Here is a 144179-nt window from a genome sequence, read left to right on the forward strand (position 1 = left end):
CAGTGGAGAATAAATTGTGAAGGGTTGTGTTGATGTGTTTTTTATGCACATGCAAACACAAAATAAAATACCTAAAGGTACCTTATCCTCTCTTGAACAAAGTTTCCCTATTGTTGAAGATTTCGTCGAAGGATCAATCGAGGCAACCCCAAGGTTCTTGTATGTAGGTTCTCTACGTGTGGATAAGCTTCTCGTGGTATGATGTGATTTTGCTGGAATCACAAGGGGACTTACATTCGACAACTTGAATGTCTGATTTGCTTTGGGTATTGCTGGAACATGAGATTTTACTGGTCCTAGATTTTGAAAAAAAGGAAAAAGTAGAAGGGTCGAAACGGGGTCTATTTTTAATACTAAGAATGTAAGAGCAATGAATGACCTTTGATGAAATTCTAACTAAGTCTTGCTTTGACATCCCAGGACCATCTCCACAAGGTTAGTGCAATCTTTTGAGGAAAGCTTTATGAAAAAAAGGAAAAAGTAGAAGGGTCGAAACGGGGTCTATTTTTAATACTAAGAATGTAAGAGCAATGAATGACCTTTGATGAAATTCTAACTAAGTCTTGCTTTGACATCCCAAGACCATCTCCACAAGGTTAGTGCAATCTTCTGAGGAAAGCTTTATGATGTTCAGATCACCACCGCAGGCATGGACACCATCAAGTTGATGCATATCAATGAAGAAGCGACAATCAAAGTTAAGCTTAAGCTGAATGATTCCAGTTGACTACACAAGGCAAGTCTGCAATCAACAAACTGCTAGTAGTATGGATATACAAATTTCACCATCGATCATACACATTTCTTCCACTCATCTAATAACATGAAATCAAATTTGAGAAGTATAGAGACCATGCAAATTGTTGAATCGACCCATAGAATTCACCATTTCTTCAATGAAGTTTACAAGTCCTTTACAACAACATCTTGGCAACAATCTTTGCCTTCTCTTTCTACTCTACTCTAACTATTTCCTACTCTCTAACTATTCACTACTAACTATTCTCTATTAACCAACCATTTACTATTAGCTAGCTATTAACCTTTACAAATGAGGAGCCAGTGCTTATATAGAGAAACTCTTTACAAATAGACAGCTCTGATTGATTTAGAATCAATGGTTAGGATTACAAGATAGAAACCCCAATTAGGGTTTGTTACAACAAACTTCCTCTAGCCAATGAGAAAATTACATTCCAGAAGTGAGGACCAATAGGAAGCAGGGGTAGGTGCCTCGAAGTTTGTGTCACCTCCTGTAAATTAGGTACATTGAATCTAGTCATGCTGAGGTGGACCAATCCGACTGGAGGAGTGATGACTGGGATGCCACCTTGTCTGACACTTGTAACTTGGTTGATGTTGAATTTGATGACGCTGAGAAGCTAACTTTGATTAACTCTTCTCAAACTATCCGCTTCTTCAACAGACCCTTGCTTTGACCTCCTTTGTCTTTGATGTGCTGGATAGATGGTGTACCTTTCCTTGAAATGCTAGCATCGCCTTTCATTGACATCTTGTGGTTCCTTAGTGTGGCAAAGTGAAGGTTCTGGAGGTAGTTGGCGAATTGGTCGTCCTTGATGATGCTGGACTAGAGGAGGTCGTCTCTGATGATGCTGGACTAGAGGAGGTCGTCCTTGCTCTGGCTTGGTCTTCTTTCATCTACAAAACAAACCAAAAGATGATTAGGGACACATAATAAATTCATTCCAACATAGCATTATTCACCTTAAATCATCAACAAGAAGATATTAAAGAGAAGCTTGCTCAAGATTCTCCCTAGGGACAGGCCCTATAAGAATTTTGCCCTAGACCCTTTGGAAGGGTCAGGAGAGAATTTTGCATTCCTGGCTCAAATTCTTCTCACTTTGTGGCTGTACTTGCTTAGATACATGCCCAAGGATGCCCTCATTCTCAACCAATACCAAGATTGATGCAAATTTGGGGGCAAAAGAGAGGTTTTAAGAATTTCGCTCTGGACCCTTTGGAAGGGTTAGGAGCGAAATTTACATTTTTGGACAAAATCTATCATGCCTCTACTCCAAAATGCCTTCCAAAGCAAGCATACACTAGTATTCTCTCTACCAAAGTCTGGGAATCGATCTCCTGATCTTCATCATGAGCAATTTAGGTGAAATTGGGAATCTTGCTCTGGACCCTTTGGAAGGGTCACGAGCGAAATTCACCTTTTAGGTCACAACTCTTCATTTCCTTCACTTCAATTCATCTTGCAGTGCAAAGTAACAACATTTCAACCTCAACCACGCCTTAGGACTCAAAGTCCTGACTCGACACAAGGAGGAAATAGGTAGATTGAAGAATTTTGCTTTGGACCCTTTGGAAGGGTCAGGAGCGAAATTCTCCTTTTAACTCAAAATTTGCAATTTTAATGATCAAAAATCTTTCCAAGGCATTCCAAATGGCTTCTCTCACCCTAGTCTAGGCCTGACTTCACTCAAAATTTGGAGAAAAGGATGGTTTTAGTGTTTTTCGCTTTGGACCCTTTCGAAGGGTCAGGAGTGAAAATCTTGTTTTGAGCTCATTCCTCCATCTTTGATGACTCTTGGCAATTCAAGGACATGCCTAAGGACACCTTTAATCTTGATCCACACTAGACTTGGCATAAAATTGAGGGAATTTCACCTTGGACCCTTTGGAAGGGTCAAGAGCTAATTCTTGATCTTGAGCATATTCCCTCATCCTTCCAACTTCAAATCTCCTTCAAAGGTAAGGTCAAGCCACCTCCCTTCCATCCACGCCATGAAAACCAAGGATTTAACTTATTTTGAAGGGAAAATAGGTGATTATAGGAATTTCACTCTGGACCCTCTGGAAGGGTCAGGAGCGAAATTCTTGATTTGGCTCAATTTCTTCAATTTCAATGATTTCTAGCAACTTAAAGTCACTCCTAAGGATCTCTCCCATCTCAATTCACTTTAGTCTACAATTGCCTTGGCATAAAATTTGGGAAAAAAGGTGGTTCAGTGAAAATTTTGCCCTGGACCCTTTGGAAGGGTCAGGAGCGAATTTCCATTTCTAGACTTGATTCTTCATTCTTTCAATCCCAATCTTCATTGCAAGGTGAAATTTCATCCCTCTCACCTAAGGAACAAGGTCTTAAGCTCAAGCAAGGTTAAAAGAATAGGTTTGCAAGGAATTTCGCTCTGGACCCTTTGGAAGGGTCAGGAGCGAAATTTCCTTTCTTGGCTAAAAGACTCACTCTTCAACGCTTTCAAACATTCCCAAAGGCAACAACATGTCCATTCTCCCTTTCAACATGCCTTGGACATCAAAATTTGGTCAAACAAGGAAGGAAATGAGTCCTAGGTAGATTTTCGCTCTGGACCCTTTGGAAGGGTCAAGAGCGAAAATCATGATTTACGCTTTGATTGCTCATTTTTCCAACTCCAATCTTCTCTGGAGGCAAACATAGATCATTTTCCACCTAAGGAACAAGGATTGAAGCCCAAACAAGGTAGTAAATGAGGTTTATAATGAATTTCGCTCTAGCCCCTTTGGAAGGGTGTGTGGGGGAAAAAGCAAGACTAGGTTATCATGCCCTAATCCTACCTCTTATCACACATTACGGAATACGAAAGAGCCTAGAGGTATCGCACAATTGGCTACTTCTTTTTGTGAAAGAGAGAGCCACGGGCTACCTATTAGGGTTTCTATTCCTTTGTTGTAATTGAAAGGTAAGATTATGCAAGTCCAATTCCTAACCCTAAAATGTAAGTATGAACTAACAACAAGATTGCAAAATTGAACTTAGACAATGGAAAGTTGTAAACACAAGGATAAAACAAGAATGCAAATGCCTACCCGGAGTCAAAATCGGACTGAAAATGTTCGGGACAGGGGCGCGGGCGCCACTGTCCTGATTCTGCACCTGAAACTACACCGGAAACTGCTGTTTTGCACTCTGGAACACTGTCGGAAACTGTTGAAAGTGTTGTCTGTCCGGAGGACTAGGGCGCCCAGCACCTCTGTCCCAGGGACCAGGGCGCCCAGCGCCCCTGTCCTGGCAGGACCAGGGCGCCCAGCGCCCCTGTCCCAGTCTTTTGCTCTGCAATTTGATGCAAAGTGCTGTCTCAACCTGTTCTCTCTGGATCTGTATCCTGCGGCGTCGTCCGAGTCCCGAAACCTGCACTTATATCTGAAAAAGGGTGTATGGGCGGCTATATAGGGTTTTGCCTTAGTCAAACCCCCGCTTCGGTGATTTCCACCTCCACGAATAGCCAAGTTGTTTTGTAAAATGTATTGTGTGTGCAGACCTAGTGTGTGTGCAAGGTCCTAAAATGCAAGAAAGCAAACTAGAGCAACCTAGAAAGTAAACCCTAATTGCTTGTAAATGATAATGTAAATGCTCTAAATCAAGATGCAAAGTGATCTAAAGCATGAATAAATGAGATATTGAAGCTTTATGCAAAGACATGAAAACAACATGAAATCATACCCAACCCTCAAGGGAGAGGTACAAGCCAATCTTCAGTCGGTAATCTCCTATTATTCTTCAATGTCTTCCAAGCCCTAAATGGATGAATGGAATTGATAAATGCTTGATCGAAGGATGTTTGTAAGATGTTGAAGTCTTCAAAGATCTGCTCTTTCGCTGCATATGAGGTTCCTGGAAACAAAAATCCCCCCTGTTCAAATGAAGAAAGAGAGCTCTTATGTATGAAACCCTAGGTCGCAATTTCGTCTTTTGGCCGACCTAGAGATTGAATATCCCGCCAATTTCTTGGGGTTAAGCTTTATTTTATGATTGGCTCGCGCTCCTAAAATTTCGGGAAAAATGTCCGGGACCGTGTGCACTCCGGGCGCCACGGTCCCGACAACTTTTCACCAAATTTTCAGGGTCGTCAGATATGATGTTTTTAGAGAGAATCCCGAAGTTACAGGTGATTTCGAGATGTTTTGACCCCCGAAATCAAGCCCCCAAGTTCGAAATAGGACTTAATTAGGGTTTTCGATTAGATGATGCATTGGAGGAATAGAATGAAAGGGGCACGCTTTAATGAAAGGGCCCGACTTTGTGATGTGGAAGATGATGAAATAGAACCTTTAGACCTAATTAATTTGATTAATTAAGTGCTAAATGGGAAATGAAATGCAAAATGCAACTGCGCCAAGGCGGGTGCTAAACTAGGTGTTAAATTGTACCGCTTTAGCAAGTGCGTACAATTTATGAAGTTACATTTAGCCCCCACTTTAGCGGTCATATGAGTACTACGTGCATATGCAAGCTAAAGTACAGAAAAGTAAACATCATTTGAAAAAAGGATATATCCATAAGTTGTCGGACGAAGCCCCCAGCGGTATCTGCAGTACACAGTTAGGAACCGCACCCTGCAAAACACACGTTAGATCACAAAAATCACCTAATGCTTACTAAGGAAAGTGATGAAATTTGTGAGTAGTTGTATGCCCCCCCCTGTTTCGACTTGCTTATTAGGGAGGTGAAACAGGGTAGCATGTTTACTTACGACAAATTGTGTAAGAGAATATTGATGAGGGATGTTCACTGAAAAGGCTTCATCAGAGAACTTTTTGGAACATCCCGAGAGTAGGGGAATGAAAATACGATTCCTACGCAACAAACGGTTCGAAAATCGCATCTCCCAAACTCAAGTTATGATGAAATGAGTGAAAGAGGAAAATTAGGGTTTTGAAAGTAAAGGTAAAGGAATGAACGTATATACCTTGAAAGAGACATTTGCATTTGTCACTTTGTTGATTCTGAGTACTGTTCATTGCAGCGGAGCCCACATAGCCATCATCATGCCTTCACGATGACCGGAGTGTCCCACGAGGATTGAGATCATGCGACAGGCCATGATCGACGACGAGCCACTGGACGAGGTGAGTTGACTAAACTTTGACTTTTGATTTTCTGCATTTTGACTTTTCTGTGATCGTTTGCGGGCTCTGAAGGCTGACCCGGGCCCCACCCAGGGCGCCATGGTCCCCTCAGGGCGCCATGGTCCCTGACAGGGCGCCATGGTCCCAACCCATGGTCCCAACCAGGGCGCCATGGTCCCTGACAGGGCGCCATGGTCCCAATCAGGGCTTGGCATACGATGTTCGACAGTTTGCATGAGCGATTTTGATGATCGAGTGCTGATTACGGTTATGTTTTTGTGTTGCAGGGCCTTCCGTACATGAGAGAGCATACAGCGGGACATATTCTTCGCAGTTTGCGAGATCAGATTCCGCGGCTTACTCAGGCAGAGAGAGACACATTGTCGATAGTAGGATTATGGTATGTGATCCTCATGCCAGCCATTCGGTTCCATCCTGCAATGCTGATGGCATTGATGGAGCGATGGGATCCTGACACATGCACATTTCATCTTCCAGTAGGGGAGCTGACGGTTACACTCGAGGATGTGTACCGTATACTTCGTCTTCCTATCAGAGGAGCGACTGTTACATACGCGACCGATCGGTCAGCGAAGGATCATCAGAGGGAGCAGGTATATTGCATAGGGAGAGTCATGCCGAGCGAGACGAGAGGTCGCATCATGGTCAGCTGGCTCTTACATCCTACAGGGGAGGTACCCCTTCTGAGACGCCTTATGATCGCCATCATAGCACTAGCCGTCTGCCCTAATGGGCGAGGCACGCACATGCATGGGGGTCTCACATGGTGCATCAGAGCGATGGAGAGACACAGGAGAGTGTATGCTTGGGGTCAGAGTATGCTTGCACATCTCTATCATGACCTTGAGGAGTATGTATTTGGACAGGGTTGCAGTTTGATGACATGCACACTTCTGCAGGTATGGATTTTAGAGCACTTCACATGCACCAGGCCTGTTGGCTTTCCGTTGAGTACGGCTAGCGAGCAACCTAGGGTGTTTGCTTATCCACTTACCAGCGAGTGGAGATTTGGAGATCTGTTATATTGGAGAGTGATTTTTGATAGACTGACAGCCGAGGTGACGGTGTGGAGACCTTACCTGCGGATGCACAGATGGGATGGGATGGAGAGACAGTTAGCATGCTTACAGAGGAACCGCCTACTGCAAGGACGATATTCACACATCATAGTCCCTTTCTACTTTGACCGAGTACGGAGGCAGTTCGGGCTAGAGCAGTGTGTTCCAGCCGATGTGCCCATCTATACTCGACACTCACGGGTCCTTCCCAGACCTAGAGCAGTAGCGAGACCGACGATAGATGACATCGAGACTACAGATATAGAGGGATCTGATCAGGATGTAGTCACTAATTATTCTGCAGAGCCTGGAGCACAGCTCAGGTATGTCTCATGGTTGATGAGATCATATCCAGGTCCTATCTTTCCACCGGATCACCCGACAGGCCATCCAGGCCCATGGAGACATGGAGACCGAGATGAGGACCAGGGATCCAGGTCAGAGGAGCCAGAGGAGGGAGAGGGTCATGAGGAGGCGGGAGATCCTGGTCCACCTACAGGCGATCAGCCCAACGCCGAGGAGGAGGAGGACACAGATAGAGATGAGGACGAGGAGGAGAGAACTGATGATGAGGAGAATGAGGATGCAGATGAGGATGAGGATGAGGATGCAGATGAGGATAGAGATGATGAGGAGGAGTTAGATGCAGCTCCTCACCATTCAGGGGATGATACCATAGCTCTGGATCCTCCTCTTATTCCCCAACAGGGGGAACATGAGGCGATACGGAGACCTGTTCCTAGTACCGTCCAGCCTACACCCATCGTGCACAGATTAGTCGAGCGAGGGGAGCCTAGTAGATCCCAATCACAGATGCTACCGTATCATGATCCCTACTGGCGTGAGGGAGACTCAGGTATAGTAGGTTTAAATTGATTATTAATGTTTTGATGATATAAAATGGAACTAACACAAAATCTGTTCTACTGCTACAGCTAATGTGCAGGAGTGGCGCTCCTTGATCCAGCAAGCAGTGACAGATATCTCTACGACAGCGCAGATCCCTAGTTCCTCACAGGTTGCTTATAGACCTCAAGGGAACGCGGGTCGGCATGATGATTTGTTTTCCCCATTCCGAGTTCACGTAGACATATGGAGGGAAAGAGAGAGAGTCCTATCAGAGGACCTTCAGCGGGTGTGGTGAGATCTAGCAGTAGCTCAGGCCGAGGCTACCACCTATCGTGCGATCCTTATGGATAGGGATCGTAGGAGTTCCTCTCGGAGTCACTCACGGTCTGTATCGCGCTACACACCCATGGGTCCACCTTCACGGCCAGATCAGGAGGGAGCGTCCAATCGACACTCTCCAACCACTAGTCCTAAGGATAGGAGATGATTTTATGATGTAGGAGAGGTCACATTTTGGATGTATAGTGACCTATATTTGTATATGATCCACATATATATATGTATATATACATGCTTCTCTTTTGTCTCAAATGTGTTATCTTTAATGCTTAAAACAATGTATATTTTGCTTTGATTAAATCTAATACATTTGGTAAATGTACATGTATGTTCAGAATTTAAATTTCCATGCGATTGATTTCTCAATGCACCATGATTAAATTGATACATGTGTGACTTAATTTAATCAAGTACTACATTGATGATAGGGAAGAAATATGCATTAAGTCTAAGAATCATATAACTAACGTGATTTAATTTTGAACTTAAACACAACATGATACGATTCTACTTAACACATAAAGACACTGTATAATATGCTAGCATAATGGAAATGTAAATCTTTTACAACTTACATAAATGAATTCAAGACAAACTATGAAGTAAGAAAACACGCTTGTCAAGAACGAAGCAATATAGATTAAACATCATAACATTTAATTCTATCTTGCTCTAATTAGGAGATACTAACATATTACCCAATGTTGAAGAACTGAAAAGAAGATAAATAAGGAATGAAGAATTAAGCATAATATCTACGCAAGTGCATAGCATTTATAGGTTCTTTAAGAGGCGTACCGTCTACATCCGCTATTTTGTAAGCACCTGATCCATAATCCTCAATAACGATATATGGTCCAAGCCAATTAGGACTAAATTTTCCCTTTTCTGCAGGTAAGGCATTCACATTGCGCTGATTCTCATAAAGGACTAAGTCACCTACAGAGAAGGAACGTTGAATAACCTTATCATTATAGCTTCGTTGTAGAGTTTTGTGATACGCTTGAATATGCTCAAGAGCGTTTATACGCTGTTCATCAAGCATCTCAAGCTGTTGAAGTCGTTGTTCTCTATAAGAGTCACCATCTACTATACCTTTGAGAGAAACCCTAAGTGATGGAATCTCTAGCTCTAAAGGCATAATAGCATCAGCACCATAAACAAGATTATAAGGAGAAGTTCCCGTAGCAATTCGCACACTCGTGCGGTAGGCCCAAAGAGCATAGATTAGCTGGTTACTCCAATCCTTACCATGCTTATTCACGGTTTTGCGAAGAATTTGTTCGATTATTTTATTGGATGATTCGGCTTGACCATTTGACTGAGGATAGTATGGTGTAGAAAATCGATGTTTGATATGATACTTCTCGAGGAATTTCTTCATGTCCTTGTTCTTAAATGATGTCCCATTATCTGAGATTATAGTAGAAGGTATCCCGAATCGAGAAATGATGTTTTCTAGAAGAAATTGACAAATCACTTCAGCAGTGGTAGAGCGAAGGGGAATAGCTTCTACCCACTTCGTAAAGTAATCTGTTGCGGTTATAATGAAAGTGTGTCCTTGAGATGAAGGAGGAGAGATTTTACCAATAAGATCCAAACCCCATGCGGAAAAAGGCCAAGAAGCTACTTGAGAACGGAGTTCTTGGGCAGGAGCATGAATCAGATTATTATGTTGTTGACATTGATGACATTTCTTAACAAATGAAAAAGAATCCTTCTGCATAGTTTGCCAATAGTATCCCATACGAAGCAATCTATGAACCAAGGATTTGCCTCCAAAATGCCCCCCACGGGCACCTAAATGCGCCTCTTCAAGAGCAACGGGGATTTCCGATTTGTTAAGACAGCGAAGGAGAAGACCATCATAACCCCTTCGGTAAAGGACATTAGAAAGAATGATATATCTAGCAGATAGCTTGCGGATTCTAGCCCTAGTGTTTCTATTAGCGGAATCAGGAAAGGTACCATCGGTCAAATATCTTACGATATGCGAGTACCATTCATCTGAGTCTATAAAGTCACAACATGTTACCAGACTAGGATCGTCTACAATAGCTGGAGAAATAAGGTTGTGAATAACAAATTTAAGATCAACCACAGGGTCCTCTAAAGATACAAGAGAAGCCACACATGCCATTGCATCTGCATGTCGATTATCTTTTCGAGGAACAGGTTCCACGGTATAAGAATCAAATTTTTGTAATAAAGAGATGGCAAGGTCTTTATATTGTGATAATTTGTCTTGTTTTGCTTGATATATTCCTGTTACTTGTCTTATAATCAATTGCGAATCTCCATAGATATGTATGTGTTTTATGTTCAGAGCTAAGGTTGCTTTTATTCCCGCTATAAGAGCCTCATACTCAGCAATGTTATTGGTACACTGGAAATTTAGACGATAGGATAAGGGAATGAGTTTCTTTGTAGGAGAAATCAGAACAACACCTGCCCCCGATCCCATACGACACTTAGAGTCATCAAAGTATAACTCCCTAGTTTCATCTTTCTCTATAGAAAGAATGAAGTCGTCAGGAAAAGACTCAGGGTTAGGGAAGGAGAAAGGTGAAGGGGCCTTAGCTAGGTGATCGGTCAACGCTTGCCCTTTAATTGCTCTTTGTGAAACAAATTTAAGGTCAAATTCAGTTAACATCATAACCCACTTAGCTAGGCGTCCTGATAAATCAGTTTTAGAGAAAAGATGCTTCAACGGATCAAACTTTACCATGACGTGGACTTCTGAGTTTAAGAGATAATGTCTCAATTTCTGAGTCGCAAACACCAAGGCCAAGCATTGTCTTTCTATCACAGAATATCGGGTCTCATAATCGAGTAAGGTACAACTTATGTAATAAACCGGACACTCCTTACCATCTTTATCATGTTGTGCCAATAATGCTGCAAGAGCATGAGAGGACACAGCCGTATAAAGAAGGAAGGGTTTAGAAGGTTCAGCCGGTCGAAGGATAGGAGGATTAGCCAAATACATTTTTAAATCTTCAAATGCTTGCTGACAATCCTCATTCCATTGAAAAGTGATATTCTTTTTGAGAAGTTGAGTGAAAGGAAAAGTACGATCCGCAAGTTGAGATACAAACCTACGAATAGCTTGAATCTTTCCTTGTAAGCTTTTAAGTTGAGACACATTTCTAGGAGGTGGCATGTTGACAATAGCATCTATTTTCTTGGTGTCCACCTCAATCCCACGATGCGAAACTATGAATCCTAATAGTTTTCCACTATCCACACCAAAAACACATTTTCGGGGATTCAAGCGCATGTGATATTTACGAATCCTTTCAAAGATTTGACGAAGGATTTTAATATGATCCATGCGAAGAAAGGATTTGGCTAAAATGTCATCAACATAATCCTCTAAAATCTTATGCATATAATCATGAAAGATAAGGGTCATCGCTCGTTGATAAGTTGCACCGGCATTTTTAAGTCCAAAAGGCATCATTATCCAACAAAACGTACCCCAAGGAGTGGTGAAAGCGGTTTTGAATTGATCTTGAGGGTTAATAAAAATTTGATTGTATCCTGAAAAACCATCCATGAAGGATAACAAGGCATGTCCTGCCGTAGAATCAACTATCATGTCAATGTTTGGAAGAGGAAAATCATCTTTTAAAGAAGCCTTATTTAGATCCCGAAAGTCGGTACACATTCTTATTTTATTATCTGGTTTAGCCACAGCGACAATATTTGAAATCCATGGGGAATAATCAATAGGGCGGATAAATCCAGCCTCCAATAACTTTTCAATCTCAGCCTTAACAAGTAGAGCCACCTTAGGATTCATTTTTTGAATCTTTTGTTTCACGGGATTAGCATAAGGAACTAAGACAATGTTATGAGTAACAATCTTAGGATCTATACCAGGCATGTCAGAGTATGTCCAAGCAAAGATCTCGGGAAATTCATGCAATAAATCTTCATATTGTTTTTGTTCCTCTCCGTCCAAACATTTTCCAATTTTAATAACTTTCTCTTTATTGCAAGGGTCCATCTTAACATCAGTGGTGTCACTTATGAGAAGATTACTTTGTTGAGGAGTATCCTTTAGCTGAGGGAATTCTTTCACAATCTCACCATTATCCGTCTCTTTTCCAAAGTAGGCTTCAGTGTTCAAACAATAAGGGAGTCCCCTATTGTGATGATAATGAGGAAGAGTGTCATATGCTCCTAAAAATTCAGCTAAAGCATCATCGGTAGGGAAAACGTCAAAAGCACAAGCACACGAAGGATCCCCATCAATGTACTCGGGGTGTTGCATTGATAGAGAGGTAGAAATAACATTAACACTAATGCATGGTCTTTTAGAAGCTTTAGTGCACTTGCAGGGATTATAGCCAAGTCCAAAGGCATAACTGTGAAAATTAGTCTCTAGAGGAACTTTTATCCCTTGTTCATGAGCACCGCAACCATTTCCATGATACCCATGCTTAGCAAAAATGCGAAAACCACGACCATAATGATCAGCCATTTCAGGAAGAGAAGGTGGTTTTTCATAAGACAAAGAATCAAACTCTTCATAATTAGAGGTGTGAGGAGAAGAAGTTTGAGAAGTGGCCACAAAATTATTACTCATAGGTTCGGGTAAGATTGATTGATTTTTAGCTTCTTCCTTCTTTTCAACTTTAAGCTCTCTAGAAGGAACCTTATATTCACCTACAAAGGTGGGATTAAAATCAAGAGATCCCCAATCGTCTTCTTCGAGGATCTTCCCAAGATCAAAATCCTTCTTATGTGTAGTTTCAAGTTGAGAAGAATCTTCTTCAAGAGCTCCAGACTCATCCAAAGAATTTTGATCATCAGAGAGCGAGGATTCACCGATAGGTATCTTATTTAAAGAGTCATCACTAGATGAGGACGGCTTAGAAGAACCCCCCTTGGAAGTAGATGTTTGCAAACAAGCTTGAAAATTAGTATCACCTATCAAGGTATATGTCTTATTGTTATAAATAAATTTAACTTGTCTATGCAATGTAGAGGGGACAGCTTGCATACTGTGAATCCAAGGTCTCCCTAGTAGCAAGTTGTACGTTAGATTTCCCGACATAACATGGATAGGTGTAGGCAAAGTAACAGGCCCCACTGTGATGGGTAAGGTGATAGTACCTAATGAAGTTTTAGCCACATTATCAAAGCCTCGAATAGGATGAGAATCCGGTTCAATTAAGGATGTATCCACATTCATCTTATGCAAAAGATTAATGCTACACACATTAAGACCAGAGCCATTATCTACTAGTGTTCGCCTTATAGCAGTGTCTTTCATGATAACCACAATCATCAAGGGATCATATTGATGTTGGATTTCACTAGTAGGCAACTCATCTTGGGTAAACACAATTTGAGCTTTAGGATTCATCACAGAGTTAACCAAAGATGCTATATTACTAGATGTATTCGGTGGAGGAACATTCAAATCTTTCAAGGCATCTTGTAACATTCCATGATGAGCGGAAGAAGTTTGAATCAAATCCCAAAGGGATATCTTAGCAGGGGTAGCTTTAAGTTGTTCTATGAGATCATATTCCTTACTAAGAACTTGCGAAATACGGGGAGCTTGTGGAAGAATCGGTTGAGGATTCGGAAGAGAAACTGGGATAACAGGAGGAGGACTAGGCTGCCTATTATTTCTGGTATGATAAGTATGGGCAACCGCATGATAACTCTCTCTAGTTATTTGCTTGGCATAACTATAAGGACTTATAGGTTTTCTTCCTTGCACAATGATGATTGGTTTATTCGGAGTACGAAAGGAATCATGATCATACCCTCCTTGGACAGTAAGGAGAGGTGATTTAGGAACTTGAAAGGTGGGAGAAGGATAAGCTCCTTGGACTTCAAAGAGAGGCTTGTTATGCTCATTCAAGTTTATCATGTTAACTAATTTAGAAGTCTTGTTCTTGTTTAAAGATTTCGATAAAGCCACAAAGCATCAAGAGCATCCTCCAACAAAGCATGATCATATCTATTAAAAGGTTTATCTTTTGATTCAAAAGGAGACATCTCCTCATAGAGGGGATTGTTGAAAACAACCATGTTACTAGATTTAGTGGAAGAGTTGATAGGAATGTACCCTTGAGAGGACTCATTCAACTTATCTTTCTCATCGCAACGAAACGGCATAGTAACAAGGTTTATGAGTTTTTGGTAAAATGAAGGTTTGGTATCTTTAGGGTTCAAAAACTCATCTAAAGCTTCATCTAATTCATCTTGGCTATACTCATAATAATCATCATAAGCATGAACATTTTGCAAATAAAAGTCTGACATTCTGAAATAAAAGTTGCATAAAATTTAAACATACAATGTAAAGAAACACACTCTCTTTTTTTTTTTTTTTTTTTTTTTATAATGAAAATGAAATGAAAACACACTAAATCTAGATCTAGATCTAACAAATGCAATGCAAGAAGAAGCAATGATAGTTTCACGTCGGGTTCACCAAAATGTGTGGGGGAAAAAGCAAGACTAGGTTATCATGCCCTAATCCTACCTCTTATCACACATTACGGAATACGAAAGAGCCTAGAGGTATCGCACAATTGGCTACTTCTTTTTGTGAAAGAGAGAGCCACGGGCTACCTATTAGGGTTTCTATTCCTTTGTTGTAATTGAAAGGTAAGATTATGCAAGTCCAATTCCTAACCCTAAAATGTAAGTATGAACTAACAACAAGATTGCAGAATTGAACTTAGACAATGGAAAGCTGTAAACACAAGGATAAAACAAGAATGCAAATGCGTACCCGGAGTCAAAATCGGACTGAAAATGTTCGGGACGGGGGCGCGGGCGCCACTGTCCTGATTCTGCACCTGAAACTGCACCGGAAACTGTTGTTTTGCACTCTGGAACACTGTTGGAAACTGTCGAAAGTGCTGTCTGTCCGGAGGACCAGGGCGCCCAGCGCCTCTGTCCCAGGGACCAGGGCACCCAGCGCCCCTGTCCTGGCAGGACCAGGGCGCCCAGCGCCCCTGTCCCAGTCTTTTGCTCTGCAATTTGATGCAAAGTGTTGTCTCGACCTGTTCTCTCCGGATCTGTATCCTGCGGCGTCGTTTGAGTCCCGAAACCTACACTTATATCTGAAAAAGGGTGTATGGGCGGCTATATAGGGTTTTGCCTTAGTCAAACCCCCGCTTCGGTGATTTCCACCTCCACGAATAGCCAAGTTGTTTTGTAAAATGTATTGTGTGTGCAGACCTAGTGTGTGTGCAAGGTCCTAAAATGCAAGAAAGCAAACTAGAGCAACCTAGAAAGTAAACCCTAATTGCTTGTAAATGATAATGTAAATGCTCTAAATCAAGATGCAAAGTGATCTAAAGCATGAATAAATGAGATATTGAAGCTTTATGCAAAGACATGAAAACAACATGAAATCATACCCAACCCTCAAGGGAGAGGTACAAGCCAATCTTCAGTCGGTAATCTCCTATTATTCTTCAATGTCTTCCAAGCCCTAAATGGATGAATGGAATTGATAAATGCTTGATAGAAGGATGTTTGTAAGATGTTGAAGTCTTCAAAGATCTGCTCTTTCGCTGCATATGAGGTTCCTGGAAACAAAAATCCCACCTGTTCAAATGAAGAAAGAGAGCTCTTATGTATGAAACCCTAGGTCGCAATTTCGTCTTTTGGCCGACCTAGAGATTGAATATCCCGCCAATTTCTTGGGGTTAAGCTTTATTTTATGATTGGATCGCGCTCCTAAAATTTCGGGAAAAATGTCCGGGACCATGTGCACTCCGGGCGCCACGGTCCCGACAACTTTTCACCAAATTTTCAGGGCCGTCAGATATGATGTTTTTAGAGAGAATCCCGAAGTTACAGGTGATTTCGAGATGTTTTGACCCCCGAAATCAAGCCCCCAAGTTCGAAATAGGACTTAATTAGGGTTTTCGATTAGATGATGCATTGGAGGAATAGAATGAAAGGGGCACGCTTTAATGAAAGGGCCTGACTTTGTGATGTGGAAGATGATGAAATAGAACCTTTAGACCTAATTAATTTGATTAATTAAGTGCTAAAGGGGAAATGAAATGCAAAATGCAACTGCACCAAGGCGGGTGCTAAACTAGGTGTTAAATTGTACCGCTTTAGCAAGTGCGTACAATTTATGACGTTACAAAGGGTCAGGAGCAAAATTCACCTTTTAGGCTAAAATCTTGATCTTCCAAAGCATCCAACTCCCTCTCAAGGCAAGAACATACCAATTCATCCTACATCATGCCAACACCTAGCCAAAACAAGGAAGAAAACAAGAGCTATAAGGATTTTCGCTCTGGACCCTTTGGAAGGGTCAGGAGGGAAAATCATGATTTGACCTTGATTCTTGATTTTTCCAACTTTAATCTTCTTTGGGAGGCAAACATAGGTTGTTCTTCTTGCATCTCCATCTTGGTTTTGACTTTGGCAAAGGGGAAAAGGAGTGTTTTCAAGAATTTCACTCTGGACCCTTTAGAAGGGTCAGGAGCGAAATTCTCTTTTGAGGCTAGCTTTCATCATCTTAAAGTCTAAAAACTCTTCTCCAAGGCAAATATGCATCAAAACCTACCAAACCATGCCTTAGAAGTTCCAAACTTGGTCAAGCTAAGAAGCAAAATAGAGGAAATATGAATTTCGCTCTGGACCCTTTGGAAGGGTCAGGAGCGAAATTCTCTTTTTGAGCACATTTCTACATTCTTTCAATTCCAATCAACCTCAAAAGGCAAGGATACGTCACCCCATACCTATCTATGCCAAAAAAACCAAGGATTTGACCATCTCCAAGGGGAAATAGGTGTCCTTCAAGAATTTCGCTCTGGACCCTTTGGAAGGGTCAGGAGCGAAATTCTAATTTTAGCTTAATCTTCCACTTGCTTCCTCCTTTTCATGCCTTGGACACACTTTGTTAGGCTTTCTTCCATCATGATCATGCAAATTTACTCTTCAAGCTGACATGTAGCCCAAGAATTTGGTGAAAAATAAGGTTTTGCATGAATTTCGCTCTGAACCCTTTGGAAGGGTAGGAGCGAAAACATGTTTAGTCTCAAATCCTGACTCCATTTTCACATTTCCTCATTCAAACCTAGGAAAGGGTTAGCTCTGAGCCTGGGTCGAGGTGGAGTGTCTTGTGGAGAAATTCGCCTTAGACCCTTTGGAAGGGTCAAGAGCGAAATCCTCATTTTGGGCTTAATTTACCTCCTTTTCTACTTGACTCTGCCTTAGTCTTGATCTTTGATTCATTCCTTCCATGTCTTAGCCAAATTCGCTCAACCACTCACTGACTTCCTCAAACTCAAACGGGACACAACCAACAAAACTAAGCCTAAGGAAGACCTTGAAAGAAACCCTAACCTGGAGCATCTACTGACTCATCCTAGCTCAAGCAAAGCCTGCTATCCAGCGATCCCCTTGACAACACTCATCATGCAAAGGCTAACAGAAAAAACCCTAAAAGACCAAGAAAGCAAACCCTAGAAAGCAAAAAGTAGGGGTCCCCATTTATAATGGGGCGATGTGTGAATATGTCACAACAGGTTGCTTCCAACTAATGTATATATTTGAAAATAGATAAAGATAAAATGGCAGTCCAATTTGTGCAAATGTCATCTCAAAGAATATATTCATTTTTGCCAGTTAATTCAAGCTGCAGAGGTGTGAGTGTCATTGGTACATGTTCTATGGATGATTTTAGGTTTTTAAAATTCTTTTTTGCCTTCTTTGTAGTTTAATCGAACTATTGCATAATTCAAGCCATTCAATCAGTTTGAAACTTGTATAGAAAAATCTCAAAAATGCCCACAACTAACTTGTAGAACTATGGAGCAATCCTCACTGGGAAACTAGCTCAACACCAACAAATCTATGCGATTAACAATCGAGGTAGTCTATGAATGAATGTGTAGTGTAGCTTTTATATATTCAAGAATCAATTTTACCAATATATAACAATTTTTACACATTTAAGATAGGTTCCATTTGAAGCCAAAATAATGTGATCTCAATGAACGAGGAAATATAATACACACACGGATCCCTTTATACTCATTTTATATCTATGTAGCAATACCAAACAGTTACAATGAACAGCTGCATGGAATAAATCCAAATCAAACAGGTAGGTTCAAAATGTTTATGTAAATGTTTTCTAAATACGCTCGTCGAATTTCCAAAGCTGATTACAAAAGTGCTGTCTGATTTGCTGCAATGTCTAAATGAGCTTACAAAGCGTAGACGCCTATAGAATAAACACTGCTAAGGACTGTTTGAAGCTAAAGGATCAAGTGAGGGAAGATATGAAGAGTGCAATTCATGTATATTGAACATATCTCAAAAACACAATCACTAAAATGGCTTACCGTCCATTCTTACTACTTGGACAGCACTACAAGAACTAGGAACATTATTTTGAATCAAACATACTTCCAAAATTGACACGCTGTGAAAATAAATTGTACCATACAAGATGTAAAAGGTACTACTTCCAAGGTATTCCACATGCCAGATACTATTATAAAAACCTTCCCTTATCTATAATGATCTAGCAAATAGAAATATATTTATTGTGTCATAATTAAAGGCAAACACGGCTTTTGGCATTGAACAAACAATTGCCAAGGTGCAGGCTAAAATTGCATGTTAACCCACGAACAGGTTAAAAATGAAGATTATCTCATGAATTCTCCTATAACATTACTTTTGTGTGCTACTATTTATCATCGTCTTGGTTTTCAACTGAAGGTTGAACAAGAAACCAAAGGCCTGAAGTAGATAACTTTTTAATGACCTCTATAAGTAATGATAATTAAATCAAGGCCATTCATACTAGCTCTGAAAATAAGATTAGTCGGGATAAACCATTTTCTTAGTCACCCCGCCATCCACTACAAATTCCTGCCCTGTAATAAATCCAGACCGTTTCTCATCAGACAAGAACAGGCATATTTCAGCAATGTCTTGCGGTATTCCTACCCTGCCAACTGGATGCCAATTATGATCCTCAGCTCTCAATGCTGCCTCACCAGCAGGATCGGTATTTAGGCAACACAGCATTCACACGTACTCTTCCTGCTAAGGTTATTGCCTGCAATGAAGTTTCAAACAACACAATTAACGGAATGCATAACTAATTTGACCCCGTGTATAATTAATGTTTTTGTGCAAAATTCACATTCATAACAAAGTCAAGTTCTACATTTCTTAATAGGATAGATGCTTGAACTTAGCTGATTGTATGTGTTAATATCTTTCGAATTTTTTGCAATAAAACATATGCCTGCTTACATCATGTTGATGAATATCGATGTGCTGACTTCCCTCTTAATGCCATAACACCTTTGGGATGTTTTAAGAATGAGGATAGTAATAATTCCACCTTTAGGATATTTTAGGAGAAGGGACTCCTCCAAAAACTGCATAACTGTGTTAAAAAGAGGGATCTTCCATACTTACTACGTCCTTAGTACCTAAGGTGTATGTTGTTTAAGCCAAGATAATTGCTTTGAGGATCATTTCTTGGCAGTTTTCTTCATTGTGTTGGCAAGTTTGAGATTAACTGCTCACCGATCATATATTATTATTTCATCATTTCCTCCCAAATTATACAGACAAATATTTTTAATAGAGAATAATTTCCTGATTTGTCATTGAAAGAGAGTTTCTTGAATCAATTTGGGAGTAATGTGAACATTGCTTGATAAAATAGTTGTAAAACTTCGACTTGGAAATTACTCGGTAGACCCAAAAAATGTAAAAATTTGAGACTTGACAAAAACTAAGAGAATAACTTTGCAATTTTATTAGACATTTTAAAATACATAAAATTAAAAAAAAATTCTTCAAAGAAAATACATATCACTAAATTTGTAGAACAAATTACTGATCTCTATCATATATAAACCAAAATTAGAGTTTAATACATATCATAGACCAAAAAAAAGAGTTCAACCACTAAATGAGTTACAATGCCTCTTCCACTAAACATGTCATATGTAGAAGTTGCCTCATCTAAAGAGATTTTAGCAAGTTTTTATCAAAAATCGCTGCAATTTTTTCAAAAAATTACTGGCGAGTTTTTAGGTGAGTAACTCGCCAGGTCAGTTGGTTCACGAACCAAGTACTCACAAGTTTTGCAAGTACTCTATGAGCTTTTCAACTACGCTTGACAACATTAAAAGAAAGTAGTAGTTTGACTACTTGGCTCCTTCAGAAGTTTTTTAGTGACTCGGCATAAATAATTTTTATTTTATAAAACTTGTGCAACAAGTGTACTGCAGTCTTATCTAGCCAAGTGTCTCACAAAGGGCGGTAATCCCTTTCGTCAAAGGAAGGCACATGGGGATCAAATCTAGCCATAGCCACACCCTAGAGAGATCAAAATCATGGTGGGCTCTTTGATCATAGTTTTCTCAGCGGGTGGGACTGCAACTTTATGGGCACCTTCATCTATATTTTCAATTTGGGTGCATACTTCTACAATTGTATGAAGGAAATGATACAAACAGTTGCATGTTTCAATTCATTAGATACCTAATAGTATGTTGTGATGTATTCACACATCGCCCCGTTGCAAATGGGGACCCCTACTTTTTTGCTTTCTAGGGTTTGTTTCTAGGTCTTTTAGGGTTTTGTCTATTAGCCTTTGGATGTTGAGTATTGCCAGAGGGATCATTAAGAGAGCAGGCTCTGTTTTAGCTAAAGGTGAGTCAGTGGATGCTCCGGGTTAAGGTCATCTTTGAAAGTCTTCCTTAGGCCTAGTTTTGCTCTTGTTGCTAATTCCGTCTTGTTTAAGTTTGAGGAGGTCAATGAAGCTTGGTGAGTGAGTATCATCTTTGAAGGTCTGAGTTAGGTCAAGTTGGTGAGTGATGAAGTCTGGAATGTCATCCTGATCTTCAAATGTCCTGAAATTTGGCTAAGTCTGGAATGTCATCCTGATCCTGAAATTTGACTAAGTCTGGAAAATTGAAGAATCCTCCAAAAACTAGATTTTGCATTATAACTCCTGGAGGTCCGAAACCACTCTCAAACATCCTGACAGTATATATGGAATATAACTTATATTCCATACATGAATCTTGACTGAGAGACCAAAATGTCAAATTTCGCTTCTGACCCTTTGTTGTGACGTTTTCACACATCGCCCCATTGCAAATGGGGACCCCTGTGTTTTTTTTTTGTTTTTTTTGTTTTTGCTTTTTAGGGTTTGTTTTTTTGGTCTTTTAGGGTTTTGTTAGTTAGCCTTTGCATTTTTGAGTGTTGTTGGGGAAATCAATAGGATAGCAAGTCCGGCTTGAGTGAAGTCCTGATCCTGAAATTTGGCTAAGTCTGAAAGTCCTGATCCTGAAATTTGGCTAAGTCTGGAATGTCCTGATCCTGAAATTTGACTAAGTCTGGAAACTGAGAAACCTCAAAAAACTAGATTTTGCAATATAACTCCTGGAGGTCTGAAACCACTCTCAAACATCCTGAAAGTATATATGGAATATAACTTAAAGTATAAGATCACTTATACTTAAATGTTATATTCCATAAAAATTATCTTGATAGAGAGTTCGAAAAGTCAAATTTCGCTCCTGTCCTTCACTGAGGATCCAGAGCGAATTTCGCTCCTGTCCCTCTCCAAGGGACCAAGACGAATCGCTCCTGTCCCTCACCAAGGGTCCAGGGCGAAATGGTTTATTTGAGTCATTCCTGACCTTGTTTGGTCAAATTGAAACATCAAAGACACAATGAAGGACGAAATGAGCATGATAGAGCATCGAGACAAGACAATGAAATGATGAAGTTTTTTGCCTAGAAGGTCAAATTCGCTCCTGTCCCTCACTGAAGGACCAGAGCGCTTTTCTTTATATGCACAATTTTAGACCTTTTTTGGACATTAACTTTTATTCATAGCATGAAGTAAGGTGAAATCTTCCCTAGCAAAGGAAATTTGAGATGAAAATTGTAGTGATTTGGCCTTGAGGACAAAAATCGCTCCTGTCCCTCACTGAAGGACCGGAGCTTGATTTTCAAATTTGCACTGTTCTTGCAGGATCAGGACAATTTTATGATTGGAAGAGATCAAGGAGGGCATGTTTTGTCCATTGAATATAATTTAAGCAGTCTACAAAGGAGTAAATCAACCCAAATGACAAAAAGTGCTCCCGTCCCTCACTGAAGGACCGTGCCACTTTTTCAAGTTTCACCTATTTGTTTGATATTTTATGGCAAAACTTGACTTGGATGGGAAGGACGAAGGATGTTTTATGCCTTGGACGCAATTAGAGAGAGTTAGAATAGTTAGCAAGCAGTTGGAAGTATTAGAATAGCAATTAGAGTAGAGTAGAGAGAGAAGGCAAAGATTGTTGCCAAGAGGTTGTTGTAAAAGACTTGTAAAAACTTCATTGAAGAAATGGTGAAATTTATGGGTCGATTCGACAATTTGCATGGTCTTTATACTTCTCATATTTGATTTCATGTTATTAGATGAGTGGAAGAAATGTGCTTGATTGATGGTGGAATTCGTATATCCATACTACTAGCAGTTTGTTGATTGCAAACTTGCCTTGTGTAGTCAACTGGAATCATTCAGCTTAAGCTTAACTTCAATTGTCACCTCTTCATTGATATGCATCAACCTGATGGTGTCTATGCCTGCAGTGATGATTTGAACATCATAAAGCTTTCCTTCGAAGATCGCACTAGCCTTGTGGAGATGGCCCTGCGATGTCAAAACAAGACCTAGTTAGAATTCCATCAAAGATCATTCATTGCTCTTACATTCTTAGTATTAGGATTAGATCCTCTCCTCGCCCTCGTCTTTTTTCCTTTTTTCAAATCAAAGCTAGCAAGAGCCTGTGTTCCAGCAATATTCAAAGCAGATCAGACGTTCAATCATCAAATGTAAGTCCCCTTGTGATTCCAGCAAATCACATCATACCACAGAGAGCTTATCCACACGTAGAGACCCTACATACAAGAACCTTGAAGTCATCCTGATTGATCCTTTTTCGCGATATCTTTAGCAATCAGAGGCTTTACTCAAGAGAGGATAAGGTACCTTTAGGTATTTTATTCTGTGTTTGATAGTGTACAAAATACACGTCAACACCCTTCCAAAGGGTCCAAAGCGAATTTCAATTTCGCTCTTGACCCTTCCAAAGGGTCCATAGCGAAATTCTCCATAAGACATTCTACTTTGACCCAAGCTTAGAACTAACTCATTCCCAGGCATTATTGAGGGCAAAACATTTGTTTGGATGAGGAAATGTGGGAAATGAAGTCAAGATTTGAGCCTAAATGTGAATTTCGCTCCTAACCCTTCCAAAGGGTCTAGAGCGAAATTCTTGTAAGACCCTATTTTTCACAAAATCTTGAGCTAGATGTCAACTTGAAGAGCAAATTCACATGGTCATGATGGAAGGAAGCCTAAAAAAGTGTGTCCAAGGCATGGAAGGAGAAAAGAAGTGTGAAATCAACCCAAAACTAGAATTTCACTCTTGACCCTTCCAAAGGGTCCAGAGCGAAATTCTCCCTAGATACTATTTTCTCCCTTGTTTGGGCCAACATCCTTGTTCCTTGGACATGGTGGGGGTAGATTGATATGTTCTTGCCTTAGGAAGTGATTGAAAGCATTGAGGAATGAAGATTTTGACCTAAGACATGAATTTCGCTCCTAACCCTTCCAAAGGGTCCAAAGCGAAATTCATATTTCCTCTACTTTGCTCTTTAGCTTGACCAAGTTTAGAGCTTCTAAGGAATAGTTTGGAGGACTTGGATGCATATTTTCCTTGGAGAGAAGGTTTGAGGCAATAGAATGATGGAAATCAACCTAAAAGGAGAATTTCGCTCCTGACCCTTCCAAAGGGTCCAGAGTGAAATCCTCATTTGACCCCCTATTTTGCCTAAGGCATTGAAGGGTGAAGTTTTCAAGCTATTTTGGTGGTAAGTGGACTTGATTGTGGTGAGAAGAAATTGGTTAAATCAAGTTTGAGTGAGTTGAGGAGGAAAGAGGTGTGAAATCAACACAAAACTTGAATTTCGCTCCTGACCCTTCCAAAGGGTCCAAAGCGAAATTCTTAGAAGACACCCACTTCTTCCTTGACTAGACCAAGATTTTAGTTTCTAAGGCATATTGAGAAGGTTTTGACATGTTCTTGCCTTAGGAAGTGAATGGAAGCATCAAAAGGTGAAGGATTTGTCCAAGATCAAGAATTTCGCTCCTGACCTTTCTAGAGGGTCCAGAGCAAAATTCTTGCGAACACCTTTTTTTTTCCCCTTAGAGGAGGTCAAGTCCTTGGTCTTTATGGCGTGGATGGAAGTAAGATAACATGTCTTTGCCTTTTGAGGTGGTTTGGAGTTGGAGAAATGAAGAATCAAGCCTAGAACATGATTTTTGCTCTTGACCCTTGCTAAGGGTCCAGAGCGAAAATCTCCATGGACCTCATTTTCTTCCTAGTTTGGCCAAGTTCTTAGTGTCCAAGGCATTTTGGAGGGTAGATTGGTATGTTCTTGCCTTGAGAGGTAGTTGGACGCATTGAAAGATGAAGATTTTGCCTAGAACAAGAATTTTGCTCCTGACCCTTCCAAAGGGTCCAGAGCAAAATTCTTGATAAACCTCTTTTGCTTCCATGTTTAGGCCCCAAACCTTGTTCCTTGGGCGAAGAGTGGTGTATTTTTACCTTGCAAAGAAGATTGGAGTTGAAAAGATGAAGAGTCAAGCCTAGAGTTCAAATTTTGCTCCTGACCCTTCTAGAGGGTCTAGGGCAAAATTTCACAAAACCACTCTTTTCTCTCAATTTTATGCTAAGTCAAGTATGGGCTAGGGTAAATTGAGATGGGAGATTCCTTTAGGCATGAATTTGACTTGTTGGTGATCTTCAAACTTGAAGGAATTGAGAAAAAACATGAATTTCGCTCCTGACCCTTCCAAAGGGTCCAGAGCGAAATTCTTAAAATCACCTATTTTCCCTTCAAAACAAGTCAAGTCTTTGGTTGTTATGGCTTGGATGGGTGTGAGGTGGTGTGACCTTGCCTTCGAAGATGAATTCAAGTGAGAGGAATGAAGGAATAAGCTCAAAATAAGAAATTCGCTCCTGACCCTTCCAAAGGGTCTAGAGCGAAATTCCTTAAAACACCCTTTTCCTTTCATTTTTATGCCAAGCTAAGCCTAGACCAAGATGGGAGAAGTTGGGGATTTCGCCCTTGGAATGTAATTTTCTAATTGGCTAAGGAAGTTTGTTGTAACAAACCCTAATTAGGGTTTCTATTTTGCAATCCTAGCCATTGGTTCTAAGTCAATCAGAGCCGTCAATTTGTAAAGGGCTCTCTATATAAAGCCCTGACTCCTCATTTGTAAAGGTTAATAGTTAATAGTGGGTGAATAGTTAGAAATGGTGAATAGTTAGCTGATAGAATAGCAATTAGAGTAGATTAGGAGGACAAGGCAAGAAATTGTTGCCATTGATTGTAAATAAACTCCATTTTCATTGAAGTTATGGTGAAGTGTGTTGTTTCTTTGCAATATGCATGGTCTCTTGTTGAATCTTCACTCTAGATGATAGATAATTAAATTGAATGAAAGAAGTTATTGAATGCACTCACATGGAATCCACCTAGTCCAAACCACTAGCCTTTTGCTGACTGTAAGAGTGCCTTGTGTGGTCAACTGGCATAGAACGAGCTTAATCCTGAGTCATAGCACCTCTGTTGTTCACGCATTATCTTGAATGGTGATCAGTATCTGATGGTGTACGATTTGGACATATTTGAAACATCCCTTAGAAGATCGCACTAAGTTGGTGTTGAATTGTTCAACCTGATGGTGAGACCCAGCCCAGTAGGATTCCACCTAGTCATTCATCCATCTTCTCGCATTCTAGGTCTTAGAGTAGACTTCTTGAACCTTGTATCTTTTGCCATTTCTTTATCTTCCAGTTAGTAAATAGGACTTGTGATTCCAGCAAATCAGACATTCAGGTCGTCAAAAGTAAGTCCCCTTGTGATTCCAGCAAAATCACATCGTATCACAAAGAGCTTATCCACACGTAGAGAACCTACATATCAGAACCTTGGAGTTATTCCGATTGATCCTTCGGTGAGATCTTCAACAGTCGGGAAGCTTTGTTCAAGAGAGGATAAGATACCTTGGTATTTTATTCTGTGTTTGGTCGTGTACAAAAAACACATCAACACAATAGAGAAATGAATAAATAAAACTTCACAAGGAATTACTGTAGTCTTATGCAATCAAGTGTCTCACAATGAACTAAACATTATAGAGTTTGGAATAATGTTTATTTCATATGTTTTGTTATAGTTTTTCTTGGTTACTCATGAGGCTATTTTTATTTATTCAATTGTATTTTACAAAGAATGTATTATAGTCTTATGAAATGTCACACCCTAATCTGGATATTTTTTTGGAGTTTTTTTTTTTCTAGTTTTTTGTGTTTTTGCAATTTCTGATTTTTTTGGTATTTTGTATATAATGGAAATGAAAGCTGAAAACTGAAATTGAACAACTCCTAAAACTATGAGATAAATTACTTCATCAAACTGAAATATTATTTGCATTTGATTAAAATTATGAACATACCCCAATCAACGCCTAGGATTGCCAAGCAACATAACACTCCATACGTCCAGCTGGAGGATATTTTTGCTGATGATTGATGGTCAGCTGCTGATCAGAACTAGTACGACCTGATTTAGGGTCTGAAAATGATCTTAAATTGCCCTCCCAACCACTATGTTGGCCCTAGGAAAGGTACAGCCTGATTTTGGAGATGGTACGGCCAGCAATGATGATTCCAATGCCTCTAATCTGCAGTTCAAACCCTTCGATTTGCTCTCCTTCAATCTCTTGAAATTCTAATCAGACTTTGATGAATTTGAATCCAATGAAGTGCAATTATAACCTTTGAATGAGATTATCTAATTGAGTGCTCTTGGGTGATCTTCCACACCTACAAACACTATTCTCTTTGAGAGATTTCGTCCTCAAAAAGCTATGGCTTTCACAACCAGCAAACCCTTTCTTCAGGTCTCCTCATGAAATTTGCATACAAGAATGAATAAAAAAAACTCTCAAATGAGCTTTTATATTTCTCCCAAAACCCACGTCCCACTTGGCTTTTTAATCATTTAAATTATTTGCTTTTTGATGTTTTAAAAATCTCCAAAGTTGGCATCCACTTTATGACTTATTAAAAAGTCACTTTATCAAATGGCCTAAAAATCATTTAACCCCCTTCATGTCGTCATATCATAAAGTCATTTAATATAATTAATATTAGCAGAGTCACTGCTAGATAAGACTTCAAAAACTTATATTAAATCACTTAACCTTGATAAATGCCAATAAAAATTCATGAGACTAATCCTACCAACTTTTTAGATATAGCCATGATGCCCACTAATCATCTTGTGACTTACTATATATAGTCAGTATAAACAGGAAATCCTAGCATTGCATGAGAGATTGAATACTTCCACAGGTGCTCTGTCCCACCACTTCCTCTATCAGAAACTGAGCTTGAAAAGGAATTGCAAAAAGAGACAATTGAGAAGAGTAGAGGAGTCTTTGGTGGAGGACGGTACACGGTTGATGAAAATCTATAAGAGAAGCGAAAAGTGGTAAGCAAAGTCACGGGAGGAGGATGACGTTTGTTCCAGCCAGATGCTAGAAGAGGAGGGAAAAGAAGTGCTTTTGTGTGCAGGTGACACAACAATGAAGTTCATTGCAAGTTGTTTATGATGTAGAGGAAGGACAAAATACAAGGTTCTAACAAGTTTGCTTCAAAGGTCCTAACAACTCACCATGGATAGAACCTAGGCCCTCACTTCAAGACTGCTTCCATGTGACCTACTTGTGCATTCTTTGGGCATGCTTGCATATGAGATCTCAAACAAAGGTATTCAGCCTGCAATAAGGCTTTGTGACATTGTTCTTGCTACTACCAAACAGTCCTAACATTACTTTACTCAAGTTCCCTTCACTGGTTTTTAGTAATAGGCTACCCTTTAGTGCTAAAACAACACCAACCCTCAATATTGGTTCAAAAACCCCTCAAGGACAGACTCAACAATCTGTTTCCCACACATTGGGCACCCTCCAAGGCTGTACTACTTCTGTACATAACAAAAACAAAACATTTTAATGTAAAACCCTACCCTTCTACTAACACCTTGTCTGTTTTGCAGGGTTTTAGTATAGGACTGGTGAAAAGATCTTGTCAGTAAGAGTATTCTTCAACTTCTCCAATTGGTTTACAGGCCGTACACGTCCGTACCAAGAGAATTAAAGGCTGCTGCACTCAGAAAAATACAAGTTTAAACGTGCCAAAATGAGTTTTTTGCATTCAATCATTCTCCAACCTTTGGTTTCAAGTATACCATCTCTTTATATACCATTTGCATCAATTTCGACCACCCAACCACTTCCCAACTTCCTTCTTAACCAAAATGACAACTTTTACATTCCTTTGTTGACAACATTGACAACATTTTGCAATTTTTGACAACTTTCACCCCTAACCACTAAAACATTCAAAAATGGTCAATGGTCTTGAATGACCCCAAATGGTCTTAAATGACCTTATTTGCCCAAAACAGGTAAAACCACATCAAAAACCAAAATTGTGCAACATGACATAAAATGCATCCTGTGATGCCCCTGCATCAATTTACAACATGGAAGGGTAATCCTATTACCTAATTTCCTACCAATGTGTCTGGTGCAGGATCACCTGAGCGAGTCAGCAATCGGTACCACCGTTTTTTGGTTTGTCTTGGCTTTGTTTGGCATCTCTCTGTATGTTTGCAGAAATTTCAGATCTTGTCACACAAATTGTTGCATTTCATATTGAAGCAAAAGTGGAACTATAGACAACACACCTTAATTATTTACAGAATGCCTCAAAGAGATGTCGTCCCATGGAATGCAATGATTGCAAGATTTTGCAAGAAAAGGATTGGGCAAGAATGCTTTAAACACTTTCACAGATTGGCAAATTCCGCAACCTTTACAAGCATCCACATAGCCTATGCTTTGAAGCAGGGAATGGGAATCAACGAAGAGAATGTTCAGGCAAACTTGTGAATTGCATCATCAAAATTTTGAAAAGTAAAAGTTTGTTATTATACTGGTTCATCCCTTCCTCTCCCCCCCCCACCCTTCTCAATATAATTGTGGACTCTTCACCATCCCTGTCCCAAAACCTTGGTGGAAGATAGAAAATTATGACAAGATGACTTTCATGTAGTCTAGAATACATGATCATCTTCATTTTACCATATATTTGTGTCCCTATATATCCTTGACAAGATGACCTACATCACTAGGGTACTTCAATATTAGGCAAAGTGTTTTGGCATGATTAAACTTTTTTGCAGATTGTACAGAAAATGGAGACAATTATTTTTTCTTCATTTGTTTTGATAAAAAATCTTTTAATGAGCCATCAATTTTCCAAAGACATTAACAAAACTAAAATCCGAAACAAAGTAACAACACGAAGTAATAACAAGAGAAGCAGAACTAGATATAAACAGGAAACCATGGAAAAACAAATAAATGAATAATAAATAGCCCAGGTTACTACAGATGGCAAAAAGGTTTGAATTCTCGATCTTGATGAAAACCACAGTTTCAGGAGAAACCAACCACCCCCAACAGAATGAATCCTACAAAGTCAGGTCCTCTTGCAATGCTATTATACAGAGAAAAGAAATCTGTGAATTTCCCCCATTTAACTTGAATTGATCAGAAACTGAGGTTTAAAAATATCTTCCTTGTCGGACATTTTTATCATATGAAGCCATTTTATTAAAATTGAAAGCTTTATTGGCTTGTTTGCATTTTTGTTTTTCCCATCTAGGACAGCTTCAAAATATTGTTTCAAACATTTTCGTGTAAAATCAATATTAAAGTCAAACAATGATTCAGTTTTCAGTAAACTCTCTTATTGGCCACAAAGGAAGACACAAAGGATGTAGAAAATGATGCTGCAAGAAGCAGCTTGTTTCAAGATCCAAAGTCAACTCGCAATATTATGTTGCAACAGCAAAATATTATCAGTATAGATGCAAATAAATTTCAGTAAATTAAACAAAATGTTTCAGAACAACCACTAGGAATATATCTACATTGACATGTAGTTTTCCTATTCATTATTCTCCTTTAAAAAGTGCATATTACTTTTACGTATTCTTCTACCTACTTGTTGGGTTGCATTTTTTTTAACGTAATCCAAATTCTAAATGAGTTGAAAGATAAAACAATATTGCTTTGTTGGTACTTATTTATGCAGTTGTTCAGAAAATGAGAAAAATGACTAACCTTCAATAAATTCAAAGAAAATATCAACTTTTATATACAATCCATGTCAAATCTTATTTAAATAATATGAAAATTTAGAGAGAAAATCAAGAATCTTGACCTGTGAATGGGTAAGGCCACATAAGCCTGCTTTTCAAGCACTATATGCTGCAGTGTTTCGTTCACTTTGCAAAACTCATGTGCTTGAGATGTTAATTATACTAGACAGACCAGGAGGCATGTATGGCAGTACACATTCTGACATGTAATAGGATCCATTCAAATTGACAGAAATTGTCTCTACAAATACTTTCATTGGGTCCTCATCATCCAAGTAAGTAATTGTTTTTGCTGACAAATTAACGGTATCTATGTATTAGGAGCATCTGATGAAGATTTTAATAAACAAATCATAAAATTCTGGGAAAGAAAGTGTATACTACAGAATAAGGAAAACGAACATAAAGTATATTATTTACAGGGAGGAAATTAATGAAGCAAACACTCACACAATACTATACAGAAAAAAGAACACAATAACATAATAATTTGCCATTTTTCCTTGCATGCAATGTTTGTGAAAATAATACAGATGCTTGAAAATTCACCAAAAAATTTGAGCAATAACAGACTTCAAATTTTAGATTAACTTTTGGGAATGCCTCGGATAATTATTCAATCGCAAACGATGGTTTCTCAACCTCAAAATATAGCGGACCTGCTAGTTTTGATTTTAACCCAGAATAACCTATGGAAAATTTTGTCAATCAGCTTGCTTGTGATACCAACCCACTTTACATTGCCCAATGAGCCCTTTTCCTTAAAAATAGACAAACAATTGACTTCAAAATATGCCACTGTCTAGCCTGCAACTATTTCAGAATGTCAACCTAGATATCATCTCAACAAATTGACTTTTTCATGTTCCAAACCACAGTACCAGAAGTGCAACCTATGCCAAACACAAGAACAATAAAAGGACCTGCAATAGGCTGCTGATCTAAGTTATTCTCAGATGATTTGTTTGATTTTGGGGTGTTCCAAGAGTTCCAGATAACTAATCTTAGTCTCAAAGAGTATGATTGTCTACAGGGTGCTTCCAACTTTGCACCTCAGACATGCAAAATGCAAATGCTACGGGAGGAAGTTCTTCTTTAGAATTTTATGGAGAGGAAGGTTAAAAGCTTCTACCAACCTGGTTTAATTGGCCAAACATAATAAAAGGTTTGCCAATGAAGCAAATCATCCTTGAATCGGTGATACACCATTTGATCCCTCACATCATAGAGAAGAAGACAACAAAGGAAATGTACAATGCCTTAATCACTCTACACCAAAGTGTGAACATTTCCTGCAAGATGTTGCCAAAGAATAAGTTCATTATTACCCATATGCACGATACAAACAAGATGGCCAATTACCTTAAGAAGATCAATGATGAGCTTCTAGATCAGCTTGCTGCTATTAGGGTGAAGCTAGAGAATGATGGGCCAATGTCTATAACTATAAATGGGTTCTCTCCATCCTAAGACCCATATGTTTGTGCTTTTGGAAAGCCTCCCACTTCTAAGAAGCTTTGCAATGATTTCATTCAAGAGGAGACTACACTAGAGAATATTTCAACAAAATTGGAGTCAGAATGTAATATGCACCCTATATTTTCTTTTTCTTTTTTTTAAGAAAGTTGAATATGAGATTTTTGGAGATAATATGATTGTTATCAATAAATCTTGCACCCTTACTAAAGCTATGAACTTCAGCAGCCTATTGATACATGGGAACACTTCAAGGTTGTGGGTGACCTAAAAATGAAGTGGACCTCCGGAGTAAGCTGGTTCTTTTCTAAGTACTTCACCTAAACTAACACTTCTTGCAAAGGAAAGAGTAAGAAAGAGGGCATGAAAAATGAAAGTTAATCCTAAGGTGATAGACCAAAATGATAATCTGAAATTACACAACAAATAACACACAATAAAGCCAGTAATAAAAAGACTCTCCTACACAACCCAATAAATCATAACCTTTGCATCAATAGTTCATAAGAAGGCTAAAAATCACAGTTTTAAGAGGAGAAAATAATCTTTCTCACAACCTAAGACTGCTATTTCACACACACAGCTTAGAACCTGCAAATAATTATACTCTTGCATAAGGTACCAACATGAAATACAGTTTCCAGGACAAAGAACATCACAAGAACCTGTATTAACACTCAGGTTACACAATAACAGAAGAATTTGGGAAGGTATGAACTGCTTATTAGTGCTAAAAGGTGTTACAACACTATCAAAATCTGAAAGTTGAATTACAAACCCTTCACTTTCTGCAAAAAGAACTCTCAAAATTTCAGGCTGCCAAAAGTGAACTAGTAAGAACTACTCCAATAATGAAGACTTGGAGATATATATGCTTTACAAAACAGTCAATGGAAATCAGATTCCACCTCCTCTTGGTCGAGCAGACTCAAAAAACCCACTTTTCAGGGCCTAAAACAAATCTAAAAGGGAAAGGGCTTGAGAAAAAAGTCAAGCCACCCTATCTCCTGCCATAAAAGCCCTTAATTGCACATTAAATGGCCCCTAAATATCTCTGAACATGCCTACAATCCCTCATAAATGCATAAAATATCTCTGAACTGCTCAAGAAATGCAAATAAGATAAATATCTAATAAAGTGATTTTTTTCTCTTTTATTAACACTTTATTAAATATTTATTTTATTTTCATTTATACATTAAAGTCAAGACTCTAATAAATATAATGAGAAACATATTTAATAAATTGATTTGTAACATATCACTTTAATAAGTATATTTATTATTATGTTTATTTAAATTCATGTTTTTATCTTTCATATATAATATTTATTAAGTGATTTATAGATTACCACTTAATAAATATTTTTATTACATTGACATGATTATTATTAAGTGATAATCTAAAAATCACTTAATAAATATATTATATGCATTGCAAGGGGATGAAAAAAATAAAAACATTTGATCCCTTCACCACCACGAGCATATTACCAAGGAGAGAGAAAAATAAAAAATAAAGGCAAAAAATACCTAAGCAATAATCGATGCATATAGGGTAATTGGAACCCTAAAGCATTTCATTTCCTCCTCTTTGCCTTCGATAATTTTCATCTGCTCTGCTGGTGAGTGCCGCCACGAGCTAGGGTTTTGTTGATGTGTTTTTTGTACACATGCGAACACAGAATAAAATACCTAAAGGTACCTTATCCTCTCTTGAACAAAGTTCCCGACTGCTGAAGATCTCGCCGAAGGATCAATCGAGGCAACTCCAAGGTTCTTGTATGTAGGTTCTCTACGTGTGGATAAGCTCTTTGGTGTACGATGTTATTTTGCTGGAATCACAAGGGGACTTACATTCGACGACCTGAATGTTTGATTTGCTTTAGATATTGTTGGAACGTGAGATTTCACTGGTCCTAGTGTTGTGACGTTTTCACACATCGCCCCATTGCAAATGGGGACCCCCTTCTTTTTAGGCCCTCCTAGTTTTTTGGCTTGCAGTTTTGTGGTCTTTTCGCAACAGTCTTGTCAATCTCTCTGCTTTGCAAGTGTTTGGGGGTCATATTGATTAAATCTGCTTTCTGTTTGAGCGATTTCGGCTAAGTCTAGGACTCGTTTGGTGAATTTTAGGGTTTTTGCCTTCTGTCCTAGATTTTAGGGGTTTCTGTTAGGGTTTTGGAAAAACTGAACATACAACTGGAATCATGACCCTTCAAGGAACCTCCCAGTAAAATTTAAGCCAAAACGGAGCAACTTTCTATTTTTAGAAAGTTCCTATTTTTTAGGGATTAAATAGGGATTTTACTAAGTCTCGGATTGGTCTAATTTTTCCAGAAATTAAACTTACTATTTTTAGTAAGTTCTATTTTTAGTAAGTTTCTATTTTTAGTAAGTGCTTTTCTAACCTATTTTGCCCAAACCTTGACATTTTGAAACACTTACTATTTGGGAAAATCTATTTTTGGCAGGATCTTCACAGGAAAACACTGAAAGTTGAATATCTCTGAAGACTGAACGTTCCTGAAGACCATTTCTAAATCCGGAAAAGTTAGAAGGCAGACAAGTTGGATAAAAAATGGTTAAGTTTGGAACTCCTATTCTAGAAGAGGAAAGCATGCAAAATCATCCAAGTCCAGAAATTCACATCAATCCACCAATGTCATCCTGATCCGAAAATGGCCTGAAATTTGACTAAGTCTGGAAATTTGGAAGATCTTCCAAAATCCAGAATTTGCATTATGATTCCTATGGACCTGAAACCACTCTCAAACATCCTGACAATATATATGAAATATAACTTAAAGTATAAGTTTCTTATACTTAAATGTTATATTTCATATATATATCCTGACGAAGAGCCTGAAATGATGGAAAATTCCATGTGTCCATGGACATGGCCAAAATGCGCCCAAGTTAGGGCTGGGGCGCCAAAATGAGAAATGCATTCACAAGTGGAAAATTCCACCTCTCCATGGACATCTCCAAAATGCGCCCAGGTCAGGGCTGGGGCGCCAAAATGAGAAATGCATTCACAAGTGGAGAATTCCACCTCTCCATGGACATCTCCAAAATGCGCACTGGTCAGGGCTGGGGCGCCAAAATGAGAAATGAATTCACAAGTGGAAAATTCCACCTCTCCATGGACATCTCCAAAATGTGCCCAGGTCTGTGCTGGGGCGCTGAATTCAAGAAGGCATTCACAAGAGGGAAATCCATGAATCCTTGGCATGGTGAAAATTTCACCCAAGCTAAAAATTGAAATTTCGCCTAAGGCACAGAATCCAAGGAGTCAAGGAGGAATAAAAAAAAAAAAATTCCCCTCGGGCAAATTTTTGAATTTGCTATTTTTAGACACCGAATCTCGACAAAGTGTGGAAAATTTTATAGATTCGAAATCGTGGCAGAATTCTCCATCCAATGAACTGACTCCTAAATTTTAGGAGGATCCCTAAAAATAGGGATGTTGAAAAGGAAACATGGACAATTCACAAAACAATGAATTCCTTCCTCCAGGACAGAATTCCTGAAAAAGGTAAAAATTTGGCTAAGTGTTGGAAATTCGTTCCTTCACGGCAGAATTCCTGAAAAAGGTCAAAATTTGGCAAAGTATTGGAAATTCCTTCCTTCAGGACAAAATTCCAGGAAAGATGAAAATTTGGCTAAGTATTGGAAATTCCTTCCTTCGGGACAAAATTCCAAGCAAGGAAGAAATACACCCAAGGATGAATTGAACATAAAATTTCTAAGGCAAGGAAGGAATCAGGGATGAACTGAACAAGAAATTTCCCCTCCAGGGAAAAATTTGAAAAATCCATTCTCGGGCATCAAATCACATCCAAATTTCAAAAGTTTTACAAATTTGGATTCGTAGGAGAATTTTCTCTCTCCGGGACCGCGGAACCCTAATTTGGAAATTTTCCTAAAAAATAGGAAATGTGCAGAATTGATGAAAAACCTTCTTTGAGCAAGGAAAGTTGAAGAGACTTCAAGAAAATTTTTCCTGAATCGAATTTTCCCTCTCCAACAATTCCAGATGTGCAGGAGCGGATATATGACGGCAGAGTCCATTTGCATGGCGAGGATCTATTGAACGCATGGCAGTATGGTGGCGCATTCATTGCCGAAATATTTGACCAAATGGCAACCTGGTCATTGCATGTTGAATTTATGGCAGATTCCTTTTGCATGCAACCGCCGCATGTGGAAATGATGGAGCATGTATGACATAATGGGGTGATTTTTGCATGGATGAATATTCAATGCATGTTGGGTGAATTTGAAGAAGGTGGTGCATTTAATGCGCAGTGGATGCTATTTTGGGTACTTTTGAATTAATTGTATATGGGCATGATGGGTTATTAATTGGAGATTCCCACCTTGTTGCATCATGTGTGGAGAATCTTTTAGGGAAAACCCTAATTAGGGTTTTGCATGTAGCCAGGGCTTGAAGCCTATATAAGGGGTGACCCCCCCCCTCATTTGTAAAGGAGGGAGCTTTGTATGAAATTTTTGCGATAAGTTTTGGAGAAAATAATAGTGAAGCATTGTTCTCTGATGGTGTCCACTTCAATTATTTTTTCAAAGCTTGCATGGTTTCACCTTCCTCACTTAGATTATAATTAGTTTAGTGCTTTGATTCCAATGGAAAATGTAATGGTGTTTGATGAATTTTCATGGTTCATACTTTTTGCATCTTGCTAATTGTAAGTTGCAGTGTAAAGTTAGCCTGAACTCCCAAATTTGTGCTAAGTTCAATTGTGAATAGTCGTTTGGATTGCGTCGTGTTGGGTATTCAGATGCACTTTTCTCAATATGAAAATCCTCCAACATCCTCAGAAGATTGCACCGGTTCCTGCGGAGTTGTAGTTTATCTTGGCGAAGCAGAGCTTGGTTTATTTGGAATTTGTCCACCAGAGCACTATTCATTGTTATCACTGCCCCTTAGGAATAGATTTAGATCCTTCTGATCCCTTTCCCTTTTACTTTCAGTTCATTTTAGTCCGTTCGAAGCAACAGCATCGCAAAATTGCCATATCCGATGATGGAGTTCTAGCCACAACAGAGAAGTGAAAGACCGATGCAAACGTAAGGCCCCTTGGATTACCAGCAATCACATCAGCCAACTGAGTCACGTCCACGCATTGAAGGAACCTTGGAGTCGATTGTTTGAACTTCTTGCAATCTTAGCATGCAATCATACTTTGATCAAGAGAGAGTGAAGTGACCGTTAGGCAACTTTATTCTGTGTTCGACGTAGTCATAAAAAACACGTCAACACCTAGATTTTGAAAAAAAGGAAAAAGGAGAAGGGTTGAAACGGGATCTATTTCTAATACTAAGAATGTAAGAGCAATGAATGACCTTTGATGAAATTCTAACTAAGTCTTGCTTTGACATCCCAGGACCATCTCCACAAGGTTAGTGCGATCTTCTGAGGAAAGCTTTATGATGTTCAAATCACCGCTACAGGCATGGACACCATCAAGCTGATGCATATCAATGAAGAAGCAACAATTGAAGTTAAGCTTAAGCTGAATGATTCCAGTTGACTACACAAGGCAAGTCTGCAATCAACAAACTGCTAGTAGTATGGATATACAAATTTCATCATCGATCATACACATTTCTTCCACTCATCTAATAACATGAAATCAAATTTGAGAAGTATAGAGACCATGTAAATTGTTGAATCGACCCATAGAATTCACCATTTCTTCAATGAAGTTTACAAGTCCTTTACAACAACATCTTGGCAACAATCTTTGCCTTCTCTTTCTATTCTACTCTAAGTATTTCCTACTCTCTGACTATTTACTATTAGCTCACTATTCACCCACTATTGACTATTAACTAGCTATTATCCTTTACAAATGAGGAGCCAGGGCTTTATATAGAGAACCCTTTACAAACAGATGGCTCTGATTGATTTAGAATCAATGGCTAGGATTACAAGATAGAAAGCCTAATTAGGGTTTGTTACAACAAACTTCCTTAGCCAATTAGAAAATTACATTCTAGGAGTGAGGACCAATAGGAAGCAGGGGTAGGTGCCTCTAAGTTTGTGCCGCCTCCGGTAAATTAGGTACATTGAATCTGGACATGCTGATGTGGACCAATCCGACTGGAGGAATGATGACTGGGATGCCACCTTGTCTGACACTTGTAACTTGGTTGATGTTCAATTTGATGAGGCTGAGAAGCTAACTTTGATTAACTCTTCTGAGACTATCTGCTTCTTCAACGGACCCTTGCACTGACCTTATTTGATTCTCCTCTGTCTTTGACGTGATGGATGGGTGGTGTACCTTTCCTTGAAATGCTGGCAACGCCTTTCATTGTCATCTTGTGGTTCCTTAGTGCGGCAAAGTGAAGTTTCTGGAGGTAGCTGGCAATTCCTTGAACACATTGAGTCTTCCAATGCTTCAAAGCGCCTTGAGACTTCCCTTTTGCCTGTGGAACGTCCTTGATGATGATGGACTGGAAGAGGTCATCTTTGTCCTGGCCTGGTCTTCTTTCATCTGCAAAACAAACCAAAAGGTGATTAAGTACATATGACATGTTCATTTCAACAAAGCATTTTCCACCTTAAATCATCAGCAAGAAGACTTTAAAATAAAGCTCGCTCAAAATCCTTCCCAGGGATAGGCCCTATAAGAATTTTGCCCTAGACCCTTTGGAAGGGTCAGGAGCGAAATTTGCTATTTTGCCCAATTTAGACCTCTTTTCAACATTATCTCACAACTAGCTCTTCGCCTGGCCCAAACAAGGTGAAAAATAGGAGTTTCCAAGGATTTCACCTTGGACCCTTTGGAAGGGTCAAGAGCGATTTCCTTGATTTTGTCTTAATTGCCTCATTTTTTCACTCCAAAATCCTCTTAAAGGTGAGCATATGCTAGTTTTAGTTCAACAAAGCCTAGGGATTCAATTCTTTAGCTTCTAACATGGGCAAATTAGGTGATGATGAGAATTTCGCTCTGGACCCTTTGGAAGGGTCAGGAGCGAAATTCCTTCTTTAGGTCAAAACTCACCTTTGTTTCATTGACAATCTCTTCTAAGGCAATCTCTAAGGTCCATTCACCTTGATCACTGCCTTGGCTCAACACTATCTTGAAGAAAACATGACATTTTGTGAATTTCGCTCTTGACCCTTTGGAAGGGTCAGGAGCGAAATTCACCTTTTAGGCTTAATTCTTCATCTCCTTCACTTCAACTCATCTTGCAAGGCTAAATAACCTTACTCCAATCTCAACCACACCCTAGGAATCAAAATCCTAACTTGACACAAGGAGGAAATAGTGGATTTGAAGAATTTTGCTTTGGACCCTTTGGAAGGGTTAGGAGCGAAATTCACCTTTTACTTGTTTATCCTCACTCAATTCCATTCTTTTCACTTTGTTTCCTCTAGACTTCCTTTTTTGAATCCATTTCTCTACTTGGCAACATTTGCTTGATCCTCAAAAGCCTTGAAAAGGAAAAAAATTCGCTCAAAAACCTAGCCAGGGACAAGACCTATCCAGAATTTTGCTCTGGATGCTTTGGAAGGGTCAGGAGCAAAATTTGACATTTTGGTCTCTCCTTCAAGATTCATGTATGGAATATAACATTTAAGTATAAGTTCTTATACTTTAAGTTATATTCCATATATACTGTCAGGATGTTTGAGAGTGGTTTCGGACCTCCAGGAGTTATAATGCAAAATCTAGTTTTTGGAGGATTCTTCAGTTTTCCAGACTTAGTCAAATTTCAGGATCAGGAAGACATTCCAGACTTAGCCAAATTTCAAGGCCTTTGAAGATCAGGATGACATTCCAGACTTCATCACTCACCAACTTGACCTAGCTCAAACCTTCAAGGATGATACTCACTCACCAAGCAAGACACAATTAGCAAAAAGAGCAAAACTAGGCCCTAAGGAAGACTCTCAAAGAAACCCTAATTTTGGGGCCCCGTGGACTCACCCTGGCTCAAGCAGAGCCTGCCATCCTAGTGATCCCTCTGGCAACACTCAGCATGCAAAGGCTAATAGACAAACCCTAAAAACCTAGAAAGCAAACCCCAGAAAGCAAAAAAGTAGGGGTCCCCATTTGTAATGGGGCGATGTGTGAATACATCACAACAGGTTTGAAGGCCTCTTTGGAAGAAAACACAGAAATCGAAGGGCACGTTTTTGTTGATTCTGTGTGCTACCATATGGATTTCTAGAATAATCCGAAGTTTTCTGGAAAAGTTGAAATCAATACTCAAGCTGCCATGGGGGATTTCACAAGGTTTTTTCTGGAAATTTTCGACCAATAATTAGGCCGCCATAGGTAAGCTTTACCTTCACGCATAACAACTCAGTTTTGAGCATTTATAATGACTAGACAAAACGTGAAATATTGATGCTCTCTATTAATTTTATGGGTGAAAATACTACGCATGATTTTGCAGTCTTATATTCACTATATAGGTCGTGACTTAAAGCTATGGTGTTGATCATTGTGCAAATGTTTGTATTTTGGCGATCAATGCATTGCCTTTGACTGCAAATATGTTCTGATATTAGTGTAGTTGCTTTCTCATGTAATAGGCACTCTATGCTGCCCCATCCACCACTATCAAACTCTCTTCCTAGGCTAAGTATCCTTCATGTCTCTAACAATGAATGTGACCTTATACACCATCAATGATAATGGGATCACTGTAAATGTATGCTTTCTTTTGTGTTATCATTATGACTGCAACCTCCAGAATATTGAGCTTTCTATTACTCATGACACTTAATGCTACTAACTGCATATTTTATCTAGGAGTCTTAATGAAGATCTGATTCTTGGAGATGCTCTTGGTGACTATTTGCTAGAAGACTGACCTCATATCTTTCTAGTTATTATCTCCTTGATTGCTCCATAGGCTTTCTCAGACTTTAGGTCTCAAGGACTTTATGACTGTCAAAGTCTTATTGTCCTTTGACAATGAATTGGACTGTTTAAAGACCTGTAACTTTTTATGGCCTGAGACTTATTGCTTGGCAAATCTTTATCTTTCCTGTAGCTCTTAATGTGCTTTGACTTTACCTGCTTCAAGACATTTTGCAAGGTATGTCACAGTATCTCCTGTAGCTGTGACTTGGCTATTCATAAAGGAATGGGCTAGTTATTGTTCTAAATCTGAACCTTCATTCATGTTGATGCTACAATAATGTTGTCTTCCTTTTTTGGACTAATACTTTGACCTGTAATGCTTGTTGAGAAAACTGTTGTCTCTCACATGGCTTCATGACTGTCTCATAACAGTCCTTTCTATTTGTTACCTTCAAAATGGTAGATGTTGTGATCTACCCTCTTTTGATGAACTGTCTCATATTTAGGCCTTTGCCAGTACTATTGGTGTTGCTCCAAAAACTATGCACCGTTCTTTTGATCTTCAATCCCTAAGATCAGTCATTGAACAACTCCATTGACTGTCCTAAAGGCTCTACAAGGGCTGCTTGTTGAACTGTTGGCACATTACAACTATGCATCTTTTCTTTATTGCTATGAATTACTTCACATGATCATTCATTGTCTTCATCTCTCTGTTGTCATGACTCTTTCATACATGGTATCTTAAGCTCATGACAAACTACTCCTTCATGATAAGACTTATTATGCCATTGGCAAAAGGCAATATCTGAAAAGATAAGACGACTGTCCCTTAATAGAACATTGTTAATCATTGCAAGAAAAATTGTCATTGCTCTAAACAGTTATATGTTTCCCTCATGGTTACTATGATGACGTTCATTTTCTTTCCCTTTCATTGCATCATCCACATCATTGTAATCTCATTGAGCATTTATTTGTTGCTTATGACAGCAAGTTCTCCCATTCGCTGCCCTAGGTGATATATAACTGATTGATGAGATTACAATGATATGGTGATTGCACACTTCCCTCTGGCAAAACACCAAAGAAAGATAGCATGCTAGGCTCAACCCTTGTGGGGGCCCATTTTACCCCACATGCTGTAATATTAAATGAAGTAATCAGCAATGAAACTTTACCTGTATCTGCACATTGGGCAAACTTGTTAGACAAAACCATGAGTTTCAGATTTGTTCTTTTCTTTCTTCTGATACATATAATGATTACAAACTGATATAATGCATTATAGATTGTGCATGTAATGATGATGTATATGCAAGGATTTGGTATCCCGAGCTTTAACACAATTTTCTCCTATCTCTTTGCAGACATTCTAGAGTAGCAGGGTGACCTTTGTGAAGGAGCTGAAAATGAAGCTGCTCAACTGTGGGGGTTCGTCATTCCAAGCAATGACGGATCAATTCTCTCTCTTTATGCTTCATTGTCATATGCATTGTTTTCTTTTATAATGCATTTCTTCAGTTATTTCCCACGGCTTGTGTGGGACATTGTACCTTTAATATTCATGAATAAAGAAAACAATTCTTTATGTCCCATTGTATATTCTTTGTTGCTTCCAAACATGTGCAATGAATTAAGTGCTTTAATTGATAGAATCTTATACTTGTATGAGCATTTAGCATAATAATATATGCATCTTTCATTTTCATAATGTAAATATTGTCCTAGCTCTACCCGATTGAGCTGGTAGCGCAATTAGGTAACATTTTTGGCGATTTCTACTAAATGCTTGCCTACTAAGCATCCTATACCAGTTGCCTGAACTTGACGATTGGGCACAGAGTCATTCTATCTTGACAAAACCTTTGAAAAACATTCATTTGCACTGTTGTAACTCACTTTTCATTGTTGCAAGCTCTCCTAATCCACTGAGTACAGGTGTATGGTTTGTGACAGTGAACTAACCACCTCACTGTCATGAATTATATATGTGTACTTGATGAATTATGATAGGGTAACAGTAGAACACCCTCTTATTTATTGCATACTGCTATGATATATCACAGTTATAAGGAGATATTTATTGTGTGTGACAGTGAATACATAAATTCCCTGTTTCATATGTTGAATACCTTCCTTCTATAGCTATCATGCGTTATATCAGTATCAGCCTTATTACTCCTACAGAACTGTGCACAAAGCACTTAGGGAAATTGAAAACTTGCATCTAAACTAATTTGCAGCAGCACTTATTAAAAAAAAACACCTAAGCTACCCTAACCAGCAATGATAGTGTCAAACGAAACCATTAACTGGTATTGGAAAATAGCTTCCCCTCCTTTTCAAGTTACAATGTTTAACATGTTCATGAGGAGCTAAGAAGAGATGAAGCACATACAGTTGTGCAAAAAGCTGATACACTACTTTCTGAAAGATATAAACAAATTCACTCACCTCCTTAAATTGGTCATACGTACAATTGTTCAAGGGTGAATGAATGAGTTGAAATTGCTCATGCTTAGCTACAAGTGCATCTTTAGCTTCATCCTTAATTGCACATTCATGCTTAGGTGCAAGTACAGCTGGTATCGCTTTGTTGGCCTCCATTCTGGATAAGTTTCTTATAGGACATCCCCTTGAAAGCTTTGGACTGGTTGCTTTCTTTTCTTCCTTCAAAGAATTTTCACTTTGCATGATAACTTGCCATGTCGATTCCTCCTCCATGGTCAAAGGACCATCCTCTTCCACTAGGGTAGCTAATAACTTATCAAAGTTATCAGCCCTTGGCAAGCTCTTAAAGACAACTGATTCAAGATCACATTCCTCAGTATCACCCAAAAAAGCATACTCCAAAATAGGATTTTCTTTTTCAATGAAGGAAGGCAAATATTCAAACAATGGGATAGCCTCCTTCAACAAAATTTCAATCAATATATCAGCCTCAAGCTCTTTTGCATAGCAAAAAGGAAGCTCCTCCAGCCAGCTAAGATCTTGCAAATCAAGTTCATGAGAAGTTTCTTGACCCAAGAGAATGAACTCGTCCTCATCAGGATCGTGTTCTTCCTCTTGCTCCATGTCTGATTTTTTCTCTTATTGATTGTTACCTTGCTGCCCTAGCCGATTACGCTCATCACACGGCTGCAACAAACCTGATTGTGTTGCTGGTTCACATGGCATCAAATTATCATCAATATTAGAGCAAAAGTCTTCTATGATACTTGAGAAATTGTTCTCATCTGACTCAAAAATTTGCACTAAATTGAGATGAGTTTTATCACTCTGGCACTCAAAGACTACTGTCGATGAGAGCAAACTCAGACTCTCTTCAGTATTTTCAACAAAAGAAGGTAGCTCTTTACACCAGATTGAAGGACATTGCTCCTTATTAGCCTCCTCTAACTCCTCATCAAGCTGCTTTGGTTTTTTGACATAAAAACTAGAACATTTTCATCAACTTCAACAAAACAAGGGAGCTCAGTTAGAATATTCAATGGTTTATCCTTAGAAATCTTTCCTGTTCAAGCCGATACTGCTCCATAGCTGTATGCAATAAATTTATACTCCTAGCCTCCTTCATAGTGTGTGCTTTATCTTGGAAAACAATAGGACAATCATATTCATTAGGTAGGGAAACTTGGGGAGTCTCTTGAGTTCCTTCTTGGAGGAGGAAAGGCTCTTCAAGTGACCGGTCCTGAGGAATATCAAGCTCAGGTTGTGCCCACACAGATTCATGAAGAGGTAAAGGGTTTCTAAAACTTGGAACCTTGACACGAGAGGGCTTGTTTGGGGATTCAAAAGGCTTCTCTTATTTAAAACTAGGAATTTTGGGCTTGGAGACCTCTTCATTCAAAGGATGACTCATTATTACAAGAAGAGTTGAACTGAAACTAGGAATGAAAGGAGCTGACTTGGTCTCATACCTTTGCACTCATACAAGCAAGTGATTTATTTGCTCTTCTTTGACTGCAACCTGTTTAGCAAGCATCTTCTGCTCATACCTTTGAGCCTCTACCTCTGCTAGCGAATATAAGCTTGATAGGCAAGCTCCTCTTGTAGCACGTTATACTCCTGCTCTCTATCAATAGCTGCCCACTCATCTTTAAAACTTGACATTATGTCTTTTATGCTTATATTTTCAACATGTTGGGGCTGATTATGAGAAACACCAACATGGCTTGGAACAAAATGGCTTATTAGGGGCTGCCAAGAAGATTGAGCAGGGGTGGGAGGGAGGTAGTCATATGAAACCTGTTGATAACCTCCTGTAGCAAAGGTATTTTGACTAGAACTAGCTGTTGGTTCAGTCTGATATATATAACAAGGAGGTGTACGAGCAACATCTTCATGATATGATGGGTTATAGAACGTATTAGCACCTTGTCTGCTTGAAACTAGCAAATAATCTTTTCAGAGTAGCCAGGTGTGTAAAGAAAATACCTCCTAAAGGCTCAAACTTCTGCTGTACACACCAAACAGCAATAGCAAAATGCATAAAAAAATGGACTGAGAAACAGTTCACAGTCCCACCGGGCGTGCCAATGATCATACAAAAAATAGAGATTTTTTGTAATAATAATAGGAGAAAATAAACTCTAATATGTTTAATATTTGAAATACTCACAGAGCTTGAAATGACTTTCAGATTTATTAGAGTATGGACAGCAAAATAACAATGAAACTAACAATGCCCAAAAGGCCATATAGCTTCAAAATGGTATTACAAACATACATAGAAGCAGAAATACATAACAGGTAACAGCAACTAGCACCCTCCAATGACATCATACATCTGAAAATAGACCTCTCCACTTCCAAAACAAGGACCAAATATTGCAAACCCTAGACACCCCCAAAACAGCAAACAACTCTCTTAAACCCTAGGCATTTTGTAATATCCCCATTCAAGACCTAAACTAGGTCATGGATAAATCACAAAAGCGACAAGAGTTAATAAACGATTAAATAAGTTTTAATTAAAGATTTAAACTTATGATGACAATGCTTAATGAAGCGATGATAGCTGATCATGTTAATAAGATATGCAATGATTAAGAGTACAAAAGCAACAGTTAGTAAGTGAAAGATCAACAGAAGACTTTGATCTTAACTATCCTTTATCAACAACCAAGTTTATTCAGAAGACACAAAGCAATCATGAGTGAACTACAACGATTTATTACAGTAACTAATGTGCAGCGATAAGTAAATGAAGTTAGCCAACTTAATGAAAGCAACAAATTAATGTTAAGCAGTTTATGTCATGATAAAGTAGTGATTTGTATTTACATAGTGGCTAAAGGAGATGATTGTATGTCAATACGAACAAACAATAAGTATATCGAATGATACGATTTTCTTGCTAAGACAAGTCAGCAGGTTAAAGCAATGTCAAGGTTGCCAATCAGTGTCGAAGACTAAGGTGACTTGTTAAGAAGTACAGATCATTAAAGACTTGGATCATTTAATTAATAGGATTGGATTAATCAGTAATGAGCAGTAAGTAATAACAAACTAGACAATGATTCTTAAAGGAAGGGTGCGATTTGATTAAATAAACCGATCTGTTTAGATTATGAAGAGACATGTCTTCTAACTTCCGAAAGATGTTACCCTTCAACCTTGCAAGATATATATATATAACGGATATCGGTCTTCATTCCACAAAGTCGTGGAATTTGTTTGTTTTCTTATTTGCATCCTAATTGGATCTGCTCATTCGAGCATTCTTTGCCTTTGGCATAAGAGGTTGCATACTTTAAAGTTTACATCAGAAATAGCACCAAAACAATTGCATATTTATCAAATATAAATCTGAGACAGCAATTCATCCTTCATCAATATAGGTGAAAGAGAAAGTTTATCAGCATAATACCATTGTCAAATCAGAGAAAGCTTGCAAACATTATTGCTATAATTCAAGAAGGAGATTCAAAGCATATATTCAACAATTGCCATACCAGAAAGAGCAGAAATCTCATCTAAATCTGAAGATTGAAATATCTAAATTACATCATATTCTACAATGTCATATCAGATATAGCGGAGCTGCAGATCAGAGATCGCCCTTGCATAAGTATCATCGAACATATTAAGAAGAGCAAAGATAATCCATCTATACATAACATTGGTTGCATTGCACCTAGTGCATGCATGTGTGTGTGTATACTGATCAAGGTCATTTTGCATACACCTAATTGTCAAATCAGAGATAGCAGTGATATTGACTTCATTCAAGTGGAAATCATTGTGTATCAAATCATTCTTGCAATGATTATCATTATTTATAAGTATTAATAGTGAAATTGAGGAAACAAGTTTCTTGCAATTGATTCTTATAAGTTAAATGTTCCTACTTCATGAATAATAACATAATGGGACATTACAAGTGGTACCAGAGCATTGCATTTTGTGGTTATATTACATTATTCCTAAAACGTGACATTACATGTTTTGCCTCCAAAGCCTCAGAACCCCCCTGCTGAAGTGTATGCCAGCTAGGAAAGGGTATGACGAGCATAAATTAAGAAAACTCTGCACTTGGTGTCTCCAAATCTGCTCCTCCGTTCTTGTAAATTTCTTAGTACACCCTCTTTCAAAATGAATCAGAGATACAAACTGAAATATTTGCAAATAAAGCTCCTAGATAGTCTCTGAATGAAACCACCTGCAAATCCAGCAAGAAAGATCTTTCACTTTCGCAGTGGATGTCCTCTGTGAAGGTTTCCATCCTCACAAAGCCCTTGGAAGAATTTTGTTCAACCAGCAATATCTTTTCATCAATTTTCCAAAGCATCCATGCATAATGAGCTCATAGAGTCTATTTATCTCCTCCTCCAAATTCCATGCCCAACTTGGGAATTAAAATTTATTTTATTTTATATAAAACTCCCTTATATCTCCCACATTAGACACCCTCTTTAAAAAAAAACATTAATTTACCTTTAAATATTTCTCCTTATATCGTCTCGGTGTCCACTTAAGTTACTTTTAATAGTTTAATAATGCTGAGTTAAATATTTAATTTAAAATTATAACATTAGCGTTAATAAAAAAATGATATCCCCTGATTGAAATTATCACTAGATCAACATTAAATGCAATCACCGACCATCACGAAGTGAAACCGTTGCAAACAGACCAAGTTGATATCCAAGCTAACACTAACTAAAAATAGTAAAAACGGACTAATTGTTTGAAACCGCCCCTGAGGAGGTCATAATGCATCACTCACTGAACTGAGCTCAAAGCATCGCCTATAAATTTTGAATAAGTTGAACTATAGGGTCTCCAAGTCCAAAGAGTTCCCTAACCCAGCAATATTAGCCTATGGGAACCCACTGAATAGGCTAATGATCACCAAGCTGTCAGTGCTTAGGAAGGGAACATGACACAGAACCTAGCCCTCATCAAGAGATGAGGAAATGAGGTAACAAAAGAGGACATGAGAAAGTTCAAATGGGCAAAAGGGAAGATTATGATTCTTCAAATGAGTGGAAGAAACACTTGAGTTACATGAAGTTTCAAGTGCCACAAGATGCATCTCAATGTCTTGAGAGGAAGAAAGCCAAGTTTCATTAATGAGAGGACTGCATACAATTGGAGCTGCAAAATGATGCCACTTGTGCATCACCAGATTGAGTTGTCTCATTCCACATGCCATTGTCATGTCCCCACTCTAAAATCTCTCAATTCTGTAAGCAAGAAGGGAATAACATTGTAAATAAGCCCAAATATGATTTCTCTCACTGAGAAAAATTGTCTTACTAGTAAGACTTCACAGTTTTTCTAATGAAGCCAAATTGGGAAGCGCTAAGCTAACCATCCAACCAATCATTACAAAAGACCCAAGGGAAGCAATAACCATTACAAGATAGAATTGCAGATTTTAAGAATCACATTATTTGTATGGATTAAATATTTTAAGATACGATCAGAAGTAAAAGGCCAGCTGAGACTAATTGACTTATAGAATAATCAAATATGCAAATACGTATAAGGGTCGAGTGAGTAACTGGTGACTAATGCTAATTAAACAATAAGCTAATTAAAAGGGCATAAACTCTCCTAAAGCACAATGATAAAGGATTTACATAACAATTATATTATGAAAGGCTGGGAACAGGTTAAGCTGTTAATTATTAATAAAAGTCATGACTGTTTAAAAGGACATCCTTTCACAAAGGATGTCTCTCTTCATGTAGAGAGATAAGGATATAAGAAGTGATGGGAAACGGGAATCAAGGAGGACCATTGAAGAACAAGATATTTTCAAAGTACTGAGCATCGATCAGAAAGAGATTGGAAAGTACTTATCACTCGAGCAGATTAAGATTATCGTTTCAGACTACAACATACTAAGTCAGCAACCCATGTGTGGGGTATGACATGCATATACATGTATATGGCCTAATAATTATGCATTATTAAATGATAGATATAATCTTATTACTGATTTATGTAGCTATTAATATCTTTGCCATATCTCTGCCTGTATATATATGTAATACATATGACAATTCCCTTAAGAAATTCCTATCCATTGGGCTGTCTCATTTTGGAGGGGAGACACAGTACATACAAAGGATTGCAAGCAGCTAGGAAGCCACGCTAGTAGAGACACACCAAGTGGGGTTGGGTGGCGAGAATTGGCTGGGTGGAACCGCTCAAGGCGCCTTGTATGGTCTCCGAACTGGTGCTCCCCTAATGATGATGAGTCGGTTGGATAGAACTTCAAAGCGAATTCCATATGTACATATTGGATGTTACAATAGTAAATCTGAATTCTATTTGTTCAATATTGGTTTATATGTTTATTTATCTTGTGATACTAACCTGGTTGCAAGACCTAAATTAGGATTTTGAGCTAACAATTTCCATTTCCAAGCATTATTCAAACCCTAATTGAAGAACTTTAGGGCAGATTAGGTTAAGTCCTAGTAGGGGACATTACAATTGGTATCACAGCTTTGATCCTGCCATCCCATAGGGTAAAGAGGAACTAATGAGTGCATTCTAGTCCATGACTTAATTACGTGTATGCTTCATGACTTAAGTGAATTCATTTGTATACTTCATGCTTTATGTGCTATGTGTAGTCACCTGTATGCTTCATGACTTGAGTGAACTCCTGTGTATACTTCATGCTTTATGTTTTACGTGTATGGTAAACCCTATGACTTAGGAATCATAGTTACACATCATCTATATTTTTAATAGATAATGGCAGGTATCATATTCAAAACTGATTAAGAGCTAGAGAATTGCTAAATTGTTTAGCCCCAAGACATAATCAAATATACCAAAGAAAATTGAGTAAGATGAGTTCACTTAAGCATAGGAATGTTGCCAAATGGTAGATTAAAAAAAATGTGTTAAGTGATAATGAATAAAGCATACGGGTACAAGTACGTGGGTAAAGTATGCCGGTACCACAAATTTTATTTTTATTGGGGGGATTTGGATATGTTTGGGTAGGTCGGTACAAAAAAGTGTAAAAATCATAAATATATACATATATGCAGTGTAAAAAGTAGAAACAAAAATTGAATTTAGAATCCCAAATATCATCCATGTGCTAAACAAAAATTGGAACTATCATATATGATATAAATATAACAAATTTACTATAAGTCTAAATTGATATTCATTTGTCAAAATTTGAATGTTATGATAGATATATCGAATTCATTGTTCATTGGTTCAACAATAAAATAACACAACTAATAATCAGCATAATATGGGTCACTAGGAAGATCAAGATCAACATCATCATTGACATTAGATGATGTAGCTAAATTAGTGGAAACCACATGTAGCCTTACTGCCTGCCACTTGCACTAGCAGAAAATTGGCTATTGGACTCCCAAGAAAGTAAAGATTGTGTGGCAGCTGAAAAATCCAAATCAGTTCGCTTTGGATCTACATCCCAAAACTTTGCGCCCCCTTCCTTGTACTCATTTTTTTTATGAGTAAGAAGGTGCAAGTTTGAATGCACATAAACTAGCTCTTCCGCTTTACTTGTTGCCAATCGTTTGCGTTTCACTAAGTGGATAAAGGAGTATGTGCTCCAATTTCGCTCAGTTGAAGAGGAACTAGCAACTTATTGAATAATTGACACAAAGTTAGAGGGCGACAATTATAAAATTAACTTTAAATTTTAAATTAATAATTTTATTATTTCAAAATAGTAAAAAATATAAATTTAGAGAGCAATAAAAATTAAGAAACTTACTTGCAATAAAAGTTTGATTGCAAGAGTTTGAAGGTGCGATGATGTATGGCCATTGAGGTACCACCAAGCTTGAGCATCCTTCTTAGACTTGTCACGGAGAGCAGAAACACTTTGACCATTGGAGGCTACAAAATCAACAAACTCACTTGTCATTAAATCCTCCATTTCAAAATCGGGGAAGAGTTTAGTAAGTGTTGTCCTACACCCTTCACTGACTTCTAAATCTCTATATGGTGGTACCCTTGATGGCTTAGCAAGCATTTCATCACTATAAAATTTGGGAGTCAATGCAAATGCAAGAAGATGTAGTGGGGTGGTCATTTTGTTCCACCGCTCAACACAAATTGACTGAACCTCTTTGAAGAAAGTTTCTTCGAGATCTTGCTCTTTTGCATTGATGATTACTTTCATTTTCTCAATCATCGAGTCAATGCCATTGTATACCTCTCCCAAACATGGGTGATCCATGTCATTATAACGGATCATACTCATGATGGGCTCGGTGAAACTCAAAAGATATTCCACTTGTTCCCACCAAGCATCATCTAGGATCATATACTTTACATTTGTTGCCCTTTTAGTATTGGATTGCCTCTATAGGGACCATCTTTGACTAATTACCATGCTAGCAAGTGGCTCCCGTACCTTCACAAGTTGCCTCAAGACGATTGTGTTGGATGCAAATTGAGTCTCAGCAACCTATTCAAAAATTAAAAATTAAAATTAAAATACAAAGAAGACATGATCAAATTGTAAAAATAAGTTAGTGATTACTAAAGTGAATTGTAAATTTTTAAAATTGAACTGTTTCAATTACCTTTAGCAACTCCAACTGTGAAAATGATCTGAAAATGGCCTGTGACATGCTATGGTTTGTGATAAACGTTTGGATCTCTTCAGCCTTAGCATAGATTTGTTTGATCCAACGTATTCTTACCCAACATTTGTAGCATAAGGTTGAAAGAGTGGACAGCACAAGGTGGTCCAATATATATGTTCAAACCATGTCTCAATCAACATACCTGTAGCTCTACAATTCATTGCATTGTCTGTATTTACTCAAACAACATTTTGAGGTCCCACATCCTGTAATATTCCCACTTATTTTTTTTGGTTTTCAAGCACAACAATATTACAATGCACCCGTTAAAGTTAGGAAATATAATTACAATGCACCCGTTAAAGTTAGGAAATATTACAATGCACCCATTAAAGTTAGGAAATATAATTCCACTTTCTGATCACCAAGAGCCCAATGTGGGAAGGTGAGAGCATACGGTGTCAAGGGGTTCATTAGCTCACTAATCCGCTGGAAATTACAATGCAATTACAAAACTGGGCGGCAAACCAACCCCTTCCACTTTTCAGCGGGATGAAGAACACTAACTTGGCGGTAAACCAGCCAAGGCACAAAAGCATAGCAGAACCAAATCACTCTACTGCTTATGCAGCGGGACAACTTTTAAATAAAACTATCACTCAACCGCATATCTCAGCGGGAGGACAATATCACTCAACAACTTGCTCAATGGGAGGACAAACTAAATTACAAACATACAGGCGGCTAAGCCATCCTCTCCCACTTGTTCAGCGGGAAATGCAACATAGAATGAATTGGTCAGTACTACTAAGGCAATTCTTACATGATAGAAATGTGAAAGAAGATAGAATGAAGTAGATATCTTAAGAATTCACTAACACATTCTAACCAAGAATACTACTTGCTGTTCTCAAATCAGATACAAGGAAAACGCAGAACCAGTCATCCCGAAACCCACTAAATTGCTTGTAACTCTCTCAAAACCCAATAGAATCATGCCAAACCAGAAGCAAATGAAGCATATGACATAAGCAAACAAAACAATACCTCGAAACTGCAACTGGAGAACACCAACAGCAATGCACGCAATCCAATGCAATTCTGGAAATTGATGCAGAGCCCTCCTTGTTACCTGCCAAACACCTCCAAATGTATGACACTGACCCCTTAACACATGGATGGGATCCTATCAAGGCAAGGCTCTACAACTTTAGTACAATCTTCTCAACATCTCCAAGACCCTCTCTAACTCAATTAGAGGTATCTTGCTACAACATACTCCATGGTACCTCCAAGGGTTACAAATCAGTTTCACACTGGTTTTGGGTCATACAAAACTCCCCAAGTTCAAACAAAGCACCGGTGACAAGAGTGCATACCCATTCCTTAAGAAACTCACTCAATTAGGCCTAGTCGCTTGTAGCCCTATTTAGCAAGTAAAGGGACCTTAAGTTCAGACTTTCCCAAACACCTTGGTAAACAAATTATGGATTCAAATACCCTTTTGGAAGTTATACAAGTCCCCAAAAGGAAGGATCAAGGTCTGGAAAATAAAGGTCTTTGCCGGTAGGAATTTGACTGCCCTATAAGGGCTAATTAGGTCTCTTTTGTGAAGCAACTATACTCAGATGAATGAACCGATGGGTTACAATCCCATGGGCATGTTGGAAAACATAAATCAACAGGGATTCCAGGGTTACACGCCTAGAAGCATCGCCATTTGCACACAAGGTGATTTTGTTTGTTCAAGGTCTAGGTAGCCACATAGAGATGTCTACCTAGGGTCGCTTCAAACACTTCTCTCCCTTGCTCCTCCTGCAAAACACTCTTAGAACTCTAAAATACATTGACCATACTTGCCTTTCACCAAATCCCATGAGTCTCAGATTGGTAAAGTGCAAGATATGGCCATGAATGAGGAAAAATCCAAGGTAAACCCTGGTTTTCCAGGTACCTACAGCAAAACTTCAATATCAGGAGCAACACACACAATCAAGTCTCCAAATCAAAATCAAAACAGAGTCAACTCTCCTCTCAATTCAAATCACATCATTGGGAATGGTTCCCAATCTGTACAGAATCGTACCACAGACCAAAAACTCCAGAATTGCAGGAAAACTCAGAATTTTATTGGTTTGTTTGCATCAGAATTCTCCTCTGTACAATCACATCCTTGGAAAATAGATCCTCGAGGTGTATAAACCATTCCTCAACTACTCTCAGCCGAAAATCAAGAGGTTAGAGCCATTGGAGAAGTTTCAAATTACAAAATGCCAAAAAAAGTGCATAAAAGTTGCTCATGACAACTTTTGCAAAAGTTGTCAAAATGTCATCTTTTGCCTCCTAATGCCTTGGGTCAAGTTCAACCCCTCCTAAAACATCTTAAAACACTCAAAGCCAACACATTGGATCCCTATTGTCCAAAAGTCCTAATTGGCTCATAGAAATGCCAAAATAGGAGTTTGGCTCACAAAATGGGATTCATTATTACAAACATATAATGCATGATTAAAAACCTATATAAAACATCCTGAAGACATTGTTAATGCCTTATCCTCCCTTATCAGAGTCTGTCATGTCATCTTGAAGGGTTTGATGAGGTGCTCCTGCACCAGAACTAGCATTTTTGCTGAATAGTTCGATTTGCAACTAAAAAATGGAGAGTTCTCCAAATGCCACACCAATATAGGGGAACTATCGTCTCTATGGTACGCTTCAAACGAGCCCTCACCCAGAATGATGCACTCAACACACCAGAAGCTACGAACAAAAATGCACTTCCAGAAAATCACCAAGAAGCTCACAACTACACACCACAGCTAGGAGTGATGTCTCACACTCGAAACCAGAAGGAAGGATCTAGGAGGTATTCACCCTCGAAGAATGTCTGGAGTCCTTCCGACAGCATAACGATATAATTTCTCTGGATAATGAAATGAGGAGAACCCAACACCTGTTTATGTAGCTTTTCCAATCTAAAATTCAAATGAAACAGCCTCCCAAATTCTCCTCATTCCAATTGCATTTCATTTCATGGTGGACCCAAAATAGCGCCCACTTTCCTAAGTCAAAATCATGCCAAGGAGAGGGGCCACGATTTTGACATTATAAAACTTTTTAAAATATAAAGAATAAAGTCTCCTTTTAATCTCCAAATAAATCGCCCAGGCATGACTTAGGAAAAAATATCATATTTTGCACAATTTCCCATAGCATCAATCAGTAATAAAAATAATTAAATAATAACCTTAGGATAAGGAATAATATTTAATTAAATCGCTTATAGCTCCAGTACTGATTATCAACAAAATCTGGATGAGGCTGAGCAATGAGGATCACTGAACTGTGCTGGGTCAGGACCCAGTCCAGGACTACCAAAAATAGAATGCCCCAAACTGCCACTTACTAAAAATATTAAGTCATGAAATAATGCTCTAAAAATCGTGATCATCGCAACTAGAGAAAGAGCTTGGCAAGCTTAGCAACTCTGCACCGTCCTGATGGCCAAACCCTAACTTACTAAAAATAGTAAGTTCACATTCCAACTCTGACAAGCTTAGTCGGAACTCCAAAGAACATGGAAACCCTTAATTCACTTTTCCACATAGCCTACGAGTCTCTGGAATAGGCCAATGGACCATTGAATGCAACATCACAAGGAAGGGGATATTACACATCTTGAATGCATTGTATGAAGATGTTAGCGATAAATTGTGCATCCTTCACCTGTCCCTCACATTCCACAACTTTCAAAAACATTGGCCCTTTAGGGCACACTGCAATTACATTAATTAATGGCCGATTTTTGGTATCCTTCCATCCATCAGAATTGATGGACACCCTTGTTTGTTTCCATGAATTTCTAATGGAAACCAATGCATTGTCTATGCTTTTTACCTCCTTTGCTAGTAAGGTGCTACACACCTTCTCATAACCTAGCCTTGTGTACCCTTGTGGAGCCTCATTTACCTTTCTCAAAATATCCTACCAATATGGTGATTGTACCACATTAAATGACAAACCGTTTGCATATAGACATCTTCCAACGGATTGATCTGCAATCTCTTTAGCATCATTCTTAAATGCTCTCTAATGGTCCCTTGCTTCTCTTCACAATAACAGGTTCTTCTTCATCAAATCTACCCAAGACTGGGTGGCTCTCTACCACAATATCAAGAAAATTACTATGAGATGGAGAAGTAGGGGGGCTCTTTGATCTACTTCCTCTTCCTCTCAACAAAGGATGGTTTGAAGCACGACCAACTCTTGCATTTGCTTCCTCTTGCTCTCTAATATATCTTGCTATTTGTTGAGGTGGTAACCCATTTTCACTCTTTCCTAGACATGGTTTGATTCTTTATTGGGGAATGGCACAAAATGGGCTTTGACACGACTATAGAAGCTCGTATATTTCACACTACAAAAGTTGCATATCCAATTAAATGTTCCACCTTTTACTTGGTCTATTATTTTGACATATTTCCATAAAGGTGAATTTGGGTCGATTTTGAAGGTTTGTTGAGGAATAGAGCTAACAGTCATTGTCATTATGTAATCTAAAAATTAAAAAAATAATTATTAAAATTTAATATTAAACAATAAATTATAAGTGTTAAATATTTAAATTTAATTTAAAGTGAAAGTGAAATTATTAATAATTATGAAAGTAACCTATAACGATATTACTATATTTGCAAACTTCTAAATTACACAATAATAAAAATATTCATATTTAATTTTATTTAATACAAATTAAAATTAAATATGTATATTTTAACTATTTTGTAATTTAAAAATTTGTAAGAATATTATTATTATATATATGTTTACTTGATAATTACGAATAATTTTATTTCACTTTAAGTTAAATTTAAATATTTAACATTTATTATTTATATAAATTAAAACATAAATCATTAATTAATAAATTTATATTTCATTTCATTGATAAAAATCTAAATTAATAAACAGGTAAAAATAAAAATCTAAAACTATAGTATAGAATTTGTTTGAAACAAATTAAACATTTTACAAACCTGGTGTCGTCGCTCCTTTGCGCACTGCGTGCCGTTGCCGTCGCCTGAGGAAGGAACGAACTGTTGAAGGAATGGAAGGTCGGTTGTTCGCCCTGCGTCGTGCGCGCCCTTTTCTCTGTCTGCGTTGTGCCTCTTGCTCTTCGCCAAAGACAAACGAAATATGTTTTCACTTTTTGTTTTAGGGTTTACACGACCCATTTTCGTTCCGCAAAGTAAAAAGAAAATTCCTCGAAAATCGTTCGTGACGTGGATTCGTCGAAAATACGCCATGGAATAGCCACGTTGACATCAGATGCGTCGAGATTCGTGGGTCAAAACGCGGAAGCGATTCACCAGCAAAATGCAGGAACCCTGTCCAATTCCACAGGGATTCCAGATTGAATCCGAATCTGAAACGCGTCGTACCTGGAATCGACAGAAATCTTTGACGAATCGGTAATCAAAAAGGGAAAGAATCAGAGAAAATTTTCTAAACATTATTTTCATGACGATTTTGGGCTATATTACCAGAAATAAGAAATTTAGTTTTGTTTCTGGCTTTATGTTGCTGGCTTTTAATAAAATAAAAAAATTCTCAACAGAATATTCCCTACCAAATTAATATTAAATATATATATTTTGACATGGTGAACAATTCATAATACCTAAACAACCCAATGCCACTTGGCATTGACCATGCTCATTTAAGTATATTTCACTTGTTCTAACCTTAGAAAGGTCTGATCTGATAGCATGTTGGGGAACAAGTAAAGCTCAAAGAACATTTCACTTCCTAACTTCTGAATCCCAAAGGGTTTAGCATTAACTTTTGTTCCCCAAGAATCACAAACTTTTAGTTTTAACCAAACTTGATAAGTGGCCATTGAACCTATGTGCCAAAAAAAATGCTTTTATTATCCTAAATCCTCCCAAAGCCATGCTAATCTAATATCTTATAGTTTTGATTTCTCAAAACAAATGAGAAGCAAAAAAACACAACTGCTTGTGTCTTAAGTTTCCATATCACAGATCCCCTTTGGAAACTGAAACATTGAAATACCAACCAATTCTCAATTCCAGCAAAGCCTATATTTGAAGAAAGTTTACTCTATGAGGCCAAGGATTCAATGTACAAACTTCAGGGTAATTTTGCACCAAATGTTCAATCAACCCAGGAAGCTTTTCAAAGCCCATCTGTGATGACAAGTTTTTGAACATACTAAAAGTTGCATCCACTGTCTTTACCTTCATAAGAAATCTCATTGCATCCACTGCAAATTTTCTGCTACTTACAGTTGCATTTTTAAACAAAAACTGTCCAAAATTTGCAAATCCATCTCAAGCCTGCCAAGAAACTACATTAAGATAAATTATACAAATGCATGGAAAAGACAAAACATAAACTAGAAGCAAATAAGTCTAGGTAAGTGTGCTCATGGTGGATGGGACGCAAGTGATAACTAATAATTTAAAAAATAAATTGGCATATAATCCCTATAAATATAAGCATTCAAACAAAGTTATTATAAAACTATTATAAACTTAATCAATGTGTAATGGAAACCAAAATATGCAGAAAAAAAATTCTCCTTTTCCTTCAAATTCTCCTCAGGAATTATAATCAGAAAAAAATAAATGTCAAAAAGAAGTTCCAGGCCTCCATGTGCAAACCAGCAATATTGATCAACACATGCATACAATCGCCAAACCATTCTACAGCAAGTTTGGCTTTTAAAGGATCACTAATATCAGCGCACACAAAGAGGAAGTGATCTGCCAGTAGTTTAAAAGATGTTTCTGAGCCTCCTATTAACATCCCACAACTACCAGAAACATCTCTGGTTCGTCAATGTTGTTTCCCACATTGTGAATGGAAGTTTGCATCATATAACCTTAGAAAAGCGTTGTGCAATTTAAATTTTACTATCGTCCTTCCTACCTACTACTAAACTAACAAATTGACCTTACTCACTAAACAAGGCCATGGACTTTTAATCTCTCAAAAAGAAGTAAACACTCCTGTACCAGAAACATCTCTGGTTCGTCAATGTTGTTTCCCACATTGTGAATGGAAGTTTGCATCATATAACCTTAGAAAAGCGTTGTGCAATTTAAATTTTAGTATCGTCCTTCCTACCTACTACTAAACAAACAAATTGACCTTACTCACTAAACAAGGCCATGGACTTTTAATCTCTCAAAAAGAAGTAAACACTCCTGTACCAGAAACATCTCTGGTTCGTCAATGTTGTTTCCCACATTGTGAATGGAAGTTTGCATCATATAACCTTAGAAAAGCGTTGTGCAATTTAAATTTTAGTATCGTCCTTCCTACCTACTACTAAACTAACAAATTGACCTTACTCACTAAACAAGGCCATGGACTTTTAATCTCTCAAAAAGAAGTAAACACTCCTGTAAACAAAAATGTTACAATGTGTGATTAAACATGTGCGGTTCATGTCTAGTTCATGTTTGCACACACCATATGTATAGATGCAATCACTTAATGTGCATTTATAGTAGATAGGATTCACTCAGTTCACATGTGATTATGTTACATGCAGATCCAAATGTGATTATGTCACATTTTTTATTATTACGCCGAAGGCGTTCCCTTATTTGAGATGCACTTGCTGATATTAAAAATCACCGATCCACCTTCGCCAAAGGACATGCAAGACCATTGGAGTTTTTATAGCCGTCAGATACGTTTTACCTGTGCCCCGACCAACGCAAAATCCAAGTCGATCAATTCTAGGGGAACCCCACCCCACTTGCACAGAACAATTATTATTTGTTGGGGAGTAATTTATTATTATTTGTTGGGGAGTAATTTTATTATTTCTTTTTTTAATTACGCCGAAAGCGTGCATTATATGAAATGGACGAGCTGTCAGAGTCCATCTACAACTGACATTGCATCCATAACAATGCAAGAGACCGTTCATTCCGTCCTCTATTAACAGCTTTTTGGATATCTATTGTTTTAATTTCTGAATTACCCAACCCTTCATTTGACATGACATCACCACTTTTCAATGTCATTGGTTAAGAGTTTTGTTCAAAACACGTTTTTTTTTTTTAATATATCTATGCTGACTGGGCATTAACTCCAACGTATGTATTGTTTTTAAAAAATATCTATGCTCACTAACGTAAAAAACTTAAAATTATTTTTTTGAACACTTTTTTAATTTATTTATTTTATACTATGTATATATGTATATATAGTACAAATAGTAAACAATTATATATTCAAAAAATTTAATATTATTATATTTTTAATTTATTTTAATCATTATAATATATTTATATAAATAGTTAATGTTAATATATATTAAATGAAAATTCTTTAATTTTTTAATGCATACGTAGATAGTATGTTTTCAATGAAAATACATATTTTAAATTATTGAATAATTTAATATTTGTATATTAACTATTAATTTTTAAAATTATTATTTTATTAATATTTAGATTTCAATATATTTTAACTTTGCATTTAATTTTTTATTGTAATTTTTAATTTATATTTAAATTGGATTTTTTTAATTGTTTGTATTTTTATGAAATTAAAAATAATAATTAAAGTTTATTAGAATTAATTTAATCTTTTAACTATTCAAATTTTTACTTTAATTTATATAATGTTATCGGTATTTCAATTATAATAAATTTAAAAATTACTTTTACTTTTTTCTATTATTTATTAATTTTAATGGTTTAATATTTATTATTTTTGTTAGTATTTGAAATTCATATATTTTGACTTTGTATTTATTTTAATTATTATCTTATTAAAATATTAATCAATGTATAATAATTATATTTTGAATTTTAATTTATATAATAGAGTACATTTCAAACTACGAAATCTAAATTAAAAGTTATAGAATGAAGAGACTGACTATCTCTCTCTCTCTCTCTCTCTCTCTCTCTCTCTCTCTCTCTCTCTCTCTCTCTCTCTCTCTCTCTCTCTCTCTCTCTCTCTCTCTCTCTCTCACACACACACACACACACACACGCACACACACACACACATCTTATATCTTTACCTTTCTATCTCCCCATATCCCCTCCCATTGTCTCCCTCTTTCTATCTCCATTCTATCATGTCTCTCCCCCTCTCTCATTATCACTCAAACTTTCTATATATCTCTACTTCTCTGCTATCATCTCTCTATTTCTCTTCCTCTCTCTCCCTTTCTATCTTTATCACCTAATCTATCACACTCACACACACTCTGTGTTTCTCCCTCCCTATTTCTACTTTTATATCTCCTCACTCAAACACATAAACTATGTGTTTCTCCTTCCCCCCCCTCTCTAGATTACTCATCTCTATTATCTCCTTTACCTCATATTATTGACCCCCCCTTCTCTCTCTCTCTCTCTCTCTCTCTCTCTCTCTCTCTCTCTCTCTCTCTCTCTCTCTCTCTCTCTCTCTCTCTCTCTCTCTCTCCATTTCTCTTACACTCTTTATATTCCTCTCTCTATCTCTCCCTCCATTTATCACTTCTTGCATCTTTACCTTTATATCTCCCCTTCTCATCGTCTCTCTCTTTCCATCTCCATTCAACTCCCTCTCCCTCTTCATCTCCCCTTCCATTTCTCACTCTTTATATATTTCTCTCTCACACCCATCTATCTTTCCCAAGTTACATCTATCCCTCCAACTTTCCTTTTTATCCCCATCCCTCCCTCTTTATATCCCTATCTATCTCTCCCTCTCTCCCTATCACTTCCTTCTATATCTATTTGCTTCTCTTTCCTTCCACTCTATCTATTTCTATATATTTTTCTCCCTCTCTATCCTTTTCTCCATATATCTTTATCTTTCCCCTCTCTATTACTTGTCTTTTTTGCTCTGTTTCTATCCAACTCTTGTTGAGCCTTTATCTCTATCTCCCTCTCTCTCTTTATCTATATGTAATAATATATACCTCTCCTATTTTATCTTTCTATTTCTCTCTATCACCACTCTCTTTCTATCTATATCTCTCTACCTCTATCTCCCTATCTTTCTTTGCGGTCCTCTCTACCTATTTCTATCTCCCTCTTTTTATATCACCCCCCCCTCTCCTTTATCTCCAACTCCATCTATACCTTCCTATTTATCTCTACCTCCTTACCACTCTCTCTTTTCTCATGTCTCCTACAAACACACACACTCCATCCTTCTACATCTATATCTTTTTGTCTCTCTCTATCACTCTCTCCATATTTCTTCTTCTATCTCTCCCTCTCTCTCCCTCTCTATATATTTATTTTCATATGTATGCATCTCTCTCTCTCTCTCTCTCTCTCTCTCTCTCTCTCTCTCTCTCTCTCTCTCTCTCTCTCTCTCCATCTTCATCTTCATCTTTATCTCCATTTTCATCTATCTTCATCTATATCTATATCTCTATCTCTATCTCTATCTCCTTACCCATCTTTCCCACACTCTTCCCCCGCTATATCTCTATGTATTTTTATCTGGATATATCTCCCCTCACCCTCTTGCAAATATAATATGGAAGATGGAGCCTTCTTATCTTTCTAATTTAGATGTTTTGTTTTTGTCATGTTTGGATCCTTGTAAGTGGACACATAGCTGATATGAAGCTATCACTTATTCATTAAGACCTATTTTACACAAACAATGTCATTTGGTAAATGCCCTACCAATTCACCTAATGAACTACACAAATAAATTCAAACAATAGACCATAATCTTCCCTCTCTCTATTAATCCGTACCTCTCCCTCTCTCTCATCCTTTCCATCTTCCTAGACCTCTATATCTATATCTCTTTGCCTCTTTATCTCCATCTCTTAATAGTTCTTCTTCCATCTCTCCCTTTATGTCTATCTTGTTATCTCTCTCTCTCTCTCTCTCTCTCTCTCTCTCTCTCTCTCTCTCTCTCTCTCTCTCTCTCTCTCTCTCAATACCTAGATCTCTTACTCCACCTTCATCTCTCTATATATCACTTCCTATCTCTAACTTTGTCTTTCTATCTCTCCCTTTATATATGTGTCCCTCTTGCAAACATAGCACGATTTTATTGGCAATGAAGCCTAATTATCTTCCCAATTCAAGGTTTTATTCAAATCATATTTGGATCCCTCTAAGTGGATACATAGTTGATTTAAAGCTATCACTTCTCCATTGAGACCATTTATGCACAAACAACATCATTTTCTAAAGGATCTATCGATTGATCTCATGTATTACACAAATGTATGCAAAAAAATAGGTGAAAAAATATTAAATTGACCTTCCACACCTTTTCGGCGTACCCATTGCACACCAAGGTGCAATTGCTAGTTTAACTTCTAATAAGAACCTTATCTTTAGTGACCTGTAGAAAGTCTTAGATACTTAACTCTTCAACAAACTCACCTACCATGCCCACCGTTCAATAATGTTGTGTAAAGTAGGAAGTTGTTGGAACTTGGGGATTTCTAATAACAATTTATGTCAAAAGAATATCAATGTACTAAACTTCCATGGCCCATAGGCCACTCCAGATCTTTTAGTTCCAACTATCTATTCAAGATGGTTGTTATCATGGTACTATGAATGACTGGTATATTGTATGTTACTATAGCTCTATATAGAAATTGTCAAAATCATTATAATTTCTTCTTCCATTTGTATTTCTTTAATCATTTTCTTTTTTGTTTTATCTCCTTTCCTCTTTCACAATGTCATTTCCATGCACCAAGCCACAAACGCTTACATGATGGCCAAGCCTCATACCAAGACATTACTTGAGCATGAGCTCCTTTGAACGCCCGAAACTGGCTGTAATATTGACTCTCATCTACCAGATCACTCATTTATTTACCCCAGTAATAAAAGGCTGCATATTAACTAGTTTCCTACCACTGCCACTATTGTATTATGATCATCCTTTTCTCATCCCCATCTCAACAGTCATGTCACCTTTTTCAGATTAAAATAATTAATAATAATTTTTAAGTTAGACCCAGTTACGTTTATTTCTGAGGCAACTTTATTAACATTCTTTCAATAAGTTAAAAAATAAAAAATAACATTTAAATATAAAAGTATTTTCAATGTTTGGAGGGAAAAGAAAAATAAATAAATAAGTAAATAATTGGAGGGCCCCAAAACAGGCAACTATAAAATGAGCACTTTTCCTCATTTCATCATCATTCAATCTATCCTTTGCATCCAATTTTCAGATTTGGGCAGTTTGTTCAATCTAGGGCATCTAAAGATGAAATCTCTTGATTTGTTTTAGGTTTGAGAGGACAAAAACCCTTGCTTCCAACCGGGAATCACAACTGTGCTGGTTTACGGAGGATTCAGAGATTTCATCATCTGCTACAGTGTCGCTACAATGCAAGTACAGTTTTTTAAGCAAGTAAATATCATCATCTCATTGCCAAAGCATAATTAAGGGTTTATATAACTGATTTTTAAATTTTCGGTGATATTTTTAGCATCATATACATTGGAAGAGAAAAATTCAGTAATTCAGTCATTCTAGGTATTGGATCAGTTACACCAGCTGCTGGTTACAATATTTAAGTCATCCAGCATAAGCAACCAGCTTTTAGAGCGAAGCGCCTTCATTTCTAGGAGGATACCAATCAGATATGGATATTTTGCTGATCATCTTTCTTGATTTCTGGACTTTAGTCATTGAAAGTGCCAATGATTTAAACTTGCAGCGTACAGGCCAGTTGATTGTTTGCAAATCCATGAAGTTTGTAAGTTGTTGGTTAACAATGTTATACCCAGGAAGATATAATCACCCAAACTTGATAATCTTGTGAATTTTTTGAAATAGCTCCATATATGGAATCTTTGGGACCACCAAAACGTATGTAATGTACATGGACAACCTCTATGCAATGAAGAAAAGGCTGAAATGCAATCCTCTATCAAGTAAGACAGACCCATAGGAATCTAACTTGCTTATCTACACATTCAGCTCAAATAATAGGATCAGCTTTGGCCTAGCAAGCCATGATCTAGATCCTCTAGAGCCATGAGAAAATTTTCTCTGATCGGTAAATAAAAACGTAATGATTTTTCCCTCTCTATGATAAGAGACTATCTTTGAAATAAATGTCACTTTAACAGCCTAGAGAAATTGAGAGATACCACAATTAGTGTGGCATAAATAGTAGTCTCACAATAAAAGCCCCTTGGTGTCCCATTGAAGAATCCATGATGTACATTATCTGAATCCAAAGTTTACATTTTGTATGATTTTCATGTGCCTTGATTTCTGGCATCCACCATCTTTACCCTGTTTTCTATAAGTTCTTACCATCTTGCCTTGCTTATTCTCTAGATTTTTCATGTAAGTTTTGAATTGAATAATAAGAGCATTATCAAGGCCGAAGAATACATATCAGCTACAGCTTACTTATCTTTCAATTTGTTTTTAAGAGAAATATTGGCTGTTATGTCATTCTAGCTTGAATAACTACAGCAATAATAGCATTGATTTTAACCCTTTTTTACAACAAGCAAAATAAACATTAGAATTGCAATTAAACATGAATATACAACAAAAGGAAAGAATTAAATTTATAACAAAACTTATTTTAATATCTAATTGATAACAATATTTCATTATAAGTACAACAAACAAACACATGCAAAGTCACCAATAGGTCAATAAAAAAACAATTATAGTAAAAACAATCATATTAACCCTGCCATATTTGTAATATAAATTTGCAAAATCTTAACATTAATTCAACTAATCTACAAATTCATGCTTTAGCAAGTCAACTTCTTTGTCTCTTTCAAGTACCATCTATTTATATGACCATATTTGTCAAAATTCATGGCTTTAAATGCAAACTACATACATAAATATGATTCATTGAATCCCTTTTGACTGAAAAGGAGACAAGTTTGACTTAGTGGATTGAAGACAATGCAAGAATGCAAGAAGGTAAGGCATATAAGTGCCCTTGAATTTGAATAAAGAATAATAGGAAAATAGATGTGATGGGACGGGGCTAGGGAACCAATATGAGGGGATAAGCACAACAAACAAACACACCAAGAAAAAAATAATTAAGGTGAAAACAATCATATTAGTCCTTGCATATTTGTAATACAAATTTGCAATATCTTAATATTCATTCAACTAATCTACAAATTCATGCTTTTGCAAGTCAACTTCTATATCTCTTTCAAGTTCCATCTATTTATATGACCATATTTGTCAAAAACTCATAGCTTTAACTGCAAATTGCATACATAAATATGATTCATTGAAACCACTTTGATTGGACAAGGGGAAGTGTTTGGGTAGTGGATTGAGGGCAATGCAAGAATGCAAGAAGATAAGGCATAGAAGTGCCCTTGAAATTCCAAATATGATATTTGAATAAAGAATAATAGGAAACTAGTGTGATGGGATGGGGCTAGGGAGCCAATAGGAGGGGAGAAGTACAATAAACAAACACATCCAAAGTCACCAATAGGTCAAGAAAAAAACAATTATGGTGAAAACAATCATATTAACCCTTGCATATTTGTAATATAAATTTGCAATATCTTAACATTAATTCAACTAATCTACAAATTCATGCTTTTGCAAGTCAACTTCCTTGTCTTTTTCAAGTTCCATCTATTTATATGACCATATTGTCAAAACTCATTGCTTTAACTACAAATTGCATACATAAATATGATTCATTGAAACCACTTTGATTGGACAAGGGGAAGTTTTTGGGTAGTGGATTGAGGGCAATGTAGGAATACAAGATAATAAGGCATAGAAGTGCCCTTGAAATTCCAAATATGATATTTGAATAAAGAATAATAGGAAAATAGATGGGATGGGATGGGGCCAGGGAACCAATAGGATGGGAGAAATCCCCCCAAAACACACACACACACACACACACACACACACACACACACACACACAGATATATATATATATATATATATATATATATATATATATATATATATATATATATATATATATATATATATATATATATATATATATATATATATATATATATATATATATACATGTATACATATAGACATACATACATACATGCATGTATAGTGCTCCAAGTTCTTGAGAAACTAAAAAATTTCAAATTTTGAATGAATAATTAAATTAGTGTATATATGTATATGATATAGCATACATGTGTATATATATAGCATACATGTATATATATGTATATATATGCATATGTATTTATATACATATATACCAGTGTTCCACAGGGACGCATCCCCCCCCTCCCCCCCCAAAGCCCCATGTTTCTAGAACAGGGACATCTCCAGGATGCAAGGACAAATCAAGGATGCCCCCCTGTCATCCCCCCACCATCATCAAGACACTGAATTCTTTAGGGAAGCATCAGGGACGTCAAGATGTCTAGGGGCATTGGAGGGACGCCTGGGCATCCCCCAACCAAGGATGACCAAAAAAGTTTGTTTTTTTTCTTGGATTTTGTTCTCAAGGTCACACCTTAAAGGCATGTGGGCCCCATCCAAGCCCTCTTTGATTACTAAAACACTCTCATTTGCTCTTTTTTTTCACATTTGGTTTTCAACTATTTATAACAACTAGGTGAAGAGGAGAGACTCTAGTTGATTGTTTCATGGAAAAGCATGCATGGTGATCAAGGTGATAAAATAAATCTACCTCAACAAGGGTAATGGCAACATGATGGAGCATTTTCACAATGATCTAGGTGAATCAATTAGATAACATCCATCTTGGATAGGGATGATTGAATGCTAGTTGGATCCAGCTTGATGATAGCAATTGATATAGGTGACCTATACCTAACCCATGATCCTTAAAATATGAGAATAACTACTAATACATTACACTACAGATATCCATACATATGATAAACAATTACACAATATTGTGTAATGAGTAATGACTACTCTCTATGACAAGGAATACAAGTTTCACCGAGAAGACCGTCTGCCTTCTTTACATTGGTGCAAAACTCTATTTTACAACATGTACCATCTTATATAGCCTCCAGTTAAGAGGCAACTCTAAAGCCTAGCTCTCCTAGTATAAGATAATATGATTATTCGCTCTACATATAACCCCTAGAAAGTTTTTAAGATTCTTCACTAAATCCTTTGTTTTACCATTAAAAGTTGTAAGTATACTTGTTTGTAATAGTATTTTGAGAGCATCATAGAGCTAGGTGAAAAACAAAATCGACAAATAGCCAAAGGCCTGAAATTTATGAAATAATATGAGGTTTATGTCTGACATAGATACATCTTACAAAGAGGGGAATTTTATCATCCCTAATACTAATCATGAACATGAAACAAAATGACTCACAAAGATACTTCAATGAACAAGAGGGGAATTTGTTGAACCCGAGGCAGGATTGAGAGGGGGGGTGAATTAGTCCAAAACTTCAAAACAGATAAATTATAAATAGCATTCAACCATTCAACAATAACACTAAAAACACATCAATCACCAAACACAAGAACACCAAATTTATTTGGAAAATCCAAAGAGGGAAAAACCATAGTGAGAATCTAACTCACAATATGAATATGAATGATTACAAAGTTTTAGGCTCACAACCAAGGAGCAACAACACCTGAAAGATTTGCATGCTAAGGCACACTACCATAGGGCAAGATACATGGACTTCTGCAACAGAGGCACTATGCTTCAAGACAAGATACAAAATGTTGCTAAAAGACCCACTACAATTCAGCAATTGAAAAAATAGTAGAACTAATATGAAAAGGATCTCCTGAACATGAAATTGTCCTTGAATAACAAGATCAAGTGACTAATATCATGACAAACATCTTTGAACCCTGTCATTGTCTCTGCACACTATATTCCTAAATACATCACCTTCAAAGCTCTTCACAAACTAACTTTCGCACAATCGCAAACTCAAATCCACTTGATTATCATCCACATACACTTCTCATCAATTCACACACATTCCATGCACAACTCATACAATCTCATTCCTTAAATATATGATAGATCATCAAAAACTTTAATTGAAGGTCGGCCACAATTGGATTAAACAATATTGCACAAAATAAGCCACTTGGACCAAAAATACTCAAAGCGGTCCACTCTAAAAGAAAGAGGAGACCCAAATACATCATAACACATCCTTCCAAGACAAATCCAACGTTCCACACATGCTAACACATCCTCCAAATTCACCATCAAACATAATGTGTAGATAGGCAATAGAACTCATCCAATAGTTAGGCAAAATAAATCTTTCGATGCACATTATTCCATGTAGATCTCCACACGCCATGGTGAGACCCAAAACAATACTCTAACTCATTCTCCAATACATATCCAGACCAAAGAACATGATCCAATCAAGATAGCCCAATCAGACACAGTAAACTTACAACACAATTGAATATCAACAAAGCTCTCTTGCAAAACAAAAAATCCACCAAAGAAGCACACTGAGAATAATATACGAGCCATAAAATCTCATCCACAAAACTGCAATATATCTTAATGCCACTGAAGACTTTCTAGACCAAATCTGACAAACATTCTTATTGCCAAAAAACGGAAATAACTTTCCAAATCAAAATACCACAACCAACACCAAAATATCAAACTCAATCTGCAACCCAAAACACAAATATAATAACCAAGAGCATATCCGAAAAAGAATCCATCCGAATAACCAAGTTTGATATCAATGACAACCATACAAACTCATACTTCCAACATAATTTAGTCATCCCTCATACTAAGCAAAATCAAAGAGCAAAATGCCTGCTCCAAACATTTTAACAAAAGAAGAAACAACTCAATCAAAAAATATACTAGCATTGAGAAAGGCCATGCTAGCTATCTTGGGTCATTTCAATAGATAAGACTAGGAACAAAAGTAGAACTAAGATGAGTAATTAGGCCTATGCGCCCGAGGCTACTTATTTTACTTCCATTTTCACACTGTGGAGGCAAATAATAGCTTAAAAGACATCCAGAACTTTGTCGAGCCTCTCTCAAATCTGCTTGATGGGTTGTCATACCTGAGATAAGTGAGTCCTTGACTTAGACCACTGCAAGCTAACAAACTAGACCATGAGCTTGTAGTAGGTCAGATGCAAACAAAAAAGTAAGTCGAGCATAATGCAGAGGATGGCTAACAAAAAGCAAGTGAAGCCCGATAGACCCCATGTGATTTCGCCCTCCAGACTAGTTTGAGGTCTTCTCAGCTCTAGGTGCTCAAGTGATAGGTGCAAGCCGAGTGATAGATAGAGGTCAAGGTGATCATTGGGTGATGCTTTACAATGCAACCATTAGGTTAGGTCAAGGTATGAGTCTTAAGTGTGATGAGTAGTCAAGCGGGCAAGTGGACATCTTTAGGTTCGAGCATGGAGGCAAGGAGCGATCAAGAAGTAATGAGAAATCAATTGAGAAGAAGTATTTGATGAGGATCAACCAAGGTCTAGGTGATGTTGAAAGAAAAATAAGACACCAAGTCAGCCATATGAGCCAGTCACTCTACACTTGGTGAAATCAGTGTTTGATGAGGAGCAACTAAGGTCTTGATGGTGATGTTGAATGGAGTTGGCAATGAGTGAGTTTCCCCTTGACATCCACTTCCTTCCCCTTCAACTTCCCCTTCCCCTCCAAATGCCCGACCAACCTTGCAACACTTCCACTTGGCCTCCAAAAGTCTAGCCAACCTTGCATCACTTCCACTTGGCCTCTAAAAGTCTGGCCTGACTCATCAACTTCCATTTGCTGGTTAAAAACCCAACCATAATGGAGAAACTCCCTCGCTATAATCTATGACCTATGGAAGCTAAAATATTGAAGAGTTTTTTGGAAGGCAATGATGAGTAATGTTGATTAAGTTGCCTTGGTAAAGGATAAGTTGTTTTGAAAGTAGATTGAGCAAGAAGTTCCATCCAATTCAGCCTTCCACTTCATGCCCAAATCCACAGACTTCCACTTGGCTCTCAAATGCCCTACCTTCCATCTTCATTTCCACTTCCACCTCAAAAGCCCGACCTACTTGAGCTCACTTCCACTTCCCATCAAAAATCCCAACCTACTTGAGCTCACTTCCACTTCCCATCAAATGCCCGACCACCCTTAGAAAATTTCCACTTGCCGGTCAAATCCATGGACTTCCAGTACACCCCCAAAAGCCCAACCTAACTCAAGAACTTCCAGTTTCCCCTCAAAATTTTGGTCGGCCTTCCTAGAAAAATTTCATTTCAAGTTAAAATCCACAACCAATCAAATTAGGGTAAAATCAAAAACACCAATCAAGACCTAAAGCATGTTAAATCAGGACTCAGAAATCAAAGATCAAACCTAAAACATAAGGAAATTCAGTCTTGAAGTATCTCACAAACCCTCTTGTTATCTCAATTTTTGAATTTTCAAAAAATAGACAATCACTACAAATTTTTACCCAAAATTCATAGTTTTCTTCTCTAAGGCATGTTTTACAAGGTTTAAAACTCATATTTGTTAATGTCAAATCATCAGTGGGTGTTTTTTGTCATCATTATCCAAGTTTTGGTTGGTCTTGGTCACCTTTTTTCCTTCATTTATGTGCAAAATTGGGTTTTAAGAAGGTTACTGCAAGTAGTAGGAACTTTCAAATAGGATTACAAGTAAATGCACTTACTTGTAATTGATTCTTTAAGGCCCGATTACAAGATGGCTCATTGTTTCTTATTATGTCAAAAATGGACTTGTAATCAACGGTTTAAAGCTCGATTACAAGTGAGTTATTTTCCCTTTTGATAGTTCAATGGACTTGTAATCAGGGGTTTAAAGCCCGATTACAAGTATTTATTGTATTACAAGAAGGATGTAAGCGTTGCATATGCACTTGTATCGGGCTTCTTGAGACCCAATTTGTCTTCCCAAAGGTGGTTTTGTTCTTAAGTAATGGCTTTCCTTTGCACTACAAGTTTAACCCTTTCACTTGTAATTGGTCCACAAAACCCCGATTGTAAAGTGTCTTGGCTAAGTCACCTATCTTTTTGAGTGATGAATGCAAGTTTGTATCACCCTCGCAAGTTTTTTTTCTCCCGCCATTTTTCATATTGCAAGTATGCTTGCTTGCAATCGAGTCCCCAAGATCCAATTGCAAGCTCATTCTTACCACCTATGAGTGATCATCTTGCACACTTGCAATCAGATCTTGGAGACCTGATTGCAAGTTTACATTTACCTTACAACATGCTTACTTGCATTATGGTCTCCAAGACCCAATTGCAAGTGAAAGTTTCAACTTATTTTCCACTTGCACTCACATTCCACCTCCCAAGATCCGAAATTCGCCTCGTCTCCACATACTCTCATTCCCACGTTCTTCCTTTGCAAAATCAATACTCGTAGTTGGATATCTAGGACCCAATTGGGAGGGGTTTCAATGCATGTGAGGGCAGCAAGCAAAAGCTAGTGCTATCATATGTTGATGACAATAATGATGTAAAATGAAAAGAGTACACTATCATATGCACAAAGAGGATCAAAATAGCATAAACCATGAAATAGAGAACAATGGCTAAGTCAAGTCCTATCTAAAATCAGGGATGATAGTTCTAGTCTCACCATTGGGAATATTTTCTTTCCTTTGTTAAATGTGGAGGTTAATGCCATGATAAGAGAGAACTTGACAAATGGAGTAATGTAGCAGAGGAATGTATTGTTACATGTATTGTAGCAATGCTAGGTGGTAAAAAAGAAGTGACTTTCACTATCACAGTAGCTAATGAAGAATGTTTATTATCTTCAAGTTCAGTGGTTGATCTTCATAAGGTCGTTGTCATTACCATTCATGGTCAAATGATGCAAGTCAATTTTCCTATACAAATACCTTCACTGATCTTGAATACTTCAAGTGTCAGTATCTTGTAGCAGCATGAAGACCTCTTAGACAAAGGACGATGTAAATAAAGTCATGTCTTGGACACTTAGATTAGTTTCAATTATGCGTTTGTAATTTAGTTTTGACAAACTACATGTAATGCAAAAAATTGTAATTGCAAGAAGTCACATTACTTGCATTCTTGTAACTTGTAATTACATGTAAACAAATTACAAGTCGAAAGATAGTAGGACTATAATTTGGAATAAGTCATAGTTGTGGAATAAGTCTTAGTTAGTTGGACTTCTCCCACTTTTTTCTCTCATCCCCTCTCCTATATATATCGTAGGGTGCTCTATGTAATTTTTCTTTTTTTGCCAACAAGAAAACTCTATAGAAAGTTACAGTCATAAAGACTTGTTTTATACTTGTAAATTGATTTCTCAAGTATTATCAAAAAGGCATTTGAGTTTCAAACTTTGTGTTGAAGCCTCGTTCTTATATCCAGTGTGTTCTTATGTCATAGTGGTATATTTTTTTGCATTTGCTTGAGGTTCTGATGAGATTGTTGAAAGGAGCTTTAACCTAATTTCTTGTAGACTTTGTGCTACAAGTATTAAGGATTAAATTATGAAAGCTAAGCGTTCATAGTAGAGAGGATTTGTAAGACTTTGTGCTTGTATTTTCTCCCATTTGTAGTAGTTTAGAAGTGCACCATATCAGCAGACTTTGTGTTGTTGTATATTGTATATTGTTCTTATTCTAATCATTTTGAAAGGTAGATAAGATAGTGGAAAGTAAAGACTTTAAATTTTATTTCTATTTTTCTCGTCCCGGGGAAGTGACGGAAGTCTTTGAGCTTTCATGGAAACTTTCCTTCCTTTTTGTATAAGCATCTTTGTAGTTGTTAAAGTTTCTTAAGTTGTTGTATTTGTTTTCCTAATTACAGTTTCTTTTCTGAAAAGAGAAAAAAATATCATCTTTTCTGAAAAAAAAAAAGAGAAAAGGATGTTGTCCCACCCAAGATAGATTAGTGTTTATATGTTATAGCTAGTTTGTAATAGTAAGAAAGGAGGACCCTTCCCTTAAAATTAGGAGAGTTTTCAACTCACAAGCTATGTCTAAAACCACAATTTTGCACACCTTCCCAAGTGTACAAAATTTTAAACCAACACCTCTCAAACCTGTAAACAATTAGAAATCAAGTTGGAAATATGGGATCAGGCCTCATTGCAACATAAAAATAAAACATGAAATAAGAAATCAGAGCATCCTTTCACCCCATTCGGAATGCATATCAAATCAGAAATATTGAAAAATGTGTGAAATCTATCTATAGCCATAGGTGTTTGATGCTTCCCTTGTTTGTTTTTCAGGAAACTAAGGAAGAAGGTAAGTGAGCAGGTTGTAAGAATCTGAAATGACATTGCAACAAGGGAGGAAAGCTTCCCCTTTTGAGGGAGAGGTCATGCTATCCAAGAAAGTGGATGGATGACTCATCAACAACATGTGAGGAAGGACTTTATGACATGGCAGGTCAAGGAAGGAACACCTCAGCCTAGAAAGTGTAGAGATCAACATCAAGGAAGGAATTTTACAACTATCTTGAATTTCCTCCGAAAATCCAAGAATCGTTGCCAATACAACAAGAGAGTAATCCACGATGAAGGCTTTAAGTGAAAGAATCTAAGATCATTACAAGTATGGAGAGCAATCAAAAACAAATTCAGATATCACAAGGAAGGAGTTTCCACACAAGAGAAAGAGAATGCAAATATGATCAACGAGATAGTTCGAGAAGAGTTAATCAAAACTAGAAAGTGAAAGAGTTAATCATCACATCAGACGCTTGAAAATGTTGAGTATCAAGAGATATGTCTCAATCACCTACACTTTTGATGAGTTACGAGGATTAAGCTAAGGTGGCCCAATCATCTTCAACCCAATCCCATTATTCCAAGTCAGGGTGTCTAGATTCAATGCAATTGACTCATCCAACGAGGAGGATAACTACCACATGTGGAGGCCCAAAGTTGGATTTACCTAACCTCATGATTCATTGGTCAAACTTCAATGAAGGGCATGTGTCCTATTTATTGTAATGTTATCATTGATCAAACACTAAATGCTATGTAATGGGTATAGAAAACACTAATTAGGGTTTCTATCTTTCAATCTTGGTCATTGATGTGGATTCAATCCTAACCATTCATTTGTTTTGAGAGCACTATATAAGGCTTTCTCTTCTCATTTGCAAAGGTTAATAAATAATAGTTGATTGTGGATAGCTAAAGTAAAGTAGGAGAAAAGGAGATTGTTGTGGCCAAGACTTTGTTGCAGGAAGCATATTATTTTCATTGAAGATATGGTGAACTTCATGTGTTGATTCAAAATTTGCATGGTCTCTACTTCTCATTTATTTTCATGTTGATTATATGGATGGAAGCTATTGTGGATGATAATGGTGAAATTTGTATCTCCGTACTACTTGTATTTTGTTGATTGCTAAATACCTTGCATGGTCAAATGAACTCTTTATACAAGCTCAACTTTGATTGCTACTTACCCATTGATATGCATCACATTGATGGTTTCCATGTCATTGGTGGTAATTTGAACATCATAAGATCACCTTAGAAGATTTCACTAGCTTTGTGAAGTTGTTCTTTGCATGGCAAACCAAAGTCTACTAGATTTTCACTAAGTCATTCATAGTTTCTTACATTCTTAGGATTAGATTAGCTTCTATAAACCCTCAATCCTTTTGTCCTTTTTTTTAATCACGTAAATTCCCATGTTCTAGCCGCATTCAAGTAGGAATTCATGCAGAACATTAGTCCCCCTTGTAATTCCAATAATATCACATCAAACAATTAAGCTTATCCACACATCAAGACCTGACATTTGGAACCTTGGAGTCACCTCAAGTGATCACTTAGTTCAATATTTGAGGGATTTTTTTCAAGAGAGGATAAGATACCTTGGTATTTTATTATGTGTATGAAGTGCATAAAAACACATAGACAATGTCCTCTGCTAAAGGGTCAATAACTTCCAAAAGACACTTACCTCCATGAAGCAATTAAGATATATATATATATATATATATATATATATATATATATATATATATATATATATATATATATATATATATATATATATATATATATATATATATATATATATATATATATAGTGTCACAATGGAGAAGGCAATCAAGACAAATTGAACATCTGTAGAAATGAATAAAATGAAACACATATATAGATCAAGGAAAAGAACTGAATAAGGATCGAAACTCATATAGAGAAGATCAATTCTGATTTCACCAACAGTTAGGCATAGAGATTAGATGAGAAGTCATTTCTTATTGCAGGCTATAGCATTATTATTCATTATGGGCAAAATCTAGGGTAATCCCAATTTGGGCACATTACAATTTTATAGATTGTGTCGCAAAGAGAGATGGGCTGAAAGTCAGCAAAAGTTGCAAGTTGCTCCTTTTTGGAATAAGAACTATGTTTGTTGAATTAAACTATTTCAGAATAAATCCATTTCATCTTGACTCCCCAAAGTTAGCCAAATATCCCTACCAATGAAGGGCCAACATTTTTGAAAGAACAACACTGTAAAGCCATCTAGTCCAAGAGCTTTATTTGGAGCCATAGAGAAGATTACTTATTTTATTTCCTCCAGGGTAAAGGGCCCAATGAGGTCAGGTCATTGTTATCTGATTGAGAGATTATTTGAGGAATGTTACTTCAAACCTCTTGACAAATAGTTGTTTGAGACTGATCTTGGGGTTGTTCACATTTTAAGAGAAAGGAGGAAAAGAAATGGACTCCCTCTTGCTTAATATCTACTTCTTTCTGCAATTTGGTACCCTTAGATGATGAGATTGAGAATATGGAATAGATTGTGTTCTCAGCTTTGTAGATAGGTGCAAGAATTTGGTATTTCTATCAACATCTCTCAACCAAGTTTTCTTGGGACTTTTACCTATAATATATCTCTTCTCTTTCTAAGATCTCCTCCAAATATTGTTGACTATTCTTCTAAATTTCATATGAAAAAGAGTTGAAATCACTTTTAACGACACTCTCATTGATTTTGTCTAGTTTTGATAGAATTTTAGACTTCTCTTGAATAATATTTTTGAAGTGATTGGCATTCCAATATTTTATTTTTCTCTTTAAGTGTATTAGTTTTTAAACTAACTAAAACATTCTAGTACCCTCAATGAAAGGAGAAGTTTCCCACCAATATTTAAGTAGTCGCAGAAAATTTGGCTCCCGAAACCACATTGCCTCAAATTTGAAGGAGGGTAGCTGAGAGAATTGTAAAGAGGCCATGAAAATTTGGATTGGGAAATGGTCTAATCCTAAGAATGACAAAATATTCATATTTGAAGGAAAAATTTAGCTTTCCCACGAAGAAGAGGCAATAAATCTATCAAAATGCTTTGCTATTTGGAAAGAATCCTTCCTTATATTTGTCCATGTGAAAGAACCACTATTAGGAGAACAATAAATGAGGGAATTATTAGATAAGAATCTTGATAAGTCTTCCATTACTTTGAGGGGGAGGGGGGAGGGGGATAATACCACCTTTTTTCTCTCATTTTGGTCTAGGAGTGCATTGAAATTACCCCCAAATAGTACATTTTCCTCCTTCAGGTGTTCCATGATGTTTGAGAGATCATCCCATAATTGCATTTTCCCCAACATTGAATTGGGACCATATATGGTAGAGAGCCAAAAAGAGATCTGAAAATGAGAAACCTTTACTAGCATCCAACTCTTAGAGACCATAATTTGTTCTACCTAAATTCATTTTATATTCCATAAAATAGCCAATCCTCCTCACGCACCAAAAGCTTGAGAAGTAAGAAAATTCTAGTTATGCCATTTAGGGGAAATTTCAAAACCTTGATCCTTGGAAAATTTAGTTTCTTGAAATAAAATTATGTTTGCTCCACTTGAGTTTAGTTGATGCTTGATCAAGAATCTTGTTGGGATCATTTAAGCCCCTAACATTCCATGATATGATCTTCATTGCACGCAAGGAGAGAAACATGCTCGCCTCGGCCTACAATTATTATCAAGGGTTGCTTGAATACCCATTTCAATTTCATTTTGTGTCATTTTGATTTTTGGAGGGTGTCGCATCAATGGAGGAGATGGTAGGTTCTAATTTCAAGCTATGGAGGAGATAATATGTTCTAATTTCAAGTTGTGACCCTCTACCTAAGTAATTTCATCTATCAATTTAGACCCTTCTTGAACCAAAATATCTTGTACCATATACTTGAGTTGTTCATCTGCAAGCAAGTTTCTAATATCTTACAGAAGGTCCAAAACCCTTTGAGGTGAGTCAACAACCTTCTCTTGGCTTATAGTGTGATTTAGCTGTAAATGAGGAAGCAACCTATTCTGTAGAGAAACAAAGGTTTTCCCTGGATTTTTTGAATTTTGAACTATTTTGGAAAGGGATGAAATAGGAGAGTGGGAGGTTGGAGGCATATGAATTGGACTAGTATTAGGGAAAAGTAGCAATGTGTTTTTTGGCAGTGAAAAATCATTTGCATAGGAATAGGCCAAGATTCCCATGAGGAAGAGTTGATTGTAGGCTCTTATTTAAAGAGTCTTCAATATCAACTTCCTTTTCAAAGTGAGGAAGGTTCTTATCCAGATTTTGTGGAATCACAACAAAATAATTGACATCATTTTAATCATTGAGAATAGAGGGTAGATCAAAGCCTTGAATCTTCACTTTATAATTTATTGGGGCTAGAAAATAATGTTCTTTTTATAGATCCACACATGCTTGGCCATTAAAATAACATTGCTTGATGGTATGAATGGAGTAGTTATATTGTAAGAATAAAAGGTGTGGGATTTCTAATTACAGGTGTTGTTTCCATATCCCATGCTTGGACTGAATGGCAAGAACCTTAGGACAAGGCTTCTACACATTGATGAGCACATGAACCTAACAATTTTTGGGGGCATAGTAATTGACTCCTTGTCAACTTCCTAGAAAATGTCAATTGAATTTCCAAATGCCTCCAATATTTTGGCCTCTCTATATTCCAAAGGCAGTCCTTTCATTTGCACCCAAAAAGGAATACAAGGTAACATTCCTTAGACTCTTCCTTGAAGATGATATGCGAGATTTGATTAAAAATGAGTTCACAAATTTTGTGAACACAAATGGTTTAAGTGTTGATGCTCTTTGGCATAGCTTTAAGAAGGATGCTCATAGTTAGTGGTACTTCCATGGCCAATGCTTCCAAAACCAACAACCCCTTGCAATCAAAATTTTATCACAAGTATATTTTATTTATAATTTACTTTATCTTCATAGGTTGATAGTAATCTTATAACTTTAATTGTGTAACATACTAAAACGAAATAACATGCTGAAATGAAATAAAGCATTTTAAACATAAATGTACCATGCTAAAACAAATATAACTGTTGATATGATCATTGCAACTTAACATATAAAGGAAGAGATTTTTATTTTTATTTTTTAATATCAACAAATATCTGAAAGTGTCTAACTCAAACTAGCTTTTAACTGAGAATTGCATCACAATGAACTAAACCCAAAACATGAACAAGAGATATGAAACTATTTAACACATTGCATTAAAATGAAGAGAGAGGGTTTAGAGAGTACATTTCATCTGATGCTAACATTATAAACTTCATAACTTTATCAACTTATCAGTGAGGATGAAAGTATCATCAGCGTGCTTTTTTGCCCAACCACGGACTTACCAGTCTCTCGTGCCATATCCGACTGGATTGGCCCGACCCTTCGCAGGAAGGTAACAGGAAGTGGAACTCATGTCATCTGAGACATGGTGTTTAGGACCTACACAAGCTAGTTGGTCATACACTATTGGTAACCCCCAACTAGTATGACACTCCTAACTAGAGGTGTATCTGGTACTAATTATCTGACGGTGGCTTGCATTACGCAACACCAACCTGGCCAAGGTTTAAACACTGCAAGCATGATTAAATGTGCTATCAATGATCACCACCCTTCTCAACATGGGTCTAGGGTCAAAATGGGTTCAACTGAACTCATATAGGAACTATGACCAAACTAAATCCCTGGGATGTCAAAATAGGGGGCATAAGAGCTCCTAGCTGTACATCCAACTCATAAGTATGGAATGTAAAAAATGCCTATCATGTCTCTATTGTCCTGGCATCTTGAGGGTAATCACTTAATGGTGATGCTATCTGCATTGAGGTACAGTGGTGCCCTTCTGCCCACTACCATCCTAGGATAGGGTATTAGTTTATTTCTAAATCTAAAGATGACAATCTCAATTAGTTAGGTCATTTGATTCTGCTGTTATGATTTCCAGACAAGTAATTTTTGAAAAATCTCAATTAAGAGGTCAAAAGTCTTCTTAACACAAGTCTTAGATAGGCATCCACTCTAATTTGAGGAATACTTCTTGCATATCTTTTTACAACTTATTACATTGATTGTGGGTTAAATAATCCATATACATTACACATACATGTATAGAGTATTATACATACACGCACACACATATATAATATAAATGTATGTATGTTTGTGTGTGTGTGTGTGTCTATATATATATATATATATATATTCCTCTACCCAAATTCATTTTGGTTCTTTAAAATGTTCAAGCTAGCAACCATCTTTTATGATAGCCAATTATGACATACTGCTCCTTTACAAAGGTTTAGATTTTAATTTTTTTTTTTTTTTAATATCAAAATGACTGCTATTACATTCTACCATTGGTTTTATACAAATATTTTGCTAATGAGAAAGGTTTGTAACAACAATCTACTCGAACATAGAGTATGCTTCTTTTAAAACATAAGAATCATAACAACTGAAGAATTAAAACCCCCTAATAGGGTATGGTTTAACAACAATATTTCATTAATATAGAATATCTTGACATATCATTATATATATATATATATATATATATATATATCAGCGTACAGGTATGAGAACCGGTTCAGTAGCTTTCAAACCCTCCTTTAAATCCAAGAACAGTTAAGTAATTTAGGATTATTGGAAAATAATTGACAGATATAGTACATATATTCACTTTCAAACTGCAAAAGGGTTAAACCCTTTCTAGCACTCAAGTACTTTCAAGCATTCAAACCACAAATTGTGTATAATTCAGAAATATCAAGATATAACAAAGAACATTCTATATTATGTTTTTTTCCCTCTATCTACCTTTTTTTAAGTTAAATAAGAAAGAGGAAGAAGAAAATAACAAATTCGCAGGGTATCAGCCAGATTGCATGACCTGGTATATTTATAGAAGACAATATGACTAGAGAATGCTTCCCACGCCTTTCCTCACAGCTACCCTTTATTTTGGAAAATAAAAAGAAGAAAACCCCCAAAATCGCTGAGCATAATTTTGTTTTTATGGCTCTCCTCCAAAAATGAAGTCATTCAAAGCATAATCCGCTAAATAAACAAAAAAAATGTTTTCCCCATCAAGCGTTTCTCCCCTAATAGAAGGCGTATCTCCCCAAATAGCCAAAGGAAAGTCTGTTGGTAATATGGATATGTTACATTGGTTTTGTCATTGATGTCAACACTTATCAACACTTATCCTTCCAGAGATCTTTGGTTATGTTCATCGGCAAGTTCAATGACTCATGCACAGTCACCGGTATTTGGTTCACCGACAGGTTATATTGTTCACCGGTAGGTTATATTTTTCATCGGCACTGAGGATGACTTGTTATCATCTGGAGATCACTTGGTTATGTCTAAGACATGGTTTGGACACTTGGTTTTGATGATTTGGTTATTGATCTAACCGGGTTGACATATTTGTTGTTACTGGAAAATTGGTCTAGGTTATGGACTGGCATGCGCTATCTATTCTAGATCAATACGACATGTTATGGAGATGATTTAATCAATTGATATTGTTATTGAGCCGACATAATGCATCACATCTTGACTTGTTGTAATTGATTTTATTGTAATATTCTTAGTGAGCCAACCTACACATTTGGTCTTAGGTTTTGGTATATATGTAAGATCTCATTTGTGAGATTATGTAATGGTTGTATTATGGTATGGTAAGGTTGTGATATTCAGTATATGTGAATATAAGCAGAGCTAATCACACAGACATCATTTAAAGATTAAAGGAAGGTTTGAAGGAGACAATCAGAGCTCAATCGGTACTGAATCCAACATTGGAGATGCTGCTTTGAGGAGTACATTATCATTGGATTTAATCATCCAAATGTAGTTAGTGAGACTCCCATTTTTGTGACTGAGCAGTGAGCTCTAGGTAGCTGGCCTTTCTGCATGTGCAAACCCCATTTGTACACACATACTATCTACAGTAGTATCATCTGATTGTGGGTAAGGTTTCCCACTGTGGTTTTTCCCCTTAAAGGGTTTCCACGTACAAATCTCTGTGTTATGTGTTGTGGATGTTTTTTCTCTTTCTATTTCATGCATTAAGTTTCACCAGTATTGATATTAACTGTTAATATGTTTATCGACATTAAGTTTGGTTTACCGGTATTAAGTATCAAGTTTGATTAAGTTATGTTTGGGTTGAAATTAATAGACAACTGATTCACCCCCCCTCTCAGTTGCCTCTGGGTCCTAACAATTGGTATCAGAGCTAAGTCCTCGTTTTGCAGAAGTTTAACAACTTGAGGAGATTCTGTGGCAACTAACTATTTCAGGAAGGACAATCTGAAACTTGATGGAACTAACTATGGTATATGGAAGATCATAATGGAGACACATCTGAATTGCATTGGAAAAGACATATGGGATGTTACACAGAATGATTATGTTGGTCCTACACCAGGTCAACCTTCAAGAGAATGATTGCAAAGCAAGAGAAGCACTTTTGAGCGCCTTGTCAGATCAACAAATCATAGGATTATCAGGCCGATCAACTGCTAAAGCTATTTGGGATAAATTGGAGACATTGAATGCAGGTGATTCCACTGTCAAAATTGCAAAACTGGAATGCTTCTGGGTCAGGTATGAAAATTTGAAAATGGAAGAATTTTTGCTTTTATGGAAAGGGTTAATGAAATTGTTTTGGGAATACAATGTTGTGGAGCTTCTTTAAGTGAAGATGAAATTATTTCTAAAGTTTTAAGAGAATTTCCACCAGTATACAAAATGAAAGTAACTACTATTAATGAGCTAAGAACTATGCCTAATACATCAGTATCTAGAGATATCTTGGTTGGAAAACTTTCAGCATTTGAGCTTGAGGAATTTGGTCCTGTTGCTACAATTAAGACAGATTTAGATTTCAAAGCATCATCATTTGCAGCATCTTCATCATCAGCTGATAAATCTAATTGGAAAGCACTTTATGCAAGAGAACTTGAAGACATCAGGAAGGAAAATGAAGAACTGGAAGAACTTGAAGCACTATTTGCGAGGAAAATGCCTAAAGGTCCTATTGGAAGTAAGTATGAAGGTAAAACACCTTTTAAATGTTTTACCTGTAATAAAATTGGTCATATGGCATCTAGTTGTCAGGATAGACATGCAAGATTGAGAGAAGAAGCTAAAAGAACATATAAGCCTAACCCTGAATATCAGAGATACATATTTAAGAAGAATAGAGACAAATCATGTTACTATGTTGATGAAGGAGTTACTGATGATTTTGATGAAGAACCAGGAGACAATGGATGGGCTTTTGTTGCAATAACAGAAGATCAACTGACACCTACTGTTCCACCGGTAGAGTAGGCCCTGGCAGCTAAAATTGAAGAAAATGATGAATGGATTATAGACTTTGGATGTTCACATCATATGACTGGTGATAAAAGTAAATTTTTATCCTTTCAAGAATACAATGGAGGTCTAGTGAGATTTGGAGACAACAAAACTTGTTTGATCAGAGGAAAAGGCACTATATCTTTTGATGGTAAGCACAATACTGACAATGTTTATTATGTTGAAGATTTGAAGCATAATCTTTTGAGTGTTGATCAATTAGTTGAAAAAGGATTTCAGTTACAATTCAAGAATGGTAAATGCAAAATCATGAATAGAATTGGTTTGGAAATTGCAACCGGTAATTAGACTAGAGGTAATATCTTTCATTTGAATAACAATGAAAATACATGCTTGATTGCACATATTGATGAAAGTTGGTTATGGCATAAAAGACTCTGTCATGTAAATTTTGATTGCATTGTAAAGATTAGTTCATCTAAGGCAGTAAGGGATTTACCTAAGATTGTAAAACCTCATAATCTGGTATGTAAGGAATGTCAAATGGGAAAGCAAGTTAGAACAACTTTCAAGAGTATTTCTGAGAAAACCAATGATGTTCTTGATTTAATTCATACTGACTTATGTGGTCTAGCAAGAACAAGAAGTCTATAGGGAGATAGATACTTTATGCTAATCATTGATGATTATTCTAGAATGTGTTGGGTTACTTTTCTCAGGGAGAAATCAGAAGCTTTTGGGAAATTCAAATTATTCAAGGCACTTGTAGAGAATGAAACCGATAAGAAAATTAAATGTTTAAGATCAGATCAAGGAGGTGAGTTTACATCTAAGGAGTTCAATACATTTTGTGAAGTAAATGGAATTAGAAGACAACTATCAGCACCCTAGACACCTCAACAAAATGGAATTGTAAAAAGGAAGAACATAACTATTCTGGATGCAGCTAGAAGCATGATATCAGAAGCAAACCTACCTCATGTATATTGGAGAGAAGCAGTGAATACAACGGTTTACACTTTCAACAGAGTTCACATCAAAGGTGAAACTATTAAGACACCCTATGAATTGTGGTTTGGTAATATTCCTACTCTTAAGTACTTCAGAATATTTGGAAGCAAATGTTACATTAGGAGAGATCAGTATATTTGTAAATTTGATCCTAGAAGTGATGAAGGAATATTTCTTGGTTATTCATCTAAGAGCAAAGCATATAGATGTTTTAATAAAAGATTGCAAAAAATCATTGAGAGTGCAAATGTGAAGATTAATGAACACTTTAGAAGAAATTCAAGGTCTATGGATTCTAAACCGATAGTTGAGATAATCACAAATGAACCTATACAGAGTGCACCAGTATAGAACGTTGATCCAGTCACACCAACATCATCAAAGAATTCCACAGTGACTAAAGAACAACAACAAGTGAACACACCTAGGTATGTAAGATTGAATCACTCTGAAAGTCAGATAATTGAGAATAAATATCAAGGAGTTATGACTAGAGGAAGACTGGCAAATGAAGAGGTATGTTTAATTTCTCAAATTGAACCAGCATCTGTCATTGAGGCATGTGAAGATAAACATTGGATTAAAGCTATGGAAGATGAATTGGAACAAATTGAAAAGAACAATACATGGACATTGGTTCCCCGACCTAAAAATAAAAATATAATTGGAACTAAATGGGTATTCAGAAATAAAACTAAGGAAGATGGTAAGGTAATCAAAAACAAAGAAAGAATAGTGTGTAAAGGATATTCACAAAAAGAGGGAATTAATTACAATGAAACCTTTGCACCGGTAGCTAGAATTGAGGCAGTCAGACTATTTCTTGCATTTGCAGCACACAAGAACTATAAAGTATATCAAATGGATGTTAAATGTTCATTTCTGAATGGCGATCTTGAAAAGGAAGTTTACATTGAACAACCTGATAGATTCTCATTGACAAATAATAAAGATATGGTTTGCAAATTAAGGAAAGCTTTATATGGATTGAAGCAAGCTCCGAGAGCTTGGTATGCTAGATTGGACAAATATCTTATGAAGCTTGGTTACACTAAAGGTAATGGTGACAACAACTTATATTTCAAAGTGACTAATGAAGACATTTTGGTTATTGAAGTTTTTGTTGATGACATCCTTTGTGGAGGAGAAGATGGATTGTGTAAATATTTTTCTAATAATATGCAGGAAAAATTGGAAATGTCTATGATTGGGGAGATAAAATTCTTTTTAGGATTTCAGATTTCACAAACTGATAAAGGTATATTCTTATGTTAATCAAAGTACTTGAAGGAATTACTTTAAGAAATTTGGTATGGAAAACTCTAAACCGGTAAGTACTCCTATGACTACAGCTGATAAACCATCATTGAAGGATGATTCAGCTCCTATTAATCCGACAAGATATAAATATATGATTGGAGGTTTACTGTATTTAACACAAACAAGACCTGATATAATGAATGCAGTGTGTATTGTTTCAATATTTCAAAGTAATCCTAGAGAAAATCATGAATCAACAGTGAAAAGGATTTTCTGGTATTTACAAGGCACAACAAATCTTGGTTTATGGTATCCTAAAGATGAAAATTTTGATTTATGTGCATACACCGATGCTAATTAGGCAAGAGATGTAGATGATAGAAAGAGAACCACTGGTGGGGTATTCTTTCTTGGTAACAAATTGATTTCATGGTTGAGCAAGAAATAAAGTTGTACATCATTATCAACAACAGAATCAGAATATGTTGCAGCAACAACTAATTGTACTCAGGTATTATGGATTAAGAAAATGTTGAAGGACATAAAGGTAAAATGCAAAGAACCTATAATCATCTATTGTGACAATTTAGCAGCAATTTATATATCTAAGAATCCGGTATTTCACTCTAAAACTAAACATGTTTCTATCAAATACAATTTTTTGAAAGAGAATGTTGAAGCAAAAGAAGTGAGACTGGTTTATGTGAATACTAAAGAGTAGATTGCAAACATCTTTACTAAGCCTTTTCCTAAGGAAACTTTTAAATATCTCAGAGAGCATCTTGGGGTCATACCCTCACCGGTAGAGACTTAGACAGTTGATGCTTGGCATCAAACTGACATAATTTGCAGAGAAATCTTTTTCCAGCTTTGATGGAGGAGAGCTACTTCTCAGGGGGAGAAGTTGGTATTTGTAATTGGTTCTATGAACTGGTTGTATCTGGTATTTGTATTGCTTTGGCATTTGATGTCAATGGGGGAGAGATATCTATGGAAAAACATTAAAACATTATCCTTTGGGGAGAGATTATTCATTGGGGGAAAGATTCATACTCTCTGCATTTGTATTTTAATTTTTGGTATTGATCTATTCTGGAGATTGTTGGTTTTTGGTTTATTGGCATTTCTGCTTTGGCACTTAGATGGTTTTTCCATCTTGTGTTGCCATCAATGCCAAAGGGGGAGATTGTTGGTATTATGGATATGTTGTATTGGTTTTGTCATTGATGTCAACACTTATCAACACTTATCCTTCTGGAGATCTTTGGTTATGTTCACTGGTAAGTTCAGTGACTTATGCATAGTCACCGGTATTTGGTTCACCGGTAGGTTATATTGTTCACCGGCACTGAGGATGACTTGTTATCATCTAGAGATCACTTGGTTATGTCTAAGACATGGTTTGGACACTTGGTTTTGATGATTTGGTTATTGATCTAACCGGGTTGACATATTTGTTGTTACTAAAAAAATGGTCTAGGTTATGGATCGACATGCACTATCTATTCCATATTAGTACAACACATTATGGAGATGATTTAATCAATTGATATTGTTGTTGAGCCGACATGATGCATTGCATCTTGACTTGTTGTAATTGATTTTATTGTAATATTCTTAGTGAGCCAACCTACACATTTGGTCTTAGGTTTTGGTATATATGTAAGATCTTATTTGTGAGATTATGTAATGGTATGCAATATGGTATGGTAAGGTTGTGATATTTGGTATATGCAAATATAAGCAGAGCTACTCACAAAGACATCATTTAAAGATTCAAGGAAGGTTTGAAGGAGACAATCAGAGCTTAACCGGTACTGAATCCAGCATTGGAGATGCTACTTTGAGTAGTACATTATCATTGGATTTAATATCCCATTGTAGTCAATGAGACTCCCATTTTTGTGATCAAGCAGTGAGCTCTAGGAAGCTGGCCTTTCTGCATGTGCAAACCCCATTTGTACACACATACTATCTGCAGTAGTATCATCTGATTGTGGGTAAGGTTTCCCACTGTGGTTTTTCCCCTTAAAGGGTTTCCACGTACAAATATCTATGTTATGTGTTGTGGATGTTGTTCCTCTTTCTATTTCATGCATTAAGTTTCACCGGTATTGATATTAACTGTTAATCTGTTTACCGACATTAAGTTTGGTTTACCGGTATTAAGTATCAAGTTTGATTAAGTTATGTTTGGGTTGAAATTAATAGACAATTGATTCACCCCCCCTCTTAGTTGCCTCTGGGTCCTAAGAAAGTCCGTCATGCATTCTTTCTTTCTCATGGGGTTTGTGTTTTGGCTTCCTAGAGAAGATTCCCATACTCAAGCAAAAAGAATGCCCAAGACTTTTCTTTTCATATATTTTTTAAGCTTGTTATTCATATCAAAATAATGAAATATTAATAATACGTTTAGTCCCTTTATCTCAATTTGCCCAATAAAGAATATAAATTGCTCATCAAATAATAATATATATTGTGCTTAGTGTTATGGATAGGGGGGGTGTAAATATTTTGCCATCCCAATACACTAGCTTAGCAATATTACCAAAAGGAATTTGACCCATGATATATATGCTGGCATTTTGATGATGTTTTGATTGTCATTGATGGACACACACTTTCTTGATGATGGACACACACTTTCTTGATATATGAGTTATGCTCAACTGGTAATTGTTCCAATTGGTATTGTGTATTATTGAAAGTATAGTCTTTAGACTCGATATTTTGCAGAAGATGTTTACCGGTCACAGATTGACTGAAGAGCTCAAGCGGTATGAAGACCCCAAGCGGTATGAGGAGCTCAAGCGGTACGAAGGACCCAAGCGGTAGTTAACTTTTGATCGAAACACTATGGTCTACCAGTCTTCATTTTCGACAACTGGTAATCGGTATATTGTATTAACTGGTATTACTTTGTGATGAGTTACCAACCAGTATTTCTGTAATGTCTGATGAGTTATCATCCACCGACACTTTGGCGGTGATTTTTGATCGTGTTACCAAATGTGTCTAGATGCACTAAACCTAGGACCTTGTAGTCTAATTCTATTAGACCGACATGAAATCAGTTTCCTTTATAAGGACACCATGTCTAGGGTTTGCATGTGAGAGATGTGTGATAGAAAAGGTTATGTGCGATCATTGTAGAGCAGATTAGGTCTGTGTGAAGAGATAGAGTGTGGAGATATTGAAGACTGAAGTAATGTTGAAATGCATTAACAATGAGCTAACAAGGATCTAATTAAGCATATTGTGCTATTGTCTAGATCATTCACTTGTTGATTACTAATATCTTTGACAAGTCTGAAACCCTTAACCAGGTAGGCCTAGCAAAGCCTTTGTAAATCCTCTAACAAGGTGGTTCACAACTGTGGATCTGAAATCCTTTAACAAGGTAGTCTTTAACAGGACTTATCTCCTAACAGAGATCTAGATTCCTAATAGGATCTGTTCTGGTGAAGAACATTGTATGACCTTAACCGGTCTGGTTTCTATTCTACAGATAGTTACTTGTGAGTTTCTGCTCACCGTGGTTTTTCCCATTTGGGTTTCCATGTCAAACATCTTGTGTTATGGTGATTGTGCTCTTGTGGGTGAATGCTTTGTTTGCTATTTGGTTTGCATTTATCTTAATCGGTTTATTAGTGAATCTATTGTACTAGTTATTTGTTAAACTATTTAAAAGTTTGTTTATAGTAATTTTTGGTATAGTAATTCACCCCCCCCTCTTAGTATTTATCAATATATATATATATATATATATATATATCTTTTTATTTTTATTTTTAAATGAACTTTACCTTTGCTAGAGTTGTGTAAAACTTATTCATATATTTATCTATATGAATATATATGCCTTATGTATGCATGCCTATGGGGGCATGTATACTGTCGGGTATACGTACTCTGATATTCATGCTATGCATAAGATGTATATATTGATATATTTACATATATAAATATATTTACATGATAAAACATTCGCCTTTGTGGAATTTAAATAATAATTAATTAAAAATTCCTTAAAATAATAATAACGAGATACCCCAAAACGCAATAAAAAACCTAGGGTTGTGAACCCTAAAATCTCTGCACGAACCATCTAGGGTTACTTGACGTGATGACAAATGAAGTTTGACAAGGAAAATCATAAATCTACCTAGCTCAAGGTTTGGGTTTTAGATGGCATTAGTTATTTCTTCCCTTTACCTCTCGACCTGATGATACTTTCCCTCCCTTCGCGGAGGACAACGATCTCCTGTGCAAACTTGGCCAATTCAATGAGTTAGATCAAAATTTATCCTATTTTGATATTTTAGAGATTATTGTCAAAATTAAAACATCATGTCATAATGTTAACTATCATATACTCAATTTACCAATTATGATTCATCAAATCATCATTCTAAGGATAGTTGACATCATACCAAATATGGATGAACATCTGAGCATATTTTGTCAATTAAAACATAAAAATAAGGCACATTCATTCAATTTAAAAATGAAAACTATGACACATTCATTCAATTTAAACATGAAAACTAGGGCACATTAAACATCTTGCAAGTATAGCTTAAATACACTAGGGAAAACATATATCATGTTGTAAACACTACATATTAACAACTAGGGAACAAGTGGGATGTAACATATCCTTCCCCTTGTGAATCATCATCCTGGATGATTTTAAGTATCATTTACAATAAATATGAACATAACATTGTTTATCCAACATTTATAAGGAAACAAGTTTAACTATTGAAAACATTCAACAAGTGAGGGAAACGTTGATGGATTTCATTATAATCCTCCCAGGTGGCACTGTTCTTAGCATAATGGTCCCACTAGGCCTTGCACTGAGTTACTTCTTTGTTATGTAAGTGTTTCTTACATACCTCAAGCACCCTTATTAGCTCAATCATGACCACCCCTGAGTCCTGTACCTGCAAAGGGTTCCAGTCAATCATATGTGCAAAATATGAAACATACTTTTTCAAATAGGAAACATGAAATACATCATGCAACTGGGCAAGAGCTGGTGGTAGAGAAATTATGTAGGCAACTGGGTTAAGATTTCTAGCACTTCAAAAGGTCCCACATATCGTGGAGCTAGTTTGGAAGACTTTCCAAATTTTATCCTACTTTTATTTGGTTTTACCCATAGAAGCACTTTCTCTCCCACTACAAACTGCCTGGGAGTACACTTTGCATCTACATAGATTTTATGTTGATCGTTAGCTTCTGCTAACCTTTTTCTGATCAGCTTAACTTGCTCCTCCATTTCTGAGAGCATTTCTGGACCGAAGGTTATCCTATCTTCCAACTTATCCATGCTGATAGGAGTTATACACCTCTTTCCATATAGTGATTCGAAGGGTGTCATCTTAATGGATGACTAATAGGAATTGTTATAGGAAAATTCAACCAAGGGAGGATAATCTTCTCATTTGTACTACTAATCCATGTAGTACATTCTTACAAGTCCTCTAAAATCTGGTTGACTCTTTCTGTCTGACCATCTGTTTCAGGGTGATAAGCCAAGCTAATGTTAAACTGAGTTCCTAAAGCTACAAATAAAGTTTGCCAAAATATGGATGTCATTCTGGCATCCCTATCTAAGATTATTTTATCTGGTACTCCATGTAACCGAAATATATCTTGCACAAATTTATAAGCTATGGTAGGTGCCCCATCTGATAAGTTACCTGGTATAAAGTGAGCCACTTTGGTTAATCTATCCACCACTACTAGAATGGCATTATGTTTTTTCCTGGACATAGGCAAACCTTGGCCAAAGTCCATGTTGATTATCTGCCATTTCCAGTCAGGTACCGTGTTGGGTTGTAACAACTCTGTTGGGTGTTGATGTTCAGCCTTAACTCACTGGCATTCAAAATAGCTAGCCATAAACCTTGTGGCGTCCTTTTTCATTCCTTTCCAAAAATACAAGGGTTTGATGTCAGCTAGCAATTTAGTTACTCCCGGATGTCTGGAGTAAGGTTCGGTGTGTACTTCTCTCAACACTAATTTCCTCAACTCAGTGGACTCAGGTATATACATCCTATCTTGGTATCTTAATAGTCCATCTATTTCAAATCGAAATCCTTCATACCTTGGATCCTGGGAATCTATTCGTAGAGCTTCTTTTACCTGCTAGTAAAATCTATCATTTCTTAACAACTATAGGACATAGTTTCTAAAATTTGTATGCACTACAGTGATGGCACTGGCGTCTACAACTCAATGCATCTACCACTTGGTTTTCTTTACCCTTGATGTAGTTGATCTCAAAATCATAATCCAAGATTAGTTCTAACCATCATCTTTGTTGTGCATTGAGATTGGGTTGAGTGAATATGTTTCAACCCTTGGTGATCTGACCGAAGCTCAAATGGTTTTCCTAGCAAATAGTGATGCCACATTTGCAGAACATGCACTATTGCTGCAAGCTCTAGATCATGCGGTGCATAATTTTGCTCATAATTTTTAAGATTCCACGACTCATATGCAATTACTTTCCCTTTCTGCGTTAGGACTCTGCCTAGTCCTTCCCCTGAAGCATTAGTCACTACTAAGAATTAGTCTTCTAAATCTAGCACTTTTAGGATTGGTGTCATGGTTAGTTACTCTTTAAGGAGTTAAAAAGCCACCTGACATTTTTTAGGACACTCAAATATTTTGCCCTTCCTCTGCAATGATGTGATGGGGTGTGCTATGCATGAAAAGTTAATTACAAACTTCTTGAAGTATCCAACTAACCCCATGAAGCTTCTTACTTCATGCACATTCGTAGGAGTTGGCCACTCAAAAATAGCTTTAATCTTTGTCAGATCTACTGCTATCCCCTTGGCTGAAATAATATGCCCTAGGTATTGTACTTCCCTTTGAAAGAAGTTGCACGTGGATAATTTCCCATATAGTTTGTTTTCTTGCAAGTGCTATAAAATAATCTGCAAGTGTTGAAGGTGTTATTCTTCATTCTTGGAGTATATTAAGATGTCATCCAAGAACACTAAGACAAATTTGTCAAGCTAATCATGAAATACACTATTCATTAAGTTCATGAAAGCAGTTGGGGCATTGGTGAGTCCAAATGGTAGAAATGTGAACTCATAATGCCCATAATGAGTTTTGAAAGCAATTTTATGGATATCCTCATCCTTCAACCTCAACTGATGGTACCCTGATCGCAAATCGATCTTGGAGAAGACCGCTACTCCACGGATTTGATCAAATAAATCATTAATGTGGGGTAGAGGATATTTGTTTTGAATTGTCAGCTTATTCAACATCCTATAATCTATGCAAAGTCTGAGAGTCCCATATTTCTTTTTGACAAAGATTACTAGTTCCCCCCAAGGCAACACACTAGGTCTTATCAATCCTTTGTCTAGAAATTTCTGAAGTTGTGTCTTTAACTCCATCAACTTGACAATTGTCATACGATAAGGAGCTTTGGATACTGGAGCTGCCCCTAATATTACTTCAATGGAGAAATTAAATATCCTTTTCAGTGGCAAACTAGGTAGTTCTTCTAGAAATACATCCTGATAATCCCGAAGGTAAGAGTAATTTTTATTCAAAAGGCTTTTCTGGTTCCTCATCCTCACCAAACTCTTTTGCACGATGATTACAATTTTCACACATCATTATGTCAACCTAATATTTGACATCCTTTGATTCATTGATTTCTTCCATTTTAACTGCAAACACTTGACACCCTTTCTTTTTGCTTCGCCTTAACTATATGGTGGAAAGTTGTCGCAATCTGATTTCTTGTTGGATTCCTTACAAAAAAACCTTATTGCCATAATCATCCTGACACTCAACTAGCTTGTCAAAGCAATTGACCCTTGCCCTATGCTGCCCCTACCACTTCATACCTAAAATGACATCATACGTGCCTAGCAGTGCTACAAACAGGTCAACTTTGGTGGTGAAGTTTGGAAAATCTATTCTTGCCCCAAATAATCATTGCTCTACCAGAGCTCTTGACTAGTTGGCATACTCTACAGTCCAGGAGTTAGCCATATAGCTAGCTCTCCTAGGAAACTTACTAAATAGCTTAGGTGAAATAAAATTCTCAGTGGCTCCTGTATCAATGAATATAGTAATAGGATTACCATATAAAGTACCTGGAGTCTCCACCGGTGTTAACTGATGCTTAGCTTGGCGGTTATCAACCGCTGCATAAATTCTCTGTTGGAACACTGCATGCTAAGGTGCCAACAGGTTTCTCTATTGTTGCCCACCTTGTTTGGTGGGGCTCTGGTTGGTGTAGTGATCACCAACACAATTAAAGCATCCTCTTGGTGGTCCTTTGTTTTCTAATTTGTTGTTGTTTCCCCAATTGTCTCATCTGGGTTTGTCATAGCCTTTCTATTTTCCTCGATTATTCTACTGACCCCCTTTGTACCCTTTGTTATTTTTATTGTTGGATTCATATTTATCTTCCTTCTTTTTAAAGGTCCAAGAAGATTGTACCCAATTGCTCTTTTCCCTGTTTCTATCTCTTATGGAATCATCCTTTCAAAGTTTTTGCTCTTGCCTAACAGCCTTTCCATAGGCTTCATCTATAGCAGTGGGACCTAGGACATCTACTAATCCTTCTATACGGTTATTTAAACCCATGTTGAACTTCTTGATCATATAATTCTCATCTACTTGGAAGTGAGGTACATACTTCAAGAGACGAGTGATTTTTTCCCAATATGCATGAATAGAAAGTTCCCCTTGCTTTATGTCTTGGAGGTCTGTTAGTTTTTTCTCAAAGAATAACTACACCAACCACCTTTGCCTAAATACTTCTACAAAGTTACTCCAAGTTATGTTATCTGATTTCAAGCCAAGTTCAGCCTTTTTGTTCTACCACCAACTGACAACTTCTCTGATTAGTTGATAGGCTCCCCAAATAGCATTCATGTTCTCAGTGTAATCTCTGATTTTGAAGTACTTTTTCATGCATGTGAGACAGGATTCAGTGGCATCTCCTCCTTCAAACCCATCATACTATGGAGGTTTAACTTTCTTCATATCATCCAATAGGACCCCCATAAGCTGTTTATCCTTACGGTTCTAGGTATGGGTTTGTGTCCCTAGGAACCCACTTTGATGAGTGTGATCCTACTCAGTATGCTTGTCTCTAAATTGAGACTCATATTCAACACTGAGTGTTTTTGTGTGGCTGTTTGCCCTCTGCTCCAAGACTTGGAGCCTATTTTGCGTGTTTTCAACCATCTGGATGAGTTTATCTAACTTATCCATTGAATTTTACGAACCTTCCTATTCTCCCCCACCTTCTTGTTAAACCTGTTATTTCATAATATGAAGTTTTAGTTTTCTATAGTTTCATCAATAAAAGTATGAAATTGAAACATGAAATTTTACAATCCAACTTTTGACATATATATACATATCATGTAAAATTTTATCTGAAACTACTTTCTAAGCAGTAAGGGGTTATGTGTTTCAATATATACAATGTAAACTCTATCAAAGAGTTACTCTCAAAAACAGTTTGAGGTTTTAGTCTTTCATTATGTACAAAGTAAAGCTCTCTCTAAGAGCTACTATCTGATTTTGTGATGGGCTCTTCTTGCCCCTCAAAGTCAGAAAAAAGGTACCAATTGGAAACCTGGTTTGGGTATCTGAACCTTCTTAGGTTCCTTAGGCTCAGGATGAATGATAGAAATGTTAAATTTTATCTCCTTAGTTATGGTCTTAACCGGTTTAGGTGCTTTGTTGGCTAGTATTTTGGTTCGTATTGTTACCTTCGTGGAAGCAGTCCAAGGTTGTCTTTCCTTGACAATCCTTTTCATGGAATCTACTAAGTTTTTATCGTCAGATGGCATCGAGCAGTATGAATAATCATACTTGCTATTTATTACCATCCACATCTAGAGGTAGACCAAATCACGCACTTGTTTGTGTTTTATTGTGCGAAACATCTTGAACATTGCCAAAATATTTTTGTTTTAGTTCTCTATCCTAAGTTTTTTTTTTGTTGTTGTTGTGAGCCCTAGGTTCAGTGTCAAACCCAGTGCTCTGATACCATGTGCAACATGCTAAAATGAAATAACATGCTGAATGAAATAAAACATTTTAAACATAAATGTATCATGCTGAAACAAATATAACTATTGACATGAACATTGCAACTTAACATATAAAGGAAGAGATTTTTTATTTTTTTAGTATGAACAAATATCTGAAAGTAACTAACTCAAACTAGCTTTTAACTGAGAATTGCATCAAAATGAACTAAACCTAAAACATGAACCGATGATATGAAAATATTTAACAGATTGCATTAAAATGAAGAGAGAGGGTTTAGGGAGTACATTTCATTTTATGCTAACATTCTGAACTTCATAACTTTATCAACTTGCCAATGAGGAGGGAAAGTATCATGACCGCAGACTTACTAGCCCCTTGTACCATATCTGACTGGATTGACTTGACCCTTCACAGGGAGGTAACATATTACATCCCACATGTGCCCTAGTTGTTAATATGTAGTGATTAAGTAATTATATATGTTTTCCCTAGTGTATCTATGCTATACTTGCACGATGTTTAATGTGCCCTAGTTTTCATGTTTTAATTGAATGAATGTGCCCTAGCTTTTCATGTTTAAAATTGAATAAATATGCTTAGATGTTCATATATTTTGAATGAAGTCAACAGTACTTAGAATGATGATTTGATGAATCATAATTGTTAAATTGATGACTTGATAGTTAACATTATGACATGATTTTTTACTTTTCTCAATGATCTATGAAATGTCAGAATAGGACAAATTTTGATCTAACTTGTTGAATTGGCCAAGTGTGCACAAGAAATCATCATCCTCTACTAAGGGAGGGAAAGTATCATCAGGTCAGGAGGTAAAGGGAAGGAAGAACTAATGTCCTCTGAAACCCTAACCCTAAGTTAGGTAGTCTCATGATTGACTTTTTAAAACTTTGTCAGTCATCACGTCAAGTAACTTAGTTGGTCTATGCAGAGATTTTAGGGTTCACAACCATAGGTTTTTATTGCATTTCGAGGTAACTCGTTATTACTATTTTAAGGAATTTTTAATTAATTAATTATTATTTAAATTCCGCAGAGGCTCATGTTTTATCATGTAAATATATTTATATATCAATATATACATCTTATGCATAGCATGGATACGAGAGTATGTATATCGACAATATACATACCCCCATGGACATGCATACATAAGGCGTATACATTTATATAGATAAATATATGAATATGTTTTACACAACTCTAGCAAAGATAGAGTTCATTCAAAAATAAAAATAAAGATATATATATATATACACACACACACACACCATGGGTCAAATTCCTTTTGGTAATATTGCTAAGCTAGTGTATTGACATTGCAAAATATATAATAAACATTTCACCCCCCCCGTTCATAATGATATGCTCAAATACACTATTATTATTTGATGAGCAAGTTATATTTCTTTTATCAATCAATAATGAAAGTTGCATTAACAAAAAAAAGTAATTCTTATAAAACAATCAAATCACTTAACCTTGATATATTCTTTATCGAGCAAATTAAAATAAAGGGACTAAATGTATTATCAACATTTCATTATTTTCATATGAATAAGAAGCTTCAAAAAATATGGGAAGAAAGCCTTGAACATTCTTTTGGCGTGAAGGGTTGAACCTTCTCCAAGAAGCTTGAGATAGGAAAAACGCGTGAAGGATGGAGGCATGATTGTGGCGTGACTCCTCCTAAGGTGGTTTTGGAAATGCGCCTCATATTAGGGAGGAACACATGATGGAAAATGTTTTGGAGATGATATTAGGGGGTTTGTGCATTGAATGAAACATTATTCATTGCTTCTGGCCACAAAAGAAAGGGGTATTTGGCTCTGTGTTTTACCATTTTCTAGCTCCACGACTTGCATTTTATGCTCTATGATTTCAAGGGCAAAGGGGTTTGTTGTAGGGAAAGGTGTTGGAAAACATTAATCAAATGTTTTTCTTCAAACATACAGGTCATGTGATTCCTCTAAACTGAAGGGAATAAATTTTGCTTTCTATTTGTTGTCTTAGAGCCATATTTGGACAAGAAGAAACTAAATCTTGAATCTGCATGGTTTTTATTATGTTTTGATGAAAATAGTAGAGTTCTCAAGGGTCAAAGTAAAAGAAACCCTTCCTTGTTTGTTTTCTGATTATTTATGTCTGCAAACAGAGCTTAATATGTATGATAAAATAAATTTTGATACATAGACACACAGTAAGGTTGTGCGTATACAACATGTCTGTGTATACATAGAAGGTTGAGTATTAAATTTCTGAATTAGAAAAGACAACAACACATGTTCAAGCACCTTGAAATATATAATTGAGAGTGCATTCATGACAAATGGGAAACAATAGACTTAGGGCTTGATATTTTATGATTAAGAAGAATTAAAGTAAGACCCATGAACAAACAATATAGCCTATTGTGTTATAAGTCTCATAAATGAATAACTTATCTGTCAGTAATTAATATGTACTGGGATCATGAACAAGAAGGCCGGTTGAGTTTATATCTAAAAATGAGTAAGATGGATTACCTTCTAGTTGTAAAAAGTATGAGGGTTTATAAATTTTATGTAAATAAATATGTGTGTGTGTGCGTGTGAGTTCAGGTTATAACCCCCCCCCCCAAAAAAAAAAAATAAAAAAATAAAAAAATAGAATAAAGCCGATTGAAGACATAAAAAACATTATGCGTCAGTATAGAGGATGTACAGGTCCAAGAGACTTGTAATATGAAGAATTTACCTCCTTATCGAGCTATTACCAAATTTGTCTAAGTCTGAATAGTCAAAACAATAATAAGGATAAATTATCTGAATGAGATTACCATTCCTTGATTATGATAAAACTAAATACCCTAGTCTAGGAAGGTAGTGGGTAGAAGGACACCACTGTACCTTGATGCAAATAACATCACCATTGGAAATAATACCCTCAAGATGTCAGGTGTGGTTTACCTACCATATTTAAGGGTTGAATGCATAGCTAGCGGCTCTTATGCACCATAACTTCCCATTCCAGGGAATCATTTGTATCATTATAAATCTTTGCATTCAAGAATTAGAAGAGATAAATAGTATCTATTAAGTGTATTAGTGTTGATAACAAAAGACTATTAAACAATTGAATGGTCATAGTTCCGAAACGAGTTTAGTTGAACCCACTGACCCTAGACCTATGTCGAGAAGGGTGGTGATTATTTACAACATGTTTATTCGTACTTACAATGTTTAAACCTTGGTCAACGTAGTGCTGCATAATGCAAGCTATCACCAAATCATTAGTACTAGATACACGTCTAGTTAGGAGCGTCATACTAGTTGGGGGTTTATGCATAGTGTATGACCTACTAGCTTGTGTAGGTCCTAACACCAAGTCTCAGATGGCATGAGCTCCACTTCCCGTTACCTCCTTATGAAGGGTCAGGCCAATCCAATTGGATATGGCATGAGGGACTAGTAAGTCTGTGGTTAGGTAGAAAATCGCCCAGATGATAATTTCCCTCCTCACTGGTAAGTTGATAAAGTTATGAAGTTCAGAATGTTAGCATTAGATGAAATGTACTCTCTAAATCCTCTCTCTTCATTTTAATGCAATGTGTTAAATACTTTCATAGCTTCTGTTCATGTTTTTGGTTTATTTCATTTTGATGCAATTATCAATTAAAAGCTAGTTTGAGTTAGTCACTTTCAGATATTTGTTCATACTCAAAAAAAAAATCTTTCTTTATAGTTAAGTTGCAATGTTCATGTCAATAGATACATTTATGTTTACAATGCTTTAATTCATTTTAGCATGTTACATATGGTATCAAAGCACCAGATTCAACACTAAACCTAGGGCTCACTACAACAACAAAAAAAACCTTAGGATAGAGAACTGAAACAAAAATATTTTGGCAATGTTCAGGATGTTTTGCACAACAAAATGTAAACAAGTGCGTGATCCGGTCTACCTCCAGCTATGGAAGGTAATAAATCGCAAGTATGATTATTCATATTGCTCAATGACACATAACGATGAAACCTTAGCAGATGCCATGAAAAGGATTGTCAAGGAAAGACAACCTTGGACTGCTTCTAGGAAGGCAGCGGTACGAACCAAAATATTAGCCAACAAAGCACCTAAACCAATTAAGACCATAACTAAGGAGATAAAATTTAAAATTGCTATCATTCATCCTGAGCCCAAGAAACCTAAGAAGGTTCGCATACCTAGACTAGGTTTCCGATTGGTACCTTTTTCTGATTTTGAGGGGTAGGAAGAGCCCATTATAGAATCAGATAGTAGCTCTTAGAGAGAGCTTTACTTTGTACACAATGAAAGACTAAAATCTCGAACTATTTTTGAGAGTAACTCTTTGATAGAGTTTACATTGTATATTGTGAAACACAAAACCCCTTACTTCTTAGAAAGTAGTTTTAGATAAAATTTTACATGAGATGTATATATGTCGATAGTTGGATTGTAAAATTTCATGTTTTAATTTCATAATTTTATTGATCAAACTAGATAGAAAACTTAAACTTCATATTCTGAAATAACACGTTTAACAAGGAAACCATTACATGTCTCATCACTAAGAAGGGGGGGAGAATTTAGAGATCTGGAAACTTCAATGGATAAGTTAGATAAACTCTTCCAGATGGTTGAAAACACACAAAACAGGCTCCAAGTCTTGGATCAGAGGGAATGTGGCCACACAAAAATGCCCAGTGTTGAATATGAGTCTCAAGACAAGTATACTGAGCAGAAACACACTCATCAGAGTGAGTTCCTAGGGAGACAAACCCACATCTAGAATCGTAAGGATAAACAACTTATGGGGGTCATATCAGATGATATGAAGAAAGTTAAACCTCCATAGTATGAAGGGTTTGAATGAGGAGATTACGTTGAAGCCTAGCTTGTGGGCATGGAAAAGTACTTCAAAATCAGAGATTACACCTAGAACATGAAGGCTATTTGGGGAGCCTACCAATTAACCGGAGAAGCCATTGGTTGGTGGGAGAACAAAAAGGCTGAACATGACCTAAAATCAGATAACATAACTTCGAGTAAGTTTGTAGAGGTATGTAATGTCTCCTTCTTAATAAGGAGTAATCAGTGGTCCATTGGCTTATTTCGGAGGCCCGTAGGCTGATTGGAATGGATAATTAGGGTTTCCTATTTTTGTGGAGTTCTGCATGAGGCATTTGAGGATTATCCGGTGGGAGTTCTACATTTCTATTCATGGATTCCTTATGGGTTTTTCAAGAGTTTCACGGTGCTATAACATGCATTCAGTTCTAAGGAGATTTCTGAACTTACTATTTTTAGTAAGTGGGTGTTGGGCTGACTGGATAGTACAGTTTTTTTGGGTTTTTCGAGCTCTCTCATAGGGTCTTACGAGCATGTCTTTTGGAGGTGTGTTCATGACTTACTATTTTTCGTAAGTGTCAGTTCAGGCAGTGCTAGTTTTGGCAGTCTTGAGCAGAGCTCCAATCTAGTCCAAATTAGTGTTTTCTACACCTCCATTCACATGGTTGATTTGGCAACAATCAGTGGTTGATTTACAATTATTAATTAAATATTATCACTTTATTCTAAAGTTTAATATTTAATTATTTCACTGATTATACTTTGGAGGAATGACTTAGAAAGGAAAATATTATGTTATTTATCCAAAATCCCATTCTATTTTCCTAAGTCAGGTGGGCGTCCAAATGAAGTCATTTTACACTTAATTTTATTTTCTCAAAGTTCAACCTTGTGCACCTTGATAAAGTTCAACTAGGAAGGCTAGAAAGAGGACGCCATGTCTTAAGGGGACATGAAATGAAATGAAGTGGGTTTCAAATGAGTTTGGACACCATTTGCATTTGAATTTCAGAGGGAGAAATCTATAAATACAAGGCATGGGCTCCTTATTTGAGCATCTGTAGAATTTACACCATTATGCTGTCGCAATGATGAGTGACTGAAATTCAAAGTTGGAAGAGATTCCTAGTTGCTTTAGTTTCGTACTTGAGACACAGTACCTAGTTGGATAGTTCATTTTGGGTGACATTTTTGGAGTGTTTGATTCAGTTTTCAGTGTGAATTTTTGAGTTTCTATGTTGCTGGTGCATACTTGGATGGAAGTGAGTTTTATTCGTAGTTGCATGTGTGTTTAGAGCATCATACTGGGTATTGGCTCTATCTATCTATACTCCCTGGGCAATAAGGTTCATAAATTTACAGATTGAGATTTGGAGATTATTTTCCAGCTTGGTAGTACCATTTTGGTTGTGCCTCGGGTTGTGTGTTGAGTGTTTGTGGTGTTTGTGTGGCTGGTTTAAGGTTTGGATCTCATCGTCTATGCTTTACCTTTTGTTTTCTTTTCTTCTCGTGGAATTTGGAGTTGATTTGGATAATTTGTAAGCATATTAGTGTGTTTGTAGCTTGCTAGTTTGGTGAATTTTTGTGCATTTTCAGAATTTCAGAATTGGTGTTAGTAGTGGTTTTGTGTTGTCATCTTTGTAGTTCTCATTGTAGCGGATTGGGATCATTTCTTTGATAGCATTGAGAATGTAATGCTTCTTGGATCCTAATAGTGTAATGTAGTTACACTTATTGTAAGGTTGATTTCAGTAGTACTGAATAGTAAATTATTCCTACTTTATACTTGTATTCCCCGTTGAAAAGTGGAAGAGGCTGGCTTGCCACTTTCTTTGGATAATTGTAATTATGTCCTCCCACTGCATAAGCAGTCGAGTGAAATTTGTTTGTAATGGTCCTCTCGCTACATAAGTGGTCGAGTTGAGCTTTGTTGTTGTGTTCAGTCCTCCTGCTGAAACAGTGTGGTAGAGTGATTCATGTTGAGTGTGCTCTTGTTGCCTTGGTTGGTTTACCGCCAAGTATCTTTTTTACCCATTGGGTAAGCGAAAGGGGTTGGCTCGCCTCCCATTATTGTAATCAGTACTTTCAGTAGTTTGCTACTAATGATCCCCTGTTATTCTATGCTCTCACCCTCCCAGTTTGGGCTCTTGGTGATCAAAATGTGTTAGGGTTCCTTTCAGTTGTTTGGATTACATTATTCTAACCCTAACGGGTGATTGGTGTGATTGTGATCTTGTTGTAAAATTCAAAAAGAAAATTGTGGGGATACTACAAGGTATTTAAGCAAAGGTGGTTGTTACAGTTATCGTTTGAGCAAAAACTGACAGACTTTCAGGACTTAAAGAAAGGGGAACTTTCTGTTCATGCATATTGGGAAAAATTCACTCGTCTCCTAAAGTATGTGTTAGATAGTTCAAATAACCGGAAGGCAACTGAGAGGGGGGGGGGGGGTGAATCCGTTTTCATAGATTACTGGAAGCATTAGCAATTTAAAATTTACTAGAACCCAAAACAATAATATTAGAATAGCAGTTAATCCAATTAAGTATAAACAATAATCACAGAGTAAAATCCATCCACACAACAACAAGATTTGTACATGGAAAACCGGGTAAAGGGAAAAACCAGAGTGGGAACCCTACCCGCATACAAATGCTACTTTTGTAGTAAGTATGTGAATTGCAATAAAGGGGCCTACACTTGCAGGAAGACCAACAACCTAGAGCACACTGCTCATCACAAAAGGAGCCTCACTGACTGCATACAAATCCAGATTACAATCCGGAGAAGTGTTGAACTGCAAAAGATAGCATCTCCTATGCCTGAGTACAGTTCCGGTTAAACTCAATACCGGAGGACTAAATCCTCTTACATAAACCCAATTCGATCTCCAATGATCGACCAACTCCTCTGCTTGAATGATATTATATTTATTCGTGCATTGCATTCCTTGACCATGACCTCTTACATTAACCATGATGATCTACAATGAGATCTTACATCTATATATACAAACCCTTGACCATAAACAATCAGGTCGACCACTAGACAATAAACCAATTACATAATTACAAACCATGTTGGCCTAAGACCAAAAAAAGTAATATCAACACATAAGACATCCCATAAATACATCAATAGGTCCTATCGACACATTACATTAATGTCGGCTCATAACCTAGATCAACCGGGACCAAGTATAGGTCCACACGCTTCAACAAAGATCTCCATCTGCCAAGTCTCGAACATGATCACCAACAACATCCTGAAACTCCATCAGAATCTGCACCAACACCACTTATGCAATTCATCAAAGATCTCCATCAAAAGCTCTGTCGGTGAAACCCTCGCCAGAACCAGAAACCAATCTTCTAAGCAAGCAGGATAGCATCCGATCTCCAAACCAAAACCAACTGACCAAATACGAGTATAATTATCATGAACAAGCCAATTCCATCACCAAATTATATTGGAGCCTACTGGATCATGCTGGATCCATGTTAACTAGAAACCACTCAACCTATTAGGACCAGAAGGATGTCAGTAAAGCACCCAAACAACTATTGTTGACATCAATGAAAAAACATCAATGGAACACATAATCAATTCCACCAAATGGACAACAATATGTACCTCACTTCCAAGTAGACGAGATATATACGATTAGGAAGTTCATCATGGGGTTAACTAACAGTAAAGGAGGATCAATAAATGTCTTAGCTCCTACTTCTATGGATGAAGCCTTTGAAAAAGTTGTTAGGAAAGAGAAAAAAAATCGTAATGATGATTCCATAAGAGATAGAAATAGGAAGAATAGTAATTGGGTATAATCTTCTCGGAGCTTTAAAAAGAAGGGAGATAAATATGGATCTAACAATAAAAATAACAAAGGGTACAAAGGAGGTCAACAGAATAACCGAGGAGATCGAAAAGCCTTTGAAAAACCCAAGAGAGACAATGGGGAAAACAAGAACAAATCATAAAAGGAAGGACCACCAGGAGGTTGCTTTAATTGTGGTGGTGATCACTACGCCAATCAATGCCCAACCAAACAACAAGGAGGGTAAAAAAAAAGACACCCGTTGTCACCTCAGCAGGAATTGTTCCAACAGAGAATTCATGCAGATGTTGATAACCGTCAAGATGAGTATCAGTTCACACCAGTGGAGACTCTAGGTACTTTATATGGTAATCCTATTACTACACTCATTGATATAGGAGCCACTGAAAATTTTATTTCACCTAAGCTGCTTAGTAAGTTTCCTAGGAGAGATGGCTATATGGCTAACTCTGGGACTGTAGAATATGCCAACTAGTCAAGAGCTCGGGTAGAGAAATGCTTATTTGGGGCAAGAATAGATTTTCTGAACTTCACCGAAGTTGACCTGTTTGTAGCACCACTAGGCACGTATGATGTCATTTTAGGTATGAAGTGGTTGGGGAAGAATAGGTCAAGGGTCAATTGCTTTGACAATTTAGTTGAGTATTAGCATGATTATGGAAATAAGGTATTTTTGCAAGGAACCCAATGGGAAATAAAATTATGGTAACTTTTTGTCATGTAGTTGAGGGGAAGTGAAAAGAAAGGATGTTAGGTGTTTGCAGTAAAAATGGATGAAATCAATGAAACAAAGGATGTCAAATATCAGGGTGACATGATTGTGTATGCAAATTGTAATCATCATGCATAAGAGTTAGGTGAGGATGAGGAATCAGAGGAGCCTTTCAAAGTGAAATGCCCTTACCTTAGAGATTATTAGGATATATTTCCAGAAGAACTGCCTAGTTTACCACCTAAAAGGATATTTGATTTCTCCATCGAATTAATACCAGAGGCAGCTCCAGTATCCAAAGCTCCTTATCATATGACAACTGTCGAGTTGATGGAGTTAAAGGATTAGCTTTAAGAACTTTTGGACAAAGGGTTGATAAGACCTAGTGTTTCGCCATGGGGGGAACTAGTAATCTTTGTCAAAAAGAAAGATGGGACTCTTCAATTTTGGATAGATTACAAGATGTTGAATAACCTGAAAAATCTGAAACATATATCCTCTACCTCGTATGATGATTTATTTGATCAAATGCATGCAACAACAGTCTTCTCCAAGATTGATTTGCGATTAGAGTACCACCAGTTGAGATTGAAGGATGAGGATATCCATAAAACTGCTTTCAGAACTCATTATGGGTATTACGAGTTCACTGTTCTACCAGTTGGACTGACCAATGCCCCAGCTACTTTCATGAACTTAATGAGCAACATATTCCACAATTGCCTTGACAAATTTGTCTTGGTGTTCTTGGATGACATCTTAATATACTCCAAGAATGAAGAGGAACATCTGCAGCACTTGCGGATTGTTTTACAACGCTTGCGGGAAAACAAGTTGTATGGAAAATTAACCAAGTGCAACTTATTTCAAAAGGAGGTTCAATACCTAGGGCATATTATTTCAGCCAAGGGGATAGTAGTAGATCCGAAAAATATTAAAGCCATTTATAAGTGGTCAACTCCAAGGAATGTGCATGAAGTCGGAAGATTCATAGGGTTATCTGGATACTACAAGAAGTTTGTAATGAACTTTTTGCACATAGCACACCCCATCACATCATTGCAGAGGAAGGGTAAAAGATTTGAGTGGTTTGAAAAATGTCAAGCGACTTTTAATCTCCTTAAAGAGAAACTAACCACGACATCGATTCTAAAAGTGTCAGATCCAGATGACCAATTCTTAGTAGTGACTAATGCTTCAGGGAAAGGACTAGGCAGAGTCCTAATGTAGAAGGGACAAGTGTTTCCCTATGAATCCAAGAAGCTTAAAAATTATGAGAAAAACTATGCACCGTATGATCTAGAGCTCGCAACAATAGTGCATGCTCTGCAAATGTGGCATCACTATTTGATAGGAAAACCATTCAAGCTTCGATCGGAGCACCAAGGGTTGAAATATATTTTCACTCAACCCAATCTCAATGCATGACAGAGAAGATGGTTAGAACTAATATCAGATTGTGATTTTGAGATCATCTACATCAAGGGTAAAGAAAACCGCGTGTCAAACGCATTGAGTCGTAGATGCCATATCAGTGCCATCACTGCACTGGATACATATTTCAGAAATTGTGTCCTATAGTTGTTAGGAGGATAGATTTTACCAGCAGGTAAAAGAAGCTCAACGAATAGATTCTAAGGATCCAAGGTATGAAGGATTATGAATTGAAACAAATGGAATATTAAGATACCATGGTAGGATGTATATACCTGAGTCCATCGAGTTGAAAAATTTACTGTTAAAAGCAGTACACACCGCACCTTACTCCAAACATATAGGAGCAACTAAATTGCTAGATGACGTCAAACCCTTGTATTTATGGAAAGGAATGAAAAAGGATGCCGCAAGGTTTGTGGCCAACTATTTTGAATGCCAGTGAGTTAAGGCTGAACATCAATGCCCAGAAAGGTTGTTACAACCCAACACAATACCTGACTAGAAACAACAGATAATCAACATGGACTTTGTCCAGGGTTTGCCTATGTCCAGGAACAAATATAATGTCATTCCAGTAGTGGCTCAACTCATACCACGTAACTTATCTGATGGAGCACCTACCATATCTTATAAATTTGAGCAAGAGATATTTCGGTTACATGGAGTACTAGAGAAAATAATCTCAAATAGGGATGCCAGAATGACATCCAGATTTTGGAAAACCCTATTTTCATCCTTAGGAACCCAATTGAACATTAGCTCGGCTTATCACCCTGAAACAGATGGTCAAACAGGAAGAGTCAACCGAGATTTAGAGGATCTCTTAAGAATGTACTGCATGGATCAACAATACAAATGGGAAGATTATCTTCCCTTGGTTGAATTTACCTATAACAATTCCTACCAGTCATCCATAAGATGGCGCCCTTCGAAGCACTATATGGAATGAGGTGTAGAACTCCTATCAGCTCGGATAAGCAGGAAGATAGGATAACCCTCGATCTAGAAATTCTCTTAGAAATGGAGGAGCAAGTTAAGTTGATCAGAAAAATGTTAGTAGAAGCTAATGATCGACAAAAAAGCTATGTAGATGCAAAGCGTACTCCTAGATAGTTTGTAGTGGGAGAAAAAGTGTTTCTACGGGTGAAACCAAACAAAAGTAGCATAAAATTTGGAAAGTCCTCCAAAATAGCTCCATAATATGTGGGACCTTTTGAAGTGTTGGAAATCATTAACCCAGTCGCATACAAAATTGCCCTGCCACCAGCTCTTGCCCAATTACATGATGTATTTCATGTTTTCTATTTGAAAAAGTATGTTTCCAATTTTGCACATATGATTGACTGGAACTCCTTGCAGGTATAGGACCCAGGGGTGGTCACGATTGAGCCAATCAGGGTGCTTGAGGTACATAAGCAATGCTTACATAACAGAAAAGTTACTCAGTGCAAGGTCCAGTGGGACCAGTGCATTGAGGACAATGCCACCTGGGAGGATTATAATGAAATCCATCAACGTTTCCCTCATTTGTTCAATTTTTTTAACAGCTAAACTTATTTCTTTTTAAATGCTGCATAAATAATGTTATGTCCCTTTTTTTTTAAATGATACTTAAAATCATCAAGGACCATGATTCACAAGGGGAAGGATATGTTACATCCCACTTGTGCCCTAGTTTTTAATATGCAATGATTACACCATGATATATGTTTGCCCTAGTGTATCTATGCTATACTTGCACGATGTTTAATGTGCCCTAGTTTTCATGTTTTAATTGAATGAATGTGCCCTAGCTGTTCACGTTTAAAATTGAATGAATATGTTTAGATTGTCATGCATTTTGAATGAAGTCAATTATGCTTAGAATGATGATTTGATGAATCATAATTGTTAAATTGATGAATTGATAGTTAACATTATGACATGATGTTTTACTTTTGTCAATGATCTATGAAATGTCAAAATTGAATTCGCCAAGTGTGCATAAGAGATAGTCATCCTCCCACAAAGGGAGGGAAAGTATCATTAGGTCGGGAGGTAAAGGGAAGAAAGAACTAATCCCATCTGAAACCCTAACCTCGAGTCAGGTAGTCTCATGATTGAATTTGTCAAAATTCGTCAGTTGTTGTGTCAGGTAACTTAGTTGGTTCGTGCAAAGATTTTAGGGTTCACAACCCTAGGTTTTTTTATTGCGTTTCAAGGTAACTCGTTATTATTATTTTAAGAAAATTTTAATTAAATATTATTTAAATTCCGTAGAGGTTCATGTTTAATCATGTAAATATATTTATATATCAATATATACATCTTATGAATAGCATGAATATGAGAGTATGTATACCGATAGTATATGTGCCCCCATAGGCATGCATACATAAGGCGTATATATTCATATACATAAATATAAGAATATGTTTTACACAACTCTAGCAAAGATAAAGTTGATTTAAAAATAAAAATAAAAATAAATATATATACACCATGGGTCAAATTCCTTTTGGTAGTATTGCTAAGCTAGTGTATTGCAATGGCAAAATATATAATAAACATTTCACTCCCCCTCCCCTTTTCATAGCGCTATGCTCAAATACACTATTATTATTTGATGAGCAAGTTATATTTCTTTTATTAGGCAATAATGGAAGTTGCATTAACAAAAAAACGTAATGCTTATAAAATAATCAAATCACTTAACCTTGATATATTCTTTATTGAGAAAATTTAAATAAAGGGACTAAATGTATTATCAACATTTCATTATTTTCATATGAATAAGAAGCTTCGAAAAAAGATGAGAAGAAAGCCTCAAACATTCTTTTGGCGTGAAGTGTCGAACCTTCTCGAGGAAGCTTGAGACAGGAAAAACACGTGAAGTGATGAGCCTAAACAATGGCTCTATTTTTATAGATTTATGATATAATACTCCTACTTAGGTCTTATGATTAGATGACATTTGGATTATAATGCTTTCCTAAGATGATACCTTTCAAGTGTTTTTGAAACTGGTTTAACCTATGCCTAAGGATGTCATATAGTGGTTTTAAATGATTTGTCTATGCAAATATCTAAAGTTAATTATCAATATGGTTTATGATATATCATGTTAGCATTAGTATATACACATGTTGTTGTGTGTGTTAATATCTTGATGCAGGGCCAACAAAGGTGAGGAAAAGACAGATGGCAGTTCAAAAGATTATCAAGTATGTAACCGCAATGTAGACCCAGTCAAAGAAATGCAGTTATGATCAGGGTCACTGGACCGGTTCTTCAGCAGATTGATTTATGAAAACATTTATAACTGTTCCTAGTGGATCTTAGATCTAGGAGGTGGTAATGCTATATTTTCTTAGCTGCAAGACAAATTTTGTTCTATTGTCTTGTGCTGACTTCTTCTTCTTCTTTTGTTAATAAATTTTGTTCACCTATTCTGTAGGGATGTGGGCAATTAGTTAGAATTTTGTTATAAGCTTTCCTATAAATAAAAGGGATCTCTCTCTTCTCGGGATAGCAGAGAAAAATATAGTATTTTATAATACATAGTTTTCTAGTGTTATGTATGTATTTTCCAGTAAAGATGAAATAAAGAGATCAAGTAATTTTGGATGATTAGATAAGTGTAATCTGAAGTTCTAGAAATACTCACTCAAGGGGGCCCACTTGGTGAGTAATCCTTGTTATGTTTTAAACTAGTTTTCATACTTTTGCTATAGTTGTTTTTTGCAGTTGTCTGTTCTTGCAGCCATAGGAAACAATTCCTGTGTCTATTCTTGCAGCCATGGCAAAAGAGTAGTTCTTGCTGCTTGCTAGAACGTTATCTTTTAACAGTAATTGTTTAAGGCAATTTCTAGTTGTAGGATTAAGTATTAGTTTATTATAGATTCTGTGTGTTTACTTTAAGAAGAATTCCTTTTCTGCAGTTATATAAAATGGTTGCAATATGAACTTGGTGCACATACAGTGCTGGCCCATTTCAAGTTTACCTCCCTGGTTGATAACTAAATGAGCCTTTGCCATAGGAAAATTTAGCTAATTAAGGATATTCAATCTTTGAATTGTGTTTTATCACTTAGTTACCATTCTAGTTGTGAGGACCAACATGAAGGATGGAGGCATGATTGTGGCGTGACTCCTCCTGAGGCAGTTTTAGAAATACGTCTGGTATTAGGGCATAACACATGATGGAAAATGTTTTTGTAGATAATATTAGGGGGTTTGTGCATTGAACAAAATATTATTCATTGATTGTGGCCACAAAAGAAAGGGGTATTTGGTTCTATGTTTTACCATTTTCTAGCTCCACGACTTGGATTTTATGCTCTACAATTTCAAGAGCAAAGGGGTTTGTTGTAGGGAAAGGTGTTGGAAAACATCAATTAGACATTTTTCTTCAAACATACAGGTCATATGCTTCTTCTAAATTGAAGGGAATAAATTATGCTTTCTATTTGTTGTCTTAGAACCATATTTGGACAAGAAGAAACTAAGTCTTGAATCTGCATGGTTTTCATTATGTTTTGATGAAAATAGTAGAGTTCTCAAGGGTCAAAGTAAAAGAAACCCTTGTTTATTTTTTGATCATTTATGTTTGCAAACTGAGCTTAATATGTATGATGAAATATTTTTTTTATTTTTCTCAAATTTTGATACACGGGCATACTGTATATACACAGTAAGGTTATTCGTATACAACATGTCTGTGTATACATAAAAGGCTAAGTATTAAATTTTTGAATTAGAAAAGTGAACACATGTTGAAGAACCTTGAAATGTATAGTTGAGAGTGCATTCATGACAAATGGGAAACAACAGACTTAAGGCTTGATATTTTATTATTAAGAACAATTAAAGTAAGACCCATGAACAAAAAATATAGCCTATTGTGTTATATGTCTCAATAGTGAATAACATTTTTGTTAGTAATTAATATGTACTGGGATTATGAACAACAAGGCTGGTTGAGTTTATATCTAAAAATTAGTAAGACAAGGATTACATTCTAGTTGTAGAAAGTATGAGGGTTTATAACATTTTATGTGTATATATAATTATATATATGTACAAACTTATCATATACTTGTATGTGTATATGAGTTTGGGTTATAACAACCCCCCCCCACCACCAAAAAAAAAAAAAAAAAAAAAAAAGAAAAGAAAAAGAAAAAATAAGATTGAAGACAAATAAAAACATTATGCCTCAGTATAGACGGTGTACAGTGTTAGATATTTGATTAATCCCAAAGACACTGAGAGGTGGGGGGGGGGGTGTGAATCAGTGTCTAACCGGTAGATGAAAGATTTAAACTTATTTGCAACTTTATAATTGAAATTAATATACCGGTAAGCATATAATAATGCAGTAAAGAGAAACAAAAGAATCAACATCAATGCACACCATAACACAGATATTTTTGGCGAGGAAACTCGGTAAGGGAAAAACCTTGGTGGGATTTGTGACCCACAATATTTACTCACTCGCCAATATGAATAAATATTACTCAGTACAGTAGGGGCCTGCACATTCAGGAAGGCCAACTGCCTAGAGCTCACTGCTCAACACAAAATGGAGTCCCACTGACTACACAATTGGATGGTTAAATCCAATAACAATATACTGCTTCAAAATAACATCTACAATGCTGGATTCAGTACCAGTTTAAGCTCTGTCTGATACCTCTGCCAAAACCTTGCTGGTAAATAGTCTTCACTCTGCTCTTCTTCTTATTCGCTCTTAAAATAAATACATCAAAGTGCATATACAATTATCCGATACCATACATACATTTCATTACTTACTTCACATACAACTACTCACAAAATGACCTACAAGATCTCATACATATATGAGTCTTTACAATACATCATGTCGGCCATACAATTACAATTTATATTACATAAACAATATTATTGCCAAGTCAGCTTTGGATGCCGGTATGATCTGTTGCCGATGTAAACTGGATGCCGGTGTGAATAAAATTTGTAGTATCTATCGGTGCTGGCAAGTGAAGTGTTTTATCGGTATAACCTATGAACCATGTTGAACCTTGTTGCCACTTAGTTGAACCTAGTTGCCATCAATGACAATATGTACCCTTCTCATCTGAGTGTATAATACCAACAATCTCCCCCTTTGGCATTGATGGCAACACTCATGAGAAAAAACAAAACTGTGAAATCCAAAACTAAAAGTGCTCCCCCTGAGCAAATGATCTCCTTCTGTTCATTTGCCACCATGCCTTACTCTATACATTTTTCCTTATTATATCACTCCCCCTTTGACATCAATGACAAAGGATGTCAAAAGTATCAAAAATTCAAAAAATTACCTAGATCCCTGAAGTCGGTTATGTAAAATGATGTAGCTAGTTAAAACATAATCAATATAACAAAGAATAATTAGAAATAAACACAAGTCTAGATCAAATTTTCTTCATTATTCTTCTGCAACTCCAACCATTCTGCCATTACAATGAAAAATTCCCTATTTTAAACAATCACCAAAAATTTCCTTTTTGGGCAGATTTTTACAAAATCCGAAAATTGCCATTGAAATTTTCAAATCTATCCCAAAAATCATGAAATCTTCTAGACATCTAAAAAACATTCCTATGACACAAATTAACAACTTTTTAATCTTAAAAATATTACGAGCTCAAAATTAACTAAAAAACCAACTTTCTAAAAAACCGGAAAAAAGAGTAAAAGCCAATTTTGAGGCATTAGATGAAGGAATCCGGCCCTAAAAATTTGAAGTTTTGGGGGCCCTACCAAACTTGGTTCATTGGCAATCCAATCAAATCCTCAAGATCTACGTCCACGTAAAATTTCAGCCCAATCAGACAACTGAGTCAAAAGTTATGACCCCGCGAAGTCCTTGCATCATTCTCCTCTGGTTGAAAAGAACGTAGCTCCTGCAAGTGGGTGTCCTCAAATTGCTGCCACTACCCTCAATCCAACTACTGCAATTCCCACTCTGTAATCCATGTGCTCTATGCTGGTGCTAATCCATCCCACTGTACCAAGTATCTATGGTATTCTCCTTGCTGAGTGCGAGCAGTCTTCTTGTCAAGAATCTGTGCAATCTTCTCCCGTTTCTTACTAGGGATTGTTCGCTGCCAATCTACTTCCTCCTCACTACCATCATCATGAATGTCACCATGAAATGTGTATAGATCAGAAATATTAAATACAGGAGAGATATCAAGATCAGGTGGTAGATCGACCTGCTAAGCATTGTCATTGATCTTCTTGAGAACCCTGCAAGGACCAACTTTCTTATATTTTAACTTGTGGTATGTGCCTATAGGAAACCTCTCTTTCTGTAGATAAACCATCAATAAATCACCTTCCTTAAAGACATGATGTCATCGAACAACATCGACTATAGATTTGTACTTCACATTACTTTCCTGCAACTTTTGTCTCACCCCTTCCTGCAATTGGTGAAGGTGTTTTGCAAACTCTACTGCATCATCACTGATTCTTTCACCAAGGGGCAACTACACCAAATATAGAACACCCTTAGGATTCCTACCATAAATAATTTGAAATGGAGATTTACCTGTAGATCTATTCATTGAGCTGTTGTAAGCAAACTCTGCTTGGGGCAATGCCAAATCCCACTGCTTGGGCTTCTCTCCAACAATGCACTGTAATAGGTTTCCCAAACTACAATTGACCACCTCTGTTTGTCCATTAGTTTGAGGGTGATAGGAACTGCTAAACTACAACTTATTCCCCATCTTCTTTCGTAAAGTTCACCAAAAATGACTTAAGAACTTTGTATCTCTATCAAAGACAATGGTCTTTGGCACACCATGCAACCTAACAACTTCTGAAAAAAATAATTCGGCCACTCATGTTGCATCACTAGTTTTCTTACAAGCAATAAAATGAACCATTTTACTGAATCTGTCAACAACCACAAAAATAGAATCATTACCGCGTTGTGTATTTGGCAATCCCAAAACAAAGTCCATGCTCAAATCTATGAATGGTTCTAGAGGTACAGGAAGTGGCATGTACAACACTGTATTCTGTGAGTGTCCTTTAGCAACCTGATAGATCCTACACCTTGCCACATATCTGGTTACATCTTGTTTCATCTTGGGCTAGTAGTATTTATCTTCGAGTAAGGCTATTGTCTTATCCTTGCCAAAATGCCCAGCCAAACCACTGCTATGAAATTCCCTGATGATATTTTCCCTCATGGAACCAATTGGAATGCATAATTGTTTCCCTTTGAAGAGATAGCCATCTTGCATAAAGTATTCACCTTGAATATCAGACATATGTCCAGCTATTGGGTTCTTCAACTGTTCCACAATCTCCCAGAAGTCATAGTCAGACACATACAAATGTTTGATTGCATCAAAACCAACTACCTCATTCTCCATTGTTGTTAGAAGTACAATGCGTTTGCTCAATGCATCTGCAACTTGGTTTTGCTTCCCTAAAAGCACAAATGTATAGCCTTGTAAAAATGAAACCCATTTTGCATGTCTACTACTCAACTTATTTTGTGTGTTCAGATATTTTAATGCAATGTGATCTGTGAACAAGACAAACTCCTTTGGAACTAAATAATGCCTCCAATGTCGCAAGGCTTGCACAAGTGCATAAAACTCTAGATCATATGTGGAATAATTCTTCCTTGCCTCATTCAACTTTTCACTAAAAAAGGCGATTGGTTTACCTGCTTGGCTAAGAACAGCTCCAATACCTACATGTGAGGCATCACAATCAACTTCAAACACTTTTTCAAAGTCTGGTAATGCCAATATGGGAGCTTTTGTTACCTTCTTCTTGAGAAACTTAAAACTTTCTTCAGCCTCATTGGTCCACATGAATTCCTTTCCTTTGGTATAATCTGTGATGGGTGCAACAATACTACTAAAATTCCGAATAAACTTTCGATAAAATGTGGCCAGACCATGAAAACTTCTTACCTCTATTATGCTCTGAGGACTAGGCCATTCCAAAATTTCTCTGACCTTCTTTGAATCCATCTTGATACCTTCTGTAGAAACAATAAATCCCAGAAATACCAAACTCTCTTGCATAAAACTACACTTTTTCAGGTTTGCATAAAGTTGCTCTTTTCTCAACACATCCAATATGATCTGCAAATGCTGCAAGTGCTCCTCTTTGCTCTTACTAAAAATTAAAATGTCAACAAAATAAACTACAACCAACTTACCAATGTGAGGTTGAAGTACTGTATTCATCAATTGCATGAAGGTACTAGGTGCATTAATTAGACAACCAAAATGGCATCACCATCCACTCATATAATCCATCTCTAGTCTTGAAAGCAGTCTTCCATTCATCCCCTTCTGGGATCCGAATTTGGTGATACCCACTTCTCAAATCAATTTTACTGAAATACTGAGCCCTTGCAAGAACATCCATCATGTCATCCAAGTGAGGTATAGGGAACCGGTATTTGATGGTAATTCTATTGATTGCGAGGCTATTTGTGCACATCCTCCATGTACCATCTTTCTTTGGTGTTAATAATGCTAGTAAAACACATGGACTCATGCTTTCTTGCATAACACCTTTTTTCATAAGCTCCATCACCTTTTTTATTGAGTTCTACATGTTGTGTAGGGATCATCCTATATGCTGCCTGATTAGGTAAAGATGCTCCCGAAATTAGATCAAGATGATGTTGAATATCTCGCTTCGGTGGAAGACCATCAGGTAGCTCATCAGGTATAACATCACTATATTCTTTGAGTACCTTTGCTACTTCAGCAGGTATTGGTATTCCTCCTCCTTCCTCCTTTTGTACCATTAATGCATAATAGAATCCTACCACCTTCATCTCCTTAACAAGCTCTCTTTCAGACAACATATTCTTAGCTTCCCTTGCATTCTTAAGGGGTAATAAGATGACTTTCGATCCCTCCTTCCAAAATGTATAAGTATTCCTTTCCCCATCATGCATGACCTTTCTGTCATATTGCCAAGGCCTCCCCAATAATACATGACATGCATCCATTGGGATGACATCACACTAGATCTCATCTTTGTAAGTTTTTCCTATAGAAAACTTGATCAAGCACCTCTTATCAACAGTAACTCCATTCCCCTTCTTAAACCATGCAATACGGTAAGGGTGAGGATGTTTCTCACACTGTAAATTCAACTTATCTACCATCTCTCTAGAAACCATATTCTCACAACTACCACTATCAATAATAACTTGACATACCTTTCCTCTTGAGGTGCATCTGGTTTGAAAAATATTGGTTTGAAGCCATGAGTCATCAGAGCTTTGAATCTGTGTTTTCTCCTTCTCTGGGATTATCAAGGTTCTCCTTATCATGAGGTTTTCTCCTACGTCTGGGAGAACTTCTAAATCTGCTCCATCATTTTCAGATTTAGCTAAAATCACTCTGGATAGTCCTCCTTGATTTCTATCTTGCATGTTAAAATTTGAGCACTCAAATAATCTGTGGCCTTCTTCCCCACACCTAAAACAAGTGAATGGTCTCCTTTGGCTTTCCCATCCTCTACCGTCACCATAGCCTCTTCTTCTTTGAAACCCTCATTCTCGTTGTAGATTAGAGGACTCTAGGCAGGTATCATCTTGCTTCTCTACTCCTTGGGATGAATCTCCCCTACCATAACTTGAACCGCCATGTGAAAGAGATGAAGTGCCCCTTCTTGCTCCTCTATTCCTTTGAAAATACTGTCTGTTTTGCTTTTCTTCTAGCCTTTAGAGCTAGCTGATAGGCCTCTTCCATACTGTCGATCCGGTGCATGCTTAACTCATCCTGAATTGAAAACTTCAATCCATTTACATACCTAGCAGCCATTTGTTCATCAGATTCTTGATGCTCAACTTGAATGGACAACTAGTAAAATTCATCTGTGTAATCTTGTATAGTAGATGAGTTTTGCTTCAGATTTTGAAATCTGCGAAATAGAGTTTGTGCATAGTCTAAAGGGAAAAACTTTTCTCTTAATTTCTTCTCCATATTTCTCCAGTTTTTTATCTTCTCTTTTCTTTTCCTCGTTCTCTCCTTTTGTAGATGATCCCACCAGATCATTGCATGACCCTTTAACTTAGTGCATGCAAACTTAACTTTTTTTTCCTCTGTCATAGACTTCCACTCAAAAAATTTCTCCATCTCATTCAGCCAATCAATCAGCTCCTCTGGTTTAAGACTACCTACATATTCTGAAACTTCAACTTTAATTCCTTCATTCTTCCCTTCTAATGCATTAAGCATCCTCTCTTCAAAATTTCCATGATTTACTGGTTCTTCTTCAAACTCTTCAGACTGATCTGTATCTCCTTCATCCGAACCTTCATCAGAATTATCTTCCCTTTACCCCATTCTTTGATTTTCCATTATATTCGTGAGCTCTGCAACCTACCTTTGGAGATTTTGCATGTCTCTATGCATCTGAGCAAGACCTCTTCCTCTTCCTCTCCCAACCATCTTCCTGCTCTGATACCAGATGATGTAGCCAGTTAAAACATAATCAATATAACAAAGAATAATTAGAAATAAACACAAGTATAGATCAAATGTTCTTCATTATTCTTCTGCAACTCCAACCATTCTGCCATTACAATGAAAAAGTCCCTATTTTAAACAATCACCAAAAATTTCCTTTTTGGGTAGATTTTTACAAAATCCAAAAATTGTCATTTAAGGAAATTTTCAAATCTATCCCCAAAATCATGAAATATTCTAGACATGAAAAAAACATTCCTATGACACAAATTAACAACTTTCTAATCTTAAAAAGATTACGAGCTCAAAATTAACTAAAAAACCAACTTTCTAAAAAACCGAAAAAAGAGTAAAAGCCAATTTTGAGGCCTTAGATGAAGGAATCCGGCCCTGAAAATTTGAAGTTTTGGGGGCCCTACTAAACTTGGTTAGTTGGAAATCCAATCAACTCCTCAAGATCTACGTCCACTTAAATTTTCAGCCCAATCGGACAACCGAGTCAAAAGTTATGATCCCGCGAAGTCCCTGCATCATACAATCTAAAAAATATCTGCCAAAACTAAGTTAAGACTCTGCAAAAACTTTGTATTGTCAGAAATTATTGTCTCTGTCTCCCTGGTCATCCTGGTGAGATAATGCATCTATTGCTCTAGTGATCTGTCTCCTTGAATTGTTGCCCTGGATAGTTCATTCTGGTGTGTTAGAAGATTATCCAATCTAGGACCAAGTTTATTCTTTAACTCCCAGGTTTTCATCTTCAACCTTGCTTTCTCTCTTTCCAGTTTTTCAATATTTTCTTCATGAATAGCCATTTCCTGATCCAAAACTAATGTTAGTTCTGAAGAACCAATCATGTTATCTGCAATGTCATCAATCTCTTTCTGAGTTTTCTTTATTTGTTCATCAATGTTTTCTGTTAAATGATGAGGTTTGCAGGCTTCCCGGTACAATTCCTTGCATTCCAAAATAAGGAGTTCAATGTCGGTAGCAATGAATCAATCTGTTCTGTACAATCCTTTATTGTTTTGTCAAAGAAATCTTCCTTTTCCTTATTAACTCTTTTCTGAATAGTTTCCTCATTTATTTTATCTACTGACTGAATGTTAGAAGAAATGAATTTGGACAATGTGTCCAATTTACCTATTGAGCCAACAATGTGATCTGCCTTGCATGTCAGTGCAATCATTTGCAAAATTGATAGAGATTAATCAATAGCCTTAAATGATAAGGCATTGCATTCAATTATTTTCTTTATTGAATCCAATAATACATCAGTGACATTTGTCGGTCTGAAATCCATAGTTGAAGTACTGGGAGAAGTGCTAGGTTTTGCATTTAGTTTCTTCTCTTCTCCAGATACTTGTTTAGCCACTTTAACCTCTTCCTTTTCCTTATTCACTTTCTCTTCCTTATTTTCATCCTTATTCTCATTCTTATTCTCTGCCGGTTCAGATTTTGTTTGTTCTTGTTCTTTTTCTACTGGTATCTCAACATTCTGTTGAGTGTCAACTACCTTTACCGATGAGTCATATTTCTCATCATTTACAGATTCAAATTTCTTTTCCTCAGCAATTTCCTTATCCATTACTATATTGATGTCTTGAGTTTCAACATTCATTTTGAATAGAATGTTTGACTCGGGATCAACATCATCTGCTTTTACTTCCTCTAACTTCTCTTCAGGCTGATTTTGCATTTTTGCCGGTGTCTCTGCTACTACTGGTGGGGTATCCTATGCCAGTGGAGGTAAGTTATCTTTTATGGTGAAATCAGGAACACTACCAACTTTACTCTTACCTTTATCTACTTTCTGATATACCTTAGTGAAGGGTTTGTCAACTTTCTGTCTTTCATTTTCTTCTCTTTTCTCTTTCTCAACAAAGAATATGTCCCACTTATCCGTTGTTTCATCTGCTATCTCTTTTAATCTTCTGGCCATGAGGCTTACTTGCCAGTGACCACTTGCAAAAATAGTCCTATTAGCTTCAGATATCAAATCATCAATTTCTTTCTTAGACTTAACAGGATGAACCACTAATAGTGCCTCAACCTTCAATTTCTTATCTAATTGCATAATAGACATTCTCTTGGCTTCAAGTCTTGGATATAAATCATTTGGAAGAACATCTATAACTTCAATAAGAACCTTCCTATATATATATCTAGATACAAAATTATACTCTCCTCAATAGTATCCTTATCAAAATCTTTGAAAGAATGATAAAACTTACTAACATTTCCCATCCCGAGTTATTTCATTGATAAGTTTTGCCGGTGAAAGAGTATCAGATACCTTTTGTTCCGGTTTCTTTTGTGTGACCTTCTTCTTCAGACTACTGGGCTCTCTCATAGCCTGTTGTTTCTTTCTTAGTGTCCTTGTTTTCTTTGGTGATGGAGCAGGTGTCGGTGAGGGTTTTCTCTTCTTCCTTTCCACCCTTTTGAATTCTGCAGCCTTATCACTATCAGAGTCGGATGAGGTAGCCACAGGAGAAATATGTGTTACCGATTGCTATTCTGATTTTCTTTCTTGTTCAGCAACACCACTCATTGGATCGAGTTTCAACAAACTTCGAAGCATCTTTTATTATTTTTTCTCTTTTCCTCCTCTGCTTTTGAATAGTAACATCACTCTCTATAGTTTTTGCAGTGCCAAAGATCTTTTCTGTCAGTTTTGGTGGAGCATCTTGGCATAAAATTCCATAATGTTTGAATCAACTTCATAACCCATCTCAGTTATCCAGACAGTTCTAGGTCTAACTGTTGGCAATATTACATTATAATAGACAATGAGAGATTGTTGACATTTCAATAAGGATATTGAGAAGGTTGTTGATGATTATGGACATAACTGATTAAAGATGTTTTACTATCTTGATATTATTATTTTGTCATTGATGTCAAGAAATTGATTTTCTAATTTAGTATGATGTTGCCATATCTTGAGAAGTATGATATGAAGATTATAAAGAAGTTGATAAAGACACAGGAAAGAATATGATGAATAAGGGGATAAGATATTCAATGGGCAACTACTACCGAGTTAGAAAATGATGAGATCTTGATGTTTTAGATTGTTTTAACATCATACATATGTTGTAAAATGTAAAGGTTGATACTATACTATGTTATCAAGCAAAGAACCTAGTCGGTAAACCCTAAGGTTATCGCAGTCAGTTAATGAAGACAGAATGTCTACCGAGTAAAGTTTAGTATTTACCGAGTTGTAACCGAGCTATAACAGAATGCATTAAATGTTTACATGTGATATTTAATGAAAGAAGCTGATGAGCTGGAGCGGATCAATGATTGGCAAGCCGTGGAAGAAGTTTGTTAAGCAAATCTAAGGCAATGGAAAGTCGGAAAGAAGATCTACAGCTCAAATTGAACCGCATTACCCTAACACAAGTTCCAAGGTGAATGTGCAAGTTCCAAGGTGGGGTAAAACATTTTCAAATCGAAAGATACAATGAACCTGGACAAGATTAAAAGATCTGATGGCTATGATTGATCATGGGAAATGTGATCAAGGAGATTGAGCGGTTAGAAGATTGTTTATAAATAGGAAACTGTTGATAAACAATGGATGCGGGCAAGTGTATGCACAGGGATGCTACATAGTGATAACTAAGCACAGAAGATTGAAGACCTATTAGAATAATAGAGTATTGATGCCCAACAGATAGACAAGATTAGTTCTATGTCTAGATTGTATTGAACAAATAGGAATCTGCTTTAGCATTTTAGATGTGAAGTTGCAGACAGATTGTATTACTGTTATTTTGTGAAAGTGACAGGAAATCTCTTAATCGAGTGGACTTAACAGTCTTATATGTAAATCCTCTAACAAGGTGACATTCTGATTGAGTGTTTGAAATCCTTTGACAAGGTCACTTCTAACAAAGTGAACATCCTAACAGATCTGAGGGAAATCCCTTAACTGGGTCACATCTAGCAATGTGTTTGTAATCTTTAACAGGATTTTCTTTTAACCGAGCATACTCTAGAAGAGTATATTTCTTAGTGGGTCTGAAATCCCACAATGGTTTTTCCCTATTTGGGTTTCCACGTTAAATCTGGTGTTATGAGGTTTATATTGTTCATATGCTTTTGAGTTTGCATGTTTGACAGTTTTTGGTTATATGACTGATATATATGTTACCGAGGTTGAATTTGATGTTTTTATGGATGATTAAGTTTGTATGATTCACCACCCCCCCTCTCATCTTGTTGGCTATTGGATCTATACTTATATTAAGTATCAGAACTATCAATTGGTATCAGAGCTTTGGACTCCGAAAGGAAAGTTTAAAGGCACTTGAGTTAAAGATCCAAAGATGTATAAGAGGGATGCACCTAAGCTGAATAAGTCAAGTTTCTCTACATGGTAGAAAAGGATGAAGCTACATCTATCAGGAGTTGGAGAATATGCTATATACTATCTGGAGAATGATTTTGTTGCACCGAGCACCTATCCATTGACTATGGAAGAGATAAAGGTGAAGCAAGAACATATTCAAGCAATGATTGAAATAACATCTGCATTGACTGATTCTAAGTTTAATGATCTAGAAGGCTGCAATGATGCAAATGCAATGTGGACTAAGCGCATATCTATATATGGAGGAGATGAACATGTTCAAAGAGAAAAAGTAGATAGTTTAAGAGGACAACTTGAATCTATGAGGATGAATGAAGGTGAGAACATAACCCAGTACAGTACAAGACTAAAGGAGATTGTAAATCAAATCAAAGGAGCGGGAGGAACTATTGAAGAAAAGGATGTAACAAGTAAGTTGTTAAGAACCCTTCTACCTGCCTATGCAATCCGAGTCTCTGCAATCAATGAATTGAGGTTTGTACCTAATATGCTAGTTTCCTTGGATGCTACTATTGGTAAGCTACATGCATTTGAGTTAAGTAATTTTGATAACAGTGGGTCATCAGTAAATAAAGTTGAATCTACATTTAGTTCTTTTCATCTGAATGAATCTAATGATTACAATGAAAGAAAGTATAAGTACTCTGAAGGAGATCACAGTGGAGCAAGTGAAAGATTTCGGAAGAACATGGAAGAGGTATACAAACTGTATGAAGAAATCAGAAAGCAAGAAGAGTTTGAAGCACTATTAGCCAAAAGGTTACCGAGAGGCAAAGGTAAGTATAAAGGAAAACTACCTTTGAAACGTTTCAATTGTGATAAGATTGGACATATGGCTTCTAACTGTCCTGATAAAGATTTTACTGAAAAGAGAGATTACCGAGATGACAGACAGAAAGATAACCATTATAGAGGACACCGATACTTCAGAAGAAGAGATAGAAAGACATGCTTAATTGCTGATGAGGAATCTGACGATGATAAATCAGATGAGACTGATACAAAGGAAGTTGTTTATGTGGCTATCAAGGATGGATCAGATGAAGAAAGGTATGAAGAAAAAGCCCTAATATCTCACATAAACACTAATGATTGTTGGATTATAGATAGTGGATGCTCACATCATATGATAGGAGATAAACACAAGTTTGTTATGTTAGAAGATTATGATGGAGGCTATGTTAGATTTGGTAATGATGCACCATGTCCGGTAAGAGGTAAAGGATCCATAACACTTCTTGATAATGCAAGATGCAATGATGTTTATTGGGTTGAAGGTTTGAAATATAATTTGTTGAGTGTAGCACAGCTAAACAACATAGGTTACCGAATAGAATTTCAGAAAGGAATTGTCAAAGTTCATGACAAGAATGGAAAGTTAGCTGCTACCGGGACACAAACAAAAGGTAATACATTTCACCTTGACTCAACTCACAATAAGTGTTTGCATGCAAAGATTGATAATACCTGGTTATGGCATAAAAGGTTTTGTCATGTTAATTTTGATAATTTGATCAAAATAAGTAAGAAGCACCGAGTAAGAGGTCTACCGAGTCTTGAAAAACTTGAGAATGCTATGTGCCGAGGGTGCCAGATGGGTAAGATGACAGGATCTAGCTTTACAAGTAAGTCCTACACTTCTAAGGGAATTTTAGATCTTGTGGACATTGATCTTTGTGGTCCTATGAAAGTTGAAAGTTATTATGGTGATAAGTATTTCATATTATTTGTGGATGATTATTCAAGGATGATGTCAGTAATGTTTTTAAAAGAAAAATCAGAAGTTTTTCAAATGTTTAAATGGTACAAGGCAAGAGTTGAAAATGAAACAGAAAGACAACTAAAATGTCTTAGATCAGATAGAGGAGGAGAGTTTACATCTGATGAGTTCAACCTATTTTGCAATGATCATGGTATAAAAAGACAAGTCTCTGCACCGAGAACTCCACAACAGAATGGAATAGCTGAAAGAAGAAACAGATCTATTGTGGATTGTGCTAGAACACTAATGATTGAGAAGAAGGTTCCACAAACATTTTGGAGAGAAGCAATAAGCACAGTTGTTTACACCTTGAACCGAGTTCAATTGAAGAAAGGTACTTTGAAGACACCTTATGAAATGTGGTATGGCAAGAAACCTAATGTAAGTTATTTTAAGATCTTTGGAAGTAAATGCTATGTTCATAAAGATGATAGAAATGACAAGTTTGATCAGAAAAGTGAAGAAGGAACATTTCTAGGATATTCTTCTAGAAACAAAGCATTTAAATGTCTGATCAAATCATCTAACAAAATAGTAGAAAGTGCAAATGTGAAAATTGATGAATTTGCAAAAAGAAATGATGAAGGAAATTCCAATGAACCAAAAGACTATGATGAATTTGTCTATGTGCAACCGAGAAGTCCTACCGAGATAACTGTTGAAGAAAATGAAGAAAATATCCAGTTATTGAGTGATGAAGAAGATCATACAGAGCCTACCGAGCCTGTATTAGCCAAGTATGTCAGAAGGCACCATGCACCAAGTCAGATTATAGGAGATAAGGATGATCCAGTGATGACAAGGAACAAACTGAGATAGAACACACATTTGATATCTGAATTTGAACCGAGAATAGTGAAAGAGGCATTTAACAATGAAGATTGGATAAATGCTATGACAGAAGAGATTGATCAAATCAAGAAGAATGACACATGGACATTGGTCCCAAGACCAAAGGACAAAAATGTAATCGGTACAAAGTGGATCTTTAGAAACAAGCTAAATGAAAAAGGTGAGGTCATTCGGAACAAAGCAAGATTAGTTTGCAAAGGTTATGCCCAAGAAGAAGGAATTGATTATGGTGAGACTTTTGCACCTGTTGCTAGACTTGGAGTAAGAACATTGTTGGCATATGCTGCTTTCAAGAACTTCAAGGTATATCAAATGGATGTCAAATCTGCATTTCTGAATGGAATATTAGAAGAAGTTTTCATTGAACAACCTGAAGGATTTGTTGAAGACAATAATAAAGATCAGGTATGTAAATTGAACAGAGCTTTATATGGTCTAAAACAAGCACCTAGAGCATGGTATGAGAGATTGCACTCTTATTTGATTAAGATTGGTTTTATAAGGACAAGTGAGAGAAACAACATGTACATGAAGAATGATGAAAATGGAATACTAATATCAGCCATATTTGTTGATGATATTATATTTTGTGGAAATGACTCTTTATGCAAGAACTTTGGAAATGAAATGAGCAAAGAATTTGAGATGTCATTAATTGGTGAGATAAAGTATTTTATAGGCTTACAGATACTGCAAATGAAAAATGATATTTTCATTACTCAATCCAAGTACATAAAGGAAATCTTGAAGAAATTTGGAATGGAGGATTCAAAACCAGTAAGTACTCCTATGACTACCAACTGTAAACTATCAAAGAATGATGAATCTGCATCTGTTGATGAGACACTCTACTGATCCATGATTGGAAAACTACAATATGTTGTTCACAGTAGGCCAGATATAGCACATGCAGTAGGTATTGTTGCAAGATTCTCTGCAGATCCTAAGGAAATACACATGACGACAATCAAAAGAATTTTCAGATACTTAAAAGGCATTGAAGATTATGGCTTAGTATATCAGAAAGGAAATGATTTTGATTTAAAAGTTTATACTGATGCTGATTGGGTAGGCAACATTGATGACAGAAAAAGCACAAGTGGAGGAGCTTTCTTCTTAGGAGAAAGACTAGTGAGTTGGCTTAGCAAGAAACAAGGATGTGTTTCTCAATCAACAGCTGAAGCTGAATATGTTGCAACAACACTGAATTGTACCAACATTGCATGGATCAAACAACTATTGGAAGGTATAAATGAGAAAGTTACCGAGCCAGTAATTATATTCTGTGACAATACTAGTGACATTAATATTTCAAAGAACCCTGTTATGTACTCTAAGACAAAGCACATATCTATCAAATATCATTATCTTAGAGAAGAAGCTCAAGAGAAGAAAGTGGTGTTGGAATATGTTAACACAAAGGAGAAAATGGCTGATATCTTCACCAAGCCACTACCAAAGGACACTTTTGAATATCTTAGAAGTAAGTTAGGGGTCCTACCCCTATCTTTTACTCACTGACTGAGTTCGGTGAAAGCATCACTTCGATGACTCTATTGAATATCTTTTGGGGAGTTGATGCTGGAGTGATACACTTTAGAATGTTTTTCTGAAAGTGTACTGGAATTAATACTGGAATAATACAGAGAATGATACAGGGAATAGGAATTGAAGACAAATGCTCTGACCAAGACTCAATTGATACACAACAACAAGCAATAACTTCTTACAGAAAGAAATTATGTTTTAGTTCTTTTTCTTTTTGGCATTGTTGTCAAAGGGGGAGAAGACCTACCTAAGGGAGAGAAGACCTAAGGAGGAAAAGACTGAGAATATATGGGAGAAGACTGAGAGAAGACTACAGATTGAAATAAAGACTGAAACAAAAGTGAAGTCTAATGAATGGGGGAGTGCATTTCAAGCATTTTAGAATCACAGCAATCCGAATCTTTTAAAGGTCAAATCAATTGGTTTTGCCATCAATGCCAAAGGGGAAGATTGTTGGCAATATTACATTATAATAGACAATGAGAGATTGTTGACATTTCAATAAGGATATTGAGAAGGTTGTTGATGATTATGGACATAACTGATTAAAGATGTTTTACTATCTTGATATTATTATTTTGTTATTGATGTCAAAAAATTGATTTTCTAATTCAGTATGATGTTGCCATATCTTGAGAAGTATGATATGAAGATTATAAAGAAGTTGGTAAAGACACAGGAAAGAATATGATGAATAAGGGGATAAGATATTCAATGGGCAACTACTACCGAGTTAGAAAATGATGAGATCTTGATGTTTTAGATTGTTTTAACATCATACATATGTTGTAAAATGTAAAGGTTAATACTATACTATGTTATCAAGCAAAGAACCTAGTCGATAAACCCTAAGGAACCTAGTTGGTAAACCCTAAGGTTATCGCAGTCGGTTAATGAAGACAGAATGTCTACCGAGTGAAGTTTAGTATTTATCGAGTTGTAACCGAGCTATAACAAAATGCATTGAATGTTTACATGTGATATTTAATGAAAGAAGGTGATGAGCTGGAGCGGATCAATGATTGGCAAGCCGTGGAAGAAGTTTGTTAAGTGAATCTAAGGCAATAGAAAGTCGGCAAGAAGATCTACAGCTCAGATTGAACTGCATTACCCTAACACAAGTTCCAAGGTGAATGTGCAAGTTCCAAGGCAGGGTAAAACATTTTTAGATCAAAAGATACAATGAACCTGGACAAGATTAAAAGATTTGATGGCTATGATTGATCATGGGAAATGTGATCAAGGAGATGAAGCGGTTAGAAGATTGTTTATAAATAGGAAACTGTTGATAAACAATGGATGCAGGCAAGCGTATGCATAGGGATGCTACATAGTGATAACTGAGCACAGAAGCTTGAAGACCTATTAGAATAACAGAGTATTGATTCCCAACAGATAGACAAGATTAGTTCTATGTCTAGATTGTATTGAACAAATAGGAATCTACTTTAGCATTTTAGATGTGAAGTTGCATACAGATTGTATTACTGTTATTTTGTGAAAGTGATAGGAAATCTCTTAACCAAGTGGACTTAACAGTCTTATATGTAGATCCTCTAACAAGGTGACATTCTGATGGAGTGTTTGAAATCCTTTGACAAGGTCACTTCTAACAAAGTGAAGATCCTAACAGATCTGAGGGAAATCCCTTAACCGGGTCACATCTAGAAATGTGTTTGTAATCTTTAACAAGATTTGCTTTTAACCGAGCATACTCTAGAAGAGTATATTTCTTAGTGGGTCCGAAATCCCACAGTGGTTTTTCCCTATTTGGGTTTCCACGTTAAATCTGGTGTTATGAGGTTTATATTGTTCATATGCTTTTGAGTTTGCATGTTTGACAGTTTTTGGTTATATGACTGATATATATGTTACCGAGGTTGAATCTGATGTTTTTATGGATGATTAAGTTTGTATGATTCACCCCCCCCTCTCATCTTGGTGGCTATTGGATCTGTACTTATATTAAGTATCAGAACTATCACTAACTGCCTCCATCCATACTTCATCTCTTTTAATTACAAAGCATATATGTTTGTTATAATTGTCAACAATTCTTTGAGGGATTCTTTCCCTTTGTCTCATTTTTGCTTGAAAGTCCTTGAAATACTCTTTTACCTACTTGTCACCATCTGAACCTATGCTGACAATTGCCTCCTTTATTTGTTTTCCAACAAAAATATCATAGGCAAAGTCTTTGCGGCCTATACCGGGAATCACCTTTGAAAAGTATATCATTAAACATACAAGTAAATTGCCAAATTTGAAAGTTCCCTTCTTGTCACCTTTGATCTTATCCAAATTTTCTATCAGTTCATCTTTCAACCACTCACATAAATCAATTTTAGCATTGTTCATTATCATTTCATAGGCACTATGAATGCATAGATTGAAAACAAAATTCAGCCTATTAGTATGTGCCACCTTATATCCAATAACCATACTAGCATATTTGACATTGTTATCAGTTATATCACTAACCCTAAGTGATCTGTTATCTGATGTTGTACCGGTAAAGTTCATAACCTCTTTGTTTGGAATTTTCTTTTTCTTCTCAGGCCTAGTGCTGGTAGAAGGTAAACCAGAAACAACCTTAATTGCTTCTTTAGTGATTTTGAAAACTGGGTCTAGCCATAAAAATTCACTGTGAACTCTACTAAGAACATAACAGACAACCTCATCTGAAAATTTAGGCATGTGAAGGATTTCAACGAACCCTAAATCTTCCACAATCTTGTGTTCCAATTTGACTACACCTTGTTTGTCTAACATAACATTCATGAACATGTTCTGTAAATCCCTGGACCCTAAATCTTTGATGTTACAGTGAATGTATGCCCTAGGGTCTTCAACAAATGCAACTCCTTTTAGGATTTTTGAAAATGCACCAATGGAGTCATCCAACTTAGCTATCTTAGGGATTATCTTAAAGACTGGTCTAGGACGCTTGATATTTTCCACAATAGTAGGATGCTTGATATTTTCCACAATAGTAGGGTTTGCAATGAATTCAGGAACGAAAGATGAAGAAGCCATGTCATAAGATAAACACCTTTTAACTGAAAACCTTAGATGCCCTAAAAATATTTGTTGTTTCGCTTCTTGAATGCTGGTGCTCAACTTCTGCGCTCTTCAAATAATTGAATGATTGGTAAGTCAAAATGAGAGATTTTAGTGCTTTATAACAAAAAAGTTAACTTACAACCGCAATAAATGCTTTTCCGGTTAAGTGAATATTCATGTAACTCAATATATGTGTCGGTAAAGAAAAATTATGACTTCTTACCACCATTTGAGGGTAAAATGCATGATCTTGAATTAGTTTCCTTACCCCTAAGGATTATTCCTTTGTTAGATGAAGAATCTCCTGTTGGTGCAGGATTACTTTGTTATGCCAGTGCAGAGCCAGATTCATCATTTCTCTAATCTCTCTTCTTGACCCATTGTTTAGTGAATTCTTGCTTGATTTCATTCACCTTTTCCTTGCCTTTGTCATTAGATCCTTTATTGATTGTTGGTACATTCTTGCTTCTACAAAATCTTGCAATATGCCCAATCTTGTTACATGCATAATAGGTTACATTGTTTGTTTGAATATCTTTTCCATAACCTTGACCGGTTTGAGTTCTGCATTGATTAGATAGATGTCCAAATCTACCACAAATATAGCATTTTACATTCATTCTATAATTGTCTAAGTTATGACCATGTTTATTGCATTTGGAACATTGACTGGTGGATGAGTTTGTATTATGATTATTCCTAAATCTACACTGATTTTCTCTATTACCAAATTTGTTGCAATTAAAACACTTGCCATTGAATTTATAAGCATTAGGTTGCCTTACCAGTTTGCTGTGATCATGATTGTTTGCAGTTCTAGAACTTTCTCCATGTTCAAATACAAGTCCAACTGTTTCTCCATCAGGTTTTTGACTTTTCAGCATATCATCAAGCTTGTCTGAACTCTTTTTGAATTTGTCTTTGTATTCATTTGTAGTTACCAACTCACTTTCCAAAGTGCTAACTTGTCTCATAAGTTCCTCTTTGTCATGTTTCATGTGAATCAAATATGTTTTAAGCATATCATTTTCATAACTAAGCCTTAGAGATTCAGCTAATCTTTCATTAAGTCTTTTGGCCAAATCTTCCTCATTCTTCTTTCTATCTTCAATATCCTTACATAGTCTCATGGTTAAATCTTGCATCTCATTCTTCATGTTACTATTCTCTTGTCTCAGTTTTTTTGCAATATCTCTGAGAGTTTCTTATTCTTCATCATCTTGTTTTTGCAGTTGCTCATGTAATTCTTTTCTCTTGTTATGTGCCCTGGCCAAGTTTTCTTGAAGTTCTTTGATGAATTCCTGAGAAGTTCTGAGTTCATCTTCTAGTTTGATATTCTTCAATTTTTTTGCATCAAAATCTTCAAGAGCTCCTTCCAACTGTTGTCTCAAACTTTCCATCGGTACCGGTTTCAGAATCTTCCTCAAGCTATTAGGCTTTTGCAAATAGAGGACTAGGATTTGATACTAATTGTTAGATATTTGGTTAATCCCAAAGACACTGAGAGGGGGGGTGAATCAGTGTCTAACCGGTAGATGAAAGATTTAAACTTATTTGCAACTTTATATCTAAAATTAATATATCGATAAGCAAATAATAATGCAATAAAGAGAAACAAAAGAATCAGCATCAATGCACACCATAACACATATAATTTTTTTGAGGAAACCCGGTAAGGGAAAAACCTCGATGGGATTTGCGACCCACAATATTTACTCACTCGCCAATATGAATAAATATTACTTAGTACAATAGGGGCCTGCACATGCAGAAAGGCCAACTGCCTAGAGCTCACTGCTCTACACAAAATGGAGTCCCACTGACTACACAATTGGATGGTTAAATCCAATAACAATGTACTTCTTCAAAATAGCATCTGCAATGTTGGATTTAGTACCGGTTTAATCTCTGTCTGATACCTCTGCCAAAAACCTTGTTGGTAAATAGTCTTCGCTATGCTCTGCTTCTTATTCGCTCTTAAAATAAATACATCAAAGTGCATATACAATTATCCAGTATCATACATACATTTCATTACCTACTTTGCATACAACTACTCACAAAATGACCTACAAGATCTCATACATATATGAGTCTTTACAATACATCATGTCGGCCATACAATTACAATTTACATTACATAAACAATATTATTTGCAAGTCAACTTTGGATGCCGGTATGATTTGTTGCCAATGTAAATTGGATGCCGGTGCCGGTAGGTGAAGTCTTTTGCTGGTATAACTTGTGAACCTGTTGAACCTAGTTGCCATCAATGACAACATTTACAATTCTCATCTGAGTGTTTAATGCCAACATACAAGTCCAAGAGACTTATAATATGAAGAATTTACATCCTTATTGAGCTATTACCAAATTTGTCTAAGTCTGAATAGTCAAAATAACAATAAGGATAAATTATCTAATTGAGATTACCATTCCTTGATTATGATAAAACTAAATACCCTAGTCAAGGAAAGTAGTGGGTAGAAAGGCACCACTGTACCTTGATGCAAATAGAATCACCATTGGAAGGAATACCCTCAAGATGCTAGGACAACAGAGACATGTCAAACATGGTTTAGCTACCATATTTAAGGGTTGAATGCATAGCTAGCAGCTCTTATACTCCACACCTTCCCATTCTGAGGAATTAGTTGTAACATTATAAATCTTTGCATTCAATAATTAGAAGAGATAAACAACAGATTTTAAGTGTATTAGTGCTGAAAACAAAAGAATAAACAATTGAATGGTCATAGTTCCTAAATGAGTTTAGTTGAACCCATTAACCCTAGACCTATGTCGATAAGGTTGGTGATCATTAACAACATGTTTATTCATTCTTACAGTGTTTAAAGCTTGGCTAAGGTGGTGTTGCGTAATGCAAGCTACCGTCAAATCATTAGTACCAAATACACCTCTAGTCAGGAGTGTCATACTAGTTGGGGGTTTACCCATAGTGTATGGTTGACTAGCTTGAATGCAAAACTAGCGGCTCTTATGCTCCATACATTCCCATTTTGGGGAATTAGTTGTATCATTATAAATCTTTGCATTCAATAATTAGAAAAGATAAACTATAGATTTTAAGTGTATTAGTGCTGATAACAAAAGAATAAACAATTGAATGGTCATAGTTCCTAAATGAGTTCAGTTGAACCCATTGACCCTAGACCTATGTCAAGAAGGTTGGTGATCATTAACAACACATTTATTCATTCTTACAGTGTTTAAACCTTGGCTAAGGTGGTGTTGTATAATGCAAGATATCATCAAATCATTAGTACCAAATACACCTCTAGTCAGGAGCATCATAGTAGTTGGGGTTTTACCCATAGTGTATGGTCGACTAGCTTGTGTAGGTCCTAACACCAAGTCTCAGATGGCATGAGTTTCAGTTCCCGTTACCTCCCTATGAAGGGTTGGGCCAATCCAGTCAGATATGGAAAGGGGGACTGGCAAGTCCGTGATTGGGAAGAAAAGTTCCCTGATGATACTTTCCCTCCTCACTGGTAAGTTGATAAAGTTATGAAGTTCCAAATTTTAGCATCAGATGAAATGTACTCTCTAAAACCTCTCTCTTCATTTTAATGCATTGTGTTAAATACTTTCATATCTTCCATTCATGTTGTTGGTTTAGTTCATTTTGATGCAATTCTCAATTAGAAGCTAGTTTGAGTTAGTTACTTTTAGAAAAAAATTCATACTCAAAATTGTTTTATCTTCTATTATATGTTAAGTTGCAATGTTCATGTCAACAATTATATTTGTATCAACATGGTACATTTATGTTTAAAATGCTTTATTTCATTTCAACATGTAATTTTTTTTTAGCACGTTACATAACGGGAAGTGGAATTCATGCCATTTGAGACTTGGTGTTTAGGAACTACACAAGCTAGTTGGCCATACACTGTTGGTAACCCACAACTAGTATGACACTCCTAAGTAGAGGTGTATCTGGTACTAATGATATGATGGTAGCTTTCATTACACAACACCAACATTACCAAGTTTTAAACACTGCAAGCATGATTAAACGTGTTGTCAATGATTACCACCCTTCTCAGCATAGGTCTAGGGTGAAAATGGGTTCAACTGAACTCATATAGGAACTATGACCAAACATATGTTTAACATTCATTTGTTAACAACTCTCGTACTCTTAAAAGTTACTATTTATATCTTCTCATTTATGATTGTAAATATTTGTAATGATTCAACTAAATCGTTGGGATGGGAAAATAGGGGGCATAAGAGCCGCCTATTGGTATTTGATCATTTGGTCAACTGGTAATGCAATGTGATGCTTGGTGCAATTAGTACTTGTCTGCAGATGAAAATAGGTTTAACTTATGTCTGATGACTATTCTGCATGTTGTCATTGATGGCAACTATGTTTTTTCTTGTCATCCATATTATACAATACAACCGGTAAGCATTAACCGGTAAACAAAGTTAGTTTCATCAGAACCAGTAAGAAGGTTCTTAACTGGTAAATTGACAGATAGAGTTTCATATCGACAATCGGTACAAGAAATCCATGAAGGATGAAGGGATGCGGTTTTGCAAGAACATCAAAGACTACCAGATGAAGCTGTATTCATGACCACACAAGAAAATTTGATCGGGTGTGCAAATTTTTTTTGACAAAACTGTTGCGATGGCAGAAATGTAACTGGTAGTGATATAAGTCACTGAGATCGGTAAAACGACACAGATTCAGATTAGTTATGTCGATGGCCGACCTAATTAATATGTTCATTGCAAGATTGTCTAGGTACATTGGACCTAGAGAATTGTAACAAGGTGCTAGCCGACCTAATGATACTTTAAAAGTGTGTGATGAAGTATGGAGGATATAGAATGAAATAAGAATGTGTGAAGAAAGTTAGGGAATCTTGTATTTTCTGATAGTGTGAAGATTAGAGGAGTTTAGCGATGAAATCTTTGTGATATTGTAAAGTTTTGAAGTGGATCTTATCAGACACATAAGTTTTTATATTGAGATCATTTATACTTGTTGTCTCCCTAACGGTTGCAGCAAGAAAATCCTCTTACAAGGTCACTCCTAATAGGGTGCAGTTAGATCCTAACTGTTATGATCATTAATTCCTCTAATCAAGTGACACATTAACTTGTGTTTGCAAATCCCAGTAACTTGGGTAGCTCCTAACAGGGCTGGTCCTCACAGACCTTATTGTATAGCTTCTAACCAGGCTTAGGGGTGTGCCCCTAACTGGGTGTTGTAAGACCTTAACTGGTCAGATCTCTATACTACAGATAGTAGATTTTGTGGGTACTAACTCCCACTGTGGTTTTTCCCATTTGGGTTTTCCATGTATATGCTATTGTGTCATGTGGTGATTGCATACTTGGTATTAATTCTTTTATGCCTATTGAGTTTTAAGTTAGTAAAGTTGATTATCATATTTATATTGTTTTTAATTGCATAGATTCACCCCCCCCTCTCAGTGCCTTATAATTTCATCACCGCCAGTTGTAAATCCAACTCACAAGTATGGAATGTAAACCATGCCTAAGATATCTCTAATGTCCTGACACCTTGAGGGTAATCACTCAATGATGATGCTATTTGCATTGAGGTACAATGGTGCCCTTCTACCCACTACCTTCCTAGGCTAGGGTATTAGTTTATTTTTAAATCTAAAGATGATAATCTCAATTAGTTAGGTCATCTGATTATGCTGTTATGATTTCTAGACTTAAGCAATTTTTGAAAAAGCTCAATTAAGAGGTCCAAAGTCTTCTTAACACAAGTCTTGGATAGGCATCCACTCTAATCTAAGGAATGCTTCTTGCATATCCTCTTACAACTTATTATGTTGATTATGGGTTAAATAATCCATATACATTACACATACGGGTATAGAGTGTTATACACACACACACACACATTTATACAATATATATGTATGCATGTTTGTATATATATATATTTGTCTACCCAAATTTGTTTTGGTTCTTTAAAATGTTCAAGCTAGAAACCATATTTTATGATAACCAATTATGACATACTGCTCCTTTATAGAGGTTTTTTAAATTTTTTTTTCATCTAAATATCAAAATGACTGCTATTGTATTCTACCACTAGTTTTATACAAATATTTTGCTAATGAGAAAGGTCTATAATAACAATCTACTCGAACAGAGAGTCTAATCATAACAATTGAAGAATTAAAACACCCTAACTAGTATGGTTTAACAACAATATTTCAATAATATAGAATATCTTGGCATATCATTATATATGCAATCAAAGATATATATATGTATATTTATAATAGCAGCGTATAGGTATGAGAACTGGTTCAATAGTTTTCAAACCCTCTTTTAATTCCAAGAACAGTTAAGTAATTCTAGATTAATGGAAAAGAATTGACAGATATAGTATGTATATTCACTTTCAAATTGCAGAAGGGTTAAAACCTTCCCAACACTCAAGCACTTTCAAGCATTCAAACCACAGATTGCGTATAATTTAAAAATATCAAGATATAACAAAGCACATTCTGTATTTTGTGTTTTTCCTTCTATCTACTTTTTTTTAACTTAAATAAGAAAGAGGAAGAAGAAACTAACAAATTCGTAGGGTATCAACCAGATTACATGACTTGGTTTATTTATAGAAGATAATATGACTAGAGAATGCTTCCCTCGCCTTTCCTCATAGCTACCCTCTCTTCTGGAAAATGCAAAGTAGAAACCCCCCAAAATCGCAGAGCAATTTTTATTTTTTTTATGGCTCTCCTCCAAAAATGAAGTTGTTCAAAGCGTAATCCACTAAATAAACACCAAAAATGTTTTCCACATCAAACATTTTTTCCCTAATACCAGGTGTATCTCCCCAAACCACCTAAGGAAAGTCACACCATGCATGCTTGCTTCCTGACAAGGTTTGCGTTTTGGCTTCCTTGAGAAGATTCCCATACTCACGCAGAAAGATTTCCCAAGACTTTTCTTTTCATATATTTTCAAAGCTTCTTATTCATATCAAAACAATGAAATATTGATAATACGTTTAGTCCCTTTATCTATATTTGCCCGATAAAGAATATAACTTGCTCATCAAATAATAATATGTATTCTGCTAAAAAAATATATTGTGCACAACGTCATGAAAAGGGGGGTGTAAATATTTTTCCATGCCAATACACTAGCTTAGCAATATTACCAAAAGGAATTTGACCCATTATATATATATATATATATATATTAAATGAACTTTACCTTTGCTAGAATTATGTAAAACATATTCATATATTTATCTATATGAATATATACGCCTTATGTATGCATGCCTATGGGAGCACGTATATTGTCGGGTATACGTACTCTGATATTCATGCTATGCATAAGCTATATATATTGATATATACATATATAAATATATTTGCATGATAAAACATAAGCCTCTGCAGAATTTAAATAATAATTAATTAACTAATTAATTAAAAATTCTTTAAAATAATAATAACAAGTTACCCCGAAACATAATAAAAAACCTAGGGTTGTGAACCCTAAAATCTCTGCACGGACCATCTAGGGCTACTTGACTCGACAACAAACGAAGTTTAACAAGGTTAATCATATGTCTGCCCAGCTCAAGGTTTGGGTTTTAGATGGCATTAGTTATTTCTTCCCTTTACCTCCCGACTTGATGATTCTTTCCCTCTCTTCGCGGAGGATGATGATCTCCTGCATACACTTGGCCAATTCAATGAGTTAGATCAAAATTTGTCCTATTTTGACATTTCATAAATCATTGTCAAAAGTAAAACATCATGTCATAATGTTAACTATCAAGTCATCAATTTACCAATTATGATTCATCAAATCTAATAACTCAATGATGAACCACTAGTACTAAACCGGTACTGAGAGGGGGGGGTGAATCAGTACAAACACCAATATAATCCAAAACCGGTTTGACAACAAATACTCCAAAAGACCAACAAACAGGGATACCGGTAAAACAGAGTGCAACCGGCAACATCTAATATAGCTCAACCAGTCATGAACCGATCACTCAATAAGCTTTCCTCTTGGCTCAATACCACAATATCATTATATTCTCATGCATAAATAAGTAAACTTAACCATCAGATCTTCACAATAGTGAGTTCAATGTGTTTTATAGACAGGCATAAAACATAGAACCTTCATATGCTTAACAGGTAAGACAAAGCATCATAAGACAAAAAACATTTCACATGACACACATATTTTTCATGTGGAAACCCAACTGGGAAAAACCATGGTGGGGATGAATACCCACAAGCTGCTTTTTCAACTCTTTAGAAGTCCACTCTGTTAGGAGCCTTGTCCGGTTAAGGACATTACAATAGGTTCTGGTAGGAACTGATCCTGTTAGGGATCACCCGGTTAAGGGTTAAACCCGGTAGGGTCAACTTGTCAGAGGATTTCAAGAACTCAATAGCTGAAAGGATCTCCTAAGCTTCTCAAGCTTCTCAGAACTCATTAGCCTCGAGTTACCCAGGTAAGGGATTTGTAACAAGCCGGTTAAGACCAACCGATTTAAGGGATTTTGAATCAAGCCAGTTAAGGCTACCCTGTTAGGGGATTTTACAACTGTTGAAGTGGTTAGAGATCAATAGGTATTACAATGATTTGTTAATAGCACTTAATGCTAATGCAGATCCGTTTAGGCTCCTCTTTTCCTTCTGCACATTCACTTTGCAGGTATCTCTTCTCTCCTATGGTCTGGCAAGAATCACGTATCACTTTCCTTGGATACACACTCACAAATTTTGCCAACAACCTCAGATAGAAACCCAACATTGACCTTATAGGAAACATACAGGTCGGTAGCAAAAACCCTCAACCCTAAACTTGTTAGGTTAAGCAATTCAAATGGTTCGATCCTGACCGTTGAATCATACTACATTAAATGCAACAATCTTGAATCGATCTCAAGACATTCTCCATCATCCATTATCCACCATTTTCATGGCGGCTGATAACCCATCACGCATTATCACCGTTTGACAGACTTCACACTTTCCCGAGGTGGATAGGAATAGTCTTCTTCATGCAAGATCCTTCATGCACATAAATCTTACGTGGCAACACGATCTATCCTCCATCATATTGCTAACTCATCACACAAAGATTACTGATTGAGTCACTTGAGTTGCTCCAACCAGATACCCTGAAGTGGAAGCTACCTACCAACTGGTAACCATACAATGCTTCCATGTGCCGGTTCACATAACTACATGCCGGTTCATCTTGAACAAATGTGCCGCTTCACTTTGGCATATAAACCGGTTCATACATATTCTGGTTCCTCTCTCTTCACCTATCACATGTGCTGGTTCTCACCATGTCTCATATTGACATCAATGACAACATACAATATCATTATGTCTTCATGCCAGTTTACAAAAGGCTCATGCCGGTTCACATAATGCCAACAATCTCCCCCTTTGGCATTGATGGCAATATACAAAAGATATCTTCTTTGCTTCACATCTTCTCCCCATTTGCTACAGATATCTTTTCGCTTCACTCTCACTCCTTCTCCCCCTTTGACAACAATGCCAAAGTGGAGGTACAATCATCACTGTTTCATCATGTTGCTCCCCCTGAGGAGTAGCATCCATAAACACACCAATCAACAAAAGATTTGTCTTTTCAGTAGCTGACTGATGTGGAACAATCACTTTTAGTTCACCTCCTGAAGGGGCAATACCCCTAATTCACCTCTCAAATGCACAAATGTTGTCTTTGGGAGAGGCTTGGTGAATATGTCTGCTAACTGCTCCTTACTGGACACATGCTCCAGTGCAATCTCTTTATTCTGAACCTTTTCCCTTAAGAAATGATACTTAAGCTCAAAATGCTTGGTTCTAGAATGTAAAACCGAATTCTTTGATATATTGATAGCACTTGTGTTATCACAAAATATACTTACCAGTTCAGATACAGGGATCTTGAAGCCTTCCAGTACATGCTTCATCCAGATTGTCTGAGTGTAGTTCATGAAAGCTGCAACATACTCCGCTTTCACTGTAGATTGAGAGATGCAACTCTGCTTTTTACTCATCCATGAGACCAGTCTACCACTGAGAAAGAATGCACCACTGGTTGTGCTTTTCCGGTCATCCACATTACCTGCCCAATCAGCATCTGTGAATACTTTCAGAATGAAATTATTGCTGTATGGGTACCACAATCCATATTCAACTGTTCCCTTCAGATACCTAAGAATCTGCTTGACTGCAACCAAGTGGGATTCTCTTGGACTTTTCTGGAACCTTGCAGTAATGCCAACTGCATGTGCAATATTCGGTCTGCTATGCACTACATAATGCAACTTACCAATCATTGATCAGTATTCCTTCTCATCAACTAGTGCAGAATCATCCTCTTTTGACAATTAGCAACTGGTCACCATCGGTGTACCAACCGGTTTGCTATCTTCCATGCCAAAGGTCTTCAACACCTCTTTGACATATTTGGACTGAGTGATAAAGATTCCATCTTTCATCTGCTAGATCTGTAATCCAATAAAGAACTTAATCTCCCCTATGAGTGACATCTCAAACTCTTTCTTCATCTCATCAGCAAACTCATGACTCATCTTGTCATCTCCACCAAAGATAATGTCATCAACAAAAACCTCACAGATCAGGATCTGATCTCCTTCAGACTTCAAGTAGATATTTCGATCTTCACTTGTTCTCTCAAATCCAATCTTCACAAGATGGGAATGTAGGCGCTCATACCATGCCCTAGGTGCTTGCTTTAGAGTATATAAGGCTTTATGTAGCCTACATACCATGTCACTATCTTCAGATAGGGTAAACCCATTTGGTTGCTCAATATACACCTCCTCTTCAAGTACACCATTTAGGAATGCGGATTTTACATCCATTTGATATACCTTGAATCTCTTAAAAGCTGCATATGCAAGAAGCATACAAACTCCTTCCAATTTGGCTACAGGAGCAAAGGTTTCCCCATAGTCTTCACCTTCTTCTTGAGCATATCCTTTGCATACCAGTCTGGCTTTATTCCTAATCATTGTGCGATCCTCATTCAACTTATTTCTGAACACCCATTTGGTGCCAATGACATTTTTATGCTCTGGTCTGGGTACCAAGGACCATGTACCATTTTTCTCTATTTGGTCAAGTTCTTCTTCCATTGCCTTGATCTAGTCTTCATCTTTATGAGCCTCTTTGAATGACTTGGGCTCAAATTCAGAGATCATACATGAGTTTTCTCTGATCTTTCTTTTGGTAAGGATTCCTACATCCTTATCACCTATGATCTACTTAGGATCATGATTCAACTTGACATATCGAGGAATGATCTTAACTGTTTCTTCTTGCTTTTCTTCTTCATCCTCATCTTCATCAGTATCAGCATTCACTGGTTCAGGAACACTGTTACTGGTACTAGGTTGACTGACAACCAGTTCCCAGAAGGTTGCAACCAGTTCATTTACAACTTGCTCACTGCTGGTTTCCTCAGTCTTCTCAGAGGATTCATCAACTCTTACATTGATGCTTTCCATAATTCTCTGAGTCCTATTGTTGTAGCACTTGAAAGCTTTACTCTTGGTGGAATATCCTAGAAATATTTCTTCATCACATTTAGCTTCAAATTTGCCCTGATGTTCACTCCTCTTGATGTAACATTTGCTACCAAATACCTTAAAGTAGTTAACCACAAGTGTCTTACCGGTCCAATACTCATAAGGAGTTTTGTCCTTACCCTTTTTGATGAGTACCCGGTTCATAGTGTAGACTGCAGTGCTCACCGCTCCTCTCCAAAAGGTGTGAGAAACCTTTCCTTGGATCAACATAGTTCTAGCTGCTTCAACCACAGTCCGGTTATTCCTCTCTGCTAGGCCATTTTGCTGTGGAGTCCGGGGGGCAGACAACTATCTCTTGATGCCAAATTCTTCACAGTACTTGTTGAATTCACTGGAAGTGAATTCCCCTCCTTGATCAGTTCTGAGACACTTGATCCTTTTACCGCTTTCCTTCTCCACTAATGCTCTAAAAGCTTTGAATTTCCCAAAAGCTTCAGACTTGTCTTTCAAGAATGTGACCCACATCATTCTTGAGCAGTCATCAGTGAGAATCATGAAGTACCTATCACCCTGCACACTTCTAGTTTTCATAGGACCACATAAATCAGTATGCACAAGATCAAGCAAGTTGTTAGCAGTGAAAGATTTACCTTTAAAGGTTAAGGAAGACATTTTCCCCAATTGACATTCTCTACACAAGGTATTATCTGGTTTGCTCAGCGCCGACAACCCTCTAACTGCCTTGATCTTACTAGCCTTCACAATGTTGTCAAAGTTCACATGACAGAATCTCCTATGCCATATCCAGCTATCATCAAGCTTAGCCATAAGACATGTACTTATATTAGCATTTAGATGAAATAGGTTACCTTTAGTCTGCATGTCGGTGGCTACCAATTTACCATCTTCACCTTTGATTCTGCAAACTCCATTCTTGAATTGCAGAGTGAGGCCACTGTCATTTAACTGGGCAACACTTAGAAGGTTGTGTCTGAGACCATCAACCCAATACACATTGTCAGCACTACTCTTTCCATTCAAGGAGATGGACCCTCTGCCTTTGACCATGCATGGTGCATCATTGCCAAAGCAAACCACACCACCATCATACTCTTCTAAGGATAGAAACTTGCTCCGGTCACTGGTCATATGGTGAGAGTAGCCACTGTCAATGATCCACTCATTGGAATCATCAAACCGGGAGACAAGAGCCTTCTTGTTTGCCACATCTTCCTTTACAACAATGAACACAATGTCTTCATTCTCTTCATCTTCTGATTCCTCATCCGTGACACCTTCATCAACTACCACAAAACAATTTCTCCGGTTTCCTCCTTTGAATTTCTTGAACCTTTCCGGTTTGTCCTTGTTGTCACTAATAGGACAGTTCATAGCAATATGTCCTATCTGGTTACAAGAGAAACATTTCAAAGGAAGCTTACCTTTGTATTTACCAGTCCCTTTTGAAAATCTCCTGGCAAGAAGAGCTTCAAATTCCATCAGAAACTCTTCATCCTTCATTTCTCTATTCTGATTGGGTTCCCCACTAGTGCTAACCTCTTTTCCTTTTCTAGATGGTATAGCAGAAGCTTTAAAAGCTGATTCTAACTTTTGAACACTACCATCAAAGCTATTTAGCTCATAGGCTGTCAACTTGGCTATGATGGAGTCCAAGGATGCCTTAGACTTGTCTATTGATCTCAGCTCCTGAATAGCTGCAACCCTTATTGCATAGACCGACAACAGGGATCTCAGGACTTTACTTACCATAGTGGAATCTTCTATTTTGCCACCTGCACTCTTTATTTCTCCAACAACTATTTTGATTCTTATTCCATACTGTTGAATGGTCTCTCCAACCATTCGCATGTCTTCAAACTTTCCTCTCAGGCTCTCTTCCTTAGCCTGTTTTACATGCTCATCACCACCATAGATATTTTCAAGAGCATCCCATACCTCTTTGGGATTTGCCTTGTCCTGAACATCAATAAACTCAATGTCAGAAAGACTACTGATGAGGGCTTCCATGACTTGCCCATTTTCTTGTATCTTTCTCTTTTGGTCATCGGTGAGAGTACCGGTAGGAACAACAAATACATTTTCAACATAACTCCAGTGTTGAACACCCATGCTTTTGATGAATATCTTCATCCTGTCCTTCCATATACCAAATTTTTCCCTGTTGAACTTTGGACCTTCCCTCTTCATCATTTGGCTAGGATCTTTTCTTCAAGCGGTTAAGCTTACAACATAGAGGACGTGGAGTGCTCTGATACCAATTGATAACTCAATGACAAACTACTAGTACTAAACCGGTACTGAGAGGGGGGGGGTGAATCAGTACAAACACCAATATAATCCAAAACTTGTTGGACAACAAATACTCCAAAAGACTAACAAACAGGGATACCGGTAAAATAGAGTGCAACCGACAACATCTAGTATAGCTCAACTAGTCATGAACCGGTCACTCAATAAGCTTTCCTCTTTGCTCAATACCACAGTATCATTATATTCTCATGCATAAATAAGTAAACTTAACCATCAGATCTTCACAATAGTGAGTTCAATGTGTTTTATAGACAAGCATAAAACATAGAACCTTCATATGCTTAACAGGTAAGACAAAGCATCATAAGACAAAAAACATTTCACATGACACACATATTTTTCACGTGGAAACCCAATTGGGAAAAACCACGGTGGGGATGAATACCCACAAGCTGCTTTTTGAACTCTTTAGAAGTCCACTCTATTAGGAGCCTTGTTCAGTTAAGGACATTACAATAGGCTCTGGTAGGAACCGATCCTGTTAGGGATCACCCAATTAAGGG

At 36.7% G+C, this 144179-nt stretch overlaps 1 non-coding gene across 1 annotated transcript; it reads right to left on the reverse strand.

The window, feature by feature from the left end:
* Positions 1-18595: 18595 nt before the first annotated feature.
* Positions 18596-91094, reverse strand: LOC131073907 (uncharacterized). Its single transcript, XR_009358991.1, has 7 exons — positions 90921-91094; positions 90658-90705; positions 58007-58183; positions 57224-57295; positions 56891-57053; positions 30542-30771; positions 18596-19203 (listed from the first exon to the last, which is right to left on the reverse strand). It is a non-coding gene; the product is annotated as an uncharacterized LOC131073907 (transcript).
* Positions 91095-144179: the final 53085 nt, after the last annotated feature.

This window comes from Cryptomeria japonica, chromosome 9, assembly GCF_030272615.1.
Source record: "Cryptomeria japonica chromosome 9, Sugi_1.0, whole genome shotgun sequence".
NCBI lineage: Eukaryota > Viridiplantae > Streptophyta > Pinopsida > Cupressales > Cupressaceae > Cryptomeria > Cryptomeria japonica.